Below are 144,179 nucleotides of genomic sequence, written 5' to 3' on the forward strand. Positions count from 1 at the left end.
CCTAATGCTCCATAGGAGTAGCAAGAGGCTTGAAATCCTCAAGGTTGAACCTACAGAACAATGTCTCGTTTGATACCAAGAAATACTTCTATCAACCTGATTGAACTATATGCCCAAATAATGATGCAAAAGCCCCAAATTTGACATCTCAAAAGAGGCATTTAATTCAGCTATAAAAGTAGTAGTATCTCCCCCATTTGGTCCACATAGAACACAATGAAAAGACATCATTCGCATGCTTGACATGGCAAGTTCTTTCAATTGGACTATTTTAAAAACCATGGGCAACCAAATAAGCATGAATCTTTTGATCCTAAGCATGTGGAGCTTGATTTAAATCATACAATGGCCTTCTTAAGACTGCACACCGTGTTTCTTTTCCTTTTTGAACAAAACCGCGAGGCTATGATACATCAACTTCCTCATGAAAATCACCATTCAAAAATGCACTCTTTATGTCCCATTGAGGTACATTCCAACCATCATAAGCTACCAATGCACAAATGCTAACCTTTTAAAACCATTCTTACTGAATGTGGATACAAGAAGGTGGATGTCCTTGCAAGCTTGTAGGGGGTTGCTATTGCAAAACAATATGGGTTTTATCTGTGAAAGGATGACTTTGTGAGCCCACAAGCAATGTCTATTGCTAGCCCTGTGGATGTATCTTATTGGAGTAATAGGTAAAACATCTTCCTTTTTGCTTAAAGATTTAAGTATCATACCATCTTCAATGGATAAGTAGAGGTTAAGTAAAGTGGTATTTGTTGAAGTATTTCCATCAATACTCAATTCAACTGGATAAATTCTCATGGTAGATAGAAAGAAGTCAGGGTCTGGGATATCTATCCAAAGAATGTCATCAAAGTATCTATAAGGGTGAGAAAGATCAGACAATTTGTCTAAAGTACTCGGGGAGAGGAGCATGTGCTCATAGAAGCTGTATTCCAGGGCATGCAGGTAGAGGTTACACCAAATGTCTCGATATGCTTTGTTTGATACCAAGAAATACTTCTATCAATCTGATTGAACAATATGCCCAAATAATTATGCAAAAGCCCCAAATTTGACATCTCAAAAGAGGCATTTAAATCAGCTTTAAAAACAACAGTATCTCCCCCATTTGGTTCACATAGAGCACAAAGAAAAGTACATCATCTGCATGCTTGACATGGAAAGTTCTTTCACTTGGACCATTTTGAAAACATGTGCAACCAAATAAGCATGAATCTTCTTATACCAAGAATGTGGAGCTTGATTTAAATCATATAGAGGCTTTTTTAAGCATGCGCACCTTGTTTCTTTGTCTTTTTGAACAAAACCACGAGGCTATGATACATAAACTTCCTCATGCAAATCACCATTCAAAAACACACTCTTTTTGTCCCATTGAGGTACACTCCAAGAATTATAAGCTACCAATGCACAAATACTATGAATGGTAGTCATATGACAAGTGGGAGCAAAAGTCTCATAAAAATCTTACCTAGCATACCATTTTGCCACAAGTCTAGCCTTATAACGATCAACACTACCGTTAGGCCTACATCTCAACTTGAAAACCCACTTAATACTAATGGCCTTTTTGAAAGTCACACATGGACTATGTGCCACTCTTCATAATAGCATCATACTTAGATTGCATTGCAACCAACCATTTTTTTGAGATATGTGCATTAAATGATAAACGCTCTTCCTCATTATGCATACTACACACTGCCAAAACATAACCATATGATGCATCAAAGGCATGTTGAAAACGTGAATGAGTATGAATAAACAATGGTGCACCCAATTTTTGCAAGGTTCCACAAGCCACCTTGGCATCCTTTTGGGCTAGTCATTTTTAGCCCTATCCTCATTAATTAGATCTTGTAAATCTGCAACAAAAAATGACTGACGTGTAACGTCATGTGAAACCCGTATAGGTTGCACATGTTCCTCTTTAAGACTTACATTCATACTCATACCACTAGATAGAGGCAACAATGTATCATATACATTTCATAAGCTTGTATCTATCTCCTTGGTAACAAGGACTAAATTGCATCTTCCATAAAAACAATATCTTGAATAATCAAGATATGCTTTGTTTGTGAATGATACAACATGTTGTAACCAACAAAATACATTTCATAGCCTTATTATCCAACTTTGTGAGCTGTTTGTTAGATATTAAAAGATAAGCCATGAAACCTAATACACACACATAACTAATGGATGGCTTCTTGCCATGCTAAGGCTCATAAGAAGTGATAGACTACAACACTTTAGTGGGACACCTTTTTAGCACATATGCAACACACATGATAGCCTCAAGACAAAATGCAAGTGGAAAAGCTTGGCTTTTGACCACTTTCCATAAGTAACCTGCTTTTTTCCTCTGCAATGCCATTTCATTAAGGACTATATGGCATTGTACATTGGTGTTTTATACCCCGACTAGCCAAAAATGCAGTGAACTCTTTAGACATATACTCCTCCCTCAATTAGAACGAAGGGTTCCCACATTACAACCATATAAATTTTCACTCATATCCAAAAATTTCTTGAAGCAAATAAATACTTTGGACTTTTCCTTAAGTGCATACAACCATGCATACTTGGAGAATTATCAATGAAGCTCACAAAGTTCAAATGATTCTCAAAAGAAGGTGTGAGAGTTGGACCACAAACATCTCCGTGTATAAGTTGCAAATTGTGAGTAGCCTGCATAAAACCATGCTTTGAAAACTTAAAACGCTGCATTTTTTCCAAAATATAGCCTTTGCATAGATGTGTCAATGGTGACTCGAGGGGACTACAAAGTGCATGTTTTATAGAAATTTGCACCATCGAAAAACCTGCACAAAAGGACGTAATAGCCTGCACAAAACTACCAATATAGGATATGGAGATCGAAATGAGCCGAAATCAAAACACCTCAATTGGAGAACTTGAGCCAAGGGGTTGCTGATGACATTGCTCTAGATGGTGAAGCTTACTCAACTATCAATTGTTGGAAATATAGTTGCAAGAATGCACACAAAGATAGAGAAGATGAAAGAGAATTAAGAGAACACAACACACAAAATAGTATTACTGGTGTGTCAATAAGAAGATAAGGTTTTGCCCTACACACATGGGCGTATATACAAGCTGAGGAAAAAAAAATTAGAGAGAAAAAAACTGCTCCAATGGTCATAAGTGTGTTCACACACATCACTACCATAGTATGGTAACACACCTCTCTCCCTATATCTATTTCTTTTTCCACCTCTCTCTCCTCTCTGTTTCTCAATCCCTGTCTCTCTATCTTCTTATCTCTCTTCTCCACCTCTCTCCCAATGAATATTTCTCTCTCTCTCTCTCTCTCTCTCTCTCTCTCTCTCTCTCTCTCTATGTGTGTGTGTGTGTGTGTGTGTGTGTGTGTGTGTTTCCCTTTTGATATCTTCACCTCTCTACTTCTGCCTCTCTTTGTTTCTCAATCCCTCTGTCTACTCCCTAATTCTCTCTCTCTCTCTCTCTCTCTCTCTCTCTCTCTCTCTCTCCACATATATCTCCACCTCTCTATCTCTCAACCTACATCTCTTCGTTTATCAATCTCTCACTCTACCTCTCCCCCTAACTCTATTCCTTTTCTTATTTTCACCTCTACATCTAGCTCTACTTGTACCTCTCTACCTCTACCTTTATTTGCACCTCTCCATCTCTTTCCATTTCTCAATCCCTCTCTCTAGTCTCTCTCTCTCTCTCTCTCTCTCTCTCTCTTCACCTCTAACGTCACCTCCATCTCTCAATCTCTCTCTACTCTCTACTTCTCTTTCTATCTGTATTCTTATGCACATAAAGATGGAGACAAAGTTCCAAAGCACACAACACAGGAAGTATTATTACTGAGTGTGCCAATACAAAGATAATAGTGATGGGTGTATATACAAGCATGGGGAAGAAAACCTCCTAAAGAGGTAATTGTCCTAAGTGCGTTTACACATCACTACCATAATATGGTAACAATCTACATTGCCAAGATTCTAAAACCTCTATTATTAGTAGATTTCTATCCCCCTGTGGCCATGTTTTTTTGAGTGGACAAATAGCATGGACTTTGCTGGTGAGTTCCCCCATGGGTGATATGTTGCTCCTCTCACCTTTATCTTATTGGTGTTGTGTTTCTCCAATGTGATCTTTAGATCGCATTCTACAATTGTGCAAGCAACAAATGGAAAAAGAGAGAGACCATTAGGCACTTGCTACAAATGGATGGAGAGAGAGAGAGAGAGAGAGAGAGAGAGACCTCTCTCTCTCTCTCTCTCTCTCTCTCTATATATATATATTCCTTCATTTTTTTCCACATATTTTCAGCATCTATTGTGAATTGTTAAGGGTTCACCTTCTATATGGTTTTCCTCCTGCAACAACCAAAGTCCGGCAAGTGTATGGGTTGGCCACCTGTACACTTGTGGACAGGGGGCTCACACACCCTTAGGGTTTGCACTGACACTTTTCTTGTCTAACGCATGTTTTTGCCGTTTTATTGTTGTTAGGATGCGGGTCCTTTTTTTGTGCGGTATTATGACATAGATACTTGCCCAAATGTACCAAGGCTACTATATATGTGGCCTAGGGGGCTCTCTCTATCCTTTGTGTAGTATCAATTGCAAAGTTTGCTGTCTACAGTTATTGGATTTGCCATCCTCTTCTCTCTCTCTCTCTCTCTCTCTCTCACACACACACACACACACACACACACTAACCCTAGATGAGCGCCGCGAGACCGAGTCCTCTCTCCCTCCCTGCCTCCCCTTGGACGACGGCGATCGCTCAGCAGCACTCTGTGCCATCACCTCTAAATGCCCCGACAGTACAACGTTCTCAACAGTCTCGGTAATACAGCGTTCTCGACAACACAGTGCAATGTCGACAGTCCTGACATCGGATATCTGCAGCGCCGACAGTCCTAACAGTGTCGACAGTACAGGGGATATCTGCAGCCTTGCATAACGTCTTACACTATTGAAGGCTTCAATGGTCACTGCCTTAAACTAATTGAAGGCTTCAGAAGGGATGTCGCACACCATTGATGGTTCCTAATCTATGAAGGCCTTTGAAACCCTCAACAAACCAACCAGATATTGAGATTCTACTAAACCGACCCATTTTGGAAAGGTAGTAAGGAAGACTAAATGTCTTCCCTTGGCACCCCGATTTCACGCAAGAGCTTCCTTGCGGTGGGCAGCCGCTCCAAGGAAGGATCCCGTCGGACGTCAAGAAGCAAGGATTACGACACTCGAGGCTGAGATCTAGAAACTCATTCGAGAAAATGAGAGACTCAAGGAACACTTGCTTAAGCTAGAGGAGATGAAGGAAGTAGAGAGTCAAGCACTACTCGCGAAAGCCCAAGGTGTTGAAGCCTATCTTACCGAGACCGTCAAGGCAGTAAAGGAAGCTCATGAAGCGACACACAAGAAGATTGACACCAAGATACATGCAGTATTACAAGAATGTTGACTACAAGAATCCCTTGTTCTTAAGGTCAGGATCGGAGGACTTCACTCGCCAACCAGGACACTCTTGAAGAAGCAATCACCAAACTGAATGACATGCTTCAACTTGTCAACATCAAGACTGAAACCGTTTCTTGGATTAACGACACACACAAGCATGTGCCACCTGAGCATTGTATCCTCACCTTCAAAGACAAAGAAGAACAGATAAAGCAATTTCGCCAATCCCACCTCAAGGGAAAATCATTTTGGATCGCTGAAGAACTGACTACAAATCAACTCAAAGTTAAAGCAAGCGAGCTCAAGAAGGTAGACGAAGCACGTAAACAAGGTAAATGGACAGTCTATCCAGGTTGTAAAGCCATCATTCAAGAATTTCAAAATCCCAAACCGGCTTTCAAAATCCCAAACCGGCTCGTCATAAACAAATACTACTTAGTACAACAAGACTACTTGCCATTTTTAACCATTCATAAAATTAGCGCACCTCAAATTATCTCAAATTATCAAGTTATGTAGAAGGCATGTCTAACCAAGTTGTAGAAGAGCACAATTGCAAGGCCAAAGAGACACCAAATTTTCATGGACTGCCATGTGACATTGAAAAAAAAAGCAATCGTGTGCAATTTGATGTTTTGTGTGTAGATCGAGGCATGCAAAGCAAAATGGGGCAATATGTGGCTGTCAACCTTGGTGTATTTAACTAGCGTGCCAAAAACTAGCCAAGGTAAGAAACAATACCCTGTAATTTTACAAGAAGTGTAATCAATATTGCAAGTAAACCAGGATCTTGAATTATTCATGGCCCGGGCACACTTAAAAAGATTGCAACAGATATTGAATGAGAGATGCTCCAAGAGGAAACTGTTGACAACTAAGCTGAATATTGCAAAACCTGAAAGACACACACAGCTCCTAAAGCAAGACGAGGCCGCTTGTGAATAAGAACCTCTTCTGCTCACAAGGATTCAATTTTCACATGGTTGGTCGAGTGCCACAAGTCCCTCCAACAACACGTCTGTGGTAGATGATGGCATTGCCTTTTGGGGAGAGAGAGAGAGAGAGAGAGAGAGAGAGAGAGATTGCTTCGCACTGCCCCATGGCATACATAAAAGAAGGCAGGGCCAACAAACTTATTTTACATCTGCTTTCCGACAATGGACCCCACTTAAATCAAAGTGGAAGCCAGACATTTCTTCCTAAGTACAGAAATCCAAATAGCTTGAAAAAATCAATGGCAGCCAAGGTCAAAATTCCATCTCATAAGTTCAATTTCCATAATGCCCCCATAGTCGCAAAATTGATACACCTGAAAGAATACTCAATTTGAAAAAGGAAATGTTCAAGAAAATAATAGGATAACCTTCGAAGCTGCACCAAAGTTGGCTTGAACTTCAGCAACTACTTGCTCTTGCCTTTCTTGTTTTCAAACTGATGTACTATTCTCCTCCAGGATCTCAAGGCAATCAGGGAAGGAATAACTACCCATATGTTGTTCATGAATATATAGTAAAACCAATAGTAAAATGGTCCAGCTGCATACTCTACGCCATCCAACACGGTAGTGACAAAATAGACAATACAACCATAGAGCTGGCCCAAGCAAACTGCCAGCTGGAGAGGATCCCTGTATGCCTTCCGTGTGGCAATTGCATACCTGCTTGCAGATTTCCAAGCAAGGAAAAATCTCTCTCTCTCTCTCTCTCAAAATAGGGCTTGTACCCTTTGATATTACAGAAGATTTTACAGAAGACGCACAACTTCTAATACATGATAGCACTAGGCTAATACAAGATATGCACGACTACAGAACTCTCACTCTCACAAATATAGACCTAACAAACCTCCCTTCGTCACATAGGTGAATCTAACCTATGACATGAAACGATTGATAAGCTGCGCAAAAAGAGGTGTAAGAGATGGATAAATGGTTCAATGATGAGTACCTCAACATGGTTCCGAGGGTGTCACAAACGGGAGTGCACATGAGCAACTAATAAGCTGAAAATAAATAGAACTTGACAGAGAGAGAAAAGGGAGAAGATCAACACTGTGTTGGGGACCAGAAGATGGGCTTCTCTCTCCCCCCTTCCCCCCTCCCCCCCCCCCCCCCCCCCCCAACAATAGAGAATCTTTATTATGCGAAGAATCTCTTTTACAAGCACAAGAACCGGAGAAAACAGCTCAACTGCTTTTTTTGCCAACAATAGTAGGTGGAGTACGCTGAATATAGTGAGAGGAGAGGGAAAGATGGTTGATGGCAGATGGTTTACAAGAAGGAACCCGAGAGCATGCCATTCTAGTGTGTACGATTGGAAGGGAACGTTCTCTATACAAAATTCTCTTATGCTTTTCATGTTTAGATTGTTTGGTCTATGAGTGTTTGTTTATAGGTGTTCTCCCTTCGCACGAGGGAGTAGAAGCAGAGAAAGGCAAGTGCATTCGCATGAGAAAAGCGCTCTATGAAAATAGAGCCAGATCATCCCAAAGGGTTCCATACCCTGAGATTGGGAGTAGATCCACAAATCTCAAAGTTGTTAAATGTCAAAGGTGGCGGCGAAAGATGCGATGAAGACGAGAAGTGGCTCATGATTTGGTGAACACCTTGACTCGGATCTAGAACACCTGCAATGCCCTCATACATGATGTCACACAGTGATGATGTGGCATAGACTGCTCCCCTCCTCCTGTCCATTAGGAGGAAACTGCTTCACTGGATTTCGGCACGGATCTCTTTGGCAAGTAGAGTTGTAGTGGCCAACCAGGTGTTGTTGTCTACTATGTGGTACATCATGTCTTGCTGGATCTTCTCGAGCTTATGTATCAGCCAACTAGAGAGGCTGATCAGGAACTTTCTGTGGTCAAGGCGCAACACCCAGTTAGCCCAAGCCAAAGTGGCCTGTCAGGTCATCACCTTACCATGTTCTCAGGGGGGGCAGGGGATCATTGACCCAGCACAGCAGAGCAGAGCCCTCCTTGGGCAGTTTGTGGTCAGAGGACTGCTTCCGAGGGAGGAGAACTAGAAGGAGTTGTTGCTTCACCGGCTTCGACCTCGAGTCCCTCATGCAGGTAGCCCTTGGAGCCCGTCCATCAGGTGGAATTTTACAGAGATGCGCAGAGTTGGTCTGAGCAGGAGATTGGAGGACCGATTTGCTGCGAGCCTGCTTAGGTCTTTGGGAGCAGCTGAGAAGTGACCTGGAGCAGCATCAGCCCACTTGCACGGAGGAGCGCTTGAGGCAGCCTCTTGTTTGGAACCCCATGGTTAGCACTCAAAGAGGCCACCTGATTAGTAGTAGGCCTCATGTTTCTTGGGGTCCAATGGCAGAGGGTCCAACCTGCACTGTCAACGACTGCTTCAATTTTTAGGCTTGTTTGAGGAGGTTCAAAGCATTCAGCTACGAGGCATGAGGAGGGTCCAACCTGCACTGTCAACGACTGCTTCAGTTTTCAGGCTTGTTTGAGGAGGTTCAATGCATTCAGCTACAAGGCATGAGGAGGGTGCAGAGCATGTGTCAAGATATTACATAGGCCATAAATTCAGCAATATGTCTCTTATTTGGTCCAGTGATCAGCAAATCATCGACATAAAAAACCACAATGAGAAGTACATCACCCTCACGCTTTACATACAATGTGCTTTCCGTTGGACTGTTACGAAAGCCTTTTTTGACCAAATGACTGTCAGCTTTCTCATACCAAGCACGAAGAGATTGCTTTAACCCGTACAAAGCCTTCTTACATCTGCACATTTTGTCCTCTTGTCCTTTCTTGATAAAACCGCGAGGCTGCGTTACATAAACTTCCTCAAATATGTCACAATTCAAGAAAGCAGTAACATTGTCTGATTGATGTACATCCCAACCAAAATGAGCTGCCAATGCACATAGAAAACGCACAGTAGTCATACGACAAGTGGGAGCAAAAGTCTCTTCATAATCTATGCCTTTTTGTTGTGCATAACCCTTTGCAACAAGTCGAGCCATATGGCGATCGATCTCACCATCCGGCTTGCGTTTCAACTTGTAAACCCATTTCGTACCAATGGCCTTTTTGCCAAGAGGCAAATCACATAAGGTCCATGTATCATTTTCTATAAGTGCATCATATTCTGATTACATGAAAACCATCCAATTTTTAGAATTCTGTGCTTCATAAAAAGACACAGGTTCCTCAACATCATGTAAGCTAGACACAGCCAAAGAATAACAATCTGATGCATAAGATACATGGCGAGAGCTTGAACGAGTACGACTAGACAAAGGTGCATCCAATTTACTATCACGCAATGTATGCACCAGCCATTTTGGCATAACTCTAGCCTGCTCATTTTCAGCCCTTTCCTCATCAAGTACATCATGTACATCTGCATCAGTAATAGGCTGATCTGTAACATTTTTTGAAACCCCCATAGGCTGTACATTTGCCTCATTGGAATTTACATTCGTATTTCCACCATTGAAAAGAGGCAACAAAGTGTGATAAATGTCCTGTGAGCTTACATTACTGTCTCTAGTACATGACAGCAAGGACTGAACAAAATCTTCCACAAACAATACATCCCATGAAACCAGAATACGCTTTGTTTGGGGATGACACAACCGGTAACCTTTGCTTTCAGCACTATAACCAACAAAAATACATTTGACAGCCTTATCATCCAATTTTTTGTGTTGTGTTTGTGGCACCAAAGCATATGCCAAACAACCAAAAATAAGCATGTGCTCAATAGAAGGCTTTCTATCATCCCATGCTTCATATGGAGTAATAGACTACAAATACAAAGCTTTTGTAGGACACCTGTTTAGTACATAAGTGGCACACATGATGGCCTCAAGCCAAAATGAATGCGCTATAAGCTTGACTTTTGACCATACATCGTGCCATTTTCGTAAGTGACCTTTTTTTCCTCTCAGCAACACCATTTTACTGAGACATATAAGGCATTATATATTGGTGTTTTATCCCATGACTAGCCAGAAATGCATTAAATTCATGAGACATATACTCCCCCCCTCGATCAGAACGGAGGGTGCGCATAGTACATTTCGAGACATTTTCAGCCATCGCCAAAAATTATTTGAAGCCATAAAAACTTCGGACTCCACTTTAAGCGGAAATACCAATGTATGCCTTGAGTAACCATCAATGAAAGTCACAAAGTACAAGTAATTGCCCAAGGACGGAGTTTGCATGGGCCCACAAACATCACTATACACAAGCTGCAAGCTGCATATGGCCCTAATTGAACCATCCTTTGGAAACTTCGAACACTGCATCTTACCCAAAATACAGCCTTCACAAACATGTTGACATGTGCTTCAAGAGGTGGCAAAAAAGCAACCATATCAGATTTCTGCAAACGCAGCAAACTGGCAAAATTCAGATGACCAAAACGTGCATGCCAAATTTTTGCATCTAAAATAGCCCTTGAATCTGCAACTGCGTTTACAAAATTTTGTCCACACTTGTCATACAAAGTGAGTTTATACAACCCACGCCACAAAAGCTAAGATACAACGATTTCATCACCAAAACTGAGACCATGAGCTGTACATCTGTCATCCACAAATTTGACTACAAGTCCAAGTCTAGCATGTGCAAATACAGACTTTGTGTCACTTTCGGCGCGGCCCAAAGAAGCAAGCGTTGCAGACCTTTATGAAATTCAAGTACCGCACGACCCAGACCTAAGAGCGGGCCCGACGAAGAGTCCCTTTCCAGGATTTCGGATGCTATTGGCGATCTCCCTCGACGCCATACAGTTCGGTACCAGTACCCAACTTTGAAAAGGAGGGGATGTTACGTGACAGATCCCAACCCTATGTGTCCGTGGACAAGCTACACCGCAGCAGGGTTCAATCAGTCCAGTCAAGTCTAGATTAGCAGTGATCTGACACTTTTGTGAGTCTATTCGTAGACCGTGCATGCCCAATCACTGAGTGAAGATGCATATCCTTCGGTTGCACACAACATGATCATCAGTATTCCCTTCAGAATCCATCAGATTCAGTCAGGGGAATTTTCCAATGCATTTAACCTATTTTCCCTATTTTTGGTTATTTTCACTTATTATTTTTAACTGACTCTCCAACAAAAGTAGGTAGGGCAATTTTGCTAAGTTAATATATAAGCAAACCCAAGTTAGCACTTTCTGGCAGAAGAGGCAACAGGAGCACATGCTCAACAGGCATCTTCTCAGCAAGAACCCACAGTCACCTCAGCAGCCGCGAGCCTTGGCGACTTCCCTCCCCAAGTCTAGCGTTTTCCAGATTGGCTTCACCGCCACAGATACAATTAGCTCTAGCGTTTTCACAATCGCTAGCACTTCCATCATTACCAGATCCCTGGCGTTTTCAGCTTCCCATCATCGCCAGCATCCCTAAATCCCCAGCGTTTTACTAATGCTACAGCAGAGTCCAGTGTTTTTGGTTTTCAGCCCATTTCGCATCAGATACAGCAGCGTTTTCAGCAGTCAAAAACAGCAGACAATTCAGCCCTAGTTGGTTGCAGATACACCCCATTTTCAGCCCCCAAAAACGCAGCCAAAAGAGTCATTTTCAGCCACCGAAACAGTCCCAAAATTCAGCAGATAGAAGACCACACATTTCAGCCCTAAAGTCGTCGTCGTCATCTCCATTGTCGTCATCGGCATAGTCCCAGGTTGCATCAATCCATTGCATCGTCATTGTACCACTTTGTGCAATCAATAGTAGACCACTCTCGCCGACGAGAGTGGGACCTTCGGAGGAGGGTTTTACAACGTCTCTGGTGTCGTATCTCTCTTCTCTCTCTATCTCTCAGTCTCATACACTCGCACGCACAGTGTCCATTCACATTGTTTGTGATCATAGCACTTTCCATTAAGAACAGGAGGCTCTCCCTTCCATAAGAACTAAAAGGAACCTTGAGCACAATTCGGAGCACTCATCTTGAGCAAAGCGCAAACAATCATTCCGCTGCACCTAACATTGGTATCAGAGCTTTGGCAGTGTTCTGTATCACTCAAGGAAAGAACCACAAGAACCACAAGAAATTTTTTTTGCTTCTTGAGGTCGCACGAACCCAAGTTCGCTTGGGCGTGTCGATTCCTAATCGTGTTTTTGAAGAGTGACAGGAATCCGAGGAAAGAAAGGCTTGTCCAGCCTCCCCTTGTGTCTCTTTTCACTCATTGAGAGCGGACCGTGCACTTAGCGACCGGCCAATCGACGTGAGGTGGGAAAAAGCAACCTTGGTGTGAGCGCAAGGCCGCCAAGGGGTGCGCCCGCGGAAAAGAGTAGAACTCGGGTGAAGAGAAGATCCTTCTCCAACATAGATTGCAAGCAAAAGAAAACCTCAAGAACCTCAAGACCCTCAAGAACCCCAAGAATCCAAGTTCCTCGTGAACTTAAGAACCCACAAGAACCCACGACTTCAGAATGATCATCACTCGAAGCGGAATGGATACTTTGCTTGGAGGTGATCAGCATGAGAGAGGCGAAGAAGAATTTTCCCCACCAAGAGGTTTTTCCGACCCTTCCCCATCTACGACAAAGATTGCACTAACTCCTATGGAGGAGTTGAAGAAGTTGTTTATGGAAAGAAAGTTAGAACACGCAGAAAACAAAGCAGAAAGAAAAGCAATACAAGACAGAGCGACCGACAAAACAAAGAGTTTTGGCAACTCTATTCTCAAGTTCAGGCACAGATGCAAGAGATTTGGGGAAAGGAGACTCTCTCAATCTCTTCTTCTCCCAAGCATGACACACAGGATTAGCATGATTGTGTGAAGCATGATGATGATTTGATTGACAATGATTTGCATGATGATGATTTGAATGACAATGATAAGCATGATAATTTGGATACCAATGACTTGCATAATGATTTGGATGACAATGAAAAGCATGATGATTTGCATGATCAAGATGTGATTTCTCACGAGCATGATGATTTGCATGATCAAGATGTGATTTCTCACAAGCATGATGAGTTGCATGAAGATGATGTGATTGTTCACAAGGATGATGTGTTAGTGGATGCTTTTTCTAGCGACGCTAACCTCGTTGTAGATTCGATCAATCACGAAGAATCGATCTTGACTTTCGAGTCGAGGTCCAAAGAACCCCCACAAGAAGATTCGATAGATTCAGAAGAACCGATCTTGGCTCTCGAGCTTAGGTCCAAAGAGCCCTCATAGGAAGTATTATGTGTTCGCATGATTGATACGCACGCATTGTTCGAGTGTTTCATTTGTGACGGTTTCCTGTATTTTAGTCAACATTGTTATGTGATCCCTTTTTCTAGGCATGACATATTGTATGTTGAGCACGTTTCTCTCATGAATGACCATGAATGTATGCGGATTTTTCATGAAAAGCTGAAAAGTATGTATGTAAGAAAGTAACATTCCATGTCTCTTCCTTGGCATGACACAATTTCCAAACGAGCACATGAAAGTATGAGCACGAAGCATGGGCATTTCCGTTGTGAATTGCCAAAGTTGATTGCTCTAGATCATAAGAGAAAGATTCGATCTCATTGTTTGTGTGTATGTGGTGAACGGGTTGTCACTCCGTCTCTTGGTTCATCTACATTGCATGCACAATCTTTAGAGAAGACAAGATTTTTTCCACTCACTTTACATAGAATAGGTATTTTCATGTTTTTGTATTGGAAATGGTTTCAGGAATTTTCAGCCAGAGACATTCTTGAAGAAGGAAGCATCACTAAAGACGAAGTTGAAGTATCGAGGGAGCCACAGAAGACTTTGGGTCGCTTTCGACGCGGCCCAAAGAAGCAAGCGTTGCAAACATTTATGAAGTTCAAGTACCGCACGACCCACACATAAGAGTGGGCCGACGAAGAGTCCCTTTTAGGATTTCGGATACTATTAGCGATCTCCCTCGACGCCATACAGTTCGGTACCAGTACCTAACTTTGAAAAGAAGGGGATGTCACGTGATACATCCCAACCCTATGTGTCCGTGGACAAGCTACACAACAGCAGGGTTCAATCAGTCCAGTCAAGTCTAGCTTAGCAGTGATCTGACACTTTTGTGAGTCTATTCGTAGACCGTGCATGCCCAATCACTGAGTGTAGATGCATATCCTCCAGTTGCGCACAGCATGATCATCAGTATTCCCTTCGGAATCCATCAGATTCAATCAGGGGAATTTTCCAGTGCATTTAGCCTATTTTCCCTATTTTTGGTTTTCTTTTTTTTTAAGTGACTTTCCAACAAAAGTAGGTAGGGCAATTTTGCTAAGTTAATATATAAGCAAACCCAAGTTAGCACTTTCTGGCAGAAGAGGCAGCAGGAGCACATGCTCAACAGGCATCTTCTCAACAAGAACCCGCAGTACCCTCAGCACCAGCGAGCCTTGGCGACTTCCCTCCCCAAGTCTAGCGTTTGCCAGATTGGCTTCACCGCCACAGATACAATCGGCCCTAGCGTTTTCACAATCGCTAGCACTTCCATCATTACCAGATCCCTAGTGTTTTCAGCTTCCCATCATCGCCAGCATTCCTAAATCCCCAACGTTTTACTAACGCTACAGCACAGTCCAGCGTTTCTGGTTTTCAGCCCATTTCGCATCAGATGCAACAGCGTTTTCAGCAATCAAACACAACAGACAATTCAGCCCTAGTTGGTTGCAGATACACCCCATTTTCAGCCCTCAAAAACGCAGCCAAAACAGTCATTTTCAGCCACTGAAACAATCCCGAAATTCAGCAGATAGAAGACCACAAATTTCAACCCTAAAGTCATCGTCGTCATCTCCATTGTTGTCATCGACATAGTCCCAGGTTGCATCAATCCATTTAATCGTCATTGTACCACTTTGTGCGATCAATAGTAGACCACTCTCGCCGACGAGAGTGGGGCCTTCGGAGGAGGGTTTTACAACGTCTCTGGTGTCGTATCTCTCTATCTCTCAGTCTCATACACTCGCACTCAAAGTGTCCATTCACTTTGTTTGTGATCATAGCACTTTCCATTAAGAACGGAAGGCTCTCCCTTCCATAAGGACTAAAAGGAACCTTGAGCACAGTTCGGAGCACTCATCTTGAGCAAAGCGCAAACAATCATTCCGCTGCACCTAACATACAGTCTCCTTTTACAGAAGACTCAACAATGGTTGCATTTGCAGTGGAACCAACATTTGCAGTGGAACCACCCTCTTTCTTCTTAGCCTCTTTGGCCTTTAGCTTAGGACACTGCTTGATCAAGTGATCATTAGCTTTACAATAATGGCAACGCATCGTCTTTTTGCCCTTATCACCAAAATTGCCAGACGATGTGCTGTCAGCAGAAGCATTGGGAACAAAAGTTTTGCCACTCGCAGCAAAACCATAAGAAATGGCTGTTGTGGTCCACCCTTTCTTTGAGAAGCAATAAAAGCCTGTTCAACTGCACGCTGTTTAGTCTTGTTTTTTCTAGAAAGTGACTCTTGCAATAGCAATGTACATAATGCATCAAACTTGACAACTTCTGCATTTCCTTGGATCATAAGTCTCCAAGTACTAGCAAAAGTCTGGTAAGAATCTGGTAAGGCATCAAGAACAATCTGCACAAGGAAACTGTCTGAAATGACTTAACCTGCAGAAATAAGTTGCTCATTGATATCCTTGACACTAGCAAGCAAAGTGTCCATATCATCTTCCTCATGCATAATTTTTGACTCCAACTCTTTACGCAACAAAGCAATTTTAGCCTCATTGCGACTTGCATAAAGACCAACCAAAATATCCCAAGCCTGTTTCGTAGATTTTGTTGAACGGATGTGAGGAACAATGGTGCGCTTCATAGACAATGCAATCAATGCATGAGTCTGCGCATCCTTTACATCCCAGCGAGCTAATAGCAGCAATCCTTGCAGCAAGACCTGCAACATCCTCAACATCGCCTACATCCTCAAACGACGATGTACATCAATGCCCTGCGCAATATTCTAGACGCCCTTTGACACAAGAACATGTTGCATCATATAAGCCCACATAGGGTAATTGTCTCCATCCAACCTGTCCTCAGCAGCAAACATCTTGAAGACAACTGTGTGTTGTCAGCCATGGTAAATGTTGCACATGATGTGAAAACTGTCCGAAAATAGGAGACACGGAGGGGGAACAACACGTGCTATATAGCACAAACCGTAGAAGACTGTAAGACACCTGTTATGCAAAAAACGGCACTGACAGAAATTCTACACAAAATGACAAAATTGCTTGTGCAAACCTGCCTGTAGTGGAAACGGAGGCTGAAATGAGCCCGAATCAGAAATCTGAGCAGACTAAGCTCTACGAGCCCTCCCAAAATATTTGTCGACCTGCGAACGCTCGCCAAAACCTCACTGTAATCGGAGAAAGTGGACAGGCGTGTGCTGGAGCAGCTGGCGACTAAGCCCGAGAGGACGTAACCTGCTCTGATAGCAATTGTTGGAATTAGGGTTACAGAGAAACACACACAGCTTGGAGAAGACGAAGGAAGCTCAAGGCACACAATAGAGAGTGTGTTACTTGGTGTGCAATGGAAAGATAGATAGCCCTAGAGTGATGGGCATATATACAATGCACGGGGAAAAAACCTCCTAAAGGGGAAAAAAATGCCTCGACGGTCCTAGTGTATTCACACACATCACTACCACATGTATATGATAACAACTGCTACTGACACTGCAAACTGCTCCTACACACAAGACCACTCTCATGGTCTCATCATGGGCTGCCCTAGCCTCCTATGGAAGCGAGACTCTGGCAGGATCTCCTCTTGGGAAAAAGGCTGATCTGAAGGAAGAAGAAACCAGATCGGGGCTGCCCTATGGTGTGGCTGCCCCTTGACGAACACGGATGTGCTCCTCTCGTATGCCTGCACCAAGATGGAGGAGGTCTACATCTGCATGATCATAGCACCTCCATGCATATGCCTTGGGAAGGAAAAACCCAAGGCTGATTTCCTATTGCCCATCAACGGCGGCGTGCTGCCCTGCTCATGATGAGGAAAAACGTTGGGGCTGCATGGCAATCCCTTGAGCCTGTGCACAATTGAACTCCCTTGCTGCTCCTGCCCTCGCTATATAGGACAAAAGGACCAGGTCCTGCCAGCTGTCCACCAACCCCCACGACCCTGGTAAAATGGAAAATACGGCACAAAGCACAGGGCTGAGTTGGCAGCTTGGGAGCGTCTATGTATGACCTTGAGGGTTTCTGATGTCTGACAGGATACAGGCTTAATGTGGCCCCCAGACAGCTTGTCTTTCTCTCGCTCAGACCGCAGAGTAGGAGTGAATTTGTCTCGGATAGACGCTTCTACGTCAGTGACCACATCTGTGACATTGGTGGATCTGTTTGCATTCTGGCAACGACAACATTTTTTGATCATGCGCCACTGATTCTCACCGTGACAAACAGACAAAGAAGTGGGAGTACAATGATGCGCATGCCTGAGATTGTCTTGCTGGATCTAGAGCTCACAGAGCAGGTGGTGGCACTTTGGACTGAGAGTTCGAACACTCACGACACCCCTACTGGTAGAGTGGCCTCTGGACTTGCTGAACTTAGCCGTTTCTTCCTCCATGAGTCTACAGCTCGCTTGGATGCAGCCACGGAGGAGGAGAAGCGTCTCCAACGGGGTATTGTGCCTTGCAGAGGATGCAAGAGCACCACCCAAACAATCCTTGGTTGGAGGAGCAGATGCAGCTAGTTCGAAACGAGCTGACTAGCATTGAGGAGCGACGTCATGAGTTTGTCTTCTATCGATAGATATCTTAGTGGACCTAGGTGGATGACACAGTTACTGGGGAGTTCTTTGAGACGGTGGGGCCCCGCCATGCCCACAACAGTGTCAGCCAATTGAGGAGACCCGATCGGTCAACTGCTTCAGAGCTTGAGCATATGCGTGCAGTTGCTACTTCTACCAGAAAGGAGGAGAAGCCTGAAGCGTCTTTGACGAGGCATTGTTTCCTTGCAACACCCAGACAATCCTTGGTTGGAGGAACAAATTCAGCAAGCTCGACAGGAGCTGACTAGCATTGACGAGAGACGTCGTGAGTTTGCCTTCCACCGACAGGCATCTCAGTGGACCAAGCTGGAAGCTACTACTGATTTCTACCGTGATTTGTTGTCAGTTGAGCCTAACTCAGAGCTTCAGGAGGCATGCAGAGAGCAGGTTTGGGTGCAGATGCATAGCCTTGTTACTGAGAAGATGCGTCAGAGACTAGAGCTTCCTCTCCACCTAGAGGAGCTCCATGAGGCCGTCAAAGCACTCCCCCGAGGTGGACGTCCAAGGGAGGATGGTTTGACTCCCACCTTCTTTTTGGAGTATTGGGACTTGCTTGGTTCAGATCTTTGCAATCCCTATCAGTACATCTTGCACACTCGAGAGATGCCTGACAGCATGGGTGAGGACTCGACATCACACACACGCACACACATATGGATGTGTGTGTGTGTGTGTGTGTGTGAGATACAAGGAGGAGGACCCCTTGGATGTGTAAGGTGCAACGGAATGAATGTTGTATTTTCTCAAGATTAGTGATCTTTATTGCTCAAGGTTCCTTTTAGTTCTTAGGGAAAGAGAGAGCTTTCCGTCTTATATAGAGTCCTATGATCACGAACAAAGTGAGTGGATATTGTGCGTGCAAGTGAATGAGACTGAGAGAAGGAGAGAGAAGAGATACGACACCCGAGAGGTTGTAAAACCCTCCTCCGAAGGCCCCACTCTCGTCGATGAGAGTGGTCTACTTTGATTGCACAAAGGTGTACAATGCGTATGCAATGAACTGATGCAATGGGACTATGCCAATGACGACGACGGTGATGACGACGACTAAGGCTGAAATCTGTGATCTTCTAGGCTGAGTTCGGGGTTGTCTTCGTGGCTGAAATTGATTGTTTTATGGCTGTTTTCATGGCTGAAATGGTGGAGTAGTCGGGGATCAGGCTGATGGCAAAAACGCTGAGGTTATATACCTGTCACGCTGCGTTTTCATGCTTGTTCATACCTGCTGAAAAACACAGTCATACTGAGGTCTTCAAGCTGAGAAAAACGCTACAATGCTGAGGCTTTTCTAGTCTTTTCAAGGGCTGAAAACCCTCTGCAGTTGTTGCAGGTCTTGGAGCGTTGATGGTTGGCTGAAAAAACGCTAGGAAAGAGGGGTCCTAAAGCTGAGCAAAACGCTGATATGCTGAGGATCTGAGATTCCAAAAACGCTAGGGTTTTGGGCTGATGCTGATTGTCAAAAACGCTAAAGCTGAGGTGATTCTGTCGCGGGAAAACTCCGACGATGGGGCTGATCTACAAGAATCTGCTAGCGCTGGGGTACTGTGGTTGATGGCGATGACGGCAAGAGAGGAAACGCTAATGATGGGGGCTGGCCCGGCGAGGATGGAATCCAACAACGTTTGGGGTGCTGGGGGATACTGCTGAGAAGTTGCCTGTTGAACGGGAAGCTCCTGCTGCCTCTTCTGCCAGAAAGTACTAACTTGGGTTTGCTTATATATTAACTTAGCAAAATTGCCCTACCTACTTTTGTTGGAAGGTCGCTTAAAAATAATAAGTGAAAATAACCCAAAATAGGAAAATAGGCTAAATGCACTGGAAAATTCCCCTAACTGATGCTAATGGATTCTGATGGAAATTCCGATGATCATGTTGTGTGCAACAGGAGGATATGTATCTATGCTAAGTGACTGGGCATGCACGGTTTACGAATAGACTCACAAAAGTGCCAGATCACTGCTAATCTAGATTTGACTGAACTGACTGAACCCTGCTGTGGTGTAGCTTGTCCACGGACACATAGGGTTAGGATGTGTCACGTGACGGAATGAGATTCAACAGTTTCAGCAAATTTTTGACTTCACCGGACTTGGGACACTCCAAGTCAAGAATCAATCGTGACAGCACCAAATAACCACTTCAAAATAATTCACAGTTTACAATATATTTGCACTAGCCTAGCGGAATTCCGTGCCTAGAGATATTGGCCCAAAGACTGGCGCCCCTTTCGATATTTCTTTTTGTATTAATCAGTTCAAAGTACAAGAGTGGTTTGGTCTCACTATCAGACTCTACGTCCAGATGCTCTGCAGAGTGGGAGCCCAATCCACATATTTATTATTTACAAGGCATGCCAAAAGCAGAGCCCCAAAAGCTTCAAATCAAAAGCCTAACAATAAAATAAAGAAGAGGAATTCTCTCTCTCTCTCTCTCTCTCTCTCTCTCTCTCTCTCTCTCTCTCTCTCTCTCTCTCACTTGCGTAGAGAAAAAGCAAACTGTCGCAAAAGCACTTGTCCGCAATTTTCGGAAGTTCTGTCGTACAATGCGCCGCAAAAAGCGGGATTTTCGCCGTACGTGCCACATCATCATGTCAGAGCTTTTTCCGGGTTCAACCCTGCTGCCCTAAGGTTAGGGTTAGGGTTTTTGCTTTTTTAGGGCTTTTGGCAGATTTTAGGATTTGCAGGTTTTAGGGTTAGGGTTTTCAGAATTTAGGGTTTCAGCTCGGACAGACACGTCATCACTTTGTGACATACCCCTCTCTTGAAAGCATTGTAATCGCATCCGATTACACCTACAAAACAGACACAGGCCATAAACCGTCTTAACAAACACTGACTGTTAGTACCTACGTACTAGGAACACACATGTAGCACATGTACCAATCGACAGTCACATCACATGACATCACAGGATATCACTAGACATCACAGAATATCACATGACATTCAACATTCATTTGGATCTTAGACCATGATTTATCGGCAATGTAGCTAGCAATCGCATCTAAATCCAATCGGGACCTCATCGATGTCCGATTGACTAACCCCTATTGCAACCATGTCTATTTCAGTTCCTGCACTTAAAAGAAGTCAAGAACAAATCAGTACCATATTCAGGAATTCCATTTCATAAAGTCATACAGCAGAATACTGTCAGCTTTCAACATCCCTGAAGCTCAAAGAGACATCAGTGACTCTAGTATCAAAATCAAGGCATCTGTTGACAAAGGAGCAGAGTGACTCTGTAAGGTGCAACAGAATGAACGTTTGCGCTTTGTTCAAGGTGAGTGCTCCGAACTGTGCTCACGGTTTCTTTTGTCCTTATGGAAGGGAGAGCCTTCCGTTCTTAATGAGAGAGTGCAATGGACACAAACAAAGTGAATGGACACTGTGCGTGAAAGTGTATGAGACTGAGAGAGAGAGAGAGAGAGAGAGAGAAGAGAGATACGACACCAGAGACGTTGTAAAACCCTCCTCCGAAGGCCCCACTCTCCTCGGCGAGAGTGGTCTACTATTGATTGCACAAACTGGTACAAACTGAATCCATGTGACTGATGCAAGTCTAGGCTATGTCGACAATGACGACGGGGATGGCGACACCGACCTAAGGGCTGAAATCTGCAATCTTTTATCTGCTGCCCAAAATCGCTATGGGCTGAAATCTGCGACAAGTCCAAAAACGCTGATTTTGGGGCTGTTTTCTAATGATCTTTGTCGCTGAAAACCTGCACGTCTTAGGCTGAAAACCGAGGTTTCTTGGGGCTGAATCTGCTACTCTTTCATTGCTGAAAACCGCCCTGCTGAAAACCGCTCTGTTGAAAACAGTCAAAACACTAGGTGATGGGTCTCCAAAAACGCTAGGTGTTGGGGTTGGCATCGGTGAAGATCTAATGCAAAAACGCTAGCTAAGGATCTCCAGAAACGCTAGGTGCTGAAGCTCCAAAAACGCTAGGTTGTTGAGCTTCTGCTGGCGATGGTTGCTCATGCAAAACGCTAGGGCAAGGATCTGATGGCGATGGCTACTTGCTGAGGAAAACGCCAATGGGGGAAGGTTCTTCTTGCTTGGAGGGGGAAACCACCGAGCTCTTGCTTGAGAAGTTGCCTGCTGAGCTTGGCTCCTGTTGCCTCTTCTGCCCAATAGTGCTAGTCTAGGTTTGCTTATATACAAACTTACTCAATTTGCCCTACCTACTTTCCAACAAAAGTCACTTAAAAATAAGTGAAAAATGTCAAAAATAGGGAAAATAGACTAAATGCACTGGAAAAATCCCTTGAAGGATTCTGATGGATTTTGATGGGAATGCTTATGATCATGCTGTGTGCAACCAGAGGATATGCCTCTACACTAAGTGACTGGGCATGCACGGTCTACAAATAGACTCACAAAAGTGCCAAATCACTTCTAAATCTAGACTGACCAAACTGACTGAACCCTTGTCGTGATGTAGCTTGTCCACGGACACATAGAGTTGGATGTGTCACGTGACATCCCCTCCTTTTCAAAGTAAGGTACTGGTACCGAACTGTATGGCGTCGAGGGAGATCGCCAATAGCATCCGGGATCCTGAAGGGATTCTTCGCTGGCCCACCTGATGTGTGGGTCGTGCGGTCCTTGAACTTCATAAAAGTCTGCAATGCTTGCTTCTATGGGCCGCGCCAAAAGCGACACAAAGTCTCGTGTGGCTCCTTCAATGCTTCAACTTCATCGAGAGTCATGCTTCTTTCTTCTTCAAGAATCTCCATGGCTGAAAATTCCTGTAACCATTTCCAACACAAAACCATGAACATACCCATTCCATGTAAACTGACTGGAAAAAATCTTGTCTTCCTCAAAGACTTTGCATGCAATGTAGATGAACAAATAGACGGAGTGCTAAACCGTTCACCACATACACGCAAACAATGAGATCGAATCTTATCATTCTTTTGATCTAAAGCAATCAATTGTGGCAATTCACAATGGAAATGCCTATGCTTGGTGCGCATACTTTCATGTGCTCTTTCTATAACTGTGTCATGCCAAGGAAGAGACATGGAATGTGACGTCTTTGAATGCATACTTCTCAGCTTTTCATGAATAATCCGCATACATCCGTACTCATTCATGAGTGAAACATGCTCAACGTACTATATGTCATGTCTAATAAAAGGGATCACATAAAGACGTTGACTAAAATACAGGAAACGATCACGAATGAAACACTCATACAATGCGTGCGTACTAATCATGCGAACACATAATACTTCCTGTGAGGGTTCTTTGGACCTAGGCTCAAGAGCCAAGATCGGTTCTTCCAATCTTTAGACCTAGGCTCGAGAGCCAAGATCAGGTCTTCGTGATTGATCGAATCTGCAACGAGGTTAGCTTCGCTAGAAAAAGCATCAACTAACTCCTCATCCTTAGGAACAATCACATCATCTTCATGCAAATCATCATGCTTATCATTGTAATTCAATTCATCATGCTTCTCATAATCATGCAAATCCTCTATGTCATGCTGTGGAGAAGAAGAGACTGAGAGAGTCTCCTTCTCCTGAATCCGTTCAATCTTGTCCTGCACATTAGCAATGAGAGAGGGAGAATGAACAACTTTTTCTCCACGGATGACCAATGAGAGGGTTAAGATCACGAAACCATCGAATGCCCAAAATCATATCACATCCTAAGAGAGGAGAGACAAAAAATCTTCTACGGAAAGTAGCTTGTTGAATTGTAAACGACACACCAAGGCACTCTTGCATGATGAGAGAGTTCATACCAGGAACAAAGCCAAAGACCTCGAGAGGAGATTTCTGACTCACCTCTAGGCGGACTCTCTCAACAATAGAGGGACTGATCACATCATGCATACTACCTAGGTCAAACAATATGACCAAATGTGCCCCGATATCTGACTATAACATTTAATGAGAGAATCATCAATGGGAGGGTCAAAAGAAACTTGGGACACACTCGTGTTATCATTAATTGCATGTGGGTTCTGTGGATTCTTTAGATTCATTCGATTCAAGCTTAGGACATGTTCTTTTTATGTGACCCTTAATTAGACAATGAAAACAACGACCTTCCTTAGAATAAGTGCTTTACTCTTCCGACGTGATGTATCCTCCTACAATTCCTTGTGCTACCTTTTCATCTGGAGTAAGCTTAGGTTTAGCAATTGTGTTAGCCTTACCCTTAGGTTCATTGAAAGAATTCTTTTCTGAGAGACTGTTGGAAAATTGGTTAGAAGAGTTACCGTTCTTACCATTCTTACCGTTCTTACCGTTCTGAGAAGTCTGAGAGGTACTTGTGGAAGTCTTGTTCTCCTTGGGCTTCCCCTTGTGGTGCTTCATCTCCTGCGCGACAGCAATCGCTACTGCCTTGTTGAGATAGATTGGATCGAGCACCTCGACATCATACTTGATATACTCGTCCAATCCATAAAGGAATGCCTCTTTGCGTTCATCATCCGACTTGCATAATTGGGTACCTAGCTGCAAAACACGATTAGAAAAAGACATAACCGGCATACCATTTTGCTTGAGAGCGCGCCAATCGTCCTTCAATCGTGCGAGGTATTGAGGTGGCATAAACTGCGCCTTGAGCTTGTCTTGGAAATAAGCTCTTGCACGAAGCTGCCGTAAGCTGGTGCCAATCTGTCAAGACATCGGCTTCAAATTCATTTGATAGCCAAGCAAATGCAAACATTTGCTTGAAGTAAACCCAAGTGGCGGGTGCCTGTCCTTGCATTAACAATGTCGTCCACCATGTAAGCGCATTGTCCTTTAAGAAAGTGGCAGCTTTCCTAACCTTCGAGGCCTCTGTAAAATTCCCTCCCGCATAAGCTGTATCAAACTGCTGGAGGAAAGTGAGTGCCTTTGTCTTGTCCTCGAAACCACTGAAGGTACTGAACTTTACTGCTGCACCACCTTCTTTGTAAGCCTTCGGCTTCTCTAGTGCCCCCAAGTTGTCATACGGAATGGTCTGCAACATGGGCATTGTACTAGGCATGATCGGCACGTGTTGGCCATTCACATTTTGCGTCAGAGGTGCGATATCTGGCTGCTGTCCAGAAAAACCAGCCATGCCAAAATGACCCTGTGGCACCCCAAACTGGCCCTGGTTGCCGTGGAAACCTTGCTGCATGCCGATAGTACCATACATGGGGTTTGGCATGATGCCTTGCATACCCCCGAACACTGTTCCTGGCATGTACGGCTGACTTCCAGACGCATAACCAGCCATACTTTGGAACACTGATCCACCCCCGAAATACCCAGGATGTACCGTGGGTGGTGGAAAAACTGAGTGCATAGCCTGGTATCCAGCTCTCTGTCCATTCAAGACAGCATGCTGGCTCTGAAAGGTGGCGGGCTGAACTGGCATAACCTGTGGAATAGGCGTTCTAGCCACCTGTTCAAGCACGGGAGGAACCTGCTTTGGAGCCCCCGACTCCGCAACATGCGAGTGTTCCCTTTCCTCCTGCGCCTCATGAAGTACCTGGGCTTGAGCTTCAACAAGCTCCGTACGCGACGTAGGTTGCCTATTTTGCTGTTGCACTGGTGGCGCTTGCAAGAATTCCATAAACCTCGGATTCTGCACCAGCTGCGAAAAGACATTCACCGCGGCAACTAACTGAGTCTTAAACGCATCATCCTCAAGTTGCCCTGTCATAAAGCCCTGTACTACTGGAGGGACATTGACATTGACAGGAGGTACAGACTGACGTGGCCGTGAGCTCTCGCCAATCTCAAAAACCATAGGAATCTCCTGCCTGTCCTTTGGAGAGGAACCCTCTTCCATAATTCCCTTCCCCTTGTCGGCCATAGTGTAATCCCCGCGTTCTTGCATTGTGTGTCTTTACCTTGAACAATCCAGGCTCACTCTTTGAGGAAAAAGTGATTGATATCCCGGCAATAGAACCATGTAACCAGCCCGTAGGGCGGTAGGCGTTGGCTTTCACCCGAAATTCTTTACTTTATACACACACACAGAGCACTTTGCAAAGAGAACCTGTAATGGGAATTAACACTTCAACTCACACACGGCTCGGAAGCTAGAATGCTCCGAGCAGACGCCGACAACCTGTAGGCCCCAAAATTGGCGCCACTTTCGGTATTTCTTTATTCTTTAGGAGGGTAAATTACAAGGTAAGGTCCTGGGAATCCTTCACGTGTATCCACCTAGATACCATTTGATTTGGCCAAATTTCGGCAGCATAACAGTCCCAAAACTTGCGCGAAACCAATTCCCCTGCTGGAACTCGCTTGCACTGTCGTATACCCTCTGATTCCTGTCCAAAAACAGTAAATTCAGCACGCTGTATTTACTGGTTTTTGCCCTGTTTTCAGCCCCAAACAGTCCCCTAACTGTCCTTTGCCAGTGGGGCACGATTCCCAATGATCCTGGCGTCCGTATGGCTGAAAAACAGTGAATTTACAGCGCATACACAGCGCTGATTTTGCACCTGTACGGTGAGGTTATGACCCTCACCAGTGCCTGCTTTGGAGCAGCAGTTAGCTACCCCTGTTCCTGCTCAAGGAGGCTCTTGCCTCAGCACAAAAGCATGAACCCACACAACTGTACATCAGTCAAATGAGTAGCCCTCTTGTGGGGCATCACATAACTGCACGTAGGGGAGAGAGAGAGCAGTGTGTAGTGTGCAGGGCATCACTCCTAGCACCACACTGTACATGAGAGGGAAAGAAAGCACTCCATAGCTCTTAACCTGTGACAGGTTGCAAATGAGGCTTCTCCCAGCTTAAAAATCAGCGCCCATTTTTCTAGAAGAGGCAAGTCCCTAAAAATGTGACACTTGGCGCATTTACAAGCATTTTCCCGTTTCGGGTTCGCCGCTTAAAAATATCCCAACCGACGCGTCAGTTGACTTCGCGGCAGAGTTATAAAGTGTTCCCCTAGTCATACCGGAGATAATGACGCGAACACATTTCACGACCCAAAATAGCAGTTCCCTAAATTTTAGGAGATGCTTCCGTTGGGCTCCCACTGGTCTTCTGACCATCTATCCTCATTGGGACCGCATCCAAAAGTGCAATGTGGCCCAACTGTTGGATACTTTTTGTTGGTAGTCCCACCTTGACTTTACGCCTTAATTGAGTTCACTTCCTAGTATCCACCAACTTGCTAAGTGCGACGGGGGAACCTATATGATCTTGCTCTGAGCCTAGACATCCTCTTACCATACGAATTCCAGTGCCGACCACTTCCCGTCTGCGGGTGAATCTACCGTTCACATTGGCCATACAATGTCCGACCGTTTGCTACTTCAAAAAGAGGGTCTTAAACAAATAAAATAAACCCCATTGGAAAGAAACCAACAACCAAGGTTAGCAGTTGCCACATCTCTGTGACATGGTTAATAACTGCCACGTCCTCGTGACAAGCACTGTCAAAAGGGAATATCTGTAAGGGCACCAGGAACGGGTACTTCTGATGCGTCACATCGGATGGGTGACAGGGAGCATCGGGAAGAAGTATCCGACCATCCAGGAACGGACATCTCTGATGCGTCATAGGATGGGTCACATAGAGCATCGTGAAGGAGATTGTACCGGAAGTTCGCTAGGAAAGGACTAGGTGATGGGTATTCCTAATGCGTCACAAGGTGGGTGACGGGTGCATCTGAAAGGGAATATCCATAGTCGAGAGGAAATTCCGAACAGTGTTGGAATTGTGCACAAGGAAAAGCAAGCACTTGAATGAAGATGGGTTCAGAGGAAACTTTGAGGAAAAACAGATGCTTTCTGAGAAAGCGGGATTGCTTTTCGAGAAAGCGGATGCTTTCCCACGAGGAAGTCTTTGTCTGCATTGCAATTGTGCATGTGATTGCATCCAGGGACGCCTGGGAAGTGCTGTGAAAGCATTGTTTTTAACCTATAAGGTTTTATTGAGTTTTTGGGCAGGTTCAGACTATTTTTAAAATACGCCGGCTGCCCACTTAATAAGTGGGCAGCCATCTGATAAATAAGGCAACAGATCAGCCAACGTTTTCTCTCTCTTTTTCTGGCAGAACAGCGAAGAAATGAAAAAATATATTAAAAAATAAAATTTAAAAAAAAAAAACGGCCGCAATCTCTACACGAGCAGCTATTTGTGCCCGTTGCTAGGAGCTATAAAAGCATCACATGCCCTCACTCGAAGGGGAGGATCAGTTTTTGCAAGAAGGAGATGCTGCTGCAAAGTTCACCCACAAAGAAGACATTTGCCAGTGATGGCCAGGACTTTCCCAAGTGTACCCGATGTCGCCAAGATCCAGAGCGCGAGTTCCCTCGCGAAGAAGTGCATAAGGAGCGTGTTTTCATCGCGACAAGCTGCTGTTTTTCTCTGTTTTCAGCCCATAAACGTCGTAGACGGGGCTGATTTACGAGAAGGAACTCGAGAACACACCTCTTTTGTGTGTAGGATTGGAAGAGAGGATTTTCTATGGAGAGATCTCTTCCGGAGAATTACTTTTCGAGAATGGAGTTGCGTTTCGAGCATCGAGACTTTGAAGGTAACGATTTTCATGTTATGAACTCTGAGTATTTGTCTGCAGGTGTACTTCCTCTTAGTGAGGGAGTAGGAGCAGAGGAAGGTATGAGCCTCTGCAGGAGAAAAGTGCTCTGAGAAACTAGAGCCAGATCAGCCGAGGGGTTTCGTACCCGAGTTTGGGAAGTAGATCCACGGATCGGAGAGAGGTAGTCTCTCGAGTTGCGATCCAGAAGTTGGGATTCCCAAGTAAGGACTTCGTGTCCGGGGGCAGAGTTGTTTTGCGGGAAGAGGACTCTGGAAATAGAGTTCTAAAAGAGAGTTGCAGGGATGTCATGCCCTGAGTCTGGAAGGTGAGATCCAGAGGCGAGAACCTTGATTCTCGAGGAATTGGAATAAGGAACGGAAGTTCCTTGGAATAGGGTTTTGCCCTAGGAATCGGAAGCTGAGGCTTCCGGGAACCATCAAGTCTTATTCTAGAACGAACGTGGTAATACGTTCGGTTCAAGTGCTTGTATAGACTTCTCCTCAGTAATAAAGATACTATTACGGAGGGGGGACCAGCCCATCTTCTCGTCCCAGTACTGTGTCGATCTTCTCACTCTCTAATTATTTCTCTCTATATCCTCTGGCTTCAGTAATAAGTGATAAATCCTACTTATCTGGATGTATTTTATATTGTTATGCGCTCCCGTTTGTGACAACCAGACTGACTGAACCCTTGTCGTGATGTAGCTTGTCCACGGACACATAGGGTTGGATGTGTCACATGAGAGACTCCCCTCTTGTGCATCCCACTGCACCAAATCTCCGACCAGGGTGAATTCTGGGTTCCATTTGGAGTAGACTATGCTAAACCAAAAGCCTCGAGGTAAAGTTTCACAATCTGAGGAGTATCTGCTAGGTCCTCCTCCTCCATCTACTTCGCATCCAATGCAGGATAGTTCTTGAACTCAACCAAGAACCTCCTTCGGACTTTACCTTTATTCTCGGTATCCTTATGTGCCAAAATCTGTTCAGGAACAAGAATCTCCTCGTTTTCTTCCACTTCGGGTTGCTCACCAGGCTCCCCATCATCAAGCACATCACCTTTGAAAGGTTTCAAGAGACTCACATGAAATGCATTGTGAATCCTCCAAGTATCAGGCAGTTTTAGTCGGAAGGAGACATCATTTATCTTTTCAGAGATCTGGAAAGGTCCGTAGTATCGCATACTAAGCTTTGGAAAAAGCCTCTCCTTTCCCTTTTTCTCTCTCAGGCATGCCTTCTCAAAACGTAACAGCACCCAATCATCCTACTTCAATTTCAAGTCGCGACGATGGCGATCCGCTGCCTTTTTTTGTCGTTCTTGAGATTTCTGCAAAGTCTCGCGAACCTTGGCAAAAGCCATCTCTAAGTCTCGCGTATATTCATCCACTTCAAAAATCTTATCTTTCGTGCTTAGAAAGGGTGAAACCTTCGCAGCACCTTCAACAATCTCAAATGGCGCCTTCTCCGTCGAAGAGTGTATCGTGTTATTGTAGGCAAATCCCACCAAAGGTAGATACTTTTCCCATTGAGTCTTCTGATACGAGATATAAGACTTCAATAAATCTAAAACCACTGAATTGGCAATCTCAGATTGCCCGTCAGTCTGTGGGTGGAACAATGACGAGAACTACAACCACGTGCCAATGTTCTCCCAAATTGCCTTCCAAAACAAACTCGTAAATTTGGGGTCCCTGTCGGAGACAATCGTCTCAGGCATGCCATAAACTCTGAAGATCTGGGCCACAAACAGTCTCGCTAAGTGATCCGGCTTGACTGTTTTCTTTATTGGAATGAAATGAGTCTGCTTGCTAAATCTGTCAATAAAAGACCAGATACCATCGTAACCACTTTGTGTTCTCGGAAGATCAAAAATGAAATCCATTGCAATACTTTCCCAGGGGCGGGTAGGTATGGGCAAAGGCTGTAACAATCCCTGTGCTTTATGCATGTCAAACTTGACCTTCTAGCATACCAAGCAACTGCGCACAAACTCTTCCACATCCTTCTTGAGTCTCGACCAAAAGAAGTATCTCTCTACCCCTTTCATGGTGGTAGCAATGCCGCGGTGACCCGTAAAAGGTGGATAGTGACATTCAGTCATAACCTTTTCCCACAACCGCTGTGTAACGCACAACATGGTTTTTCTCATCAAGTAGCCATCCCGAATGGGAATATGTCACGTGACACGTCCAACCCTATATGTCCGTGGACAAGCTACAGCATGATCAGGGTTCAGTGAGTCAAGTCGGTCTAGATTTAGAAGTGATCCGGCACTTTTGTGAGTCTATTCGTAGACTATGCATGCCCAGTCACTTAGTGTAGATGCATATCCTTTGGTTGCACACAGCATGATCATAAGCATTTCCATCAAAATCCATCAGAATAGTTGAAGGGAATTTTCCAATGCATTTAACCTATTTTCCGTATTTTTGACATTTTTCACTTATTATTTTTAAGTGACTTTTGTTGGAAAGTAGGTAGGGCAAATTGAGTAAGTTTGTATATAAGCAAACCTAGACTAGCACTAAATGGACACAACTTCTCAACAAGACCCTTGGCGGTACTTCCCTCCAAGCAAGAACTTCATCATCTAGCGTTTCCATCAAGCATTATTACCTTAGCACTTTCAAGATCTGCACCATCGCCCGAACCCCCAGCATACTTAGCGTTTGCATCAACAAGGATCGACAGCAGAAGACCACAAAACATAGCGTTTTTGTTCCTCATGAACCTAGCGTTTTTGGCAGGATTCAGCAGCGACTTTCAGCAATGAAGTAGTTGCAGATTCAGCCCTCGAAGAGTAGCAGATTCAGCCCGGAAAGACCATCAGTTTTCAACCTAAAGAAACCTCAGTTTTCAGCCCTAAACCTGCAGATTTTCAGCGTCAAACACCCACAGAAATAGTACCAGAATCAGCGTTTTACGACTAGCCGCAGATTTCAGCCCATAGCGTTTTTGGACAGCAGTAGAAAGATTGCAGATTTCAGCCCTTAGGTCGACTTCGTCATCACCGTCGTCATCGTCAACATAGCCTAGACTTGCATCAGTCTCATGCATTCCATTTGTACTAGATTGTGCAATCATCAGCAAACTACTCTCGTCGATGAGAGTGGGGCCTTCGGAGGAGGGTTTTACAACGCCTCTCGTGTCGTATCTCTCTTTTCTCTCTATCTCTCAGCCTCATACATTTGCACGCACAATGTCCATTCACTTTGTTTGTGATCATAGCATTCTCTCATTAAGAACGGAAGGCTCTACCTTCCATAAGAACAAAAGGAACCTTGAGCACAGTTCGGAGCACTCATCTTGAGCAAAGCGCAAACATTCATTCCGCTGCACCTAACATTGGTACCAGAGCTTTGACAGTGTTTTGTATCACTCAAGGAAAGAACCACAAGAATCACAAGAATTTTTTTTGCTTGTTGCAATCGCACGAACCCAAGTTCCGCTTGGGCGTGTCGATCCCTAACCCTGTTTTTGAAGAGTGACAGGAATCTTGGAAAAGAAGGGCTTGTCCAACCTCCCCTTGTGTCTCTTTTCATTCAATGAGAGCGGACCGTGCACTTAGCAGCCGGCCAATCGACGTGAGGTGGAAAAAAGCAACCTTGGTGTGAGCGCAAGGCCGCCAAGGGGTGCGCCCGCAGAAAAGAGCAGAACTCTGGTGAAGAGAAGATGCTTCTCAAACACAGATTGCAAGCGAAAGAAAACCTCAAGAACCCAAGTTCCTCGTAAACTTAAGAACCCAAGACCACAAGAACCCACACGAACCCACGCCTTCAGAATGATCATCACTCGAAGCGGAATGGATACTTCGCTTGGAGGTGATGAGCATGAGAGAGGCGAAGAAGAATTTTCTCCACCAAGAGGTTTTTCCGACCCTCCCCCTTCCCCATCTACGTCAAGGATTGCGCTAACTCCTATGGAGAAGTTGGACCAAGAAAGAGAAGCAAAAAGAAAGGCCTACGAAGAAGAAATGGCAAACATAGATCGTGACTAAGAAAAAGAAGTGGCAGCCATAGAACGTAAGTACGACTTGGAAGAAAAAGAAAGTCAAGCCAAATTTGATCGCGAGAACAAAGCAAGACAAGCAGAATTTGATCGCGAGACCAAAGCAAGAATGCAACAGATGTTGCGACTCTTTTCTCAAATTCAAGCACAGATGCAAGAGAATCAGGAAAAGGAGACTCTCTCAGTCTCTTCTTCTCCAAAGCATGACACACAGGATTTGCATGATTATGAGAAGCATGATGAATTGAATGCCAATAATCTGCATGATGATTTGGATGACAATGATAAGCATGGTGATTTGCATGATCAAGATGTGAATTCTCACAAGCATGATGATTTGCATGAAGATGATCTGATTGTTCACAAGGTTGATGTGTTAGTGGATACTTTCTCTAGTGAAGCTAACCTCATTGCAGATTCGATCAATCACGAAGGACCGATCTTGGCTCTTGAGTCGAGGTCCACAGAACCCCCACAGGAAGATTCGATCATTCACCGATCTTGGCTCTCGAGCCTAGGTCAAAAGAACCCTCACAGGAAGTATTATGTGTTCGCATGATTGATACGCACGCATTGTTCGAGTGTTTCATTCGTGATCGTTTCCTGTATTTTAGTCAGCGTCTTTATGTGATCCTTTTTCCTAGGCATGACATATTCTACGTTAAGCACGTCTCACTCATGAATGAGCACGAATGTATGCGGATTGTTCATGAAAAGTATGCATTCAAGGACGTCACATTCCATGTCTCTTCCTTGGCATGACACATTCATAGAACGAGCACATGAAACTATGAGCACCAAGCATGGACATTTCCATTGTGAATTGCCACAGTTGATTGATTTGGATCAGAATGACAAGATTCGATCTCATTGTTTGCGTGTGTGTGGTGGACGGGTTAGCACTCCGTCTATTGGTTCATCTACATTGCATGCACAGTCTTTTAGGAAGACAAGATTTTCTCCGTTCACTTTACATGGAATGGGTATGTTCATGGTTTTGTGTTGGAAATGGTTTCAGGAGTTTTCAGGCATGGAGATTCTTGAAGAAGAAAGAAGCAGGTCTCTAGACGAAGTTGAAGCATCGAAGGAGCCTCAAAAGACTTTGTGTCGCTTTCGGCGCGGGCCCAAGAAACAAGCGTTGTAGACCTTTCTGAAGTTCAAGTACCGCACGACCCACACATCAGAGTCGGCCGGCGAAGAGTCCCTTCCAAGATTCCAGATGCTATTGGCGATCTCCCTCAAAGCCATACAGTTGGTACCAGTACCTCACTTTGAAAAGGAGGGGATGTCACGTGACACATCCAACCCTGTGTGTCCATGGACAAGCTACAGCATGATCAAGGTTCAGTCAATCAAGTCTGTCTAGATTTAGAAGTGATCTGGCACTTTTGTGAGTCTATTCGTAGACCGTGCATGCCCAGTCACTTAGTGTAGACGCATATCCTCTGGTTGCACACAGCATGATCATAAGCATTCCCATCAGAATCCATCAGAATCCTTAAGGGGAATTTTCCAGTGCATTTAGCCTATTTTCCCTATTTTTGACATTTTTCACTTATTATTTTTAAGTGACTTTTGTTGGAAAGTAGGTAGGGCAAATTGAGTAAGTTTGTATATAAGCAAACCTAGACTAGCACTAATGGCAAAACAGGCAACAGGAGCCAAGCTCAGCAAGCAACTTCTCAACAAGACCCTTGGCGGTACTTCCCTCCAAGCAAGAACTTCATCATCTAGCGTTTCCATCAAGCATCATTACCTAGCGTTTTTGTTCCCCTTCAGTCTAGCGTTTTTGTTCCTCATGAACCTAGTGTTTTTGCCAAGATTCAACGACGACTTTCAGCAATGAAGTAGTTGCAGATTCAGCCCTCGAAGAGTAGCAGATTCAGCCCGGAAAGACCATCAGTTTTCAGCCTAAAGAAACCTCAGTTTTCAGCCCTAAACCTGCAGATTTTCAGCGTCAAAGACCAACGGAAATAGTCCCAGAATCAGCGTTTTACGACTAGCCGCAGATTTCAGCCCATAGCTTTTTTGGACAGCAGTAGAAAGATTGCAAAATTCAGCCCTTAGGTAGACTTCGTCATCACCGTCGTCATCGTCGACATAGCCTAGACTTGCATCAGTCTCATGCATTCCATTTGTACCGGATTGTGCAATCATAAGCAGACCACTCTCGTCGACGAGAGTGGGGCCTTCGGAGGAGGGTTTTACAACGTCTCTGGTGTCGTATCTCTCTTCTCTCTCTATCTCTCAGTCTCATACACTTGCACGCACAGTGTCCATTCACTTTGTTTGTGATCATAGCATTCTCTCATTAAGAACGGAAGGCTCTACCTTCCATAAGAACAAAAGGAACCTTGAGCACAGTTCGGAGCACTCATCTTGAGCAAAGCGCAAACATTCATTCCGCTGCACCTTACAGAATATCCCGCTATTGTCTCTCCATCCCGTATCCGTGTGAAAACGTCTGCAAAATCTGTATCTGTGGCATACTGGTCGACCATATCCTCGAAGCTCCTATGATGTATCGCGGAAATAGCCAAAACCAACGGCTTCCGAGACAAAGCATCTACCACCATATTCTTCTGTCCCTGCAGATGGACAATTTGGAAGAGAAACTATGACAAGATGTTCGCCCACCGCATCTGCTTTTCCGAAAGCTGCTTCTATGACAAGAAGTAGTACAAACTCTAATGGTCTGTAAAGACGGTAAAATCCGCTCCCAATAGGTATTGCCGCCACTGAGTAAGAGCATGGATAACCGCCAAAAGCTCTTTCTCATAAATCTGTGTTGTCATCTCCGGCCTTGAGAACAATCGGCTCTCATAAGCAATGACATGGCCTTCTTGCATTAAGACCACACCCAAACTACGACCACAAGGATCACAATATACTTCAAATGACTTCTGCAAGTCCGGCAAAGTCAAAACAGGTCCCGTAGTCAATTTCTCTTTCAATGTCTGAAAGGCAGTCACCTATGTGGGTCCCCACGAGAAAGGGACTCCTTTCTGTGTCAAGATATGCAAAGGGGAAGCAACCTCTGCAAACTTTCGAATGAACCGCCTGTAGTACGAACACAATCCCAAGAAGCTTCTAACTTCATGGACATTCTTCAAATCGAGCCAATCACGGATAGTCTCTATCTTGCTCGGATCCATTTGCACTCCTGCTCTGCTGAGACAATGTGTCCCAAAAAGTGTATCTCTGGTAGGAAAAATTTGCTTAATCACTAACTTGTGATCTATGTCTGAAAGACCTGAAGCAGATGATCTCTATGTTCTGCCTCATTCTTGGAGAAAACAATGATATCGTCAAAGAACGTGTCAAGAAATAGCCCTGTACTCTCGAAAAATCCTGTCCATCATCCAGTTAAATGTCGTAGGAGCATTGGTTAAGCCAAAAGGCATCACCAAAAACTCAAATAACCCAAAAGTCGTTCGAAAAGCTGTCTTGTAGACGTCTCTCGATGCGATTCTGATCTGATGATATCCACTCTTCAAATCAATCCTGCTAAAGCACGAGGATCCCTGTAATCTGTCGAGTATATCATCGATTCTAGGAATCGAAAAACTGTTCTTGATGGTGATTTTGTTGAGAGCTCTATAATCAATGCACATTCTCCAAGATCCGTCTTTCTTCAAAACCAACAACACTAGAGAGCAATACAGTAAAGTACTAGGCTGGACAAGACCCTTTTCCAAGAGGTCTTTCACTTGGTTCATAATCTCTTCATTCTGTGCTCGACTCACACGATAAGGTGGCCGGTTTGGTAGTGTGCTTCCAGGTATCAGATCAATGGTATGATCTTCACGACGAGCAGGTGGTAGGCCCTCTGAGAAGCAATCGGCGTGAGAGTGGAGAAAATCCTGGCGTTCTTATAAAGTTTAGACATATTCGTCCTATCCTTATCGCTCAATTCTTTCATAAAGATCGAGGAAACAAACAAGCTGGACTTCAATAATTTAGAAATGGCCGAAGTCGATACAATAGGGACAGACTCGCCCTTCAGTTTAATGTCAAGTACAATGGTTCTGCCCTTCTCTGTAGTCAATGTCAGTTTCCTCGCCCGATAATCAACCACGGCGTTGTTCTTGTGGTACCAGGGAATCCCTAAGAGAACATAACAACCTTCCAAAGGCATTATGAAGAAGTCCTCATGCCCCAAATACCCCTGACAATGCAACCGAAGTTTGCCAATGACAGGTGTAATGGCTACGTCCCTGCCGGGTGCCGCTAGAACAGCCTCGGCAAGTGGTCCCATCCGATCGAGAGTGATCTCGAGCCGCGCCGCCAATTCTAGTGAAATGAAGTTTGCCTTGGCTCCTCCATCAAAGAAGATCAGGGCCTCGTGGTCTTTCACTTTGCCCCAAGCTCGGCAAAGTTTTATACTCTCGTCCATGGTTTTGGGATCCGTTCCCACACAATCTAGAACCAGTCCTATTTTCATCTTGCCTATTCTTCCAAGTTCCTCAATTGCTCACGAACTCTCAGGCCTTTCGTCATCCTTGTCATTATGTTCTTTCTGTGCCTTTTTAGGGCACTTCGCGGAGATATGTCCATGTTCCCCGCATCCAAAGCACTTCCCCTCCCTGATGAAGCGAGCTCTCTCCTGAGGAGTAAGCTTGGGTCGTGCATCCTTCTTTTTTGGATTGCTCTTTCTCTTTCTACTTTCATTCGCTGAAGTCTGTTCGGCTCGTTGTGTCATGACCTCATCGGTGGGGTAGGTCAGACTGCCAGAGTGAATGGCAAAGCCCCGTTTCTCATGACTCATCAACTCCTGAATAGAAGCTGACTTTTGTTCCAAGCAATGATCTCGGATCTCTGTAGGTAGAACCGCTCAATCTGTTCTCTGCACGAGATCTTCTTGAATGAAGAGACGCGTAGAAAAGAGCTCCAAAATCTCTCGCAATAAGCGTCCATTGTATCTCTCTTGGTCATCCGAAGATGGTTCAAGCAAATAGTATATCGCGTTCATACTCTTACGTTAGCCAAGAAGAAATAAAAAGCTTCTTAAATTTCAACCATTTGAATGGCGCAGTCTTGTTTAAAAGAAGCGTGGACCACCAAGTTAGAGCATTCCCCTTAAAATAAGAGGCAGCTCTCCGAATCGTGGAGTGCTCTGAGTAGCGTCCTCCCGCGAAAGCGATGTCAAACTGCTATATAAAAGACAAAGCCTTCTAAGTATCTTTGTATCCTGAAAACGTGTCAAATTTGATTGACTGTCCACCTTCCTTAAACTCTCGGACTTTCTTGCTTTTATCTTCCAGAAAGTCGTACTGGTTGGCTTTATAAAAATTCTTCTTGTTCGCATAAAAGTTGTCGTCATCAGAGTCCGAACTGTCTGTAGACGAGTCCTCTGTAGAGCTGTCACTCACTGGGCGAGATTTAGACTTCTTTGCCTTTTTCTTGCCCTTCCCGAAGCGTTGTTTCTTGCTTCGGTTTTTGCCTTTTCTATCTTATTCGCTCGAATTTGAAGAGCTAGAAGAACTGTCAGAAGAAGAAGAAGAAGAAGAAGTAGAACTGGGTACTCCTTCAGATCGAACACGCTTCTTCTGTTTCTTTACCTTATCAAATTTCGACTGACGACCCAAATAACCAGGGAAGTCAGTGCCTTTCTTCTGCTTTTTGCCGTGCTTTTTAACTTTGTTCTGCGTGTCAAAAAGCTGAGCAATCCGTGCATCACCCACCTCTTCTAATTCCTTCTCTGAATATGTCTTGTGAGCAGAAGGTTTCTTGAGAGCGGGTTTCAGGGGTGGTGGTGGTTTTCTGCCACTGCTCGTGCACTTCCTGAAAAGAAGTCTCGCTCGTATATTTTGCCAATTTTGGGTCCTTCGCAAAACTGAGCATCATCTTCGTTGCATCGCCAATCAATTGACGACGCTTCATCTCTCGTTGCTCCGCCTGAGTAGGCCAAGACGAGCCATACTCCTGCCGGAATCTTTGTTGCGATCCCTGTCCGCATCTCCGGATACAGAGAGAGTCGACTGATCCTTGCGTGAAGCCATAGGTGCCGCAGAAAAACAATTGGGATTGGATTTCCCGTAGAAGAGAAATCAGCCGCGCTCTGATACCACTGTAATCGACTTGGACACTCCAAGTAGAGAATCAATCACGACAGCACCAAATAACCACTTAAAAACAGTTCACAGTTCACAATAGATTTGCACTGGCCCGACGGAGTTCCGTGCCTAGAGATATTGGCCCCAAAGACTGGCGCCCCTTTTGGTATTTCTTTTTGTATTAATCAGTTCAAAGTACAAGAGTGGCAGGGTCTCACTCTGAGACTCTGCGTCCAGATGCTCTGTAGAGTAGGAGCCCAATCCACATATTTAATGTTTACAAGGGATGCCAAAAGCAGAGCCCCAAAAGCTTCAAATCAAAAGCCTAACAATATAATAAAGCAGAGGAATTCTCTCTCTCTCTCTCTCTCTCTCTCTCTCTCTCTCTCTCTCTCTCTCTCTCTCATAGTTGCGTAGAGAGAAAAGAAAACTGCCGCAAAAGCACTTCCCCGCAATTTCCGAAAGTTGTGTCGTACAATGCGTCGCAAAAAGCGAGATTTTGGCCGTACGGTGCCTCGTCATCATGTCAGCGCTTTATTCGGGTTCAGTTCTCCTGCCCTAGGGTTAGGGTTAGGTTTTCTGTTGTTTTAGGGTTTGCAGGTTTTAGGGTTAGGGTTACGAGAATTTAGGGTTTCAGCTCAAGCAGACACGTCATCTCTTTGTGACAGGAGACGAGCTACTTGACTCTGAGTTTGTTGACAACGCAATTATGTACTTGGATGGCCAGGAGGCCAATCTCCACAGTGTGAGTAGGCTCTTGAGGTGTTTTGTTGTGCATCAGGAGCACTAATCAACTCGAGGAAGACAATGGCTTTCTGGGTTGACAATGCTCCTACGCCTAATTGGTCGCCGGGTGAGGGCTTGAGGTGGATTCCCCCAGGGACTCCAGTACGCTATTTGGGTTATCACATTAGCTTGGACCTGTTCCCTAAGCAGCAGACTGCTCCCCTCCTCCTGTCCATTCGGAGGAAACTGCTTCACTGGAGTTCAACACGCATCTCTTTAGCAAGCAGAGTTGTAGTGGCCAACCAGGTGTTGTTGGCTACTATGTGGTACATCACGTCTTGTTGGATCAGCAGCTAGAGAGGCTGATCAGGAACTTTTTGTGGTCAGTACGCAACACCCAACTAGCCCAGGCGAAAGTGGGCTGGCAGGTCATCACCTTACCATGTTCTGAGGAGGGGCTGGGGATCATTGACCTAGCACAACAGCGCAGAGCCCTCCTTGGGCAGTTTGTGATCAAAGGACTGCTTCCGAGGGAGGAGGCTTCAACCTCGAGTCCCTCATGCGAAGTTCGAACGGCCCTTGGAGCCCGTCTATCAAGTGGATTTCTACAGAGACGCGCAAAGTTGGTCAGAGCAGGAGGTTGGAGGGCCGATTTGCTGCGAGCCTGCTTAGGTCTTTGGGAGCAACTGAGAAGTGGCCTGGAGCAGCATCAACCCACTTGCACGAAGGAGCGCTCGAGGCAGCCCCTTATTTGGAACCCCATGGTTAGCACTCAGAGAGGCCACCTGATTGGTAGTAGGCCTCATGTTTCTTGGGGTCCAATGGCAGAGGGTCCAACCCGCGCTCTCGACGATTGACTTCAATTTTCAAGCTTGTTCGAGGAGGTTGAGAGCATGTGTCAAGATATTACAGAGGCTTTACCAGCAATTGGATTGGTACAGGTACTTATGTAGACGTGGCTTGTGTTTTCCACTGCTACTACTCCCTCAGTAACCCTCCATCCCTCTCCCTCGACTATTGTCTCTCTATTTGGGATTGCCCTATCCACCTCCTTCATTGGTTCACTGTACGATAGACCCGTGCCTGTTGGCACGTCAGACACTTCTTTTGGACTTGTACTCCTAGATGTGAGTATCCTTTGACATCTGGATGCCTGCATGGTCTCTTCCGGCACACTCCTCCATGGTGGCTCTTTTGCCTTGCCTCTACTTGGTAGAGCCTCTTCCTTGCTTCTGGATGTACCTATGCACTACTTACACGGTGAAGACCTCATGGATGTTCCTTGCTTTGTTGGTCTACTCCGAGGCTATGACTTCTACAACACCGGTCATTCTTCCCAATGCATCCTCTCAGCCGTCCTTAACCTCACCACACTCCATTACTTTCCCAAGGGGGGAGTTCTCCTATGTCGCGCGTCTTCACGACTTGCACTTGCAGACTCTCTCTTGGATATTTTGTCCAAACTCCAATGGTGGATGTGCTCCTTTGACTTGGATATGCTACCGGTTTCCCACCTCATCAATTTTCCTCTCCTCTTCAGTGGGGGTCCCCATGTCTTGTCTCCTCCTACTACACTTGGTCTCTCCATCCAAGTGGTGATCATCACCGATGGGCTATTGGACGCTCATCTTAGGTTACTTCCTCATATATAAATCCTCTTCAGCGACTTATTCCGTAGCTTGCCACTCCATCAGCTTCCTTGTGCGACTTCGTCAGAGTTTCCTCACCCTTGGTCATCATCACATTGGTGATGTACGGATTATCGTGTTGTTTGGCTGGCGCTCCTCATCCTTTTCTCCTGGGATTTACATCTTCTCCAAATTAACCAGGCGTGTTGCATTCTCCTCGACACCTCGCGAGAAATTGCAGCTCGCTGAATTCTCTGTTTTGCGCTCCGATCCGCGAGCAGATCACTTCTGTGGATAGCCCTCGAGCTCTCACACCTGTAGGGTCACTTGCACCTTGAATTAGAGAAGATTTCTCGCAAGAAATCTCTCTAAATTGTCCTGTACAAGCACCCAATGCTTTCCTGAGGCTCCCCTAGCAAATAAACGATCCGAACGCTTGCACCTAACCCTCACCAAGCTGTCCAAACCTGTCCATGGCTGTAATTGCAGGTCTTTGACCCGATTTCGCCAACAAAACGATGCAAAAATCCCTGTAGGTCAAAAGTAGACGTCAAGGACACTTTCCCTTGCGGTATGGAAGCCTTTCAGTGAGCTGCAAGTCAATTTCAGCATGCTGTAATTTTCTGTTTTGCCACTGTTAGGTGCCTACTGCCCTGTACACACATCCCAAGGCCTTTTCGAGGCTCCCCAAGCGATTCCCTGCAGTTTAGGTGCGAAACCCTGAACCTGCAGAAAAACACAGCAGGCTGTAATTCTCTGTTTTGGACCGTTTCGAGCGACGCGAGCACGCCTACTCATGTCTCAGGTGCTCCAACATGCAATGGGACAGTTCCCTTGTAAATCGGAGGAGTTTTCACGCGAGAAAACTCTCTGTTTTCGCATTCCTTCGCAATAGAATTGTGCGTACTTGAAGGGAATTAGCAATTAGCTAATCTAGTTCCTGTTCAGAAGGCTCTTGCCTTGGCAAACGCGTATAAAAACCTCAAAATTGTGCATGGTCATCTGAGAAGGCCAACTAGTGGGGCATTACCATATGTGCAAAGGGGAGAGAGAGAGAGAGAGAAATGAAATGAAATGAAATGTTATATTAACGTCTTCAAAAGGCCAAAGTGACCTATGAGACCAGAAACTTACAATGCGGTGTATCTGATACAAAGTCAGATTAACAAAATAAATTAAACTAGCATAACAAATATATAAATACTGCGGAATCCTAAACTAAGCTGATACGTGTGAAAGGTGAAAGGCGTGAAATGTGTGAACTAAGCAGGACAATGTGTAGACAATATGGGAGGGAATTAGAGATCCATCTTCATCTGCACTCTGGACGACAAAAAGGTATGGCTCGAATCCTTTGTTGTAGCCTCCTTCGAAACTGTGGAGCTCCTCTTCTCCATCGGGGTCGTCTAGATCTCCCTAGCTCCAATGCTCGGTCTATGAGAATGCCAGTAGTGCGGGCAGACCTCTCCACGGTTGGCTGCTCCTCTGTCTGTTCTTCTGGATGTACAATATCTAGTGTAAAAAAATATGTGATCTGTCTCTGGGGTTGTCTCTCTTCAGCTCTCCTAACTAAAATTTCTCTATGCCTGTGTAACTCAAGTAGATATAGCCCAAGACATCTCTGATCCTCATAACTCACCCTAGATAGAGGCCCAAAACCTTCTCTGAATAGACAATGAAAACGGCCTCGTATCTCATAGTACACTATGCAATGACATATGTAATGTACCTCTGTCTCTGGCTCTAGATGGCATAAGCGGCATATCCTGCTATCTGTTGGTGTTCCTCTGAATCTGCCAGTCTCAATCTCGAGCTGATGCGAGGACGTGCGTATCTGGCCAATGACACAACGCAAACCATGAGAAAGATGCGTGTCCATATAGCTAGGGTCGAATCACAAACCCATCCCCCGTGAGGTGGAGAAGATGCTCTCTATAGAAAGCCATCTTTGTGCCTAAAACTCCTGTATCGGCTCTATCCATGTCCTCCTCGTGTCCAATTGGATCATATCCTGACGAATGAGTCTATTAATTTCTACCCGCGTCAGAGACCTGAAGGGTGTCTGTAGAGAGTATTGAAAAGGAGGCAACCTGTCCATGGTGAAACCATGTGTCTAAAACCATGATGCCATCTGTGCATACCAGCATGATATATCCCCATTAAGAGCTAATTGTCTGGAGGACTCTACAGCCACCCTGGCATATCTGTCTCTCTGGTAGTATCCCACAGACTGTGTACAAAGGAGAATGATCTGGTAAGCGCCTCAATCTCCATAGGGGGGGCAGCTAATTCAGCTCGAATGATATCATGCGGTACGGAAGCCTTGGCTCTAATCAGCCGAGAGATCATAGATACCAAGGGCTTCTCCATACGCCTCCAACCATCCTGGCCTACAGAAGGTCCCCAAACCTGCACCCCATATAACATAGTAGAGGCAACCAAAGTATCAAAGAGCCATAACTTTGTCCTAGGTTCCTAGAACTGAACCTCCGAACACATCCTCTCCATTCCTCCCAGATCCGCACCAGCTCTAGTTAGTCTAGTCTCTGCTGCTCTTCTCAAAGAAAATCTCGGCCCAGTAAAGACTACCCCCAGGTAAGTGTATGCATCTGTATACTCCACAGTCTCCTGACTATATTTGAAAGTAGGTATGATCTCCTGACCCATTGCGGTGTGGTGTTAAACACCATAACCTTGGTTTTACCGAGGTTTACACATAATCCACTATCCTCTACAAAACTGTGTTGTGCATCCAAATGTCGTTGCATACCTTCTGGTGAGTCAGATATCAGCGCAATATCATCAGCATATAGCAACAATGGGATCCACGTCCCCGCCAGCTGGGCACCCCTGTCACCCTTTCTGTCAATGTAATCAGACACCTCATCAACAAACATACCAAATAGAGTAGGAGATAGTGGGCACCCCTGTCACCCTTTCTATCACAATGTAATCAGACACCTCATCAACATACATACCATATAGAGAGAGAGAGAGATGCGCGAGAGCAAATCGTCACGCTACATAGAGCAAGGGAGAAGGCAAGCTTTCCATTAAAGCTGTGAGCACCTACACCCACTACTCACACACACTGTAGCACTCACTTATGGGCTGAAATCAGCCCCCCCCTCTTGAAATGGACGCCCCCTCTTCATGCAAACTGGAAAGCTGCTCAGGAGCCGCCATGTGTCCCTTATGCCTCTTTTGAGTTAATTTCCTAGTACCCAACAACTTATAAGTGTTGTGAGGGGCCTAAATGACTTTGAATTGAGCCTAGACACTCGTTTACTGCTCGGATTCCAATGCCAATTGGCCCGACCAACTCGTGGTGACCTGCTCTTCTTGCCTGCGGGTGAAACTCTCGGCCGTTGGCCATTTCACACTGGCCATACAATGTCCAATTATTTGCAACTTCAAAAGGAGGGTCCCAAAAATTAAACAAAAATCATCGGAAAGAAACCAACAACTCAAATTAGCAATTGCCACGTCCTCATGACAGGCTCCTCAAGGGACTCCTGTTATAGGAGGTCAAAACGGTTCCCTGTCCGAACCCAATGTTGTTGAGCTACAGTAGGTCGGCCACCAGGGGGTGGTAGTGTGGCGAGCCTATCCCTATCGACGACAACCGGGCACTCGCTGCTAGCCGTTAGCTAGCTGATCGCTGGCCTCTGTCGAGGTACCATGTGTGTCCTCAGTACCTGTCTGTTGGGCATGCTCAGTCTTGGGAGGCTGTGCATGCGCTGTGGGTCGAGATCTCCTGCGAGGAGAGGCCTTTGCTAAGTGGCCCATCTGCCTGCAAATGAAGCGACAGTCTCGAATACTCCACCCTCTGGAGTAACGATCCCCTACTCACCCTAGGTAGAAGGACCACCTTTGGGAGAGCGAGTGTCACAAACTAAAACGCGTATTGAAGGCACACCCGCAACCTTGGCTGCAACTGAAGCTATCGCACACGGGGTCTCCAAGACAGTCCCGACCTCGTAACCAATCCTAGAATGAAGCAGTAAGTACTCCCTCCGACCCCTTCTCCTCAGCCGACCATCCAGGCGTCCCTTTCTTTCAGTACACTGTTCGACTAGGATGTCACATACTGGGAGCACGGAGAGAGGCTCTTCCTGTGCAGCACCTCATTGGCACGAGGAGAGTCTCACAACTCAGTTCTTGTCAGCTTTTTGGGTGAGGTTGTGGGACTCCAAACAACCACGGCGAGTCACTTTGTTCCAATGGCTGGTTGCACATCGAGCTACAGCAGTTGGGAGCTCGCTTGTACATAGTGGTCTCTCGGCAGCATGCACAACTTGTGACCATCCTGTGGAGTCAACGTCATTGTCTTTGGGAATGTCCTTTGGCACAGCAGGTTTCCTCTGTGTCCTTCGGCTGATGCGAGCTCTTTCCTTAGCACGGCAGTACACTTGGGGGGCAGCTGCTTGGTCCACTCTCACGGGCCCAGCACTTCAGTTTGAGCTATCCTCCACCAGCAGGATGATAGTGATGCAGGGGGGTCGGCCTACACTCCAGCCTGCTACAGAGCTTCGCCACAAGAGTGGTACAGTGAGAGGGAGGAGTGTTGGGAGCTCATCTGTGGCCTGACACTCTGATTCATCTGGCGGGCCGGCTGCTTTCGCATCTTTGAGACTCGCCCTGTACCACCAACAGAGACAGTTTGGGATCTTTGGCTAGAGCTGATCCATACTCTCAGAGGAGAGTTCGAGAGACTCCAAAGCAACTCCAACCGCATGTAGAAACGTAGAGAGGCTTTCCTTCGACTCTGCGCCTTGGGCCTTTCTTCACCATGGTCAGATGGCACTACCATCCACCTATGTGGCTTTTCCCTCCTACCATCTCTTGATTTAGCCTCATTGTACATATGCTGTTTTTTCATTGGGAGAGTCTCCCCCTTATGATTGTTGTAACCCTCTCTAGTAGAGGTGGTTGTAGCCCTGTGGGCAGTTTCAGTAACTAATAGAAGGATCTTTTTCTCGGGAAAAAAAAAGTACTCCCTCCACAGGCCAGGGAAGTAGACCGAAATGGGCAAGTCTACCTCCTCGATAAGAACATCTGATGCTGGATCGAAACCATGGTGCCACGGTCAAAAATGAGTTGTGATCGCTCGGATCGCCAACGGGCTCATCGAGATGACCTTGGCAACCATCTCGGGAATCTCAAACTCTGTGGGGTAGTATCCTCACCAAAGAAGTTGGAGGTCAATGATCTTCACCACCTCTGCTAGAAGGCGGGCCTACAAAAGGTCATGTACCTCTCCTCAATTGGGACGACTACCAATAATCTTGCAGATGACAGAAGTGGCTTGAAGGCGCTCCACCTCTGCTGCGAGGCTCACTTGCTCTGCTGGCGACAGAGCAAGTCAGATGTTGGGCTCAACAGGGTTGGACGAGGGGGCTTCTTTTGAGTCCCTCTGTGGCGGAGCACGGACTTCCATCAATGTCGGCTACTACTGGTGGACGGTGTATCGACTCCCCCTTTTTTGCTCCAAAAGACCTTTCTCAAGAGGAGGGACCGAAACAGGATAAGGAAGACGAAACGAGGAGAGGCAAGGGAAAATTTTGGGAGGGGGGGGAGGCACAAGGGGGGAAAGCGGAGCAACGTACGCGCATCTCCTTTGTTCCTGTAGAGAAGTATTGCTATTGGTCGAGGCTCAAAAAGGGTGTAGGTGAGTTTATTCGCAATTGTTTAGTGTGCCAAAAGGTCAAGTTTGGCAGGCACAAGGCACCAAGTCTACTACAACCTCTACCTATTCCTAGCCAACCTTGAGAGAGTATAGCAATGGACTTCATTTTTTATCTTCCCAAGACTTAGAGTGGGCATGCTGTGTAACAAACTTGGACACCCAAAGTCTAGATTCTGTCGCGACACGAGAGAGAATCACTTAAAATACTTCACAACTTTAAAATCACAGTTCAATTTGGTCGACACGGCCCGGCGTAGTTCCGTGCCCAGAGAGATTGGCCCCAAAGATTGGCGCCCCTTTCAGTATTTCTTTTATATTAATCTTTGAGCAATGTACAACTCCCGCAGGGTCCTCTGCTCTCAGACTCTGCGTCCAGATGCTCTGAAGAGTGAGGCCCTGAGGGCTCTTTAATTCTTACAAGGGATGCCAAAAGCAGAGCCCCAAAATCAAAAGAAGTTCAAACTTAAAAGCTTCTCACAATTGTTCAAAAAGCAACTAATCCCAAAAAACTTTCAAAAAGCATCAGCGTAGAATTTCAACAATGCTTTTTTCCTGCTTTTTCCGTTCAGTATGCCACGTCAACAACTCAATGCCGCAAATCACTGAATCTGCCGTACTGTTTGCCACGTCAGCATGACAACAGATTTTCCGAGAATTATTGCCAGTTGGGGAGGGTGTGTATGTTGCTCTACTGCCCCATTGTGTTTGTGTCCAGGGCCATGCCATGCCAGGTCACTAGTTTGTGACATACCCCCCTCTTGAAGCATTGTAATCGCCCTCAATTACACCTGCAAAACAGACAGAGCCCATAAACTGTCTTAGTAGACACTGACTGTTAGTACCGACGCACTAGGAACAACACATCTAGTATATGTACCAATCGGCAGTCATATCACAGGACATCACAAGACATCACAAGACATCACATGACAAATCACATTCAACAATCATTCCAATCACAGAAACATTCATTCCAAATCTCAGACCATGACTGCCAACCACCGTATTTAGTAACCACATCTAGATCCATTCCGGACCTCACCGATGTCATTGATCCCATATTCTATCATGTCTATAGAGATTTTTTTCGACTCAAGCATTGTCGTGTGCGAGAATCTGTCGCCTCAAGCGCCGTCGTGTGCGAGAAATCTCTTCCAGGAATCTTAATCCATCACTAAGTTCATACTGAACAGAGAGGTCTAGTCATTCATTCCATTGAATCAATCGTGATTCATGATTTGTTATCAACTTCTTTCAAAAGCTGTCATTGCTCGATCTCATTCTTAATCCTGCTCTTTTTTTTTCTTTTTTTTTAGATTCTATCAGTTTTATTCAAAATTCAAAATCATCTTCCAAAAAGTCTTGTTTCATAAATCCATAAAGCCAAATAATGCTAATTCAAAAAAAAACTCTTCTGGAACGAGTATCGCCGCGTTCTGCTGTTTTGTCAATGTGTCAGTCATTCTGATTCTTGTGTCCTTTTGGAACACTTTGTAGAGATATGTCCTTGTTCTCCACATTCAAAACACTTCCTTGCTTTGAAATATTCATCTCTTTGATCTTCTGTCTGAAGGTCGTCTACCTCTTCCTCGATTGTTTCTGCTATGACGTGTTGAAGGTTCATCTGATGGGTAAGTCAATTTACCCGAATGTATAGCAAATCCGCGTTTCGCATGTCCCATCAACTGTTGTATAGACTCAAACTTCTGTTCGAGACAGTAGTCTCGATTTCTTTGCGAAGCCCACAACTAAATCGTTCAATCTGCTCCCTAAAAATGATTTTCTTAAAGGATGAAACGGGTAGAAAAATTTTCCAAAATCTTTCACAGTAAGAATCCAATGATTCTGTCTTGACCATTCGAAAATGGTTCCAATCAGTAATCACGTCTCGTTCGTATTCTTGTGTGAGCCATGAAGAAATGAAGAGTTTCTTAGATTTCAACCACTTTGTCAGCGCTTGTTTCCTTAACAACAGAGTGAACCACCAAGTCAGTACATTGCCTTTCAGAAAGGATGTCGCCCGTCTGATCTTGGAGTGTTCTGTATAGCGACCTCCAGAGAATGCTATGTCAAACTGTTGGATAAAGGCTAAAGTCTTGGGAGCATCTCGAAACCCTGAAAAGTGCTCAAACTTTACTGCCTATCCTCCCTCCTTGAATTCCTTGGGCTTTTTGCCCTTGTTGTCGAGGAAATCATATTGATTGGCTCTTTAAAAATGCTTTCTTTTGGCATAAAACCTGTGATCATCAGAGTCCGAACTGTCGGAGGATGAGTCCTCGGTAGAATTGTCAAAAACTGGGCAAGATAAACTGAGCATGGACATATGTTGGGTATCTTGCGGTGATATCAAAATAGCGCCCTGTTGTTGATGGGTGCCTTCACACACCCTAAAGGTGATGATTTCCATCAGAGCATGCGCGGATGAGGGAGACTGCTTCACTTTGAGGTGCAGACGGACATCTCCGAAACATTCGGTTAAGTATTCCCCACTTCACTTTTCATAGGATTAGACTAGCAACGGCACCACATCAGTGAATTATTACCCTAACACCTAAGAAGGCAATCAAAGGGGGCTTCAGGTTGTGGGCGTTTGGGGCACGACTGCTGGCACATCTACAATGAGACCCCCCGGGAGTGGGCTATGAAGAAAAAGTAAATCACCTTGATTGTTTCACTTACTTGAAAATGCGTCTAGAGAAGGCTTACTTGACTCAACATTTTGAAACTTGACGACATGTGACCTTTTCACTACTCATCCAAACAGGAAGAATAAGATCATCACCTTTACCAAGCATAGTCTCGACAACGGCTACAACATCCTGACTCACATCATCACTGCCCAAGAGTAGGTGCAGGCTTGAATAGAGTTGATTCATCATTAGAACATCCTCATGAAACCAACACACTGAGTTCCTATCAGACTCCGGAGTAGATGGGCAAACTCAGCCATGATAAAGGCTAGCACTTGCCGAGTAAGAGCAAAATACTGAACGTGCTACAGAGAGCTAAGCAACAAAATAGTTTGTCACTCGTAGATTCGACAAAGTGTAGAGCATGGCAATGAGCATACATGGGTAATACTTAGGTCTGGATAATTTGAAACTATAGAAATGGATCAGAAAAAAATCACTCACACTGCTAGTAGAGATGCTGGTCCTTCCAACACGGAAGTAATGCCTTCAACCACCACCACAGCAGAATCCCTAGCTGCATATCTAGAATCACCTTTGCTATACTCTTTCCCTGAGAATTTGGAAATATCAAGCGGCATTTAGGCTTATATGTCACAATGATGCGTAGGGAAGAAAAAACCAGGAAATTACTAATTGAATAGACAACATATATACTTACAAACTTCAGCCAGAAATATAGGTGTTGTCTTTTTATAAAAATCAGGAGTAAACACGAAATAGCCCTCAAGAATCAAGTGAGTGAGGCCAGTAAACGCCCACCAGCACATGAGAAGCCGTTCGACACCAACCAAATGACGGAACCTACCTAAAGCACTCAAAGAAAACAATGAAGCTCAAAACTAGGAATAAGCTGTCTACATACGATTCATGACTGATGTCCATCACAATAAGTCCTTTATTATGTCAAAATACATGAATACCAGTCTTTACCAGATCAAGGAAATTTTGAAACAAAAGGATCTTCCACAAGGTTGGGAAGGGCAGATAATTTAAGCCACAATCACAGGTAGTTGACAGATTTGGTCATTCGAACCAACCAGACAATACAAGCTGAGTTCCCAATTTTGTAAAAATCCCTCGAGAAATGAAAAGGTTCACCTTATTAAAACCACATAAGGAAAATTAGGAGGATTTGTGCAGCCATAAAACGTTGAGAATCTATCTCAGAAGGTAAAGTTTCTTGGAACAAAAGGGTACTGAACATTACATAGCTTGACAGCTATATATACAAAACTCAAACTCGAGTTTCATTAAACATAGTTTATGAAAATCACCAATTTCTTTTTGCCACTTCTAAACTTGGAAGTGTGCTAGAAACTCCAATATTACATCACAGGTTTAGATAAATATATTAAGAAAAATACTCTATTCTATGCTCTTGCTACACGTAACATGGCATTCAAAAATTCACCTGATGTAATCCACACCAAGATGACCACTCCCAAGCTCACTAATCCATAGCCTGAGAGGATTTGCAGGATGGATAAAAAGTTGGGAACGTAACCTGGAAGCTCAAGGGTTTCAGGAACAAAAGGGTGTTGAGCCATCTCAACCTATTGCATTATCTCCTTTCAAGGAATCTGCATGAACAGAAAGGCAATGAAGATTAAAATCACTACAGGAATTGCAACAAAAAAATCCTTAGTTACTGAAAACAAGCTTATGCTTGCTTAACTGCTGGTTATTCAAAAATGAGCTAATGAGAAAACGAGCCTCAGCCCTCCGCACAAGCTGCCCTGAGTTGTCCGCCCGCCCCTCACTCCCCCCTCCTCACGCTGCCTGCAGCCTGCCCGCATTCCCCCACACCCACCTCGTGTCTCTGTTGGATTTGGTTCACATCGACGTCGTCTCGCTTCCTTCGCCTCGACGCCTTTGACCCCCCCTTGTTCGCCTTCGCAGCAGCAGACACAGAATGGTGGCTTCTGCTCCACCTCAGAGGAACTCCACTGAAGCCCCCTCGCCCGACACCGCGGAGCCGACCCTTCCACTTGCTCTTTCGCCAGAAGAGCAAGCGAGCTTGATGGCCGAAGTGGAGCGCTTGCAAGCCACTTCGGTTATCTGTAAGATCATTGGCACTCGGCCCAGTCCGGGCGAGGTTCGGGATTTACGACAGGCCCATCTTCTCTCCGATGTGGGCAAGATCACTGATGTCCAGATCATCGGGAGAGGGTACTACCAGGTCAAGTTCAAGTCTGCAGAGATGACAACTAAGGTGATTTCGATGAGCCCACTCAGCATCAGAGCAGCTCGAGGTTACTTCCGACGTTGGCATCACGGTTTTGACCCTACTACACATGTTCTCGAGGAGGAGGCAGACTTGCCAATTTTGGTCTGTTTCCCAGGCCTGAGGCGAGAATACCTTCCACCCCTACCCAGGATTGGTTCCATGTTCGGGACAGTTCTGGAGTCTTCACACACGGCAGCTTCAGTTGTGGCCAAGGCCGTAGGTTTACCTACTGTGCGGGTTCTCATTCGTGACACGCACTTCCTCCCCAAGGGGGTATTGCTGTCTAGGGTGAGTGGGGGATGGATCAGACAGAGTGTGGAGAATTCGGGTCTCCCGAACCAGTGTTTCATTTGCAAGCAGATGGGCAAAGGCCTGTCCTCACAGGAGACCTCGACCCACAGCGCATGCGCAGCCTCCCACTGTTTCATTTGCAGGCAGATGGACAAAGGCCTGTCCTCGCAGGAGACCTTGACCCACAGCGCATGCGCAGCCTCCCAAGGCTGAGCATGCCAAGCAGCCAGATACACACGACGCACAGGCTGGTACATCGACAGAGACCAGTGATCAGCTAGCTAATGGTTGGCAGTAGGTGCCTGGCCGCCGCCGACAGGAGAGGGCTCGTCCCACTGCTCCCCCTGGTGGCCACCATTCTGCAACTCAGCAGCACTAGGTTCCGACTGGGAACCGTTTTGACCCCCTTCAACAGGACCTGTCAGAGGAGGCCCTGTCTACTTCTGTTCCTCCGCCTCCGCCTCCTCCCCCTCCTTTTTTGGTGGACACTTCTCCCTTTGCATCGGTCCCTAGAGGTCTGACCAGCTTCGACATTCGCAAACGTTGGGACTTCTTCGACTACAGCTTCACTCGGTTTCTGGGTGACTCTCTCCGGACTTAGAGGAGGCCAGCTTTCGAGTCCACGTCCTCTTTCTTGCAGGTAGAGGCATTGACGCCCTGGACACAACGGTGGGTTTCTCCTTTCTGATGTGTGGTAGGGATCTCACAGAGTGGACCCATCACACAGTCCTTGACTGGCTCCAAATTCAGGCTACTGAGTTCTCACACCACATAGGGGACTTAGCGGTGCCAGATCTACAGACTCTTTGGCCTCTTGCCAAGTTCAGCGTGACACCTCCAAATGTAGCGGGGTGCAGGCACATTGTGGTGCATTTGTTTGCTGACACCCATTGCCCTCCGTGTTATGTATTTGTGCATGAGGATTCTTGGACAGAGGATGTAGCCCTTCGGGGTGCACGCTCGGCTTGGGCCTGGGCGAGACAATCACTTCTTGCGCGTTTGTCTAGAGATCGTTCGGATGCGAATTACTCCCCTTCCAAACCGACCTCAAAGATAGCAAGGTTGGCTATTGTGGCAGCATCTGTTTTCTCTCACTGACTCCATGAGGATCATCTCATGGAATGTGCAAGGACTAGGAGGGCCCCAGTTTTAGCGTCAGAGGGGTCGGCTGCGTCAGGAGCTGATGCCTTGCGGGAGGTGAGATTGACATTCTTATGCTGCAGAAGCACCATCTTTGTGAGAGCCGCATTCAACGATGTGGTCAGATTTTGCGTGGTTGCTATGAGACGTTTTGGTCAGCTGCTTTTGGACCTACAGGCATCCTGGGTGAGACATGTATGACTTGCGGACTCTTTGCACAGCAGGCCATTGTGGGCAGAAGGATTATTGTGCCAGGCAGGGCTCAGTGGATCACTATGCAGGTTCAGGGTTGTCTCGTGGGCTTCCTGAATATCTATGCGCCCAATGCGGCGAGTGCACGAGCAGAGTTTTGGTCTCAGATTGTTGAGTCTCTGCCGCAGGCAGAGCAATGGTGCATAGGGGGTGACTTCAACATGTTGGAGGAACCCTCTAACAAGATTGGTGGTAGCCATACTACTGTGCATGGAGTTGAGCTGGCAGCTTCGGAGAGGTTTTGTATAACTCTGCGGGTTTCAGATGTGTGGCAGCATGCCAGCTTTGTGAGGCCCCCAGACAGCCTAGACTTCTCTCGATCGGACCGTAGAGTGGGAGACGTGAATCTATCTCAGATAGATCGCTTCTACAGTAGTGACCACTTCTATGACTTGGGTGGGACAGTTGGCATTCTGGCAAGACCTCCTTTCGGACCATGCTCCAATGATCCTTACAGTGACTGATAGGCAGAGGAGGGGGAGCACGATGCTTAGCATCCCAGAGAGGGTCATGCGAGAGGGTCCTACTGGACTCAGCGCTTAGAGAGCGAGTGGAGGCTATTTGGACAGAGAGCTTAGACATGCAAGAATCTCCTGCTGACAAAGTGGCCTCAGGACTTGCTCAGCTTAGTGAACTTTTTCTTCAGGAGTCTTCGGCTCGCCTGGCTGCAGCGAGAAAGGAGGGGCAGCATCTCCGACGGGGCATTGCTTCCTTGCAGAGGATGCACGAGCAACATCCAGACGGTCCTTGGTTGGAGGAGCAGTTACAGCAGGCTCGCCAGGAGCTGGTCAGCACTGAGAAGAGGCGCCATGAGTTTGCTTTCCATCGACAGGCATCTCAGTGGACCCAGGTGGGTGACAGAGTGACAGGCGCTTTCTTTGAGACAGTGGGACCTCGGCATACGCATGACAAGGTCAGTCAGTTGAGGAGGCCCGACGGGTCAGTTGCTTCAGAGCCAGAGGACATGCGTGCAGTTGCTACTGACCTTTACCGTGATTTACTGTCTGCAGAGCCCCAGTCAGAGCGTCAGGATGCATGCAGAGAGCAGGTGTGGGCACAGATGCCTTTTCTTGTGACTGAGGAGATGCACCAGAGACTTGAGCTGCCTCTACAGCTAGAGGAGCTACACACGGCCCTTAGTGCACTCCCCCGTGGTAGCTGTCCAGGTGAGGATGGCTTGACTCCCATCTTTTTCTCGAGAGTACTGGGACTTACTTGGCTCAAATCTCTGTAGTGCTTTTCAGTACATCCTGCACACAGGTGAGATGTCTGACAGCATGAGTGAGGGCCTGATCTACCTCATTCCCAAGGAGGGTGGCTCCTTGGATGAGATTCGATAGGGGCGTCCCATCACCATCCTCAACTCAGCCTACAAAATTCTTGCCAAGGCTCTGAGTTTGAGGATTCAGCCACTTCTAGAGAGCCTTATACATAGGACTCAGACAAATTTTGTCAAGGAGCGTAGTATCCTTGACAACATCTTTACTTTTTGTGAGGCTTCTACCCTCGCGCGGCTCCGTGGTGAGGATTTGGTGATTCTTCTTCTCGATTTTGAGAAGGCCTACGACAGAGTTGACTAGGATTTTTTGGAGGGCACTCTACGCAGGATGGGCTTCTTAGATGCTTGGATCAGAGGGGTGTCAGCTTTGTACAGACGGGCACACAGTCATGTGCTTTTGTCAGATGTGGGCACAGATGCCTTGTCTTGTGACTGAGGAGATACGCCAGAGGCTTGAGCTGCCTCTACAGCTAGAGGAGCTGCACACAGCTCTTAGTGCACTCCCCCGTGGTAGCTGTCCACGTGAGGATGGCTTGACTCCCAGCTTTTTCTTGGAGTATTGGGACTTACTTGGCTCAGATCTCTGTAGTGCTTTTCAGTACATTCTGCACACAGGTGAGATGCCTGACAGCATGAGTGAGGGCCTGATCTACCTCATTCCCAAGGAGGGTGGCTCCTTGGATGAGATTTGACAAGGCGCCCCATTACCATCCTCAACTCAACCTACAACATTCTTGCCAAGGCTCTGAGTTTGAGGATTCAACCACTTCTAGAGAGCCTTATACATGGAACTCAGACAGGTTTTGTCAAGGAACGTAGTATCCTTGATAACATCTTTACTCTTTGGAAGGCTTCTGCCCTCACGCGGCTCCATGGTGAGAATTTGGTGCCCTCTTGGCCCCTTCCTCTTTTTGTTCTATGTTGAGGCGATGAGCAGGTTTTTGGTTTCACAACAGGTTGGCTTACGTGGCTTAGCGCTCCCTATTCGGGGAGATGAGCTACTCGACGCTGAGTTTGCAGACGACTCAGCCTTGTACTTGGATGGCCAAGAGTCCAACCTACACAAGTGTGAGCAGGCTCTTGAGACTTTCTGTTGTGCATCTGGCGCACTGATCAACTGGAGAAAGATAGTGGCTTTCTCGGTTGGTAGTGCTTCTACACCCGATTGGATGCCAGGTGAGGGTTTCAGGTAGATTCCCCCAAGAACTGCAGTTCGGTACTTGGGCTGTCAGGTTGGTTTGGACTTGTCTCCCGAGCAGCAGATTGCTCCCCTCCTCCTGTCTATTAAGAGGAAGTTGTTACATTGGAGCTCCGCACGAATTTCTTTGGCAGGCAGAGTTGTGGTGGCCAACTAGGTGTTGCTGGCTATTATGTGGTACATCACTTCTTGTTGGAGCTTCTCGAGTTCTTGTATCAGTCACGTAGAGAGGCTGATCAAGAACTTCCTTTAGTCAAGGCGTGACACTCAGATTGCCCGGGCCAAAGTGGCATGGCAGGTCATCACTCTTCCTCGTTCTCAGGGAGGGTTGGGGATCATAGATCCAGCACAGCACAGCAAAGCCCTTCTTAGGAAGTTCATCGTCAGAGGACTTCTTCCAGGTGAGGAGTCCTGGAAGGAGTTCTTGCTTCAGCGGCTAAGTCCTAGGGTGCCTCAGGCTAGAGACCCCTGACGACCCTCGACTCCATGGATTTTCACAGAGATGCGCAGAGTTGGCTTGAGCAAGAGACTGGAGGACCGCTTCGCTGTGAGTCTACTCCGATCTTGGGAGCAACTGCGGCGAGGCCTGGAGCAGCGTCAACCTACTTGCACGGAGGAGCGCCTAAGACAACCCCTTGTTTGGAACCCCATGGTTAGCACTCAGAGAGGCCACTTAGTTGGTAGTCGGCCTCATGTTTCCTAGGGTCCCATGGCAAAGGATCCAGCACGCTCTCTACGTAACTGGTTACAGTTTTCAAGCTTGTCAGAGGAGCTTCAAGGTATTCAGCTACTACAGGGCATGAGAGGGGTGCAGAGCATGTGTCACGACATCTCAGAGGCAGTACCAGATGAGTGGCTCACACCTCTCAAGTCAGCAACGCCCAGATGGATGGGAGACTTTACGCGATTGGAGGTTCTCATCTCAGTTCGGGCTTGCTCAGAGACTATACCCTCCCTGTTTTTCGAGCTACAAGGTGAGGGACGCCTACACCGAGTTGCAGTAGAGACCCCCGCAGGTGGCAGAGTGTTGTTTTCAAAGGATCCGCCTGGTGGGCATCTGTGGGAGGACTTGTGTCATAGATCCCGACCCAGCAGCTCTTGAGACTGGCCATTAGAGACTGTGGGCTTGGCAGAGTTGTCCATTGGCACGAGTACAGTGGGATCCTGGAGAGTGGCTTTGGAGGGACCCTTTCTCCTCTGCAAACCATCCAAGTGTCCCTTTCTTTCAGTACACTGTTCGACTGGGACGTCACATACTGGCAACGCAGAGAGAAGGCTCGTCCTGCTGCAGCACCTCATTGGTAGGAGGAGGGTCTCACAGCTGAGTTCATGGCAGCTTTTTGGGAGAGGTTATGGGACTCCAGACAATCGAGACGAGTCACTTTGTTCCAGTGGGCTGGTTGCACACAGAGCTACAGCAGTAGGGAGCTGGCTTGTACATTGTGGTCTCTCGGCCGCATGTGCAACTTGTGACCATCTTGTGGAAATTCAGCGTCATTGTCTTTGGGATTGTCCTTTGGCAAAGCAGGTGTGGCTTCGTGTCCTTCGGCTAATGCCAGCTCTTCCACAGCTCGACAGTACACTTGGGGGGCAGCTGCTTGGTCCACTCTCACGGGCCCGGCACTTCAGTTTGAGCTATCTTCCACCAGCAGGATGATAGTGATGCAGGGGGGTCGACCTACACTCCAACCTTGCTTCCGCATCTTCGAGACTCGCCCAATACCACCAGCATAGACTGTTCGGGATCTTTGGCTAGAGCTGATCCATACTCTCAGAGAACAGTTTGAGAGACTCCAACGCAATTCCGACCGCATGCCGGAGCGCAGAGAGGCTTTCCTTCATCATGGTCCAGGGAGTGCTCAGATGGCATTACCGTCCACCTGTGTGGCTCTTCCCTCCTCCCATCTCTTGATTTAGCCTCATTGTATATATGCTGTTTTTTCATTGGGAGAGTCTCCCCATCATGTTTGTTGTAGCCCTCTCTTGCAGAGGTGGTTGTAGCCCTATGGGCAGTTTTCATTAACTAATAGAAGGATCTTTTTCTCGGAAAAAAAAATGTATACCTGCAAGTGACGAATATATCTAGTATACATTGTCGCACTCTGCAAACATCGCAAAGTGGCTTTCAATTTGATTCATTTGCACTTAAAAAAGTAAAAAGCCTTGACAAATAAAGGACTTTCGTAGGCTTCAACATAGCGAGGTCAGTTTTACTTAATGTCACATGAATCATAAATGGCCAAATTCTTTTTTCTTAGTTTCAACCCTACAATGCTCAACAAAAGTTAACTGGTTGCACCCTAAGCACACACGCTCATAATCTGAGGCTGGAGCACCCACGTCTGAACAGACCTCCAAAGGAGCACCAAGGGCCACCACCACAAGCACCATATAAGGATGTCCGCAACTCTATGACTTTAGCTTCACATCCAAAGTGATAAGCTTACCACGGGGTGAAAAGGTGATCAGCTGCTTGCAAACATCAAGAGTTGTGAGTTCTTCCTAAAAGGAAATCAGAGTGAAGTAACTTCATGATATGCACATCCACTAGTTCGGAGTAAGCTTGAATTTCGACTTGCAATGATTTAATGCGAGGTGCGACATTTGTAAGATCCCCTTTGGCTAACTCGGCTTGTGCACGATGACCAAGTTTTTCAAAATAGTTTTCAAAGCGGATGGCAAAGTCTTTGGAAATGAAATTGAATCTTAGTCAAGAAAAAAATCATTTGAAGCTTGTACTTCCTCAACTCACAAAAAACAATATCCACTCTTGTCAAATGTCAATGAGACCTATATATGTGATCAATCATTCAGTTCAATGCCGCACATGTGTTAAATAAGCCAAATAGCATCACCAAAACTGCAAATCAATGTTTTATGCACATTTGTTAGGCGTATCTACTGATAGCTACTTAATAGATATTCGATTGAAGTTACAAGACCTTACAGCTTTATCAAAAATATCATCAATTTAAGAAATCGAGCAACGACATATAATTGTGATCTTGTTTAGGCATCAATAGTCCACACACATACGAACCATGTCATCTTTCTTCTGCATAGCTAAGCAATAAGGAAAAGTACTCAGCCATATCATAACCTTCTTTACAATCTCATTCTCCTCTTGTTGACTCAAGCTAACCCGACAAGAGGTTGATTCAACGGAAAATTTTTCGATACCAAAATCTATATAATGTTCTTATGGGCATTCTAAAGGCAACTAATCAAGCAAAGAGTCGGTCAAACAATCTTAATATTTCTCAATAAACTCACTTCTACTCTTATCCAAACTTGAGAGTGAACTTTCCTTACACACATCCCCATTTCCTTCATAATAGAGATATACCCAATAGAGTATATCCTCTATAACGGACCTGTACAACGTAGAGGGCGGTACTATTTCAATTACTTGTTAACTTTACACAGAGCACTGAGAAGGGAAGAGAACACAGTTGCGTCCAGCGACTAGAATGTCACTGCGCACACGAGACCGACACCTTGTAGGCCCCAAAGACTGGCGCCCCTTTTGATATTTCTTTATTCAAATTAAGGTAGACGATCCCACCACTTCGCACAAGCTTTCACAAAGCTGTCCAAACCTGGCAAGGGCTGAAAACGCAGGTTTTCGACCTGACTTTGGCAGCATAACGACGCAAAAACCCCTTTAGGTCAAAAGCACCTGTCTAGGACGGATTCCCTCGCTATCGGGAAGCTTTTTGGTGAGCTGTCACAGAAATTCAGCGGGCTGTAATTCCCTGTTATTCACGGCCGAGTGCCCAAAAGCTTGTACACGCATCCCAAGGCTCTCACAAGGCTCCCCCGGTGTTCCCTTGCAGTTTAGGTGCGAAACCCTAAACCTGCAGAAAAACACAGCAGGCTGTAATTCGCTGTTTCGGATCGTTTTTAGTGGAGCGAACACGCCTACGCGTGTCCGAAGGGCTCCCGCACACAATGGGACAATTCCCCTGTGAATTGGACGAGTTCACGCAAGAAAACTCTCCGAACTCGCAATCTTTCGCGATGGAACTGTGCGTACCTGTGGGAGATTAGCAATTAGCTAATCCGGTTCCTGTTCAGAAGGCTCTTGCCTTGGCAAACACGCATAAACACCCAGAACTGTACATGTTCATCTCAGTAGCCCAACTAGTGGGGCATTACCATATGTGCCAAAGGGGAGAGAGAGATGCAAGAGAGCAAATCATCGCACTACATGAGACAGAGGAGAAGGCAAGCTTTCCATTAAAGCTGTAGACCTGCACCCACTACTCACACACACACTGTAGCTCACTTATGAGTCAAATCAGCCTCCTCTCTCAAATTGGGCGCCCCCTCTTGCCGATGGAAGTGGCAAAATTGCCTGGAGCCGCCATGTGTCCAGTTTGCCCCTTTTGAGTTAATTCTCTAGTTCCCACTGACTTATAAAGTTATAAGTGACTTTCCGAGTGGCCCAGACTTCATTTGGCGCGCACAAGCTTCCATACTCATCAGAATTCAGTGCTAACTGGCCCGACCAGTCCCAAACTGACCGACCCAGACTCCCGCTATGAGAAACCTATTCGGCCGCAACCGTTTCACACTGGCTGTTGCTAATTGGACTATTTTCTTATTTTTCATGGTTAATTTCTTTTTCTAGGATATTTTATTGTGTACACTAAGAACGGTTAAAAGATTGTAGCTACAAGAAATGCAATCAAGAACGGACAACTCTGATGTGTCATTTGATGGGTGACGGTAAACATCACGAAGGAGTTTCCGTAAGTTCGGTGGAAAGGGCCGGGTTACGAGTGCCCCTGATGCGTCACATGATGGGTGACGGGTGCATCAGAAAGGGGGCATTTCGTAGGCTGAGGAGGAAATCCGAACTGAGGAAGAAAATACGCGTAAGAACGCAAGCACAAGAATAAAGATGGGTTCAAAGAAGCTTTTTACGAAAAGCAGGAACATTTGTGGGAGGGCAGATGCTTTCCCGCGAGGAATCTATGTCTGCATTGCATCTGTGCCGTGTTCTGCATCCGGGGACGCCTGGAATGTGTTCGTGTAGCATTGTTTTCACTAACTGAGTGAGTTTTTAAAGTTTAAACAAGTTCACACTTTATTTTATAAAGTGGCCGGTCACTTTTAAGTGACCAGCCCTCTTATAATAAAATAAAGCAATGCTCTTTAAAAATCCTACGTTAAAAAAAAACTCTACCAAAAAAAAGCCTATGCAAGGCTGTACGGACGGCTGAATTCAGTGATCTCTCTCTCTCCTCTCTCTAGGGGCGCCAGGCTTTTGCTTTTCGGCTCCTATTCCCGCCGGGTGCAAGGGCCTATAAAAGGGCAGTAGGCGTTCCAATTTTTCTACAAGCCAGGAGCAGCAAGAGGAGTTAGCGCTGAGAATTTGGAGCAGTCATTGGGGAGGAAATTCAGCAAGTGTTGAGTGGCGACGGAATACGGAGGTCGCTTTTCCGAGCAAGGAGCGACAGGTATAATTTGTCGATACGCATTGCGAGTTGTTGCTTTGTGTGGCTTGTTTTGCAAGAATCTCCCTCTTACGGGAAGTCCCTCACGGGAAGTACGGCTTCGCGCCTAAGTCCCTTACGGGAAAGTACGGCCTCGTGCATAAGTCCTTTATGGGAAAGAACGACCTTCGGGTCTAAGATTACAGAACGAAGGGGTTTCCTCGGGTTCTTGTGCTTGTATACGACTCTCCCTGAATAAAGAATACTCTTGACGGGGAGGGACCAGCCCATCTTCTGGTCCCCAATACTGTGTCGATCTTCTTCTTTCTCTCACATTTGGAAAGTTATTTAATTTTCAGATTTTTAAGTGCTCGTGTACGCTCCCGTTTTGTGACAGTGGTATCAAAGCTCGGACTCCTCTCTTTCTCTGCAAAGAAGGACGATTCCGGGAAGAATGGGAAGAACCATGTCCAGCCAAGGGAGAAGCGTTGAAGAGGAGCTTCAACAAGTGCGAGCTCAGCTTGCGGATTTGCAACAAGTCTTACTATTGCCAGATGTCCAAAAGCTCTTGGGCGGAATGAAGAGAACGAATGGAACCGATGCAACCGAGCATCCAGACCACACTGTTGGTGTGAGACCACAAGAAGAAAGAGAAGAAAAACGTGCCGAGCTGCACAAAGGATCTTCGGATCGGAATGAACGGCCTACTCCAAGGAAAGGCCAGGAAAAAGCGCTCTCTTTGCTAGACGAGAGCAAGGACATCTCTATCTCGTCTCCATCTTACTCTCCTGATTATACTTCTACTTCTCAATCGTCTCGCCAGAAGAAGGAAGCCGCTACTACTACTACCCTACATCAACCTAAAGATAAGCCTCGATTCAAGAAGCATGGTCGCAAGTCTCAACATCGCATGAGAGTCTTCAAATCGGGCGACAAGGACATCAAGTTCGAAACCTACAACGGACGGAGAGATATCTCCAAAGCACTGTCCTTCATCAGACAGTTTGAAGTCGCCTTTAGCAATGGGCACTTCACAGAAAGATCCAAATTACGCCATGTGGTGATGCACCTCAAGGAAACGGCAAGTAATTGGCGGTTAGCCAAGATTCTGGAAGGTTCTCAGGCCAGAACTTGGGAGAGATTCAAATCTGAATTTGATGAACAGTTTCTTCCGCCTGACTTCGAGCAGGACATACGGAAGGAATGGGACTGGCTCGCCCAGAAGGAACATGAGAGAGTAACGACCTATGTGGACAAGTATTGGTCGGTTCTTTTGAAGGTCACTCCCTTCATGAAGATTGCCGACGAGGAAAAGAAACGAAAGTTCGAAGCGGGTCTCCAACCTCAGCTTCGAAAGAGTATGAAAGTGTATCCGCATGACACTCTTCAGAGGATGATGGAGTCAGCAATCATTGCTGAGGATTTGCACTCAACTGGGACGCCCAGAAAAATGGAGCATACCACTTACCGTGCGAGACAAAGAGGGGTCTACGATGACCAAGGGGGCCAAGGAAGAAAACGTCCTCCATCCAACGACTATGATCATTCTAAGAAGCCAGAGGGCAATGGCAAGCAAACTAAGTATCTTTCTCCTACTCAACTTCAAACCTTCAGAGAGGAAGGAAGATGCTTCTACTGTGGCGAGAAAGGACATATGAAACCGGATTGCCCGTTAAAGCAGCAACGGCAAGAACATGCCCCTACGAGGCAAGATAAAGCAAGGAAGGAACCCGCTACACCAAGCTCGAACTCAATTCCATATGTTCAAGGAAACACAGAAACGGAGAAAGAGAAGCGTCAGCTTCTAAAGGGCTGGGGGTCTTTGAACAACCAACGAGTACTGATTTTTTATGATCCAGGATCCACGGATAACTTCATCTCCCTGGATACTGCGGAACGTTTATGCCTCACACCGGCTCAACTTGGCAGACCGGTTACATCCGGATCGGCATTCGAGGGGTTGACAACCAATGCAACTCCCGTGCAAGGACAGCTCAATCTTCGGATTGGCGAGTACAAGGACCGCGAATCATTTTTGATGGCACCCATCGAGGGATGTGATATCATCTTGGGTATGCCATGACACTTCCACATGACATCTGTCCCTGAATATGTGGAAAAGACCCTCACTTTTGATCATGGGGGTAAGAAAATAAAGATTCATGCTGATGTAGGAGATTGGCAATTCCCAATTGTAAGTCATATCTCCATCAAGAAAGAAATGAAGAAGTGTGTTTCTGCTTACGTGATTTTTACACGTGAGAAGGATAAAACTAGTGGGGATTCACTCTCTAGTCTGAAAATTAAGCGTTTTCAATTTATTGAAAAGTACAAAGATTGTTTCACGGAAACACTCCCTGCTGAACTACCTCCGATACGCCCGGAAGATCACCGCATAGATCTCATACCGGGTAGCTCGCCTCCCAATCAAACCCCTTATCGGGTGAGTCTAACTCAGCAAGAGGAAATTTTGAAGCAAGTCAACGAGCTTCTAGAGAAAGGGTTAGTACGGCCAAGTGCTTCACCCTACTGCTCTCCAGTTCTACTGGTGCAGAAGAAAGATGGCACATTTCGAATGTGCATAGACTATAGGTCTTTAAACAAGATCACGATCAAGAATCGCTTTCCGATCCCTCGGATTGATGATATACTTGATAAGTTGCAGGGTGCAAGTGTCTTTAGTCGCATAGACTTAAAGAGTGGGTATCGTCAGATACGGATCGCCCATGAGGATGTCCATAAGACAGCTTTCCGCACAACCTTTGGACTATATGAATTTTTGGTAATGCCTTTCGGCTTGACCAATGCTCCTGCGACGTTCAATCGCATGATGGACCGCATTTTCAGCCCGTATCGAGCTTTTACGGGAGTATTCTTTGACGACATACTCATCTTCTCTAAGTCAGAAGAGTAACATCGGAAGCACTTGGACCTAGTGTTTCAAGAATTGTGAAAGCATGAGTTGCAGGTGAATGCAAAGAAGAGCGAGTTCTTTCTCTCAGAGATACACTATCTCGGCCATATAGTCTCTCACAATCAAGTGAGTATGGATCCTGCCAAGATCCGAGTGGTAGGAGATTGGCCTTTTCCCACTACGGTACATGATGTACGTAGCTTCCTGGGATTATGTTCGTATTATCGAAGGTTTGTCCGAGGATTTGCCCATGTAGCACGACCACTTCATGATTTGACAAAGAAGAAGATTCCTTTCAGATGGGGATCGAGACAACAAGGAGCTTTTGATCGACTCAAGTACTTGTTAAGCCATGGACCTATTTTGATAGTGCCTAACTTAAGGAAACCATTTGAGGTTCACTGCGATGCTTCAGGCGATTGCATCGGAGCAATGTTCAACCAAGAAGGCCATGCAGTGGCCTACGAAAGCAGACGGCTTAAGGATGCAGAGTTGCATGCATCAATCTACGAAAAGGAACTCACGACTGTGATTCACGCCTTATCCAACTGGAAGCACTATCTTCTAGGAGCGGATTTTGTGATCAAGACTGATCACCAGAGTTTGCGGTATTTTCTTACGCAAAGGAAACTATCTGAGAAGCAGATGAGATGGGCAAAATTTTTGTCTATGTTTCAGTTCCAGATCCTTCACACAGTTGGGAGTAAGAATGTGGTCGCGGACGCATTGTCTAGGCGGCCAAGGGTGCATCAAGAATTAGAAGCACTACCGGATTTGTATCCGAATGATCCAGACTTCTCCACCGTTTGGGGAAAGCTACATCGTGGAGAGAATGAGTTTCCCTATTCCATTCGGGACGGTTATCTCTACCACCATCAGGCCATATGTGTGGCGGAACCATTAAGAAAGAAGATCATGGATGAAGCACACGCTTCGCCTTATGCGGGTCATCGAGGTATTCTCCCTACAACCTTAGCAATGGAAAGATATTTCTTTTGGCCTAGCCTTAAAGCAGACATTGATAAGTATGTCAGGGAATGCTTGGTTTGCCAAAAAGTGAAGTATAATCGGCATAAGACGCCTGGGTTGCTACAACCATTGCCTGTGCCTAATGAACCTTGGGAAAGTATTGCCATGGACTTCATCATGGATCTCCCTAGAACTCAAACTGGAAATGACGCGATCTGGACCATTGTGGACAGGTTTAGCAAGCAAGGACACTTTATACAAGTCAAGAAAACTATGAAAGCAGATCATATGGCTAGGGTCTTTCTGGCACAGATCTTTAAGCATCATGGAATGCCTAAGTCTATTGTGAGTGATCGAGATCCTCGCATGACAGGAAATTTTTGGCGTGCCTTGATGGATAATCTTGGCACGAAGTTGAATTTTTCATTTGCCTACCATCGTCAAACGGACGGGCAAAGTGAGATAGCCAATTCCATAGTATTGGATATGTTAAAAGCTTATGTGTCAGACCGGCAATCTGACTGGGAGAAATATTTGCCCCTTGTCGAGTATGCGTATAACAATACCATACATTCATCAACGGGGAAAGCACCTTTTGAGATTCTCTATGGTAAGCCTTTGCTTCCATCGATCCTTTTAACTAAGGATAAGATCTTTGCAACAGATGAATTTGTCCGAGATTTGGACACAGCCTACGGGCAAGTTAGGAGAGCTATTCTACGCTCTCAGGAAAAGCATAAGAAAGCTGCAGACAAGCACAAGAGGAATCTAGACTTAACAGTCGGACAGTTAGTCTTACTCAAGTTTGAGAAGGCAAGGCTTAAGAAACAAGCGTCTCATAAGGGGAAGGTGGTAAAACTTTCTACCCGTTATGGGCCATTTAAGATCACTAAGCAAGTGAATGATGTCACATTCCAATTAGAGCGACCGCCTAATTGGAGGATCCATAATGCTTTCCATGTCAGTTTACTCCGGCCGTATGTGGGACCGCCTCCGAGTCAGCCTAGTGCTGAAGAACCTCCTGAGGTTGAGGTAACAGAAGAAATACTCCAACCGGAGCAGATAGTAAATCATCAGGAGCGGCCCCTCAAGTCCGAAAAAATAACACGAAAGTATTTGGTTAAGTTTAAGAACTATTCAAATTTAGATGCTCAGTGGATGACGCAGGAGGAATTAGCATCTTATCCCGAGATACTCGAGGTATATGTCCAAGCACTACAGTTGAGGACTGTTTAGAAGCCAGAGGGATGTTGCTAATTGGACTATTTTCTTATTTTTAATGATTAATTTCTTTTTCTAGGATATTTTATTGTGTACACTAAGAACTGTTAAAAGATTGTAGCTACAGGAAATGCCATCAACAACGAACAACTCTGATGTGTCATTTGATGGGTGACAGTAAACATCGCGAAGGAGTTTCCTTAAGTTCGGTGGAAAGGGCCAGGTTACGAGTGCCCCTGATGCGTCACATGATGGGTGACGGGTGCATCAGAAAGGGGACATTTCGTAGGCTGAAGAGGAAATCCGAACTGAGTAAGAAAATACGCGTAAGAACGCAAGCACAAGAATAAAGATGGGTTCAAAGAAACTTTTTACGAAAAGCAGGAACATTCGTGGGAGGGCAGATGCTTTCCCGCGAGGAATCTATGTCTGCATTGCATCTCTGCCGTGTTCTGCATCCGGGGACACCTGGAATGTGTTCGTGTAGCATTGTTTTCACTAATTGAGTGAGTTTTTAAAGTTTAAACAAGTTCACACTTTATTTTATAAAGTGGCCGATCACTTTTAAGTGACCAACCCTCTTATAATAAAATAAAGCAATGCTCTTTAAAAATGCTATGTTAAAAAAAAACTCTACCAAAAAAAAGCCTACGCAAGGTTGTACGGACGGCTGAATTCAGCGATCTCTCTCTCTCCTCTCTCTAGGGGCGCCAAGCTTTTGCTTTTCGGCTCCTATTCCCGCCGGGTGCAAGGGCCTATAAAAGGGCAGTTAGCGTTCCAGTTTTTCTACACGCCAGGCGCAGCAAGAGGAGTTAGCGCTGAGAATTTGGAGCAGTCATTGAGGAGGAAATTCAGCAAGTGTTGAGTGACGACAGAATACGGAGGTCGCTTTTCCGAGCAAGGAGCGACAGGTATAATTTGTCGATGCGCATTGCGAGTTGTTGCTTTGTGTGGCTTGTTTGGCAGGAATCTCCCTCTTATGGGAAGTCCCTCACGGGAAGTACGGCTTCGTGCCTAAGTCCCTTACGGGAAAGTACGGCCTCGTGCCTAAGTCCTTTACGGGAAAGAACGACCTTCGGGTCTAAGATTACAGAACGGAGGGGTTTCCTCGGGTTCTTGTGCTTGTATACGACTCTCCTTGAATAAAGAATACTCTTGACGGGGGGGACCAGCCCATCTTCTCATCCCCAATACTGTGTCGATCTTCTTCTTTCTCTCACATTTGCAAAGTTATTTAATTTTCAGATTTTTAAGTGCTCGTGTACGCTCCCGTTTTGTGACACTGGCCATGCAATGTCCACTTGCACCTTTTCAAGGGTTCTGGGGAAAACAAGTAAAGATAAAAAATAAATAAAAATATCTAGTACTTATTTACGGAAGGCATCAGGAAAAATACACCTCCTGGTGACACACCCCACCCTTGAAATACTGCAAGCGACCTCGCTTGCATGCCAATAATACATGCGGTATCTGTTGATATCACACATATTCTACGATGGGAATCCAAGATATACATGCTTCCGAAAATGTAGCGTTGGACGATTAAACAATCCCACCAACCTCGCTACGACACATATATCAAGCATAGAAGCCTTCTAGTGTACTCTGAAGCACAAACTTCTCTAGCTAAATTCTGTATGGAAAGAGTAGATACAATTGCTTAACTACTCTCTTGAGCATCATGAGCCATGCTCTTGCCTTCCTCCAAAAAGTCTACGTGACTGTGGGTTCGATCTGAAAGGCTTCAAGATACAATTGCAATAGCTGAGGTGAATCAAGCAATCAGACTCTTCCATCCATTTGGCATCCAACGATAGATAGTTCTTGAACTTCACCAAATAGCGTCTTGCAACCTTTCCTCTAACCTTTCTTTCTTTATATGCCAATATTTGTTCAGGAACAAGGATTTCATCCAATTCTTCCACTTCGGGTTGTTCCTCATCAAGCATATTCTCTGGCACATCACCAACAAAGGGTCTTAGAAGGTTGACATGAAAAGCATTATGTATTTTCCAGCCTTCTAGTAGCTTTAACCTGTAAGCTACATCGCTGATCTTTTCTGAAATCTGAAAAGGACCATAATATCGCATATTGAGCTTAGGAAACAAGCGTTCCTTGCCTTTCCTTTTCCTTAACGTGGCCTTTTCAAAGCGCAAAAGCATCCAAACACCAAGTGAAAATACAAGTTCACGACGGTGACGATCAGCAGCTTTCTTTTCCTTAGCCTGAGTCTTCTCAAGAGCAATTTTTATCTTCCTGTATGTTTCATCCATATCTTGCACATACTTGTCTGCCTCAAAAATCTTGTCCTTAGTCTGCAAAATGGACGGGACTTTCTTCCCTCCTTCCACTATCTCAAATGTGCCTTACCTGTTGACGTATGCACAGTGTTATTGTAAGCATATTTAACCAATGGAAAATGGTGTTCCCAAGTTGCCTTGTGCTCTGACACATAACATTTGAGCAGGTCCAAGACAGTAGAATTTGCCTCTTATGACTGTCCATCAGTTTGCGGATGAAACGAAGAAGAGAACTTTAGCGTAGTGCCCATGTTCTCAAACAATGCCTTCCAGAAAAGACTCGTCATATGTGGATCCCTGTCACTGACAATTGACTGAGGCATCCCGTGATATTTAAAGATATTGCTCATGAATATCTTGACCATGTGTTCTGGCTTTATCTTCTTCCTCACAGGAATGAAATGGGCCTGCTTACTGAACCTACAAATCATAGTCCAAATCCCATCATTGCCTGTTTACGTCCTTGGAAGATCAAAGATAAAGTCCATTGCTATGCTTTCCCATGGCCTATCTGGGAGCGGCAATGGCTGCAATAATCCTGGTTGCTTTTGTCTGTCAAATTTGACTTTTTGGCATACTAAGCATGATCTTACAAATGTGTCAACATCTTGACGCAAAGCTGGCCAATAGAAGAATGCCTCAACCCCTTTCACTGTCGCATCAATTCCACGATGCCCAGCATAAGGTGGAGCATGACTTTCCATCAAAATCTTTGGCCGTAACTATTTAGTAACGCATAACTTTCCATGCATCATGAGAAAGTCATTATTAAGCATATAATGCTCATGATGTTGCCCATCAACAAGCTGGTCATAGATCCTTGCAAAATCTGAATCTTCAGCATATTGTGTCTTCATTTCGTCTGGTTCACAATGGTACGGAATTGACACTGCTGGAATTTGGGGCTTTCGTGACAACGCATCAGCCACCACATTCTTTTTCCCTTGCACATGCACAATCTGAAAATGGAACATTGACAAGATATTTGCCCATCGCATGTGCTTCTCAGACAACTTCGTTTGTGTGAGAAAATATCGCAAGGTTTGATGATCCGTTTGGACAACAAAATCAGCCCCTAGCAGATAGTGTTTCCAACTAGTGAGAGCATGAATTACTCCTAGCAATTCTTTCTCATAGACTTGCAAGTTTCTTTCAGTCTTCAAAAGAATTCTGCTCTCATATGCGACTACTCGGCCATTCTACATTAGAGCTGCACCAAGACTATGGCCACATGTATCACACTGAACCACAAAAGGTTTTGAAAGATCTGGCAAAATGATTACCGGATCTGAAGTCAGCTTCTCTTTCAAGTGTTTGAACGCTAAAATTTCCTTGGCTGTCCACTTGAAAGTAACTCCTTTTCCTTGTAGTGCATAGTGTGGAGAAGCAATCTCAGCAAAATTTCGGTTGAACCTCTTGTAGTAGGAACATAAGCCTAGAAAGCTTAGAATGTCATGTACGGACTTCAAGTCTGGCCATGACCTAATTGCTTCCACTTTAGCGGGATCCATGCGTACCCCATCCTTTGAAACAATGTGCCCAAGGAAGTGAATTTCTTGCAAAAAGAATTCACTCTTCTTCGCATTAATTAGTAGCCTGTTCTTACGTAACTCATTGAAAACTGCAGTCAAGTGATCCCTATGCTCCTCTTCAGACTTCGAATAGACAATCATGTCATCAAAGAAGGTACCCACGAAGTTTCTATGTGGTCTAAAAATTCTGTCCATCATTCTATTAAACATGGCAGGAGCATTTGTGAGACCAAATGGCATGACAAGAAACTCATAGAGACCAAATGTTGTCCTGAACGCAGTCTTATAGACATCTTCTGGCCTAATGCGTTTCTGATGGTAGCCACTCTTTAGGTCTATTCTTGTAAACAATGACGCTCCCTCAAGCCGATCAAGAATGTCATCTATCCTCGGTATGGGGAACCTGTTCTTGATGGTATTCTTATTCAAGGCGCGATAGTCAATGCACATGCGCCATGAACCATCCTTGTTCTGCACTAAGAGTACAAACGAACAAAAAGGGGATGAACTGGGCTGAATCAGCCCCTTCTCTAAAAGCTCGTTGACCTAACTCATAATCTCTTTCTGCTGGGCTGCACTAACCCTGTATGGTGGTCTATTCGGTGGACTAGAACCTGGCACAAGATCTATAGTATGATCCTCAGGTCTCTCAGGAGGTAACTCCCCTGGCAAAGAGTCCGAAAAACAATCACTGAAACCACTCAAAAAAGTTGACCTGTCTTTATCTAAGGTAGACAAATTAGATACAACTTGAGGTACTTCTTTTGCAAAGATCAAGTACGCAGAAAGATGATTCTTTATTACAGATGAAATAGCAGAAGCAGAAACAACTGGAACAAACTCGCCTATAAGCTTTACATCAAGGACATGAGTCTTTCCTCTATGTACAAGGGTAATCTTTTTGTTGTAAGTATCCACCATAGCATGCAACCTGTAACACCATGGGATACCCAGTAACACATCACAGCCCTCAAGTGGCATAATATGAAACTCTTCCGCATCCACATAACTCTGAATGTGCAGACGAAGCTTCCCCAAAATGGGAGTAACAGGCTCTGAATGACCTGGGCATGCCAAACCTGCTTCCCCTGTCATACCCATCTCCTCTGCACGAATGCCCAACTTTGATGCCAATTCTCATGATATGAAATTTGCACGGACTCATAGATCAAAGAAAACCACCACTGTTTGGTCTCTAACTTTGCCCCAAGCTCTGCACAGCTCCGTGGCATCTGTGTTTGGCTAGTCTCCAACCAAATCTGGAACGAGTCCTGCACTTGGCTTTGGCTTCTTCCCTTTATGGTCTGACTTGTCATCCTTATCCTGTGACCTCTTCTGTGGGGATTCATTTGCAAAATGTCCTTCCTGTTCACAAATGTAGCATTTCTTGGCCTCCCTAAGAGCTTTCCTTTCTTCAAAAGTTTTGCCAAAAAAATGCCTCTTTTGTCCTTGTACTCGTCCCGAAGAAGACTAAGACTGCTTCTTGGACGTATCACCTTCTTCAGTGGAGGGCTTCTTTGTGGGAGGCTTAGAAGGCTTTGCTGCAACATTGCCCTTGGCTGAAAACTGTTTGCCCTGGGACCCTTTCTTGTGGCTATTAAATCCATCGGAATCTCCCTTCGACAGGTTGCTGGCCACTCTTGCATTCTCTATCAACTGAAACATATTCATGACAGTAGTCTTTGTGCAATAGTCCCTGATTTTCTTGGGCAATCCGCAACAGTACTTCTCAATCTGTTCTGACAATGGCACAAACCTGTAAGAGGTGACTGGCAACAGTGCGGCCTATTGTACTCTTCCAAATTCGCACACTGTTTAGCATTCAACTCGTGCCATTCTGTCATCACATCCACTTCAAAAGTGTTTGTCAACCATGCAGGCGCAAAAAGCTGTTTGAATTGGACCCACGTTGTTGGGGCTTGACCCTAGTTCAACAATGCGGTCCACCATTGAAGCGCATTCCCTTTCAAGAAAGTGGTAGCCTTGCGTATCTTTGAAGATTCCTTGAAGTTTCCTCCAGCATAAGCTGCATCGAACTGTTGTATGAAGGTCAAAGCCTTCAATTGATCCTCACTTCCTCTAAAAGTTTCAAACTTCACTCCCTGCCCACCTTCCTTGTAATCCTTAAGCTGACTCAAAGGAGCCACATTATCATAAACAGGTGCCTGTAACAGTGGTGCTCCATGATTGTTCATTCCAACACTCGCATCAACTGTTTTACCTGTGGTATCTGCATTTGGTACGTATGGCTGCGAAAAACCAGCCATACCAAATTGTGTTCCAGGCACTCGAAACTGGCCATAAGCACCCTGAAAACCTAGTTGGACACCCATGTTCGCCTACTTAGGGTTACCCATGCCTGTTTGCATTGTCCCGAACATAGTCCCTGGCATATAACCTGTGGAAGGTCCAGCCATAGCTTGAAACACTGAACCACCTCCAAAATAACCAGGATAAGTATTAGGTAATGGAAGGGTCTGACGCATAGCGTGTTCATTACTCCCTTGACCATTCACAACGGTTCTTGTCCAGCTAAAGCAAGTTGCTTTGGATCATTGAACACCGCTAGTTGCTCAACCACATGGGCTTTCCCTCGAGCATCATGAGTCTTCTGCGCATTGGAAATCTCCTTTTCCGGCAACGGCTCAATCATGCCCTGTGTAGGAGGCTGAAAACCCTGTGTCGAAGCTTGTAAGAACTCCTACATCCTTGGATTGTTAGCCAACTGCTGAAACATGTCCATGCAGCAACGCAGTTGAGTTCTAAACAACCTGTCCTCTTCTTGAAGAGTTGAAGGAACTTTCTCCGTGCCATGTGAGGAAGATCCCTCTTCGGGTACTTGGTCTCTCTTCTCTGCCATAACAACAAGCTCTGTGTTGCTTTCATCCACAACAATCCACGCTGCACTTTTTGAAGAAAAAGTGACTATCCCGTCGATGGAACCATATAACCGGCCTGTACAACGTAGAGGGCGGTACTATTTCAATTACCTGTTAACTTTACATAGAGCACTGAGAAGGGAAGAGAACACAGTTGCGTCCAGCGACTAGAATGTCACTGTGCACACGAGACCGACACCCTGTAGGCCCCAAAGACTGGCGCCCCTTTCGGTATTTCTTTATTCAAATTAAGGTAGACAATCCGACCACTTCGCACAAGCTTTCACAAAGCTGTCCAAACCTGGCAAGGGCTGAAAACGCAGGTTTTCGACCTGCTTTTGGCAACATAACGGCGCAAAAACCCCTGTAGGTCAAAAGCACCTGTCTAGGACGGATTCCCTCGCTATCTGGAAGCTTTCTGGTGAGCTGTCACAGAAATTCAGCGGGCTGTAATTCCCTGTTTTTCACAGCCGGGTGCCCAAAAGCCTATACACGCATCCCAAGGCTCTCACGAGGCTCCCCCGGTGTTCCCTTGCAGTTTAGGTGCGAAACCCTAAACCTGAAGAAAAACACAGCAGGCTGTAATTCGTTGTTTCGGATCGTTTTTAGCGGAGCGAACACGCCTACGCGTGTCCTAAGGGCTCCCGCACACAATGGGACAGTTCCCCTGTGAATTGGACGAGTTTTCACGCGAGAAAACTCTCCGAACTCGCAATCTTTCGCGATGGAACTGTGCGTACCTGTGGGGGATTAGCAATTAGCTAATCCGGTTCCTGTTCAGAAGGCTCTTGCCTTGGCAAACGCGCATAAACCCCAAGAATTGTACATGTTCATTTGAGTAGCCCAACTAGTGGGGCATTACCATATGTGCCAAAGGGGAGAGAGATGCACGAGAGCAAATCATCGCGCTACATGAGACAGAGGAGAAGGCAAGCTTTCCATTAAAGCTGTAGACCTGCACCCACTACTCACACACACACTGTAGCTCACTTATGAGTCAAATCAGCCTCCTCTCTCAAATTGGGCGCCCCCTCTTGCTGATGGAAGTGGCAAAATTGCCTAGAGCCGCCATGTGCCAGTTTGCCCCTTTTGAGTTAATTCTCTAGTTCCCACTGACTTATAAAGTTATAAGTGACTTTCCGAGTGGCCCAGACTTCATTTGGCGCGCACAGGCTTCCATACTCATCAGAATTCAGTGCTAACCGGCCCGACCAGTCCCAGACTGACCGACCCAGACTCCCGCTGTGAGAAACCTATTCGGCCGCAGCCGTTTCACACTGGCCATGCAATGTCCACTTGCACCTTTTCAAGGGTTCCGAGGAAAACAAGTAAAAATAAAAAATAAATAAAAATATCTAGTACTTATTCACGAAAGGCAACAGGAAAAATACACCTCTTGGTGACATCCTCCACATTGAAAGCGAGGATCTTTTTCACAAAATTAGGAATGAGATGAATTCTACAAAGCCAAGGCATGCCTAGGATTGCGTCGTATCCTTCTATGGATGTCAACAAAAATAATACCTTGCCTTTATACTCACTGGGTTGAGTTGTCCTTGCAATGAAGTTTAGTAGCCAACCACTTAAAAGCCAAGCTTGATGTAGTTGGAGTGCCCAATGCGTCAAGGTGAGGCACACACGCTCTGTTGCTTCAAGAGAGAGAAATTTGTAGGTAAAACCTGGGTCATACACAATAAGGAATCTCTGATTGTTCAAACTTCTCTAACCTTTGAGAAGTTGTCTCTTTCCTTTCTCTTGTTGTGAATTTCCTTAGGCATCAAGGATTGAGTTAAAACTCGGGGAGTGGACTCTCTCTTTGTTGAGAGGGCAACTTGGGTTCTTGTGACCCTCATCATAAAAAGCATCTCTCGTCCTCCATTAAGTCTTCAAGTCGGCAAGAGAGTGATATCTAGACTTTGCCCTCTTGCTTCTTAGTCTTAGCGTGCTTTGAGAACAATCATTTTATGTTTCAAGTCATTAGTCCACTTAGACTACTCTCTGTCTTACGCAATATGTGCTTTGCATTTCCACCGAGTCCAAATAGAATGCAAATCCTCATGAATCATTGCTGACTCTTATCATCCTCTCAAGGGTATTATGTGGATACACCTTCATACTCTTCCAAAGCCATGGTATAAGTCTTGCTTCGAGCCCTCGCAGCTTTTCTTCATGAATCACAGCATCGGGGAGGTGGAAAATATCTAGGCACCCCATGAACCATGGTGAAGAAGGGCCCTGGTTGCCAAAGACACAAAAAGGCATCGCGGCGCTCTTGCACACAATCGGAGCTACCTCAATGCCTCTCAAGCTGTTCTCTGAGTATATGGATCAATCCCGTCCAATCTCCACCGATGGGACAGGTTGAGCCCAGAAGATGCGCAAGCATCAGGCTCTCTAGATGAACCAAAGTGTCATGCTGCACATGAGCTCCCAACAACACTATCTCTGCTCCACTCCTGAGGTAAACGCTCTATCGAGGGCTGGAGTGTAGGCCGGCCCTCCTGTATCACAATCATCTTGCTAATTGAAGCCATCTCAAAACAAAGTGTTGAGCCCATAAGGGTGGACCAGGCTGCAACACCCCAAGTGCACTAGATAGCTATCGAAAGTGCAGACATCAGTCGAAGAATCCGAAGCCAAACCCTTTGTGCCATGGGGTAGTCCCATAGATAGTGGCGCTCTGTCCAAGTGGGTGATCACATGCGGCACATACCTCGGAGTGGCCACTATGCACCAACCAACTCCCAGCTGAAGTAGTTCGATGGGCGACTAGCCATTAGAACATGGTGACTCCCCTCGGCTATCTGCTAAACTATAGGCACCCCCAAAAGTCAGCCAAGAACTCAATCGTGAGACCCTCCTCCCGCCAATGATCCGCTACAGCAGGGCGAGCCTCTCTCCACACTCTCAATATGTGACGTCCAACCATTGTGTACTGAAAAAAGGGGGTCCTTGGGTGATCGGTTGGAGTAAAAGAATCCTACCAGAACCACCCCCCCCAGGTCCCACTGCACTCGCACCAGAGGACGGCTCTCCCAAGCCCATAACCGCCAATGTCCTGTCTCAAGGGCTCGGGTCAAGGTCTAATGGGCGACTAGCCACTAAAACATGGTAACTCTCCTCAATTGTTTCCTGTCCCACATGCAGCCCCAAAAGTCAGCCAAGAACTCAATCATGAGACCACCCTCCTACCAACGATCTGTTGCAGTAGGGCTTCGCGCGGTAAGTACTCTACTCCATCTTCCTTGGAGTCCCGATAGAATGTACTTCCTTCACAATGATTGCTAACTCCATCATCCTCTGAAGGGTATCATGAGGATACACCTTCATGCTCTTCCGACACTACGGTTGAAGGCCTGCTTCAAACTTTCTCTCATGGAAAATCTTCATAAAGGGTGTAACCTTCAAGAGAGCCAATCGAAAATTGTCAACATAATTGGTGACCTTCTCATATTCCTTCGGAGCAAGCCAGTCCCACTCCTTTCGGATAGTCAAGAGTACCTTCCAAAATCTTTGTTTTGTAGCTTTGAATTGAGTCCAAGTTCTGAGTGAGTACCTTCCAGAATCTTTGCTAACCACCAATTGCTTGTTGCCTCCTTGAGATAACATAACACAACTCGGATGAAGTTGCCATTGGCAAAAGCAATCTTGCTCAAATTATGGAGTATCCCTAACTGATGTTCCCGTCACCCATCCTGTGACATATCGGGACAACTCCTTAGCGATGCTTTATGTCACCGATCATATGGCACATCAAAGATATCCGTTCCTGATGACTTAGTCAATCTTGTAGATCTACAGATTCTAGCTTAACACTTCTATTGTGCACACATGTGAATAGTCCTAGTTTCATTAAATTAAAATAACTCATAAATAAGAAAATAGCCAATTTAGCAACAAACCAACAAGCTCACAAAAGGGCAAAGAAATGACCAAATCTATACGGCCACAATACCATCAATGAAGAGAGAACAAGGAGATAGGAGTAGTTCACATTCCAACAAAACCTCCTCGAATTGTTGTCATAGTCGCCTAAGTAGTTTGCACCAACCACATGCTAAACCTCACTCATCCTTTTATATCGGATGGTTTGTTGAAGCTAAAGATTAACCTCTCTTCATCCAATCACCCACAGAGTGATGGACAAAAAAAGGGGGTGAATCAAGTCTTACAACCGTATCTTCGATGCACAATCAACTATCATCAAGACAATTGGGTAAAATTGTTAATAAAATTGATGGCCTTGGCTAAGTTTTCCTACAGCAACACTATTCATGCTTCTACTCGACATACCCCATTCTTTGCCAATCATGGCTAGGACTCAAAGATAGATGTCCACATGAATCGCCAAGTGAAGAATCTGACTGCTACAGAGTTTTTGACACATGGACTAAGCATTCATAAAGGATTGACAAAGAACATCAGAGAAGCTCAACAGAGATATAAGAGTACTGCAGACAAACACTAAATGCAACAACTATCATGCAAGATTAGGAATCAAGTGTGGCTTCTCTGCCACGACCTGCGTACATTTCGCCCTTTCAAAAGCTAGATTATCAAAGACTTGGATCATTCAAGATAATTGGCCAAGTGAATTCAATCACATATCATGTCTAGTTTCCATAATCTCTGCAAATTCATCCAATCTTCCATGTTTTGTTTCAATGTTGGAGCCTTGTCATTGGTCCAAACTGTCACGTGACACATCCAACCCTATGTGTCCGTGGACAAGCTACAGCACGACAAGGGTTCAGTCGGTCCGGTCAATCTAGATTTAGAAGTGATCTGGCACTTTTGTGAGTCTGTTCGCAGACCGTGCATGTCCAAACACTTAGTGTAGATGCATATCCTCTGGTTACACACAGCATGATCATAAGTATTCCCATCAGAATCCTTCAAGGAATTTTCCAATGCATTTAGCCTATTTTTCCTATTTTTGACATTTTTCACTTATTATTTTTAAGTGACTTCTGTTGGAAAGTAGATAGGGCAAGTTGAGTAAGTTTGTATATAAGCAAACCTAGACTAGCACTAATTGGCAAAAGAGGCAGCAGGAGCACCAGTACTCACAGGCAACTTCTCAAGCAAGAACCCCTTGGGGGCGATTCCCTCAAGCAAGACTTCCCCTAGCCTAGCGTTTTTCATCCCTTGGCGTTTTCATCGCTAACATGCTAACGTGGGATACTGCATGAAAATTTGAAAATCATGCTAGATACTTTTTGGCAGTTTTTGAGGACGAGTTGCTTTTGGGACAATTTACTTCTGAGTTTAACTGCTTTTAGGGCTTTGCTTTTGGCATCCCTTGTAATAATAAAAGGACCCTAGGGGCCTCACTCTTCAGAGCATTTGGACGCAGAGTCTGAAAGCATAGGACCCCTCGGGTGTTGTACTTTGCTCAAGCATTAATATAAAAGAAATACCGAAAGGGGCGTCAGTCTTTGGGGCCAATCTCTTTGGGCACGAAACTACGCCGCGCCGTGTCGACCAAATTGAATTGTGATTTTAAAGTTATGAAGTATTTTCACTGATTCTCTCGTGTGTCGTGTCGAATTCTCAACTTGGGGTACCCAAACCTGTGACAGTGGTATCAGAGGATCAAGCGTGTGCTTTTCTCATAGCATGCCGATCCTATCAAAGAGCAGATAGGACACTTGGACACTTTGGAAATTGTTATTGAAGAATCTTCGTGCCCTGACCCTAGACTTATTAGGCACTGCCACCCTTACTTCATCGCGCATCGGGCGCGCTCCCGTCTTCATCGCTCTGTCTTACAAGGCATGAGCCATAAAGAATCCCAGATTACACATGGGTAAATCTGACATAGATAACACCTCTTAGAGGAGATATTACAAGGCGAGGAGATACTAGCTCGAGAACAAATTTTGGAAAGGAAACTGAAAGGGATACTGACAATCTAGTTGTTTATGACAGATAACCGGAAATAGGAGCGAGGAACTCGCATGTGTATGGATTGGAAAGCATGGAGTTGGACATCCACTCTTTTGCAACGACGTGAGCCATCTCCTTGCCTGTTTTTCAAGTGAAATTGAGAATGAGATGGTGAGATTGGGAGCGACGGAAGCTCAAGAATGGATCCGTCGATAAGAATGATGAACTTGAATGAATAGATGATGACGCATGTTGAATGATTCTAGTGCATCAAGATTCCCATATGAATGAGATGACTGGTGTCACCAGCGTGTGACTACTATCTATCCTTTTTGTTGATTTCTTTCTTATTATCTATTTACTTTCACTTTTTGGAAACACCCCTCGGGAAATCTAACTGCCTTGCATTGCATAGCTAGTGTGGAACTGTCCAGAGGCAGTACAAGCCTGAGGGCAAGAGAGCACTAAGGTTGGACAAGGACTATGGTTAGCCAAGTGGGGTCATTGACTAGCCAAAGTGGAATCCTTTGCTACAGAGGCTACATTTCAGTTCTGGATGTGGCCGCAGTGTACAAAGAGGGTCGGATGACCTAGAAAGATACAATGGCAGCATCTCCTAAAATTTAGGGAACTGCTATTTTGGGACCTGAAAATGTGTTGGCGTCATTACCTCCGGAATGACAAAGGGAACATTTTCTTACTCTGCCGTGAAGTCAACTAGGCAACCGGTTGGGATATTTTTAGGCAGCAACCCCGAAACGGGAAAATGCTTGTAAATGTGCCAAGTGGCACATTCTGGTGCACTTGCCTCATGCAACAAGAAGTGGCGCTGAATTTGAAGAGGGGAGAGCCTCATTTTCAGATTTGTCACAGGTTAAGAGCTATGGAGTGCTTGCTTTCTCTCTTATGCACAGTGCGGTGCCAGGAGTGATGCCCTGCATGCTACGCACTGCCCTCTCTCTCCCCTTTGGCAGTATGTTATGCCCCTCTAGTGGGCTCTTCATTTGACCAATGTACAGTTGTGTGGGTTCATGCGCGATTGCCGAGGCAAGATCCTCTTGCACAGGTACTGGATTAGCTAGCGGCTAATCCCCCCGCAGGTACAGGTGAATTCGGAGAGGTTTCACGCCAGAAATCTCGTCCGATTCAAAGGGCCAGTAGCCCTACAGGTGCGGGAGCTCGAGGACTTGCTACGGATGCGACCGGCACGCGAAACGGAGCCCGAAACAGTGAATTACAGCCTGCTGTGTATTTTTGCAGGTTTAGGGCTTTGGCCCTAGACGGACCCTAATACCCCCAGGAGGTTCGGGGACGCAAGAGGACCGCTGTACAGGCGATCTGGCGCATTTTCAGGACTGAAAACAGAGAATTCAGCGTGCTGCAGATTCTCGCCAGGTTTTGCAAAGTGCCCGTATGCGTCGGGAAAGTCAGTCAATGCGTGGGAATACTGACTGTGAAGGGTCCTAGTACAATTATGTTGCGGAAATCAGGCCGGAACAGTTGAAATTCAGCCAAGTTTGTGCGGGGCAGCTTGTAGGGATCCACAGCATTTATTCCCTCTTTTGAACAATAAAGAAATACAGAAAGGGGCGCCTAAGTTAGGGGCCAATCTGGTGTCGGTCTTCTCATACAGGTGCATTCTAGCATCTGTATCCCATTCCCCTCTCTTGTGTCACTATAGCGCAGGTATAATAGACGACTAAAAATGGGTGAAAGCTAAATCAAGGTTTAAAGTAAAGTCTACCGCCCTTTTTGGATTTAACAGGCCGATTACATGGTTCCATCGATGGGATTAAATCACTTTTTCCCATAGAAGTGAGCCTTGGTCAGTTTTGGGCTTGAAGACACAGGGGATCATAGACCAGACACAGGGAATTGCAATTATGGCTGACAGAACAGATGATGTGACTGAAGAGGTTTCCTCTTCACAGGGTCAACAGACACATGAAGTGGGTGAGTCCTCAAGACCACCACAGACAGATGACGATATATTCATGACCGAGTTGGCTACTGCTGTGGCTATGTTCACACAAGTAATGTAGAACCCGAGGTTTTTAGCCTTTCTGCAACCTCCTGTTCCGTCTCAGCAAGTTGGGTCACTGGATCATATTCAAAAGCCTGTTAAGGCTCGAGCACAGGTGATTCATACCGCACAGTCAATGGAAACACCTGTACACTTGACGGAGAACATGCAGTCTCCACAACCTATGCCTAAGGTGCAAGAACAGGTGGCTGAGATGCCAGTCTTTCAGGCTGTACCAGTTCAGCCCACCACCTTTCAGCAGCCTATAGCTGGTTCTAATGTGCAGGGAAGCAACTTACAGGCTATGCAACAAGTCTTCCCACCACCTTCAGTACACCCTGGCTATTTTGGAGGTGGATCGGTATTCCAGAGCATGGCTGGTCATGCACCTGGAAATCAGTTTTACACGCCAGGAACAGTGTTTCGGGGTGCTCAAACGATGATGCCTAACCCCATGTACAGTGTCATGGGTATGCAACCAGGGTTTCAGAGCACTTAGGGCCAATTCGGGATGCCACAAGCAAATTTTGGTATGGCTCGAATTACAAATCAGCAGTCAAGTTAATAGCGGCCAAGGAACACAGATGAACCCTAATAGTGTTCCCATGTTTCAGTCACTTCCATATGACAATTTAACGCCGCTGGAGAGGCCAACTCCGTACAAAGAAGGTGGCAAAGGTGTCATTCACGACCTTTACAGGGTTTGATGACAAGAAGAAGGCTCTCTCATTCCTCCAGCAGTTTGACAAGGCCTATGCAAGGGGAAACTTTACAGAGCCTTCAAAGGTCCGCAAGGCAGCCACTTTCTTGACAGGGAATGCGGGACAATGGTGGACAACTTTATTGCTTCAAGGGCAAGCTCCGTCCACATGGATTTACTTCAAGCAGATTTTTGCAGCAGCGTGGTTATCTGATGATTTTGAAGCAGATGTCATGACAGAATGGCACCAGCTTAATGCTGCTACTTGCAGAAATCTGGATGATTACAATCGGAAGTTTTGGAAAGCTCTACTTCCAGTAACTTCCTATAGGTTTGTGCCATTGACAGAACAGATTGAAAAATACTGTTGTGGCCTACCCAAAGGATTGAGAAAGTACTGCACAAAGACCAAAGTCACTACTTTGACGCAGCTCATCGAGGTAGCAAACACTGGCAATGGTTTGCTCAAGGGAGAAGATTGTGAATTTAACACTGGCGCCAAGGCAGGATCAGGCAAGAAAAATTCAGCCAAGAAGCACGTTCCCAATGAGGCTCCTAAAGGGACTCAGGAGTCGGCCAACGCAGGAAAAGACAAAGCTACGGCTGAATCAGAAAAAGGATCAGCAAAGAAATGGAAAAGACGTTTTCCTCGCAAGTCAGAAGAGCAAAAGAAGGTCCTGAGGACAAAGAACAAATGCTTTATATGTGAGCAGCCTGGCCACATTGCTTACAACTGTCCTACAAAGAAAAGGCCAACTGATTCTGAAGACAAGGAGGACAGGAAAGGAAACAAGCCCATGGCTGGTCTAGTGCCAGATATGGTGGGCGGCAAGCCAAATTCAGATGCAAGTGAGCTTTGCAGAGCATGGGGAAAGGTCAGGGATCAAACAGTGCTTATCTTCATTGATCCAGGTGCCAAAGCCAACTTCATTTCCCCAGAATTGGCTTCAACGTTGGGAATCAGACCTGAAGAGATGGGGTATACAGCAGAGGCAGGTTTGGCATCTCCTGGCCATACAGAGACTGTGACACCCATCATCGGAAAGTTGCGTCTACATATCCAGTCCTATGTAGATGCTGAAGAATTTTACATCAAGCCAATGGACGGATGTGATGTGTTGTTAGGTATTCCTTGGTTGTTTCGTGTACAAGGAATCATGGATGCCTACAACAAAAAGATCACTGTACAGAGCAGGGGAAAGACTCACATTCTGAATGTAAAGCTTAAAGGGGAGTCTATTCCCACTGTATCAGCTTCTGCTATTACTTCTGTAATGAAAAAGCATCTTTCGGCGTACTTGGTTTTTGCACGTGAAGTGTCAGATTGTGATGAATCAAATTTATCTGTGCTAGATAAAGAAAGGTCAATGTTTTTACAACAGTATAGTGACTGCTTTTCCGATTCATTACCGTCTCAATTACCGCCAGAGAGACCCGAGGACCATGCGATAGATTTGGTGCCAGGCAGTAGCCCACCAAATAAGCCTCCGTACAAGGTTAGTGCGGCTCAGCAGAAAGAGATAATGAGCCAAGTACAGGAGCTGTTAGAAAAGGGGCTAATTCAGCCCAGTTTATCTCCATTCTGCTCTCCAGTGTTGTTGGTGCAGAAAAAGGATGGCTCATGGCGTATGTGCATCGACTATCGTGCATTGAACAAGAATACCATCAAGAATAGGTTCCCTATACCTAGAATTGATGATATTATGGACAAATTAGAAGGAGCAGCTATGTTTAGCAGGATAGATCTAAAGAGTGGGTACCATCAGATCCGCATTAGATCAGAGGATGTGCACAAGACTGCTTTTAGAACAACGTTTGGCCTTTACGAATTTTTAGTGATGCCCTTTGGTCTCACAAATGCTCCTGCTACGTTCAATAGGATGATGGACAGAATTTTCCGTCCACACCAGCAGTTTGTTGATACATTCTTTGATGACATGATAGTCTACTCAAAGAATGAAGAGGAGCATAGGCATCACTTGGCCATTGTGTTCAAAGAGCTACGCAGTCATAGGTTGCTCATCAATGCAAAGAAAAGTGAGTTTTTTCTGGAAGAGATTCACTTTCTGGGACACATTGTCTCAAAGGATGGTGTCAGAATGGATCCTGCAAAAGTTGAAGCGATCTAGTCATGGCCAAATTTGAAGACGGTGCATGATGTCCGAAGTTTCTTGGGACTATGCTCCTATTACAAAAGGTTTATCCAAAATTTCGCTGAGATTGCTTCACCTTTACATGCTCTTCAAAAGAAGGCAGTCACCTTTAGATGGACACAAAAAGAGATTTCAGCTTTTAATCTCTTAAAGGAAAAGATGACTTCAGATCCAATCATTGTGTTGTCAGATCTTAGGAAGTCATTTGCGGTCCAGTGTGATGCCTGCGGTAGTAGCATTGGTGCAGTGCTAATGCAAGATGGCAGGGTAGTAGCCTATGAGAGCAGAATTTTGCAAGGGCCAGAGATGACCATGCAGGTCTATGAGAAAGAGTTACTGGCTGTGATTCATGCGCTCTTAAGTTGGAAACACTACCTGCTAGGTGCAGACTTTGTTGTCCAAACGGACCATCAAACCTTGCGATACTTCTGGACACAGACAAAGTTATCTGAGAAGCATATGCGATGGGCAAATATCTAGTCCATGTTTCATTTTCAGATTGTGCATGTGGAAGGCAAGAAGAACGTTGTGGCTGATGCCTTGTCAAGGAAGCCACAAATTTCAGCTGTGTCGATTCCTTATCATCATGAACTTGATGATATGAGAGAACAGTATGCAAATAATGAAGATTTTGCAAGGGTCTTCGAGCAACTAATGGATGGACAACGTCATGAACACTATCTTCTTAAAGATGGGTTCATGATGATGCATGGCAGATTGTGTGTCACAAAGCCATTGCGATGCAAAGTGATGGAAGAGCGTCATGTCCCACCGTATGCAGGGCATCGTGGTATTGATGTTACAATTAAAGCGGTTGAGACATTCTTCTATTGGCCTACATTGAGAAGGGATGTGGATGCCTTTGTGCGAGAATGCCTAATATGCCAAAAGGTCAAGTTTGACAGGCAAAAGGCACCAGGGTTATTGCAACCACTACCTATTCCAGATAAACCATGGGAAAGTATTGCTATGGATTTTATCTTTGATCTTCCGAGAATGCAGACAAGAAACGATGGTATTTGGACCATTATTTGCAGATTCAGCAACCAGGCTCATTTTATTCATGTCAGGAAGAAGATAAAACCAGATCAGATGGCACGCTTGTTTATGAGCAATATTTTCAAGTATCATGGCATGCCACAGTCGATTGTTAGCGACCGTGATCCACGCATGACAAGTTTGTTCTGGAGAGGCTTGTTTGAGAATATGGGCACAACGCTCAAATTCTCTTCGTCATTTCATCCTCAAACAGATGGGCAGTCAGAAGAGGCAAATTCTACTGTCCTAGATCTGCTGAAGTGTTATGTGTCAGAGCATAAAGGAAAGTGGGAGCAGTATTTGCCATTGGTGGAGTATGCACACAATAATACAGTGCATTCATCAACTGGCAAGGCACCTTTTGAGATAGTTGAAGGTGGCAAGAAAGTTCCTCCCATACTGCATACAAAGGACAAGATATTTGAAGCAAATAAGTATGTTCAGGACATGGATGAAATGTACAAGAAGGTCAAAGTGGCCTTAGAAAAGACTCAGGCAAAGCAAAAGAAAGCAGCTGATCGTCACCGTCGTGAAGTGGTATATTCACTTGGTGATTGGGTGCTTCTACGCTTTGAAAAGGCAAGGTTAAAGAAGATGAAGGGCAAGGAAAGACTGTTTCCAAAGCTCAGCATGCGTTACTATGGGCCTTTTCAAGTATGCGACATAATCAATGATGTTGCATATAGGCTGAAATTGCCTGAGAGTTGGAAGATTCACAATGCGTTTCATGTGAGTCTTCTCAGACCCTATGTGGGTGATGTGCCAGAAGATATGCCAACTGAAGATCAGCCGGAAGTCGAGGAACTTGACGAGATCTTGGTCCCTGAACAGATTTTGTCACACAAAGAAAGGAAAGTGAAAAGCATGGTTGCTAGGCGTTACTTGGTAAAGTTCAGAAACTATCCACCAATGGATGCTAAGTGGATGGAAGAAGGTGAACTTGCAGAGTCACCAACTGTGTTATCACTTTACCTTGAAGCCTTCGGTTTGCAACCTACCTTGACCCCATGAGTTTCAGAGCTACATGGATTGTCAGTGTGACAATGGCTTCTGAAACAAATGATGTACATGGTATTTAAAGTGAGCTCAAATGAAATACCTGTTACATGAATGTTAGAGCTGTACAGATTGTCAGTTTGGCAATTGCTCTTATTGAATGTCCAAAAGTTTGGTTAGTGCTATAGAAGTGAGTATTTCTTGTCAGTTTGTCAAGGATACAGTAGTTGCTTCTATTAAAGAGTACATGTGTAACTGCATTCTTAAACTGTCGGTTTGGGTATGCTCGAAAGTGTTACGGGATCCAACGTGTACTATAAGACAGTGGCAAAATGTGTAGCTACCATTTTGTCATTGGAAAGTTAGTGACTCAAAGCAATGGAAGAGTGCGAAGCTACCATTATGTCATTGGGACAGGGTTCACACGCAGGCAATACATGTGTCGACGAGGTGTTGAATACACCAGGGTTGACAATGAGCATGTATGTGTTGTATATGTGTCGACAGGTGTTGAATACATCAGTGTTGACAGTAAGCATGTACGACATAGATGCAAACGAGGACGTTTGAGATTTCAAGAGGGGGGTATGTCACTAGCGTGTGACTACTATCTATCCTTCTTGTTGATTTCTTTCTTATTATCTATTTACTTTCACTTTTTGGAAACACCCCTCGAGAAATCTAACTGCCCTGCATTGCATAGCTAGTGTGGAACTGTCCAGAGGGAGTCCAGGCCTGAGGGCAAGAGAGCACTAAGGTTGGACAAGGACTATGGTTAGCCAAGTGGGGTCATTGACTAGCCAAAGTGGAATCCTTTGCTACAGAGGCTACATTTCAGTTCTGGATGTGGCCGCAGTGTACAAAGAGGGTCGGATGACCTAGAAAGATATAATGGCAGCATCTCCTAAAATTTAGGGAACTGCTATTTTGGGACCTGAAAATGTGTTGGCGTCATTACCTCCGGAATGACAAAGGGAACATTTTCTTACTCTGCCGTGAAGTCAACTGGGCAACCGGTTGGGATATTTTTAGGCGGCAACCCCGAAACGGGAAAATGCTTGTAAATGTGCCAAGTGGCACATTCTGGTGCACTTGCCTCATGCAACAAGAAGTGGCGCTGAATTTGAAGAGGGGAGAGCCTCATTTTCAGATTTGTCACAGGTTAAGAGCTATGGAGTGCTTGCTTTCTCTCTTATGCACAGTGCGGTGCCAGGAGTGATGCCCTGCACGCTACGCACTGCCCTCTCTCTCCCCTTTGGCAGTATGTTATGCCCCTCTAGTGGGCTCTTCATTTGACCAATGTACAGTTGTGTGGGTTCATGCGCGATTGCCGAGGCAAGAGCCTCTTGCACAGGTACTGGATTAGCTAGCGGCTAATCCCCCCGCAGGTACAGGTGAATTCGGAGAGGTTTCACGCCAGAAATCTCGTCCGATTCAAAGGGCAAGTAGCCCTACAGGTGCGGGAGCTCGAGGACTTGCTACGGATGCGACCGGCACGTGAAACGGAGCCCGAAACAGTGAATTACAGCCTGCTGTGTATTTTTGCAGCTTTAGGGTTTTGGCCCTAAACGGACCCTAATACCCCCAGGAGGTTCGGGGACGCAAGGGGACCGCTGTACAGGCGATCTGGCGCATTTTCAGGACTGAAAACAGAGAATTCAGCGTGCTGCAGATTCTCACCAGGTTTTGCAAAGTGCCCGTATGCGTCGGGAAAGTCAGTCAATGCGTGGGAATACTGACTGTGAAGGGTCCTAGTACAGTTATGTTGCCGAAATCAGGCCGGAACAGTTGAAATTCAGCCAAGTTTGTGCGGGGCAGCTTGTAGGGATCCACAGCATTTATTCCCTCTTTTGAACAATAAAGAAATACCGAAAGGGGCGCCTAAGTTAGAGGCCAATCTGGTGTCGGTCTTCTCATACAGGTGCATTCTAGCATCTGTATCCCATTCCCCTCTCTTGTGTCACTATAGCGCAGGTATAATAGACGACTAAAAATGGGTGAAAGCTAAATCAAAGTTTAAAGTAAAGTCTACCGCCCTTTTTGGATTTAACAGGCCGGTTACAACTGGATACACTCGTGCACGCATCAAGAGTTCCTCGGGAATAAGATAGCCACACAGGGATCTAGGTCCATCAAGACTTCTAGACGGATGAGATAACTAGATGATTGAAACATTGTGTTCAGTATAAACTAAGTGTGTGAATGAAGAACTTTGAAACAAAAATTTTCCCAAGGTAAATCTGATTTATATATGAAATTAATGTTTTTCTGGAAGAACTTGCTAGATGTGTGCAGATAACAGGTGAAATCAATGATAATGGATGATGAATTGGGAGCAATGACCGCTCCAAAATGACCCCGATAAGTATCATGAATTTTGAATGAACCTAATGTTTTATGAAAAATCTTGCTATTTGTGAACAGATAACAGGATTAAGAATGAGATGATGATGATTTTGGAGCAGTGACAGCTCCCGAATGAACCTGAAGTGGAAGAGAATGAGGAGATACTTGAAATCTTTGTAAGACAAAGCAAAGACATCCCTATACTCCTTCAAAAAATTAATGAGGATTTCCTCATCTTCGTGAGACAAATCCATAGCTATGTAAGCCGGCTTTGAGTCCTACGTTCCAGAACAGATACTCGAAAAGAAAGAGAAAGGTAAAGTGAACGATGGTTCTTAGATAAGAACCACTTGGCATTGAATGCGAAATGGATGGAGGAGGACGTAGCAAATACTCCTCAAATTTAGAGCTGTAACTTGACGCTTTTTGTATAGCATTGGCTATTCCAAGAGTTCCCGCAGATCAGCGAGTTGAAGCTGCTGCAAGTGGGATTGCACAAGAGGGGAGTTACTCCGCTCCTTTGTCACAGATTACCTTGATGGAATAAAGTCACTGATTTCCCTTTGGACTTCAGGGATATTGATGTGCTGACAGTATTCTGCTAGATGACTTTGCTTGTTGCGGTCGCACGTAACCCAAGTCATCTTGGGCGTGTCAATTCCTAATCGTGTTTTTGAAGAGTGACAGGAAACCAAAGAAAGAAGGGCTTGTCGAGCCTCTCCTTGTGCCTCTTTTCACTCATTGAGAGCGGACCGTACACTTAGCAGCCAGCCAATCAACGTGAGGTGGGTAAAAGCAACCTTGGTGTGAGCGCAAGGCGGTGCTCCCGCGGAAAAGAGTAGAGCTCGAGTAAGAGAAGATCCTTCTCTAACACAGATCGCAAGCGAAAGAAGAACCTCAAGACTCCAGAACCTCACGACTCAAGAATCCAAGACCCACAAGAACCCAAGTTCCTCGTAAACTTAAGAACCCAAGACTTCAATGTATGGTCATTACCCAAAGCGGAACGGATACTTCGCATGGAGGTGATGAGCATGGTAGTGGTGAAGAAGAATTTTCCCCACCAGGAGGTTTTTCTGAACCTCCTACTTCCCCATCTACGCCAAGGATTGCACCAAATCCTATGGAGGCTTTGGTCAAGTCGATGATGGACATGATGTTACACCAAGAAGCGCAACGCGTTACCTTGGAGTGTGAGCGCAAAGAAAGACAAGAATCCATGGAGCATGAGCTCCAAGAAAGACAGGCATCCTTGGATCGCGAGCGTGAACAAGCGCACTTGGCGGCCGAGGACGAAAAGAAAGAAAAGAAGAAAGAAAGGCACCTATTGAGCGTGAGCGTGAGCAAGCGCGCTTGGCGGCCGAAGAAAGAAAGGAGGCGGCCAAAAAGAGACGAGCGGCCTTGGAGGCGGAGCGTGAGGCGCAGAGAGACCGACGCATGTAAGAGTTGGTCCGACAGGTTCTCACCTCGAAACTCGAGCCGGCCAAAGATGTTGGTGGTTCATCAAGTGGCGCAAGCCGAGAGTCGGACTCCAACAACCCCATCACCGAGAAGTTGACTTTCAATAAGTATGACGGTAAGATGGATGCTACTATTATTCACTCTTGGTTGCATCAATTTAATGCTTATTTTGCGACAACTAAGAAGACAGGGAATAGCAAGGTTTTGACGGCAGCCATGTACCTTGCCGGTGATGCCATTAATTGGTACCACGCATAGCAAGAGACACAGTTAGCCACGCACCTAAAGGAAGCCGACAGAGACGAGCCCCTTTCCTTCAATTGGGCTGACTTCCAAGACAAGCTAGAGACACGGTTTATGCCACCACAGTACCTAACGCGATTGAAAGACGATTGGCGCAGTCTCAAGCAAAATGGTATGCTAGTTATGTTTTTCTCTGATCGTGTTTTGCAGCTCGGCACCCAATTATGCAAATTGGATGATGAGCACAAGGAGGCATTCCTTTATGGATTGGACGAGTATATCAAGTTTGATGTCGAGGTACTCGATCCAATCGATCTCAACAAGGCGGTAGCGATTGCTCTCGCACAAGAGATGAAGCACAACAAGGGAAAGCCTAAGGAAAACAAGACTTCTCCAAGTACCACTCAGACTTTTCAGAACGGTAAGAATGGTAACTCTTCTAACCAATCTTCCTCTAGTCTCTCAGAAAAGAACTCTCCAAATGAACCTAAGGGTAAAGCAAACACAATTGCTAAACCTAAGCTCACTCCAGATGAAAAGGCAGAACAAGGAATTTTACGAGGATACATCACGTCAGAAAAACAAAGCATTTATTCTAAGGAAGGTCGATGTTATCATTGTCACATCAAGAGTCACATAAAAAGAACATGTCCTAAGCTTGACTCTAATGAATCTAAAGAATCCACAGAACCCACTTTCTCTGTCAATGCAATAAATGAGAACACGAGTGTGACCCAAGTCTCTCATGATCCTCACATTGATGAGTCTCTCATTAAGTGTTATGGTCATGTGAAGGGTCAACGTTTTGTCATATTGTTTAACCCAGGCAGTATGCATGATGTGATTAGTGACTCTCTTGTCAAAAGAGCCCGCTTGGAGATTAGCAAGGCATCTCCTTTCGAGGTGTCGAGCTTCGCTCCCGGTACGGACTCTCATCACGCAAGAGTGCCTTGATGTTTTGTTCGTTGTTCAACAAGCGTCCTTTTGCAGAAAATTTGCAGTCTCCTCTTTCAGGATGTGATATGCTTTTAGGCATTCGATGGTTTCGTCAGCATAACCCTCTCATTGATTGGGCAGCTAATACTTTCACTTTCAATGCCAAGAGTGACTCTCCCATTGTCATTCTTGGGGAGCAAGTTGTTCATTCTTCATCTCTCATTTCTAATATGCACGCGAAGATTGAAAAGAATCAGGAGAAGAAGACTCTCTCAATCTCTTCTTTTCCAAAGCACGACACACATGATTTGCATGATAATGATAAGCATGATGATTTGCATGATCAAGATGTGATTATTCACGAGCATGATGAATTGCATGATAAAGATGTGATTGTTCCCAAGGATGATGGTTTAGTTGATACTTTTTCTAGTGAAGCTAACCTCATTGCAGATTCGATCAATCACGAAGAACCGATCTTGGCTCTCGAATCGAGGTCCAAAGAACCCCCCCCCCAAAAGAAGTATTATGTGTTCGAATGATTAGTCAGCACGCATTGTTCGAGTGTTTCATTCGTGATGCTTTCTTGTATTTTAGTCACCGTCCTTATGTGATCCCTTTTCATAGGCATGCCATATGGTACGATGAACACGATTCACTCATGAATGAGCACGAATGTATGCGGATTACTCATGAAAAGATAAAATGTTTGCATTCAAGGAATTCACATTCCATGTCTTTTCCTTGGCATGACACAATATCCGAAAGAGCACAAGAAGGATTGAGCATCAAGCATCGGCATTTCCATTGTGATTTGCCACAGTTGATTGATTTAGATCACAAAGTCGAGATTCGACCCCAGTGTTTGCGTGTGTTTGCTGAACAGTTTGGCACTCCGTCTATATGTTCATCTATATTGCATGCACAATCTTTCAAGAAGACTATAATTTTTCTAGTCACTTTACATGAAATGGGTATGTTCATGTTTTTGTGTTGGAAGTGGTTCAGGAATTTTCATCCTCGGAGATTCTTGAAGAAGGTAGACACATGACTATGGACGAAGTTGAAGCATTGAAGGAGCCACAGATGACTTTGTGTCGCTTTCGGCGCAGCCCAAAGAAGCAAGCGTTGCAGACCTTTATGAAGTTCAAGTATCGCACGACCCACGCATCAGGGTGGACTGACGAAGAGTCCTTTCCAAAATTCTAAACGTTGTTGGCGATCTCCCTCGACGCCATACAGTTCGGTACCAGTACCTCACTTTGAAAAGGAGGGGATGTCATGTGCACATCTAACCCTATGTGTACGTGGACAAGCTACTTCATGACATGGGTTCAGTTCAGTTCATTTTGTCTAGCTTAGGAAGTGTTCTGGCACTTTTGTGAGTCTGTTCGCAGACCGTGCATGTCCAGACACTTAGAGTAGATGTATATCCTCTGGTTGCACAGAGCATGATCATCAGCATTACCATCAGATTCCATCAGAAGCATTTTACAATGCAAAAAACCTATTTTTTCTATTTTAGCCATTTTTCACTTATTATTAATAAGTGACTTTGTTGGGAAACTGGGTAGGACAAATTGGCTAAGGAACTATATAGGAAAAGCTAGCGCTAGCACTTTCTAGCAGAAGAGGCAGCAGGAACCGAGTGTTCAACAAGACTTTCCTAGCGTTTTTGGAGCAGACTTCCCTAGCATTTTCTGCTACAGCAACCCTAGCATTTTCATCAAGAACCAACCAAACGTTTTAGCTTTGCAAATCAACCCAGAGTTTTGCATTTGCAATAGCCTGGCGTTAGCAAAACAGCAAAATCAGCTCTAGCGTTTTTGGGAGCAGCAAAACCCTTAGCGTTTTTGCAGATTCCCGACGATAGAACACCCCTTGCATCAGCGTTTTGCATTTAAAGCAGTCAGACTCCGCACCACAAGTCCCAAACCTCGCAAATCTCACCTTCCCGCAGCAAATCCTCGCAGCACGGCCAAATCCACCGAAGTTTGCAGATTCAGCCCGAAAAACGTAGATTTCAACATCTGCGTTTTCAGTGTATTATCGTAATCACCGTAGAGTCAAACTTCAGCAGATGAAGATTTGCAAATTTCAACCATTAGCGTTTTCAAACTTCAACCCGTCTCATCATCGTCCTCATCGTTGTCGATATCGTCGGCAATCCATTGCATTGTAGAGATTTGTGCAATCAATAGTAGACCGCTCTCGCCATAGTGGGGCTTGAGGAGGAGGGTTTGACAATATTCTGGTGTCGTATTCTTCTCTCTATCTCTCAGTCTCGGCACCTTCATTCACACGGGTCTAAACCCTAGAAGAAACAGAAGCAACAGAAGAAGCAGAAGCAATAGAAGGATCTTACGCTGCCCTGCTGACGTGGCAAAGCCGTACGGAATCCCGCATTTTACGATGACATGCTCACGCGGCAACTGTACGAACAGCCCGAAAATTGCGTTGACATGTTGACGTGGCAACCTGTACGGATTTCCGCGATTTGCACTGTTAACGTGGCAGTTGTATGGATTTTCGTAAATCACGTTGGCAGCTTTTGGGCATCACTTTTGGGACCAGATGCTTTTGAGTTTGAAGGCTTTTTCATGTAAACTACTTTTGAGCCTAGGACTTTAAATATGAGGCCATGCGCTCATTCTCGGGCATGCTTCCTGGAGAAGGTGCACAATCTGATGCAATATAAAGAAATACCGAAAGGGGCGCCAAGGTTTGGGCCCAATACTCTCTGGGGTGGAATTCCGCCACTCCGTGTCGCGTGTCGTCTCTCTTGTCGATTCAATTGTTATTGAAGTGCTAAAAGTTTGGTCTTTTCTATTGGCATGTGGAGCCCGTCTTGTGACAGAACACGTGCAATGCCACATACATATACAAGGAAACTATGGAGAAGAGAGATCATTGAGGTAGAAAGAGGAAGGACATCTCAGAATGAGAGAGAGGGAGAGTGGAAAAGGCTCTCCGTGCTAATAACAAACTACATATACAAGTGACCAAGGGTAGTCCGGCATAGATCTAACACCTTTGCTGGATCGACCCCTAGTACACCTAACTGCTACTGCTACTGCCATTTTCTCGTGCACACAAGACCTCTAACTCCGTCTCCACATGGGTACCAACTCTAACATGCTCTAAGAGCATAGATTTGGTGCATCTCCTCCTATCAAGAGAATAGATCGGGGGAGAGAGAGAGAGAGAGAGAGAGAGAGAGAGAGAGAGAGATGACTCAAGGCCAACACAGAAGGAGGCTACCCTCTAGATGTCAATGGATCTCTCCACTCCACAGCCTGCATCTTGGATGAGAAATTCTGCCGCTGCATGCTTACAAAGCCTTCAAAAGGCTGCCTTGAGGATGAAACTTCACCAAAGATGGATTTTCAACCACTGCTTCCCAGCAAAACGCTAGGGCTGATCTGGAAAACGCCTAAAGAGCTGACCAAAAACGCTAGGAGGAAGCCTCCTATTTGAGACTAGGCTGCCTGACCCACTCCTCCAGCCCCATGACCTAATAAGTAGGGGGAAAATATGAGGAGAAGTAGCGACGGGCACCAAAGCCCCATAGGGCTCGGGGAAAAAATATGGCGGGGCTTGTGAAAAACACTCCCAGCTTGCAGGAGCCTATATGGCCATGGAACGAGCAGAAACCCAAAAGCTACACATGGCTGGAAAAACCCAACGTGAGAAAACTACATCACCCTAGCCGGGCACAGCCACAAAACAGCTCTCTCCCTATCACCTGTCCCTGGGAGTTACAGGGATTGACTGGACAAGTCCAAAGAGATGCCTTAACACAACCTACTCATTGCTCAGCAAACAAGGAGAGGATGATGTCTTAATTTCAAGTGTCTTTCTCCATTTGGGTAATTTGTAATCCGGATTTCCCACCTGTCCAGCCACAAATTCAATCTAAAACTTGATTCTTACAAGATTACTGCAAAAGTTTCAGCCATGCCCATCCATAGTTGTAGGTTCCATTCTCCTTGGACGTTTCCTGATTAGCTCTCTCTCTCTCTCTCTCTCTCTCTCTCTCTCTCTCTCTCTGTGTGTGTGTGTGTGTGTGTGTGTGTGTGTGTGTGTGTGTGTGGGGGGGTGTGTGTCTTTGATTGATAATTGGGAATGTGAGTACAAGTCACCGTGGGAAGGCATTCTAAAGCCCGTCAAATGGTGACCTGAAGCCTGAAGGGCGATTTTCTCACCTACAAGCTGATCAGAAGCAGCTGCGCTTCTAAACGTGTTTACACTCGGCCAGTCCTTGGAATGTAACATAGGCCTCTACACTAAGACGAGCCCACATAACAAGCCCCCTCCAAGAGGAGTACAACTTACAAGTACACACAGCAACGCGAATGCTTGGGTGCCAGAGTTCTCTTTCCCCTTCAAAGAGAAGAGTGGAATCACCTACAGGCTACATGGAGAAAGATATACCAGTACACACACAACAAGCCACATGCTTCCTTGGGTAACAGAGTTATCTTTTTCACAGAGGATAACAAAACAGAGAGGGAGTGTGCTGCATGGAAAGATGAAATCAAAACTGACTGCAGGACACGCCATTACGTACACAAAATCGGAACTACTAATCAAACTTACATGAACCCACGAGCGCGCTCTCTCTCACAATGGCGATTCGGCGAAGCAGAAAAAACTTCGGTACTACCTGAGTGGCGCAAGCAACGGATCCAGACTCCAGAGGTGGAGCTGTAGAGGAAAACCAACCAAGGAAAGGACGATTCAATTAATACGATGGCATAGGTCCCATCAAATCATGTCACCAGAAAGGACACGGCCTGGTACCACCACCACGCCACAACACTAAGGCCGTGTCACACAAGGGCGACGGTCACAGCTGAGCAATATCTTCACAACTTGACCGCCGCTCACTAGATGTCACACAAGGGGCGCCTAGCATTTAGACTATTGTAAATTAAGGTTGTCAGCAGAATCTTTATTGTTAAACAAGACATAACATCCACAATTGCCAGTGTCTCAACGAGAGAGAGTGAGAGGGAAGAGAGATAGACAGCAAGCGTGACTTCTTGCGCAATGCAATACTTGCAAATTGCTTCAAGAAGATAAGAGGCTACGAAATGCTTACAAGCAGCACTAGCAAAATAATTTTATCTTAACAAATAATTATTTTCAAAAATCAACTCTGCCCCAACAATCAAACTAAACATCATTGTCGCAACTAAAACTAAAAGGAGTTAGATATATTATCAACATCAGTAAGGAATGAAAATTCAACATTCATTTTCTCACCGTACAATTTTTGGTTAAAATCTTGGTTTAAATTCCTAAAATTCTAAAGTTTTGAACTCATTTATGGTCTAAAATTTTGAAATTCCAAAACTTAAACAATGTGCAGAATGTGTTTATCGTCAAGTTACAATTTTGGTTTCAGTTATGGTTTGAAATTCTAAAATTCAAGTGTGGAATTCTAAAATTCACTTTGGTTTGAAATTTTGCATACAATTGTCGGTTGTAGTTCTGTAGAAGTTTTGAATTATTGAAATTCTATTCTGTACGTTAAACAATGTGAAGAATGTGTTGATCTGCAAGCATTTTTTAAAGTCTTGTAACTCCATTCCGTCTTGTTCGTCTAGCTACGTCATGTATGCTACGCATTATTATATCGAACGAGGTGTTTATGGTAGTTCTTGGTGTACATGCAGGTGCACCATGCATAACAAGGAGAAAATGGCCTTGGCCATTATGTATATATTCCTCATGCTTGAATTGGTTGAACATTTGCAAAACCATGCTTCTGCTGCTCAAGCATGTCTTAAATTAATCGAGTTTGCAGGGCATGCTCATTTACTCCTTGAGAGAGTGTTCTGTGAGACTTTGGGAAGATAGACATGCTCATAACCACCTAACCTGCCTATATATAGACCCGTGACCCTCTGGCTCTTAGCTATATATAGCCCCTGTACCGCATGTGTATCTTGAGTTTACCCTTGGCCTTGGCCCATCCTACCTTAGGCCTAACATTACTCCCCCCATGGAGAAGTGTTTTCGTCTGCGAAAACAAGAGTGGTGATACACTAATGTTTTCCACAGTGGCATCCTTCACAGATTCAGCTTGTTGTTTGATCGGAACACGGTTCAATAGGAGGTTCAATATAACCAAAAGTAACATCTTGATTTTTCACATTGTTGTCTATTTGCAACCAGCTTGTGTTATCGGCTCCTATCCAAAATAGTGTGTAGACTTCATTTAGAACGCACATGAGCATGCTAGACAAGTTATCACAACAAAGATGTACCCGAAAGAGTACCTCTTTTCACTTTCCATGAAAGTAACTAGCTAATTAACTTATCAGCAAAATATAAGTCCTTGACTTGTTCTCAATTTTCATTAGTAAACAACCCCACCATAACTAGTGTTCAAGGTTATGAACATGAATTATACATGAAGAGGCTAAACCTAGTTGCAAACATGCTTTTAACTTATGGTAAGCAAACTCCAAGTAGAGCAATAAATGCTTACTAATGGGATTGCTTGGTGCTAACGTACGCACTGTGCATATCCTTTAGCACAAAATTACACTTTGCAATCTGCCTATCCCCTTGGATAACGGACAAAATTGAGGTGTGTTTACAAACAGTCTTCCTAAATGACGGGGATCACAATGTCGTAAAATATTGCTGAGAAATCAACAATGACATTCATAACCATCTTGGTTAACTTGAAAGAGCCACAAGCACCCAAACCGAGCCATGACCTCTATTGGTGATTGGTAGATCCAAACATAACCTCATAGAGATAATGCACATAGAGTATAAAATGCTTCATAGCACTAATGTGTGATGAATATGCATACCACTCCAAATCAGCCTTTGCTAAACAATAGGGACCATAACACCTAGTGTGCATGCATTTAGCAAAAAATAGATCCGAACATGTATATCCATGATCATCCTGGCCAATATTGATGGCAAATGTGATGCTCCTAGCACACATTAAAGAGGAATGTAAATAGTTCTGAAAAGAAACTAAATATTTTCTGCTGCACACATTTGCAAGCCTCGCTAAAATGTTTGAACCATAATAGAAGGTGAAACGTTAATCACTTCTAGGTACAAACAATAAAACCTTTTCATTAACAACTCATAGACTTGCTATATGCATAAACAACCATCCGTTAATGTTGTTTAGGAACACTTGTACGTTTAACAAGTCATTCTGAGTATCCGATAATTTTTTGCCACTGAAATTGTTCCTGATACGACGTGCCGAGAACGGTCTTATAAACGAATTTGACCAGCACCGAGGGACTTTATCGTGACACATAATTGAAATAGCAGGCGCCAATGTCAGTCCCAGAGACTCATATTCTCCACATGTGGAATATGTCTCAAGTAAGGATGTCAAAAAAAAAGAACATCCTTCAAGTACAAGATAAACTTGGGTGTGGAGGTAATTGTAAACACGCATGCGATGTGCGTGAGAGAGACCCTCATTATCCATGCTCCACACGGGCTAAACCGAACTCCTTGAGTTCCTAGACCATGTTGTATCCCATGTGACAACATGTGCCAAATCAAACCCTACAAGTGGGTCTATAACTGCGGAATGTAGAACTTGGTGCTTACGTGACCTTGTCATCTCACTGAAGAGCAAAAATGGATGAAAACATAGAAGGTTATTCATCCAACTTGAAAAAGTCAAGCACAACATAGGCAAAAATGGAAATAAACCGAATCATATGTATACTTGGAGGTTGAATAGAGTGTTCACTTACCTGTAGTCAAAGGCACCTGCCCAAATTTCCCGTCTGCAAAGGCGTGAGAGCTCTGACTGAAAATTAGTGATGTGCAAGTAGTATTGCACATGTAACCTTGGGTGTTGCCTTTGCAATCCAAACCCCTCGGTTAAAATCGACATTGCCAAACCGCGTGGTTAGACTTTGTAGGAAAAGTGCTCAACCAGCAACCAACAATATTTGAATTCACTTTGGAAGTTGAATTTATCCACTACCCTTGGTATTTTATGGACTTCTTTCCTTGAAAGTGCAAGTGCGATGGTTCCAAGAATTGACCATCAACACTTAATAAGTGATTTAGTTATCACGAGCTGAGTCTTTTCCCAAAATTGTACTCATATAAACACTCTTAGTGCTAAAATAGAAGAGCCACTGAAGTTGGAGTCGTATTCACAACTAGATCTTTTTTGGACCCAAAAAAAATCCATAATCTTGGGTTTTTATGAAGAGCCGTGTTGTCTGAAATATTGGCTTCATCTATGCACCTTGGCAGAGATAAGCTCTTACGAGTCTAAGACGTTCAAAAATTCAACTTGATCTTCACACTTAAAGTGTGTAGTGCTAAAATAATGCCCCAAAAATTGCTAATGGAAAGACTCTTGCTTGTCCATTAAAATTGATAGGTACTCAACGAAATAGAACTGTTCGATCTTGAAAGCAATCACTGATGGATTACAAACAGATCTTCGCTTAGACATTCCAAAAGAGGTGACAATAGATGGCGCTTAACCCTTCCTATTGGCTCTTAGCCCTTCCTATTACCGTATTGACATAGAAAGATATCAATAAAAGCATGCTTAGTTTCACCTTTCTCACAAAAGAGAGAGAGAGAGAGAGAGAGAGAGAGGGAGAATGTTGGGCTGTGGAAAAATCCTTATTCTAATGTGTTGTATGTCCCTTGCATATGATCCAGAATGCAAACCATGGCTGTGTCTTAGCTTATCCTACAAGCATATTGTTAGGAAATAAGACATAGCTAAATAGATAATTGAGTAGATTACTTAATGGAGAGAGACAAATTTACATACACGAGATTATAGAGTAGAGAGAGAGAGAGAGTACACACGATATACGTGGTTCACCCGATGTGGGCTACGTCCACAGGAAAGCAGCCACTCAATGGGCTTTAGTACTTCAAAACAAGAAGTAGTTTACAAAGGGATTATACCCTTAATGGAGCTCCCGCCTTGCTTCACTCTCACCACCTCACACTCACCTTGTTGCATCAACTTCACACTATGAAATGTGTGTAGAAATGGCCTCCTTTTATAGGCCAAAAGGGTTGCCCTCTCTCATGAGAGGCAGCCATGTGTAGCCGCCCTTGTGTAGATAAGTCCAAATTAGACCCTTCAATCCGCCCATGTGTGGCCGCCCTTGAGAAGATAAGTCTGCTTTTGAATTCGGCCACCGGCCATTGACTTCTGACACCGGCCCGGCCAACCGACCGGTTGTTTTCCGACCACTTTCCGACCGTCGTCCGGCCATAATATTCCAGTGAAGGAAAAAAAAAGAGTCTCAGGGGGCTTCCGCCCCCGAGGCCCCTAAAGTTGCCCTTGATTTTTGGCCGCGAAAATTTTGGTTTCCGGCGAGTGATTTTCCTTCACGCACGATGGCTTCTCCTCATAATGGGGGCCTTACAAATGTGCGCTTTTACCACAGAAGATTACAAGGTAAATCAGGCTCCATACTTAACACATACAACAATGTACATCTAGAACGATTTATCGTGTATGTGATCGTGACTGTATCAGGGTGTATATGTATGGTACTTTTCCTGTGAATAAACATAAACACAAAATGTTTTAAAATATCAACAACTGACCTTGTCCTTGATAGAGTAGCTAGTGTGATAGCGGAAGTATATACAATGATGCGTGTTGTACGTCCATCGTCCTAGTATGTCATGCATACATATTAGAAAATGGAATGCTAAGCCTCAATGGTATGCAATGACAGTCTCAACCATGTGAGCTGCTGGTATACGTGCCTTGCACGATTACACTGTCATGGATACATCACAATGTAGTGTCATGGATACATATTAGAAAATGGAATGCTAAGCCTCAATGGTATGCAATGGCAGTCTCAACCATGTGAGCTGCTGGTATACGTGCCTTGCACGATTACATTGTCATGGATACATCACGATTACACTGTCATGGATACATCACAATGTAGTGTTGCATAAACTTTGAGCTTATATCACGTAGTGCTAAAGATGTGTGTTATTATTGTTGATCTAAAGTCAATTGATAATACCTTTGGACATAAGAGAAGTCGTACTTCACATGAAGTTGGGCAAAGCACTTTGCTTTGTACATCGGCTTCTTATGGAGTCTGCCCAAGCACTTTTCTTTGCACAACAGAGAGATCTTTTCCAAAATCAAAAGTAAAACATATACAAAACAAACATAACTTGACATTTACTAACCTTTTCGCCCACTTGTGGCCAGGTCCTTGGTAATTTGCTTGAATCTGGCTCGTAGCCATATGTACTGCTCGAGCGAGTTAGCGTATGTATCATATACACCCTCGTGGGATGTAAAAACCTGCAAACATCTTGGCAAGTTTCCCTAAGTTCGCTACTTTGGAAACCCGATGCCAAATGCCAGAGGGGAAGCTTTGCTTCACATAAGTACTCCTGGAGTTCTAATGGTCATAGCTCACAGATAATCTTGCCAATTTACAATGTTATAGAAAGTCAACCTCATACCTGCTTGGCGTGATTATTGTTGTCCTTGACCATATAGATTTGTCTCGGTTTACGGAACCGCTATAAAACTTTGCCTAAGAACCATATCCTAAAAATGCAAATCCAAAATGTGACATAGAGAAACCCCTATTGACTTGCTATAACAAGTGGTCCGCGAACGTTCCGGTCTGGATTGCGACTCATACCCATTACGGCTCTTACGTGATCGATTTAAAAAAAAACTCCATAATGCACCTTGCCTTCGAAGAAGTTGTCTAGCAAAGTCTAGCAATAGGCCATGCCAATCTCCTTGAGATGCTAGAGAGGTGCTTTATACTCAAGCCATACTTGATTTGGGTTTGCAACTAATCACTGGTCCTTTTCAATGATATATGCATCAAATATTTAATGAATATGATAATTGTCACAAGTCGTGCGTTTGCTTGAAGTGCTTAAAGTGCACTCACCTTTGTTGCATGATAGTGCTATGCAGTCTACTTTACAAAAATTATCAAACAAAAAGAAAGCTAATGTTTACCTGTTGAGGTACTCGCCTCGACTTGCCTGGTTCAGTTGAAGCACGCCTTGCATGCATTTGTTAAATGCCCGTTACTTGTCGCAGCTTTTGCGTGAACGTGATGAGCATGGTTGTATTTGAGTTATTGCCAAAATGCATTGTACTTCTTGTTAATCCAATTTGGCTTGCAATGTAATGGTCTTTGCATGGCCAGTGGATGTCGTGCATGACCAGTGCATGCGCCTCCTCATGGTCCTCAACACTTGTAGGCTTGCCAATATAGCCTTGCTATTGAGCTTCTTGCCAATCTTGTCGACTCTTGTTTGGACTTATGGAGACACTTTTCTCTCGATCTCGGTTTCTTGCCGACTGTATATTGTGCTTTGCATGGCTCGTGCATGCAGCCCTAAGGACTTGCACCATCTTTGCATAGCCATGCTCCAATAAAATTGTGATCGATCATCAATGAGTACGAAGCCTTGCTTCACAGTCATTCGTTTTGCCCGATTTCTCAATAATCAATCTCTGCATATTTTTTATTTTTTTTTAAGTTTACAGAAATGTAAGAGTCCGCATGCTTCCTTTCCTCGAGGATAGAGTCTTGGCTTACCTTTGCTTAGCCAATCAAGCAAGAAGACGAGGGGGGGTGGCAATTATGGGCACCCTCCCTTAAACCTACATGGCCCTAATTCATCTAGGGCGACCAAAGTGAGAAAAGGGAGCTGCTTCACCATCGATGGCTACCACTCTGTGCAGAGAGATGCAAGCTCCAACACGCTCTACAGACACCCAACGAAAGAGATGCAGTGTTGTGTTGTCCTCCCCTCAGTAGCGTGAGCTTGCAAAGTACAAAAACACTCGATTCGGTGGAGAGTCGACGGCTAGCCTTCTCCGTTAAGAGGCCTTGCCCACGCATTTCGTCCTCTTCATCTTGGGCTTGCCAAGCCGTCATGCCCACGGCCTGTATAGGCTTCTTGAGGCCGCCATGAAAATCCCCACATAAGATGTTGCTCCTGCGGTTTCACCCTCAACTAGGCCCTCCATGGAAGCTCTCATGAAAATGAGAGAGAGAGAGAGAGAGAGAGAGAGAGAGAGAGAGAGAGAGAGAGAGAGAGAGAGAGAGAGAGAAGACCATGCATGCCTCGTGCAACCGATCTCCTTCCCCCCCTCCTCCATGGCTCCCCTCTCCCCTGAGCACTGATACCACTTTGAGACTGTGGGAAGATAGACATGCTCATAACTATCCAACCTGCCTATATATAGGCCCTTGGCCCTCTGGCTCTTAGCTACATATGGCCCATGTACCGCATGTGTATCTGGAGTTGACCCTTGGCCTTGGCCCATCCTACCTTAGGCCTGACATGTTCACTCATTGATGAGGTCATGAGCGATGAGCTTGTTGGGCATACGCATGGCCACAAGATTACTTGGAAGGTTGTTTGCTTCATCGATGAGGTCAAGAGCAATGAGCTTCATCAATGAGTTCATGAGCAAGGAGCTTGTTGGACATACACAAGGCCACAAAATTACTTGGAAGGTTGTTTGCTTGGATCATGGTCAAGCTTAATTTCAAAAGTAGGTTGCAAATTAGCACAAAAACTTTTGAGTACCTTTGCCAAATGGTTGCCCCACATATGAGAAGGCAAAACACAAACATGTGTAATGGAGTGCCTCTCGCGTGAAGGGTTGCTCTTATCGTCTATAGGCTTGCAGTGGAGCGAATTTGTAATTGCTTGTAGACTTGTATAGCATGGCTTTAAGCACGGCCACATCAATTGTTCTAGAGTTCTATTTGGCCATACAAGAAACTGGACTTTAAAGCTTTTACATCAAGAATGGCACAACTAGCAGAAGGATTTGAAGCTCTTTGTGGAATACCTTTTGTGATTGGGGCTATTGATGGGTATCATATTCCCATTATTACTTCGAGACATAATCATGCTAACTACTGCAATAGAAAAAGGTTTACACTCAATGCTACTGCAAATGATTGTAGCAGCCAATTGCATGGTTTGGGACTATATGTGGGTTGGGCAAAGTCGATGCATGACTCCAACAATTTATTAAGAAGCGTTCCAAGAAGGAGATGCGAGAGTGGGCTTTTGGGAAATTACTGCCTTGTGGGGGATTGTGCCTACCCGACACATCAGTACATGTTGGTCCCTTTAAAGGCAGCGAGGATGGCCTTGCTCAAGACAACAAGTACTATTGGAACTTCATTCAATCAAGTCACACTATGTGAAATGCTGGCTTCACATGTCCACATGTGCATCTTCTATTTTTAGCTCCCAAATATCTCCTCGTCGTCATTGGATGAGCTCTTTGTTAATGTGGATGGACTCTCTAAAGTAGCTCCAAACATGGCTACCACATTCTTGCATGTGTACTCCTTGAATAATGCTCTTGTCAGGTTGTCTCGTCTACTTGCATCATTCATTTTGCGCTTCTGACGCTCCACCCTTAGACTGCTCATAGGAATTGTCCATGTCCACATCTCCATACCCAAATTCCATTGCAATATCCCCATTATCCTCAACCTCATCACCTCCTTGACCACAAGCATACAAGTATGAATCAGATAACATGAGCGTCACAGCTCCAAGTTACAAGGTTCGGGCTTGACTAGGCAAAATAGGCCAAGACAAGACAAGACAGGATCAGGTAGGTCAAAATGAAGTAATGGTCCCTATTTATAGACCTTCGGCTAGAATCTAACTGTTGGAATTAGGGTTGCAGGAAAACACACACAGCTTGGAGAAGACGAAGGAAGCTCAAGGCACACAACAGAGAGTATACTACTTAGTGTGCACTGGAAAGATAGATAGCCCTAGAATGACGGGCGTATATACAATGCACGGGGGAAAAACCTCTTAGTGGGGGAAAAATATCCCGACGGTCCTAAGTGTGTTCGCACACATCACTACCACATGTATATGGTAAGAAATCCCCCCCTCGGAGTGATGCGGTGAATGAGAGCTGTCACATAGAGTAAAGGGAAGTGTCATGCCATGAGGACATGATCAGTCCACAAAGAAAAGTAAGCCCAAAGCTTTGCAGAAAGCTTCAAACTTCTCACGAGACAAAGATCTACAAGGTTGTCATGTGTTGGCACATAAGCTAAGCTAATCTCTCCTATTGAGTGCCTCTCCCTGACATAGTGGTAATGCACCTCAATGTGATTTGTGCGAGCATGAAAAATTGGGTTCTCACGACTGTCAATGCGCTCTGACTGTCAGTGCAGATAGTGTTCGCAGTGTCCTATCCAACACCCAAATCAACCATAAGGCGTCTGAGCCATTCACACTCAACCTAGCTATGAAGACTACCCTGTACTCAACCTCACAACTAGAAGTGGCCAAAGTAGATTGCTTCTTGCTCAACCATGATATACATGAACTGCAAAGCATGAAACAAAAACCACTTGTGGACACTCGTGTGTCAAAACAACCACCCCAATATGAGTCCAAAAAAGCATGTAAGTCTGGCGGCAATGATCCCCCCTTGGGATAAAACAAGCCAAGATGTAAAGTGCCACTCAAGTAGCGGAAAATTCTTCTTGATAGCTTGCCAATGCTTAGAACTTGGGCTATGCATAAATCTGATGACCTATGAGATTGCAAACTGAATATCCGGCCTTGTGTTACATACATAAATGAGGCAGCCAACAACAGTTTGGTGAAGAGTGACATCGGCAGGATCACCAACATCATGAAGACTCAACTTCAAACCTGTTTTCGTGGGAGTGGCAATAGGTTTGAAATCCTCAAGTCCAAACTTACATAGCAATGACTCTATATAACTTTTTTGACACAAGGCAATACCACCATCACACTGCTTAACTGTATACCCAAGTAATGATGCAACAACCCCAAATCTTTCATCTTGAAAGAAGCATTCAAATCAGCCTTAAATTCAGCAATATGTCTCTCGTTTGGTCCAATGATTAGAAACTCATCCACATAGAGAACCATGATGAGAAGTACATCACCGTCACGCTTCACGTACAATGTGCTTTCTGTTGGACTGTTACGAAAGCCTCGTTTGACCAAATGAGTATCAACTTTCTCATACCAAGCACGAGGAGATTGCTTCAACCCATACAAAGCTTTCTTACATCTGCACACTTTATCCTCTTGTGCTTTCTTGGCAAAACCGCGAGGTTGCATTACGTAAACTTCCTCAAATATGTCACCATTCAAGAAAGCAGTAACAATGTCTACTGATGTACATACCAACCAAAATGAGCTGCCAATGCACATAAAAAACGCACAGTAGTCATACGACAAGTGGGAGCAAAGTCTCTTCATAATCTATGGCTTTTTGTTGTGCATAACCTTTTGCAACAAGTTGAGCCTTATAACAATCAATCTCACCATCCGGCTTGTGTTTCAACTTGTAAACCCACTTTGTACCAATGGTCTTTTTGCCATGAGGCAAATCACATAAAGTCCATGTGTCATTTTCTATAAGTGCATCATTTCAAATTGCATGGCAGCATCCAATTTTTTTGAATTCTGTGCTTCGTCAAAAGACAGAGGTTCCTCAACATCATGTAAGCTAGACATAGCCAAAGCATAATAATTTCATGCATAAGATGCATGGCGAGAACTTGAACGAGTACAACTAGACTAAGGTGCATCCAATTTACTGCCATGCAAAATATGCACCAGCCATTTAGGCATACCTATAGCCTGCTCATTCTCAACCCTTTCCTTATCAAGTACATCATGTACATGTGCATCAATAATAAGCTGATCTATAACATTTTCAAAAACCCCCATAGGCTATACATTTGCCTCATTGGAGTTTACATTCAAACTGCCATCACTGAAAAGAGGCAACAAAGTGTCATAAATGTCATGTGAGCTTACATTACTTTCTCTAGTACATGACAGCAAGGGCTGAACAGAATCTTCCACAAACACAACATCCAGTGAGACCAAGATATGCTTTGTTTGCAGATGATACAACCTATAACCTTTGCTTTCAACACTTTAACCACAAAAATACATTTGACACCCTTATCATCCAATTTCCTACGCTAAAAGTTTGTGGCACCAAAGCATATGTCAAACATCCAAAAACACACATGTGCTCAATAGAAGGCTTTCTATCATGTCATGCTTCATATGGAGGCTACAAAGCTTTTGCAGGACACTTGTTCAATACATAAGTGGCACACATGATGGCCTCAAGCCAAAACAAATGGTTAGGGTAATCTTTGACTTAACCTCCCACTCACCCAAAGGGCACCCCCTTTCTCAAGGGGCACATGGACACATGTCAGGCTCTCCCTATACTTAGCCACATGGTGTGATTGAATCCTATTGGCTAGGCTCCAATAAGATTTTAGTTTAATTCAACAAATATCTAGATATTATCAAGCCCTCTCTCTCAAAGGGGTAAGGAGGACACTTGTCCTAATGCTACCCTTGTTGTTTGATATGCTTTATGCATGTGATTGGCTAGGCTTAGAGGGGTCATAATTAAGCTACTACAAGGGGGGGGTCGACCAAGGCAAGTTGGGGGTATACACCCTCTCCCACACTCATTTTTCACACATTCTCACTTTGTGAAAGTGCAAGAACTCCATCTCCTTATCCAAGCTTGTTGAGAAGTTGAGAGTCTACACCAACACTCTTGGATATGGAATGCAAATCCAACCAAAAGCCATGCTTCAATGCTTAAGCTTTCCATCTTCTCTATTTTCATTACTATTATGCTATGCTAAGCAAGAAGAGTGATGATAAGTGAATGTCATAATAGCTAATATCTAATTCTCCTAAATGATTTTCTCATGTTAAACTGATCATTTAATATGGGGAAGTACCAGGGGAGAAAAAGCTAGATTATTGGTAAGGCTAGCAGACTAATCACAATAGGGATCCAAAGGAGGAAAAATAGAATCCAAAGGGGGACCATCTACAGAAGAGCAATGTGCAAACAATGGGCTTCAAAGACCTAAGGTTCAACCCATTAAGACTTCCAAAATGCTAAGGTTCCAAAATTCAAAGGTTAAGTCCAATGGTAAATGCTTAGGAAAATTGGATTCTTGATAGTGTACAAAAAGTTTTTGCAAGCTCCTAAAGAGGAGGGGGCGAGCCCTTTTAGTAGGGGATGAGAGAGAAACACACACACACACACACACACACACACACACACACACACACACACTCATGCAAGCCCCTTTACACAAAGGGCATAGTGGACACATGTCAGCTCCCTAGCCCAATTGCCCACAAGGTGCATTCAAATCCTATTGGATGGCCATAGAGGTGGACCAATGAGAAGTAGGCTAGAGTAAATCTAGTTTAATTCATTTAAAAACACTTAATAAAAGAACCAATATAAGAATTAAGCTCTCTAAAAGACTATTGGCCAGTCTTCCAAGGGGTCCAAAGAGCATTCAGCAGCCGAATGGCTAGCCTGATTCCTATTGGCCAGAAGACTAAGGGGTCCAATGAGACTTTAATTGCATTAATTAATTATTAAAGCTCTCACAAAAGGGGAAAGGGGAACACATGTCACAAGGCTATCACTTATGCTTCTTATTTATCATTGGCTAGGCTTTGCAGGGTCTAATGGGGTGTCATCATGAGTGAAAAGCATGAGGGGTTGACCAAGAGAGAGAAGGGGCTGATTTTGGCAAGGCATTATCACACACACACTCACACAATCTCATGTGTGAAGCAAGAAGACTCTCTCTCTCTCTCTCTCTCCCCTTCTCAAGCTTTAATGGAAAGATCATCATCTACTCCAAGCTTGTGAGAAGGGAGGCCTACACCAACAACTCTTGGCTTTGTGATGCAAATCCAACCAAGAGCCAAGCTTCAATGCATGCTCATCTCCTCTACCATGCTAATTACTAAGATATGCTAAGCTATTATGAGCAATTATGTGAGGCGATAACTTCTTTCTCGTAAGACTACTCCTTCCTCTCAATCTACTCTCATACCCCGCTAGCTCTCACCATCTTCGAAGGTGTGTGAGGTCTTGGGTCTGAGACCGTGAGGGAATTGATGTTGTGTTTTATAAGTGTGTGCATGGTGCTTGAAGCTTCCATCTTCATTGCGTCGGCAAGTTATTGAAGGAACACCAAGTATTGTATTGTAAAATGTCTCCCTTGATGGGGGAAACCTATAATACAAAGCCTTTTGGAGGGGAGACCGGCTCCATGTAAATCCGGTCCTCAACTATTGTCAATAGCTTAATTGTCCATATTCCAGTATTCCCATGGATAGACTTGGGTAATCCAAAGATAGAATCCATGGATATACTCTCCCATGGTGAATTAGGGATTGACAATGGATGGAGTAATCCAGGTCTTTTCCCTCTATCATACTTAGTCTTTTGGCATACCACCCATTTTGAAACATACTCTTGTAAATCCACTTTCATGGTAGGCCAATAGAAGTACATCTCTACTCATTCAAGAGTAGGTTGGATGCCTATGTGCCCCGCATAGGGAGGAGCATGGGATTCATACATGACTTTCTCAACGAAGGGAGTGGGTAACACATAGCCTATTGCCATGGAGAAGATAACCATCCTGCAAGGTGAATGGTTCCTCTTTCTTCCCCAAAGCAAGGATTGACATTACATCTTTAAAGTCACGGTCAATAGCATACCCATCTATCATAGAAGATAGATCATTGTGAGTTGTTATAGACACCGCATTGACTTTTGGTTGTCGTGAAAGTGCATCGGCCACTTGATTGTGCTTACCAACAATGTGAGCAATATGAAATAAAATTGCAAAAGAAATTTGTCCACCTCATTTGTTTGTCAAAAAGCTTGGTTGCATCATGAAGTACTTGAGACTTTGGTGGTCTGTTCGTAGAATGAATGGAGCCCCAATAAATAGTGCTTCCATGTGTCTAGGACATGTAGAACAACTAAAAGCTCTTTCTCATAAATGCCCAAGACCCGTTCATCCGTATTGAGCCTTCAACTCTCATATGTTATGGCATGCCCTTCTTGAAGTAAGACTACTCCAAGGTAATCACCACAAGCATCACATTGGAGCTCAAATGGCTTTGAGAGATCCAAAAGCACGAGGACTGGTTGAGAGGTAAGCTTCTCTTTGAGCTTGTCAAAATATTTTTTCTCCTTAGCAGTCCATGAATATTTAACGTTCTTCTTTGTTAAGTCACGTAATGGTCTTGCTATTTGAGAAAATTTTGCTATGAAGCGTCTACAGTATGTATACATACCAATAAAGCTTATGAGCTCATGTAGATTCCTTGGATTAGGCCATGCTTTTATTACCTCTAACTTTGATGGATCCATATGGATACCATCTTGAGAGATAATATGACCTAAGTATTGAATCTCTTGAAGGAAAAATTCGCTTTTCTTTTGGTTGAAAAAAAGCTTGTTCTCCCTCAATGCTTGAAAAATCACTTTGAGATGTTGCTTGTGTTCCTCCAAGGACTTGGACTAGATGATGATATCATCAAAGAACACTCCAATGAACTTGCGGTAGGGTCTAAATATTTTCTCCATCAAACAATTGAATGTGGCTGGTGCATTGGTCAAGCCAAAAGGCATGACTAGATATTCATAAAGACCAAACGTTGTGTGAAACGCGTTCTTTAGGATATCTCCATCCAATATCCTTATTTGATGATAGCCACTTCTAAGGTCAATCCTACTGAAGTAGGTAGAGCATTGTAGCTTATCAAACATATTTTCTACCCGAGGCATGGGAAATCTTTTTTGAATAGTGATATAGTTTAGTGCTCGATAGTCCACACACATACGATATGTACCATCTTTCTTTTGCACTAAAAATACTAGAGAACAAAAGGGAGAGGAGCTAAGCCTCACCATCCCTTTGTCTACCAATTCTTGTACTTGCCTCATGATCTCGTCTTGTTGAGCTTGGGAAATTCGATAAGGAGGCTTGTTAGGCGGTGAGCTTCCTGGTAGGAGTTCAATTCGATGGTCATCATCCCCTCGTTTGGAGGTAAGTCCATAGGGATATCATCGATGAAAACATCTTGGAATCCATTAAAAAAAGACGACAAATCTAACTCTTCTTGATTCCTACCATTTTCATTTGATAAATCATTAGCGTCATTAGTGGATTCTTTTGACAAAAATCATGTACACAGAAATCGAGCTTTTCATTGACTTATCAAAAGCTGGTGAATTTACAAGTGATATAGTATGACCAGACTCATTAGCATCTATATACATGCTCTTTCCCCTGTATAGGTGAAGTAGATTCTTCTTTCAGGGAACTTCATGTTGGTAGCCATGCAGTTGAACCATGGTGCCCCTAGGATAGCATCCTCAAGTTGGAGAGGAGAGATGAAAAAGTCTTCTTTGTCGACATAGCTTTGGACATGAAGTCTCAACTTCCCAATCAAGGGAGTAATAGAGGCTTGTTGTCCCTTGAAAGTTGTGTCAGCAATTACAATATATCCCATCTCAAAAGCTTGAATGCCCAACTTGGTGGCCAACTCCGTTGATATGAAGTTGTGAGTAGATCCATGGTCAAACAAGATGAAGGTATCATGTTCCCTTACCTTTCCCCAAGCATAGGAGAGAGGTGATCCTTTGCAAAAATGAGCATACTCTTTTGGAGCTTGAATGGTGGAAGCTCTCGGAGTCTCATTGTGCGCATTTCTCTTGGAGCAAGAACGATATCCATGCCCTTGCTCCCCACACTCAAAACACTTATGGTCCCTGCGAAAAGCTTCAAGCTTTTCATGAAAGATTTTGTTTTACCTTTGTAAACTCTCTTCTCCTTGGACCGATTGTTGTTGTTATTGTTATTGGAATTGCCTTGGGAAAAATATTGGGGCATTGGTTTTCCCCTTTGCATCAGTTTTAATCTTTGTTTTCCATGGGTTTGACATTCCTTCTAGCTCCTTATTGGAAATTGATGCGGGAAGCAACCATGGTGTGGTGGATTACTTCGGTGATAGAACCAGGCCGTTGGGAGTTGACATACTCGGCCATTTATTCAGGTAATCCTGCACAAATTGTTGCTTTTGCTTAGCGAAGTCTATCTTTTGGAAGACAATAGCCTTGAGATGTAAATCCCAAACTTGTCCACATATTTGTGAATAGACTCATGTGAGAGAAGCTTCAAGCTGCACCATTCGGTAAGTACTTTGTCCTTTTCATCAATTGTAAGGAATTGCTTCATGATGGGAACTCATAGAGTTTTCCATGTCTTTGGGGCTTCACCGTTGCCACGAAGGCTAGCCCACCATTGATGAGCCAATTTTGGAAGTGCATAGCTACATGGCATAACTTGGAGGACCCTGTGAAGCCCTCATCTCCAAAGGCCACAACAAATTGCTGGATGAAGGCCAATACTTTGTCGGGGGCACCAAAGGTGCCATCATAGGTGAGAAAAGAGATGCTCTTTTCTCCCTCTTTGAACTTCTTGAGCTTTTGTGATCTTTGACATGCACGGTATGATTTGCGATGTCCTCCCCTCTTGTATTCTCTAGGAGAATAGCCATAGATTTTGTCGAGAGAGGAGGGAGGTGAAGAAGAAGGAGAAGAGGGTGACCTCTTTCTTGACCTTTTCTTCCTTTGTCTCCTCTCTTCCCTTTCGGAGCGATGAGGAGAAGGACTGTGTGTTGACCGTCTCCTCATGGGAGGAGTTGGTTATAGTCTAGACCACTGTCTTCGTGGAGCCACATCTTCAGAGGAACTAAGGGATTCATTACTTTCTTGTTCTTTGGATTCCTCCTCTCGTATGGGAGAGAGTCTTTTGGGGGTCTCATCAAGAGGCCTCCTAAGCCCTGTCTGCTCTTGGAGAGGAAGGGAAATCCCATAAGCATGAAGTTGTTCAGTAACTTTGGCTTGCAAAGTAGGGTTGTCCATAGCTTGAAGCAATCTAGTAACAAGATAATTGATAAACATGGGGACATCAGCATTAGCACCTTCATGTGCAAAATCAAAGTTATCAATGTTCATTCTACTCGCCATGCTAATTATACTTATGTGTTTACTTAGTGTATCCTTTGGCAATTCAAAACCTTAGTTGCTACTCCTCTTAGCCTTTGAAAATAAGCACTTAAGTATATACACCCACGACTCAAATTGGTTAATTATAGAGAGTAGTGGGGTGGGTCTAACATAGTAGAATTGCCAAGGGATAGCTCCTTTTGGACTTTTTATGGCTCAATAATGGTAAAGCTGTAGGAAAGTCTAAAAAGATCCCATTGTTAAGACCAAAGCTCTCGAGGTGTGCACCATATCCCACATAGTGGGCTCAACAAAACTGATAATAGATCCTAGTCCCACTTACCCTAATATAATTAACAAAATCAACCATTAATAGACAACTTAAGGACCTCCCTTCTTAAGCAAAGAGAAACCAAATGCTCTGATACCAAGGTAATGGAAATGGCCTATGACCTTTGAGAATAGCGGAATTAAGAGAATTAGAGTGACCATTTTTGTGAGATTACTTTGAGAACATAGAGGGTGAACTTAATTGATGGTAGCAACATAAACATAGTACTTAATTAACTTGGTATGAACAATACTTTTGCACGCGCGAGAGAGAGAGAGAGAGAGTATTAGAGAACGTGACAATAGTTGAGGATTGGATTTACTTGGAGCCGGTCCCCCCACCAAAAGGCGTTTGTATTATAGATTCTCCCATCAAGAGAGACTTGATACAATACAATCTTTGTGTTCCTTGTGACCTAGGTGATGCAATGAAGATGGAAAGCTTCATGCATCATAAGAATAACATAAACTTTGCAAAAAGCATTAACTATCCCAAGCCTCAGTCCCAAGGCCTCAAACACCTTTGAAGGTGGAGAGAGCTAGCGGGGAATGAGGGTAGGGAAGAGGGAGAAGAATCATCCATAGGAGAAAGAAATAGTTCCTCACTTATCATCACTCTTCTTGCTTAGCATAGCATAACATCATAGTAATGAAGATGAAGAAGATGGCAAGATTAAGCATTGAAGCATGGCTCTTGGTTGGATTTGCATTTCATAGCCAAGAGTGTTGGTGTAGGCTCTCCACTTCTCAACAAGCTGATGGAGCTCTTGCACTTTGCACTCCACACAATGAGAGAATGTGTGTGTGTGTGTGTGGGAGAGTATAACCCCCCTCTCATGCTTGGTCCCCCCCCCCCCCTCTTTCTCTCTCTCTCTCTCTCTCTCTCTCTCTCTCGTATTATTTAATAATTTTATTTAGACACGTGTCCTCTTTTTCCTCTTTGAGAGAACGAACTTAATTATTTATTTTTATGCATCTAAATTCTCATTGGACCCCTTTAAAGCCTATCCAATAGGATTCAAGCACATCATGACGGTCGCATGTGGAAGATCATTTGGACAAGTGTCTTTTATGCTTCTTAAGATATCACATTTGAATTGAACACTTCAAGCACCTAGTCAATTAAGCATGGAAACCGTTTATGCCTCTTGAGAGTTTATGTTTGAATTGAACACTTCAAGAACCTTAGTTATCTAAGCATGAGAAGCACCTCAAGCTTAGGCAAGGTTCCCACAAACACTTTAAGCACTTTAGTTAGCAAGCCGACAAGCACCTTATGCTTGGGTAGGGTTCCCACCTCAAGGTCTTGCCTAAAGGTCAAATGACTTTTCAACACTAACTTTTGGAGGTCTTTAATGAAGCTAACCCTTACCATCTCTCATTTGGACCCCTTTAACCTTGGCCCCGTGTTGAGACATATCCATAAGCACATGTCTATATTCTAACTCTTGTTCATGTTTATTCTTCCACATTAAATGATCAATCTAATATAAGAAAATCATTTGGGTTGGTTAGATATTAGATTTTATGACGGGATCACTAGTATTAAAAAAAAAGATTTCCCATGCCGCGAGTAGAAGATCTATTTGATAAGTTACAAATTTTGGCTTGACAAATGCTCTAACCGCATTCAAACTCATGATGGACAAAAATCTTCAGGCCACTCAAATTCTCTTGAAGAGTGCAAGCGACACCTCCAGGTAATCTTTTAAGTTGTGAGAGAGAAAAAGCTTTTTATTAATCAACTAAAAAGTGAATTTTTCCTACAAGAGATTCAATATTTAGGTCACATTATCTCTAAAGATGGCACCCTTATGGATCCACAGGTAATAAAAGGATGACCTAATCCAAGGAATCTACAGGAGGTACGAAGCTTTATAGGCATGTGTGCTCACTATAGATGCTTCATAGAAAAATTCTCGCTAATAGCAGGCCCATTACATTACTTAACGAAAAAAACATTTAGTATACATGGACTGCAAAAGTGCAAGAAACTTTTGAGAAGCTTATCTCTCAACTTGTGCTCACACTACTAGATCTCTCAAAGCCATTTGAGGTCCAATGTGATGCTTGTGGTGATTTCCTTGGAGGTATTTTGCCTCAAAAATGGCATGCCATAGCATATGAGAGTCAAAGACTCAACTCCAATAAGCGAGTATTGGGCATATACAAAAAAGAGCTACTAGCTTTTTTATATGACCTAAACACGTGGAAACACTATCTCTTGGGGACTCCATTCATCCTACGAATGGATCACAGAGTCTCAAGAACTTCATGATGCAAACCAAGCTCTCTGACAAAAAGCATGAGGTGGGAAAATTTTCTTTCCCAATTTAAATTTCATATTGCTCACATTGCTGGCAAGCACAATCAAGTGGCTGATGCACTTTCATGATAGCCAAGGGTAAATGTGGTGTCAATATCAACTCACAATGATCTATCTTTTATGATAGATGAGTATGCTACTGACCAAGACTTTAAGTATGTAATTATAGTCTTTGCATTAGGGAAGAAAGAAGAACCATTCACCTTGGAGGATTGTTATCTTCTAAAAGGCAATAGACTATGTGTTACTCAGTCATTCAATAAGAAAGTCATGTACGAATCCCATGCTTCTCATTATGTGGGGCAAAGAGGGATTTCATAGTCTACTCTTTGAGGAGTAGAAATGTATTTCTGTTGGTCTACCATGAAAAGTAAACATACAAGAGTATGTTTCAAAATGCGTGGTATACCAAAAGTTGAAATTTGATCGAGGAAAGCAACTTGAATTGTTTCAGTCGACGGGCTTAGCGAGAAAATACACTCTACGCCTGTCAAAAAGACTATTAAGGCACATCGAATGACAACCCTCTTCAGATTTCAAATTTCAAGTATCATGGCTTGCCAACATCCAGAGTGTCGGACATAGATCCTATAATAACAAGTAATTTCTGGAAGGGTCTCTTTGAGAATATAGGAAGTAGATTAAATTTCTCTTTCTGCCTATCATCCACAAACGGATGACCAAAGTGAAATGGATGACCAAAGTGAATATTTAACGATTCTTGACTCTACTAAAAGCCTATGTCATGGAAGTAGATCAACTTTCTCAATGAGAGAATTACCTACCTCTTATAGAGTATGTGTCAAGTGACATTGTACATACTTCTATGGGGGGGGAAAGCACCTTTCATGTTAAAGTGGGAAGATCCAAAAGTCCCTTACTACTTAAAGTACATGGGAAGATCTTTGCTACTCATGAATATAGGCGAGACTCACAGCAAAGGCAAAAAGGGATGATTCCAATAAGCACAGAAGAGCCTTAGACTTTAAGAAAAACAATTGGGTCTTGCTTAAGTTTCTAAAGGCTCGTGTGAGGCATACTATGGGCAAGAATCCTACACGCCACCAAGAGTATTATGCTAAGCTAGCAAAAAGATACTATGGTCCGTTTTTGAATTCTTAAGCCAATCAATGAGATGGCTTATCAAGTAAAGTTGCCCAACCATTGGCTCATGCATAATGTTTTCCATGGGAGCCTACTTAAGCCTTACAAAGGAGCGCCATTAAAAGAAGCAATAGTTGAGACCCTCCAAAAATTGAAGATCAACAAGAAGTACTTCAGTATGAGTCCATCCTACGACACAAAGACAAGGTATTAAGAAACGATAAGATTATCTGACGATATCTTATTAAGTTTAAGAATTATCCTTTTAAAGATGCTAGATGGTGCAAGGAACCTAGCTTAAGGATAATATGAACCTTGTTAATGCTTACAATGATGCCTTAGAGTAAGTATTTTAAATGAATAACGTTTTTGCCTTATGAGACTCATTCTCTTTTTCTTGTGCACAAATTTAAGTAGTATGCATGCTTAGAATTATATTTGTGTTGATGACGTCTCTCAAAACACCAGGTAGAATTTGTCACTCTACTTTGGAACTATGATATGGACTAAAGAGAATGCATGCTTGCGACAGCTACGTCTCCCAAGCACCAAATGGATTAGTCATCCATCTTGGAATGATGTCATAGGGTCAAAAGGGATCCTCTACCCGCTAAGAAACATCGACTAATGACTAAGGCTTTATCTCTTCTACCTCATAGTCGAGGACGACTATGATTTCAAGAGAGAGATAATGTCATAAAATCTAATATCTAACCAACCCAAATGAAATTTTCATATTAAAATGATCATTTAGTGTGGAAGAATAAACGGGAACAAGGGTTAGAATATAGACATGTGCATATGGATGTATCTCAACACAAAACCGAAGTCAAATGGTCCAAATGAGAGATGGTCTGTCAAAGAGAAATGCTAGCTAATGGAACTTAAAGACGTTGTTAGCTTCATTAAAGACCTCCAAACGTTAGTGTTAAAAATCCTTAGACCTTAGGCAAGCTAGGATTGTGCTTGAGGTGGGAACCCGGCCCAAGCTTGAGGTGCTCGTCGTGCTTGCTGACTAAGGTGCTTGAGGTGCTTGTCATGTTTGATGGCTAAGGTGCTTGAGGTGCTTGTCATGCTTGATGAGTAAGGTGCTTAAGGTGCTTGTCGTGCTTGCTGACTGAGGTGCTTGTCATGCTTGATGAGTAAGGTGCTTGAGAAGCTTCCCATGCATGCGGGGGTAAGGTGCTTGAGGGGCTTGAGTCAAAAAGAGACCCTACAAAGGAGGGGGAAAGCCCCAAAATTAGGGGAATCTTTGACTTAACCTCCCACTCACCCAAAGGGCACCCCCTTTCTCAAGGGGCACATGGACACATGTCAGGCTCTCCCTATGCTTAGCCAGATGGTGTGATTGAATCCTATTGGCTGGGCTAAAGAGGGGTCCAATAAGCTTTTAGTTTAATTCAACAAATACCTAGATATTATCAAGCCCTCTCTCTCAAAGGGGTAAGTAGGACACTTGTCCTAATGCTACCCTTGTTGCTTGATATGCTTTATGCATGTGATTGGCTAGGCTTAGATGGGTCCAATCATAATTAATCTTCAGCTACAAGGGGGGGTCGACCAAGCCAAGTTGGGGGTGTGCTTGGGGGTATACACCCTCTCACACACTCATTTTTCACACATTCTCACTTGGTGAAAGTTCAAGAACTCCATCTCCTTATCCAAGCTTGTTGTGAAGTTGAGAGCCTACACCAACACTCTTGCTTTGGAATGAAAATCCAACCAAGAGCCATGCTTTAATGGTTAAGGTTTCCATCTTCTCTATCTTCATTACTATGCTGTTATGCTATGCTAAGCAAGAAGAGTGATGATAAGTGAGGAACTATTTCATTCTCCTATGAATGATTCTTCTTCCTCTTCCCTACCCTCATTTCCCGCTAGCTCTCTCCACCTTCGAAGGTGTTTGAGGCCTTGAGACTGAGACCGGGGATGGTTAATGCTTTTACAAAGTTTATGTTATGCTCGTGATGCATGAATCTTTCCATCTTCATAGCATCACCTAGGTCACAAGGAACACAAAGATTGTATTGTACCAAGTCTCTCTTTATGGGAGAGTCTATAATACAAAAGCCTATTGGAGGGGGGACCGCCGGAACCACATATATTTGGTCCTCAACTGTTGTCAAGTTCTCTAATTCTCTCTCTTGCAAAAGTATTGTTCATGCCAAGTTGATTAAGTACAATTGTTATGTTGCTACCACTAATTAAGTTCACCCTCTATGTTCTCAAAGTAGTCTCATAAAAATGCTCACTATAGTTATCTTAAAACTGCTATTCTCAATGTTCATACGCCATTTCCATTACATTTCAACAAGCATCCAAAGCCGGAGGTCAAAGAAAAGGCAAAGGAATTGTTCCAAAAATACAAGGATGTATTTGCATGGGAACATACTGATCTAAAAGGAGTAGATCCAGATGTGTGCTAACATTGGATTCCATTGAAACCAGATGCTAGACCAATCAGATTGTAGATGCATAGAATGAACCCTAACTATGCCAAGAAATTCAAGGAGGAGATTAACAATCTTCTCAAGGAAGGGTTCATCACAAAAGTAGCAAGTAGCGACTGGTTATTCCCAATTGTTGTAGTCCCCAAAAAGAATGGGAAATTGAGAGTATGTGTGGACTATAGGAAGTTGAATGCTCAAAAAATTAAGGATCCTTTCCATTACCTTTTATAGATATGATGCTAAATGAGATTGTAGGCCATGAAATATACAACTTTATGGCTACAATCAACCAAAAATTACACACAAGGACAGGGCCAAAACTCCATTTATCTTTTCCCCTCCTTTGTAGGGCCTCTTTTTGACTCAAGGCCCTCAAGCACCTTACCCCCCCATACATGGGAAGCTTCTCAAGCACCTTACTCATCCAACAGGACAAGCACGACAAGCACCTCAAGCACCTTACTCATCAAGCATGACAAGCACCTCAAGCACCTTAGTCAGCAAGCACGACAAGCACCTCAAGCTTGAGTCGGGTTCCCACCTCAAGCACAACCCTAGCTTGCCTAAGGTCTAAGGATTTTTAACACTAGCCTTTGGAGGTCTTTAATGAAGCTAACCCTAAGGTCTTTAAGTTCCATTAGCTAGCATTGCTCTTTGACAGACCATCTCTCATTTGGACCCTTTGACTTTGGCCCTGTGTTGAGATAGATCCATATGAACATGTCTATATTCTAACCATTGTTCTCGTTTATTCTCCCACATTAAATGATCATTTTAATATGAGAAAATCATTAGGGTTGGTTAGATATTAGTTTTTTGACAATTTTGATCATTCTGGGATTTTCTTGTGAGCCGAGATTCCACTCCTCTACCTCTTGGGGTCGTTTGAAAGCAGCCAATTTGGCCCTCCTCCCTTTTGTTTGGTCAATGATTCAGCTTCTTTCTTTGTTTGGATACCAGTAGCATAATCATTGAACGGATTGGTTAATTCCAAAAACTCAAGGTGAATCTTTGGTTCTTCAGCTGCTGGGTTTTTCTTCATCAAGACTAGTTTCCCCTTTTGATCTAAAATTGAACTTGTTTGGTGCTGGCTGTTTTGGCATTCGATCATCTGTTTGAACTAGTCTTTCTCCATAATTCAGCTCAGAGAACTGATTTGGATATTGTTGCCTTTGTCTCTTAGCTATTCCCTATCCATGAGCACAACACTCATATCTATTTTTGTCAAGGAAAAAAATGTTCATGGAGGCAAGCATCCTTTCAATTTTCTTTGTCCCATATATCTTGCATAATTCCTCATGTCTCAAAGTCTTCTTCCAATATGGTATTGTCAGTCTTGACTCCTGAATGGTTAATGTCTATTTTGCATACTCATGGATGGCACGACCAGTTCTAAGCCAAGGTCCGCCTAAAAGCATTCCATAGGCTCCTTGCACATCTAATACCAAAAAGCTGGTTTCTTCTTACCTACTCTGATTTACATGTTCTCGATTAGCCCAACAACTTGGACTACTCTGTGGTCAACCATTTTGACTCTGAATGGGGCTTGTTTCATCTCAGTTATCCCCAGCTTCTGCCTCAGATGCTCTTCGAGGATGTTGACTCCAACTCCCCCATATAGAATCACTCCAGACAATGGTTCCCATTGCTTCCTGAGGTTGTAGTCGATCTAAAGCACTGGAACCTCATGATTCTACATGGTTGTCAAGTCCACTGCTTTGGCTTTAGTCTCAATTTTTTTCTTTTGCCTAATGAACTTTGTAGCTGTTGGTCATGTCATATGATATCGTCAAGCTCAACTCTCAATTTCTTTATCCTTTCACAGACTTTGATATAGATCTTATATTGCTCATTATCAGAGCTATTATCTGGATTACAAAATTTCTCCTCTTGAGTATCTTCAAAGCTCCATTCTACTGGTTCTCATTGACTGGCGATTGACTAAACATGGGACGAACCTCTTGATTGGCCCTCCATCAGTTCAATTGATCTAGCTTTAGTCAAATCTACTCTGACTTAATGTACCTCATTGGCCAAACTTTGCACAACAACAATCTATGGACTCACCGAGTCCACATGCTGGCTTCTCACTCTGTTTGTTAAAGACTGTGGTGGTAGCTTATGAATCGTGTGAGCTTCAGGATATTCTGGTTGTTCAGGTGGCTTCTTGGCCAGGTTTTCAGTAATTTGTGCTGCTAGCTTCCTCTACTCCTACCATTCATCCACTACCTTTTACTTGCCCCCAGACTGCTCTTTGCTGCTCCCGCTTTTTAATTTCATCAGTTTGCTTGTCCTCCTCATCTGGAATCTCCTCAATGAAGACCCCCTTATTCTTAGTAACCACCCTGATTGACACTAGTTTTGGTGCCTTTTGGTCAGGTGTCTCTAGCTTTGCTGCATCTAGGCATTGGGCTGCAAAGTGCCCATACTTGCCCCACATATAACAATTCAAGTTTTGTTTTGTAAAATTTTCTCTACCCCTGCCCCTACCAGATCCACACTGGTACCTTCGCCTACTAGCACCAGTACTTGTGTTGGCTTCCTTGTCCTTGGACCCACTGGCCCCATATGTCTTGGCTGATTTAGGTTTGGTCATTGCAATCTTTGATAGATCCTTACATTTCTTGAAAAGATGTATTCCGATTTTGCAATTATTCCACACATGACCATAGGCTTTATAGTAAGTGCACCGAGAATATTCATTAGTCCTATGATCCTTGGATCTACACTCTGAGCACCATCTTTCCATTTTCTTGACTGAAGGTCTTGTCTTTGCGATTTTAGGGATCTGCTTTGACATTTCCTCCAGTTTCTTGGTCCACAATCTTTTCTTCCCCTTACCATATGAATCACTTCCAAATGAGCTAGAGCTGGAGTTGGAACTCTTTTTAGTGCTAGACTCGCTATCATTTGACTGCCTCTTTTTATGGCCCCTTTTTTTCATAGCTTGTTGTTCTAGTTTTAGAGCTCTTTGAACCAAGTCATTGAATTTATTTGCTGGTGATGGAACCTCCTATTCCCTTAGTTTCTTACTTCTGAAGCCGTTCAAAAACTAGGCTCCCATCCTCTTTTCAGAAGGGGGTTCTTGTAACTGTCTGGTCAAATCTTTGATCTTTTCAACATAAATTTTGACCAACATCTTACCTTGCTTGATCTTATCCAACTCACACAAAATATCTTCATCCCCCCTATTGTTTGAATACTCCAGTTTGAAATTTGTATGATCTGGGTTGGAAAGCTAGGTAATGGTAATACTATTTTTGAGATGCCTCTTTTATTGTTTGTGGAAAGTACTCCCCCCATTCCTCTTCATCTATATCCTTGAGTTTTGCATATTGCTCAAAGGCTTGGATGTGAACATCGAGATCATCCTTCTTCCCACCTTTGAAAACAGGAAGGAAATTTTTAGATTACTGAAATGTTCAACAATGTAATTGGTTCTGGCTTTATGAATTGGCTTCTTCTCTTTGGATCTTCTTTTGTTGTACTAATCCGTATCAGCATTCCATTCCTTATCTATTTCAGTCTCTGACACTGTGTCCTCTACTTTCTTCTTTGTTGATTTTTGTCGCTTTCTTTATTGTGTTTTCACCTTTTTTGGGATCCATGGGATTGGTTCCTTCGTTCAACTTGTTTAGCCTATCTTCTCTTGGAATGAGTCAAGTGCTAGGAATTCCTTAATTCATCAGTTGTGCTTGGCCCTAGGGCCACATCTGCCATATTGATAGGCTCTTGACTAGTTTTAGAGCCTTGCTCTGATTCCTCCTAACTTAGACTGAGATAGGTCTAAAAACAATTGGGAGATAGTTTGCTTGCTTAGAGAAACTTAGCTCAAGCCACTATGATGGCCAAAATGGAACGAGATGGACACTTTCAGACAACTATTCCAAGTTGGTAGTTAGAGTTAGTTCAGATGAGACAAGAGACCTCAGATCAGACTAAGCATACACAAGAAAGACAAGACTGGAACTGGAAATGATACTAAGTAATGAAACTGGAAGTAAAGACTAGAATTGGAATTATATAGTCAGAACAGTGAACAAGTACAATGAGTGTCACAACTCCAAGTTACAAGGTTCGGTCTTGACTAGGAAAAATAGGCTAAGACAAGACAAGATAGAATCAGGTAGTAATGGCCCCTATTTATAGACCTCCCGGCTGGGTTCTGACTGGCTACGTACTGTAAAGTTACTGTGGTGACTATTTGTAGTTTACTACTTCTAGAAGCTCCCAATCCAACCATCCTCCAACCACATGTTTAAGGCCATTCCCACCATCTACACAACCTTTGCCCCATTTGATTCGACATCAATGGATGGATTTAGCAACTTCTTCCCCTTCTTTGGTGCAACTCCTTGCAATGTACGGTCATCCCCATGAGCAATTGACTTAATCTTACTTCATCTATGAGATTTGCAAGTCTTTTTCGGAAGCGGTGGTAGACCTCTAGGGGGAGGTGTTAGAGTAGCTTGAAGATCCCCCGCTTGCCTTGATATTAAAGAGGATGAGCCATCTACCCTAGGACCGACTAGAGGATACTGCAGTGGCAGACCTCTAGGGGGAGGTGTTAGAGTAGCTTGAAGATCTCCCCCTTGCCTTGATGTTAAAGAGGATGATCCATCCACCCTAGGACCGACTAGAGGAGACTACGGCTGGTAGTACATCGGTGACCTCAATGAAGACAACATTGCTTTAAACTTCGTAGAGGAATCATCACTTTGATAGCCATATTTGGAGGTGTCCCAAACAAGTATAGGGATGTTGATCTATACCACCTTAAGATGCAATGTAAGAATCAATGTCACATTGCAAGTATGCTCAAGAGTCCATTGTGAAATGCTCCTACAGGAGTCACATATGGAGCATAGGTCAGCAACAATTTGAATCTCTCTCTCTCTCTCTCTCTCTCTCTCTCTCTCTCTCTCTCTCTCTCTCTCTCTCTCTCTCTCTCTCTCTCTCTCTCTCTCGTTTGACCTCAGCTCAAGATATGCACTGGTTGCATCAAAAAGGCCTCCACCGTGTGCAACAAGGACTCAACAAAGAGTTGTTGGAAAGTCAACAACCCACATAGGTATTACTATAAGTTGTTCCGTATTAGACTTTGTGAACAATGGCCATTGAAGCATAATATTGGCTTGATCAAAACACCACAAAGGAAACTCATGCATGATCCACATGGTCCACATGATACTGCTTTTCATGATCAGCTGTGCTCATATGCACATCAAAACATTAATGAAATCCCCATTAAATCTCAGATGATTAATAAAAGTTCTCAGATGCATGTCAAAACAATAAGAAAGCCACCATTCACGGCATCAATTTAGAGCAACAAGAAGCAAGAATATGATTTGGTTACATGGGTTAATTGGCTCTAAGGTAAACATCAAAGGAACAATAAAATCAGCAATTAAAAAATGAGATGACAATCACAAATTGAACGTGGTCAAAAGATGAGAGCAAGCTCTTACTGTGCAAGCAATCCTACAAGCTTTAGTTGCACATGCAATATTGAGTGAGTACGTTAAAGCAAGATGAGGTTGAATGACACATGCACATTACATTTTGACAAAGAAGAAATAATTTTAGGAAGCAAGAGGCGAGCAGTACCTTTGTCAAACTATGCTTGTTGATGGTGCTCAAAGGTTTTGATTGCTATGATGACTGGTGGGGGATGCTAAAAAGAAGAGGGAGTTGTTGGAAGTACGAGATAGCTATTGGTTGGCACCAAGGATGGGCAAACATAGGCGACCTCAACTGTTCGATGAAATGCACGTGATTATAGTCATGACAAGGCACACCACGTAGGATTCTCTCAGTAACTTCCATTGCCTAATGTGACAATTTTAAATTTCGCTGATGATTTTGATTGATTGAACATGGACTTTGGGATGACCTGCGCCTGTGTGTGACACATGCCTAAATCCCATAGGTTCGAGTGATGGGATCTGTGGTGGTGGAGCCACACACGAATCTCAAGGAACATGGACGATCCCAAAAAATTTGTGGCTTTCAAGTTTCAAACGTGGGTCTCTATGGTCCAATGCATGTGTGATATCCATGCATGCACATATAATTCATTGCAATGCATGTGTGTTTACTTTGAGCAAGTGATAGTGTCCTCATGCGAGATAGAATACAAACATACCTTTGCGGTAGTAGATTTCAAAAAAGACAACAATTTTGAAGTTATTTTGAGGTGACCCTTTATACATCAACTCAAGATGGTTCAAAACTGGGGCTATGAACATCTCTATTTATGGCACAAGGGAATCATAACCAAGGTTAACACCAAGAACGATAGTTACAAGGACGTAAATCGAACCCCGATAGAAGACTTTGTTGTCACTATGGATGACGGAACACAATTTCCTGCTTGGCTAGTGAAGGATGCTCATATTTGGATGTGCGGAGTGTTGAAATGCGGGAGTCTTAGAAAAGAGGATTGCATCTTAGAGGGTTCAGTAGAAGACGATTACTACATGAAGGAACCATTTTCACAGACGAGTTGTTTGAACCCTTTGGATGGGAGAAAATACTGAAAACTCTTGATATCTACGTAAATGAGGTAAACAATACTACGTTTTGAGACAAAGATGGTACGACATAAGACCCTTTCTAATGGTATTCACTGTCCAAGAGACTGAAAACATGTCCAAAATGACTAAAACAGTAGAGACAAGCGAATGTAAACAGATAGTGGACAAAGTTTTTGTACGAGACCTTTCACACGATGATGAGGATGAATACCATGATTTAAGGGGCGACAATCTAGGGAACGATGCGGAAGACAAACTCTCAAGTGGCTTTGAAAAAGAAAATATATCAAAACAAGATGCACTGATTTTCTACGAGTTTCCTAACAAAAAAATGCGGAGAGAAAGGAGATATTAGATGAGATGAACCAAAAAAAATAAAAAATTGATAAACCAGTGCCAAAGTTGATGACCAAAACACAATATCTCATGCTTGTAGGAGCATATGATTGTGTCCGAGACAAAATCACCAGAAAACTCTTGAAGGTGACAAGATTTTGGGCAAAATCAAAGAAACAAATAAAAAAACAATTGAAAGGCAAGAATGAAAAACCATTGACAATGTTAAAAATTGAATGCAAAAATAAATACCAAAAGTTAAAAACGAGCATGGAATGAGGTTTGGACTACAAAAATGGAAACCGAGGGAGACTCTAACTCAAAAAAAATTGATGCACCCTCTCATTACAAGAAAAACACAATTCAAAACCGACATATTGTGGTAGAGCAACCAATACAAGAGCCTAAAGAACCAAGAACATCATATGATGGACCTGAAAACACAAAGAAGATTGATTTAGCAGAACGAGGAGAAGAATCAAGATCGGCTTACATAGCCACATATCTTACCAAGGAAGAGGAACATCTGTTGATAGCTACCCTCAAACAATATAAAGATGTGTTTGCCTGGTCTTACAAAGATCTGAAAGGGGTGGATCCTAGTATTTGCCAACACACGATACCCCTCAAGAGTGATGCTAAACCGCACTGACAATGTCCTTACACTTACAATGAAATATTTGCAAAGAAAATCAAGGAAGAGATAGACAAACTAAAAGAGGCAGAGTGTATCTATGAGATCAAACACACTGAGTGGGTGTCACCAGTTGTAGTGGTGTCCAAAAAAGATGATAAATTATGAGTATGCGTAAATCTCAAATGGGTGAACGCTGCTACCATCAGAGACAACTATCCATCACCCATCACTGGTCATGTGATTGAAAGAGTTGTTTTGGAAAGGAAGCCTACAACTTTCTCAATGGCTTTTCAGGCTATAACTAGCTCACGATCGAGTTGGAGGATCAACACAAAACGGCCTTTGCAATAGAATGGGACATATTTGTATATTTGGTAATGCCATTTAGTCTAATCAATGCACCTACCACATTCCAAAGGTCGAGTCATGAATTCAAGGATTATTCAAAATAATTCTTAGAGATCTATATGGATAACCTGTGTATGCATTCTCTCCATAGAAATGAGCATGTCGAACACTTAAAGAAGGTCTTTGAGAAATATAAAACTTATCGTATCTACCTAAACCTTTCTTCCCTAGTGCAAGGGCTGAAATCACATCTCTAAAATCGGGATCAATAGCGTACTCATCTATCATAGAAGATAGATCATTATGAGTTGCTATGGAAACCGCATTCACTCTCGGCAGTCTTGAGAGTGCATCGGCTACTTGATTATGCTTGCCAGCAATGTGAGCAATATGAAAATGAAATTGCGAAAGGAAATTTACCCACCTCATTTGTTTGTTGGAGAGCTTGGTCTGCGTCATGAAGTGCTTAAGGCTTTGGTGATCCGTTCGCAGAATGAAAGGAGTCCCCATATAAATAGCGCTTCCACCAGTCTAAGGCATGTAGAAATGCGAGGAGTTCCTTTTCATACATGCCTAGAGCTTGCTCAATGGGGTCGAGCCTTCGGATTTCATAGGCTATGGCGTGCCCTTCTTGGAGCAAAACAGCTCCAAGACAATCACCACAAGCGTCACATTGGACCTCAAATGGCTTTGAGAGATCCGGCAGTGTAAGCATAGGTTGAGAAATAAGCTTTTCTTTAAGCTTCTCGAAAGCATTGTTCTCCTTGGCATACCATGTATACCTAACGTTTTTCTTTGTTAGGTCATATAATGGTCCCGTGATTTGTGAGAACTTTTCTATGAAGGGTCTATAGTGTGCACACATACCTATAAAGCTTCTTAGTTCATGTAGATTCCTTGGATTAGGCTATCCTTTTATTACCTCTAGCTTTGATGGATCCATTTGGATGCCATCTTGAGCATGTACACGGAAATAGAGCTCTTTATTGACTTATTGAAAGCTTGCATATGTACAATGGGTATGGTGTTACCCAACTCCTTATCATCTATGTACATATCTTTTTCCTTGAACCTAAAGTAGATTTGCCTTTCAGGGAATTTAACATTGGCAGCCATGCGATCAAACCATGGTGCCCCTAGGATTACATCCTCGTGCTTGAGAGGAGAGATAAAGAAGTCCTCTTTGTCCACATAGCTTTGAAGATGGAGCCTCAAGTTCCCAATTAAGGGAGTGACTGAAGCTTCTTGCCCCTTGAAAGCACCATTGGCGGGTAGGACATCTCCCATCTCATAGGCTTGGATGCCTTGCTTGGTGGCCAACTCTGTGGATATGAAATTGTGAGTAGAATCCGGGTCAAAGAGAATAAAAGCATCATCTTCTCTTACCTTTCCCCAAGCATGGCATAGAGGAGATCCTTTGCGGTGAGCATCCTCTTCTTGGATTTCGACCAAGGTAGCTCTACGAGGCTCATTCCATGTATTCTTGTGGGGACAAGCACGATAGGCATGCCCTTGCTCCCCGCACTTGAAACAATGGTTATCTTTACGATAACACTCAAGCCCTTCAGTGGAGAGTTTATTTTTGCCTTTATAAACTCCCTTCTCCTTAGCTTTGTTGTTGTTGGCGTTGCCTTTAGGAGACTTTTGGACATTGTCCTTCCCCTTAGGCTCGTTATTATGGTCCTTGTTCTCCGTGGGCTTAAGATTTCTCTTAGCCCCTTGTTGGAAATTGATTCGTGAAGCCACCATGGTATGGTGTATGACCGCAGATATGGTGTGTGGCCTTTGGGAGGTAACATACTCCGTCATATCTTTAGTTAGACCCGCACAAAATTGTTGTTTTTTCTCTCCGAAATCCATCTTTTTGAAGAAAGTGGCTTTGAGATGTAAGTCCTAAAACTTGTCTACATATTTGTGAATAGATTTGTAGGGAGAGAGTTTCAAGCTTCACTATTCGGTGAGTACTTTGTCTTTGGCATTGGTAGCCAAAAACTACATCATGATGGAAACTCTTAAAGTTTTCTATGTTTGTGGAGCATCATCGTTTGCTGGTAGGCTAGACCACCATTGCCTGACGGACTTTTGAAAATGCATAGCTACATGGCGTAGCTTAGAGCACTCCATGAAGCCCTCATCTCCAAATGCTGCATCGAATTGTAGAATGAAGGCTAAGACTTTATCTGTAGCACCAAAAGTGCCATTGTAGGTAAAGAAAGAGATGTTCTTTCCTCCCTCTTTGAACTTTCCTAAGACTTTATCCGTAGCACCAAAAGTGCCATTGTAGGTAAAGAAAGAGATGTTCTTTCCTCCCTCTTTGAACTTTTTGAGCTTGGACGACCTCTTCCACGACGCGACATAGGATTTCCTATGGCCTCTTCTTTTTGGTGGTTCGAAAGTTGCACCATCACTTTCTTTAGAGGAGGAAGAATTTGAGGAGGATGGAGAAGAGGGTGACCTCTTTCTCGCCTTTTTCTTCTCTTGTTCCTCCTTGTTTGCACCATCACTTTCTTCATAAGAGGAAGAGGATGGAGAAGAGGGTGACCTCTTTCTTGCCTTTTCTTCTCTTGTTTTTTGTCATCCCTCTTTGAATTATGGTCTGGAGAATTGTGCAATGGTCTTCTCCGTTTAGGGGGTGTTGGAGAGCGTTTTGCCCACCGTCTTCGTGTAGCCATCTCCGGCGAGGTGGCAGGAGACTCACTTCTTTCTCGTTCTTTCGGTGGGGGCTCTACCATTGAAACTTGAGTTCTCCTTTGGGAGGGAGATGCATCGTCAAGTAGTAGATTTTTGAGCCCTTCATACGGATCCTCTTCTTCTTCCCTTATCGGAGAGAGCTTTTGGAAGTCTCACAAGGAGGCTTCCTAGGTACTCTCTCTTCTTGGGGGGGAGTTTGGAGAATCCCATGAGCACGTAGCTGCCGTTGCACTTAACTTTGGAGGGATGGATTGCCCATGGCTTGTTGAAGCCTAGAAACAAGGTAGTTAACAAGCATAGGGGCATCATTAGTAGTGTGCTCATTAGCAAAATCAAAGCTATCAACATTAATTTCACTCCCTTTACTATTGTCAGCCATTCTGACAAATTTTAGGTGTAAATATTTTATAGATGTACTTTGACACTTCAAGCCCTAGGTTCTACTCCTCTTAACCCCTTTAGAAAAGCACTCAAGCTCCTATACCTGTGGCTCGAATATCATTAATTGCAAGGAATAAAAGAGAGGGTCTTTCAACACCAAAACAGTATCGGCACATGTCAAGCTTCTAATAGCTCAATAGTGGTTAAGCCATAGGCAAGCCCCATAGGACTCCACTATTAAGACCATAGCTCTCGACGGTGATGCCCCGTTATCTGCACGAAGCAGGCGCACTACAAGGCTGAAAAATCCCTATTCTACTTACTCATTTGCAGTTAATAATACCAACCATTTAGCTTGAGGACCTCTCTTCTTGAGAAAGAAAAGAGAAACCTTGTGCTCTGGTACCAATGTAACATTTAATGGTCTAGTAACTTGTGTGTAGTGGAAAATAACATAGACATAGTGAGCATTTCATTAGAATAGATTCCTAATGAGTGTAGCAAGAGTGCTTGGATGGAGAGAGCAACAAAAGCATAGCACCTAGTTAGATAGGCATGAACAATACTTCAAAAAGAGAGAGAAATTAAGCTATTGACAACAATCGAGGACCAAATTTACATGGAGTCGGTCCCCCCTTCAAAAGGCTTTGTATTATAGGTTTCCCCCATCAAGGGAGACATTTTACAATACAATACTTGGTGTTCCTTCAATAACATGCTGGTGCAATGAATATGGAAGCTTTAAGCACCAAGGTCACACTTATAAAACACAACATCAATTCCCTCATGGTCTCAGATCCAAGACCTCACACACCTTGGAAGATGGTAAGAGCTAGCGGGGTATGAGAGTAGATTGAGAGGAAGAAGGAGTATTCTTACGAGAAAGAAGTATGTCTCCTCACATAATCACTCATAATAGCTTAACATACCTTAGTAATTAGCATGGTAGAGGAGATGAGCATGCATTGGAGCTTGGATCTTGGTTGGATTTGCATCACAAAGCCAAGAATTGTTGGTGTAGGCCTCCCTTCTCACAAGCTTGGAGTAGATGATAAGCTTTCCATTAAAGCTTGTGAAGGAAATGGTCTTCTTTACTCCACACATGAGCTTGTGTGAGTGTGTAAGTGATAATGCCTTGCAAAAATCAGCCCCCCCCCTCTCTCTCTCTCTCTCTCTCTCTCTCTCTCTTGGTCAACGCCTCTTGATAATTGCACAAGATGGCATCCTATTGGACCCTGCAAAAGCTTAGCCAATGACAATTAAGAAGCATAAGTGATGGCCTTGTGACATGTCCCCCTTTCCCCTTTTGTGAGAGCTTTAGGTATTTAAATAATGCAATTAAACTCTCATTGGACCCCTTAGTCTTATGGCCAATAGGAATCAGGCAAGCCATTGGGCTGCTAAATGCTCATTGGACCCCTTGGGAGACTGTCCGATAGTCTTCTAGAGAGCTTAATTTATATTGGTTCTTTTATCAAGTGTTTTTAAATGAATTAAACTAAATTTACTCTAGCCTAATTCTCATTGGTCCACCTCTATGGCCATCCAATAGGATTTGAATGCACCTTCGGGGCAATTGGGCTGGGGAGTTGACATGTGTCCACTATGCCCTTTGTGTAAAGAGAGCTTGCAAGAGTGTGTGTGTGTATCTCTCTCATCCCCTATTAAAAGGGATCCCCTCCTCAAGGATAGGGATGTGGGAAGACTTTTGAGTCTTCCCACACGCATCCAATTTACCTAGAGTTTGACCATTGAACATAACCTTTGAATTTTGGAACCTTAGCATTTTGGAAGTCTTAATGGGCTGAACCTTAGGGTCTTTGAAGCCCATCGACGCGCATTGCTCCTTTTGCAGATGCCCCCCCCCTTTGGATCCCTACTGTGACCGGTCTGTCAGCCTAACCAATATTCTAGCTTTTTCTCCCCTGGTACTTCCCCATATTAAATGATCAGTTTAACATGAGAAAATCATTTAGGAGAATTAGATATTAGTTATTATGACAGAAAAAATGCCCAACAGTCCTAAGTGTGTTCACACACATCACTACCACATGTATTTTTTGGTAACAAATCCTGGAGTCCATGTGGACATCTCATGTAAAAGTACGCCTAAGGCGTGTCTCTACGGCCTATTTTTTAAAGGTGGGCCTTGTGTTTTTAGCAAGCAAAAAACACAAGCCCCACTCTCACTGGACAAAAGATGGACATTAAAGAAAATTTGTAATGGCTCATAACCTTATGAAATAAACAAAAAGGTGGCATTTTGGTAGAGTGTGGCGTGGGAATGAAGGAATCTAAACAGATGTATGGAGGAAATCTAAGAAATCCTAAGAGAGTATTTTCTGTTAGAGATTCAAAAATTGTTAACTCAAGAATAAAATCACAATCAAGGTTTATATCATACTCTTCAGATTGTACACTAGTGACAGTTAAGATGGCTCTTTCAATCGGATAAGAGTAAATCATTTGCCATGGCATGCCAAATGGTGTGTAGGGAAAGCATATTTTGTGAAAAAAAGCAAAAGTTTTATATGAGAATTCATTGTAATTTTCCTCCACAAGTGATGGGAATGTACTCTAACATAAGAACCACCCTTTAAATGATAAGCTCTTATAGTTTATTGTTCTACTTTGTGCTAATTAAAATTTTAGCTTGTTTTAATTAGCGCTTTTTTAATGTTTATAATTTATATTTGAAGTTTAGAACATCTTTTTATTTAGCAAAATTCTATACTAAGATTTTCTTTTTGAAAAGTACAATTGAAGCTAATCTTGTACTTTTAAGTATAATAAAGAATCTAAAAACAATTGAAGCTAATCTTGTATTTTTAAGTATAATGAAGAATCTAAAAACAATACCAAACAATTGTTTAATTTGTTTGTATCTTGCAAAGTCAATCCATACATTGAATTATATCCTGGAAAGTCAATTTATACATTGAATTATACTTGTAAAAGTCGAGTGAGCATTAAACCAAGGGGCCAAGGTACAATGCAAAAGCATTATGAAGCAAAGAGAGGACACGAAAATCCTTAAATGAAAAGACCCATTTACAATATGAAAGGAAATCTTAATATACACAAAACCTTCTCTTTCAACAAAAGAGGACATGTGTTTGCTGTCAACAAGCTTTGCCTCAATGGCTCACATATTACACCTTTTCTCTACCACCCCCCTATGGCCTTATACAGATTATAAAGGTGCATAGGCCATGCCCATGAGTTGTGTAGCATGTAGACCATCATTGAGATGGTTCTCAATGCTCATAATCTAAAGTTATGATTGGCCTTGCTCACTTTGCATTCCATGGGAAAATGTCGCAAGAAAAAATATACCTTGTGATTGTAATTTGTGCTCCATATGAAAGGAGCAGTAAATGCACCTCACATTGATTTGATCATTAAATTATGGGAAAATTACCAAAATACCCCTCTAATTTGTGGAAATTCCCAAACTACCCTTCAAAGTTCAAAAATTCCAAAATGCCCTTCAAAATTTCCAAAATTCCCAAAATACCCTTGGTTGTGAGAATAAATTTATCCAAAAATTAAAAAAATTGTAGCTTTTCATAAGAAGATTGATTGTCTATGAATACAAGATAATAAAACTAGAATTTGAGCTGGTTATGTAGGCTTTGGAGATGAATTGCTTCATTATTTTTAGACACAATTGTCTTTTTTTGGGAGGTAATTTGTGACAAATTACATGCTAAGAACTAAAAAACGGATATACATTGTCAAAAAAGAATAAAGATTAGGATATCGTGAACAATCCAGCTAAAATAGATACAAGGGTATTTGGGAATTTTTAAAGTTTGAGAGGTATTTTGGGAATTTCCACAAATTAGAGGGGTATTTTGGTAATTTTCCCTTAAATTATCTATGGTTTTTGGCTCAGCCAAAGGGTAGAGCTTTAGCATTGCTACACTCTTTTTGGCTTTGGCCAGAAAGATTTTTGCTATATTTTAAGGAAAAGAAAATTTGATTGGATGCAAGAGAGTGGACAATGAAAATGGAATTGATGAAAAGGATGGATGCTTTTTTTTTCCAATTCTTAATATCTTTTTTTAATTGTTTTGTTTTAAAAATGCCATTGATGGAGGATATCTTTTCCATTGCCATTGAAATTTTATGCTTTGTTTTAAAGTATCTTGCTTTGTTTTTTATAAGAAATAAATTGATTGATGATTAAGATGGGAATCATTCATCAAATAGTGCACCATGTCACAAATTCAAGCCCGATTTTCAAGATTAAAAAACTAGAACATCCTTAGAAATGAAAGCATACTCATATCCACTGCTATTCACATTGTCGTGTTCACTCATCAAATAAAAGGGCTTGATCACTTTCATTTAATGCATAAGCTAAAACTGCATGAAGCAAAGAATTCCACTCTAGTGTAACTCAAAACTTAACCTTCCACATTTATAATATCTCTACTTACTAATTGACAAGCCTCCTGAATTCTTCACTTCTTTACTTTTGAGCTTAATATGTTTTGATATTAGAGAATGGATTGTTTTATAATGCTCATTACTACCTCCTGTTTTGGGTTCCTTAGTCAGCTTGGTGCTACCGTGGTTAAATCCTATCCACAACTCAAGACTTGAGCATGCGAATTGTGTGTGCGTACACACACACACACACACACACACACACACACACACACACAGAGACCAAAAAACAAATTTCAAAAATGTTACAGAATCGATGTTATACCTCAAAAGGCATACTTGTATATAGTCTTATTGTTAAGTGAGAGACATTGTTTGGAGTAGTTGAAGATAGGTGAACAAGAAGAGTGTAAAGAGAGGTGCAATGTAAGAAAGAAGAGATATGTGAGCATGTGAACTAGGGAGCAAAGATGCACATGCGGGGAGGGTGTTGGTACAACAGAGAAGGCTTTAATATTTCAATAGCAATCAACTTTCCAAAAATTAAAGCCTCGACTAATGTAGAGCGGCTTCTGAGGACCCCCAACATCTCTTTAGCAAGTGCTCGGTCTCCCAAGGACTGGCCGCTAAAGTTTGCAAATGGGTATGGAAGACATGGAAGATTATCTTCTTTACAGATGACCTGATCTTGGGAGCGCGTAGCTTTCAAAATCAAGCCAATATGGTGTGTACCCGAATCACCATATTTTGCTACCTTTTTTTTTTGTTGCAAAACTCACAATTGTGAGTGGATAGTATTAAGAACATTAGAAATATACACCAACCTCGAGCTCAGACCGAGCCTTGAGGGTCAAAGGATTACAAGTTTTCTGCTTGACAAAGAAACCACTCCTAGGCTTTACTCATGAGAAGATGTCATCATGACATGTATTGTTCTAGACCAGTCCTCTAAGGATTGTTTGCCTCCGATCCTGTGGATTGTCACTCTGTTCTCTTGTATGATTTCACAAAAGCTTGCCCCACAGCTAGATCCCCCTCAAACACGGGGCGATTCCTTGCTTGCCAAATATGGTGAAAGAAGTAGTACCTGATTATTTGAGTGCAGACAAGAAGAGCAAGACTTCCCAACCTGTTACTACCAAAGAACAGATCAGTCTTGAAGAACTTAATTTGCCATGTCCTTTGAATCCACTTGCATATTTTCCCAGCCATGCCACTGATTGCCTGTCATCCCATGAAAAGGTGGGCTAGGTCTTCACTAGCTATTCTGCACCCCGAGCAACGATCGTACCCGATTCCTCTTTCTTGTATCTTTACGCCCGTCGACAGAGCTCCCCACATCACTTTCCACAGAAATATCTTCATATACTGAGGCCACCTTGGCTTCCAGATGTTCTCCATGACTCCCTCCCACCGTTTTCCGTCCAGTGCCTCTTCCATAACTTGTTGAGTGAGCTACACCAATTAGCCTCGTGCATTAATGCATGGTAAATGCCTTTAGAATGTGGTGTCCAAAAGAGGCTACTCCTGGGCCATCTCCAAGCGTCCCATTCAAAGTTGGATTCACAAATTGGCATCACCACCTTATCAAGCTCTTTCATCACGCTTTGAGACCATATTTTGCTACCTTAATCAAGTCTCAAAGTCTAGGAACCTTCCGATGTTTGAGACTAAATTGGTTGTGGCTCACTTTGATGATATTGTGCGTCTCAGCACCAAGCTCACCCATGTTATAGGAGATAAAAGAGGGACAACATGTAGAGATAAAGAGTGGCACCATGTCCTAAGTTGCTAAGGCTTCTTGTAGCATCTATGTTTTGGTTTCAATTGTTCTTAGCCCGTATGGAATTGTTGACACCTCAAGCACAACATGCCAACATCTCTTTAGCAAGTGCTCAGTCTCCCAAGGACTGGCCGCTAAAGTTTTCAAATGGGTATGGAAGACATGGAAGATTATCTTCTTTACAGATGACCTGATGTTGGGAGTGCGTAGCTTTAAAAACCAAGCCATTCTGGTGTGCATCCAAATCACTAGATTTTGCTACCTTAATCAAGTCTCGAAGTCTAGGAACCTTCCGATGTTTGAGACTAAACTGGTTGTGGCTCATTTTGATGATATTGTGCGTCTCAGCACCAAGCTCATCCATGTTATATGAGATAAAAGAGGGATAACATGTAGAGATAAAGAGTTGCACCATGTCCTAAGTTGCAGAATTGTTGACACCTCAAGCACGACATGTGCTTGAGGGCCATTGTATTCTTTTCTAGTTAATATAATTTATCTTCACAATTGTGAGTATGGCAAAAAAAAGAAAGGAGATACTCACTAAAACAACAAGGTTGGATTTAAAAGCAACCTGGTTTTGTAAACACTTTATTTCAACTTTGCCTTCCATCAACCCAGCCCCAAAATGCGATAAGTGTTCGTAGCTCACAACAAGATGAATATACGATCCTTTTGCACTTGATAGGGAAAGTTGTTGGTAATGGCAATAATTTTGTGTAAAGCCAATGGTAAAATCTAAACGTGTGTGCAAGTGCTTCTGTCAGGACACGGGTCCTACGGGCAGGGCCCTACCCTAAAGGGGGGTCACGGACCCCGGCCACGGGCCAGCTAGCAGTGTGGACAGGGGATCCTAGGGCTAAGAGCCTATAAGTATGGGCGGTTGGGTGGAGGATCCAGGTCTCTAGCTCCTAGGGTTCTCATATTGGTATCAGAGCAAGGTGGGAGGAGGAAGAAGGGAGCTATGGAAGAGGGGAGATGGAGGTCGACCATGGAGGTCTCGCATGGAGTTTGCGCCCTAAGCAGGAGATGGAGGAGCTCGGGGAAGCCGTGGGCATGGCCCCTCGAAGACAAAAAGCCGAGGAGGATGGAGTTGAGGCGGGGCAAGAAACAGGGCGTGGGATTGGTGGCATGTTGAAGGAGGAGGTCGAAGTCGGAGCGCGTGTGCAAGGCTGCTTGCGGGGAAGAGAGGCAATCTCCGACCTGCGTCAACTGCAAGGAAGTTGGGCTTGAAAGGTGCGCGCCACCGAGCCAAAACGTTCACGTCATACCGCCGCACCCCGGCGAGCAGCACAGCTCGAGCCCCGTCGTCGGCAAGCCCTGCGCAGCTACCCGCCTCCATCGCTTGAACAGGAGGCGCCCAAAACATGGGGCACCCTCCCCTAAGGGTCTTAGCCCACGGAAAAGCAAACGATTTCGCAAATTTAAGGGAGGCATCAATTCGATGCCTTGGAGTTCAGTAGCTTCGAGCCTTGGAAAACGAATAGTTTCATCCTAAGCTGCAGATACAAGAGATTCCGTCGACTTCGGGGATCGACAACTCACAAACTTTCAGATTCAACCTCGTCTTCAGAAGCTGTCCATAACAAGCAATCAGGACTTATGATGACAATCATGTGGCAAGGAAGCTTCTCGGTTTTGAGAGGCAATCTACACACAGGTCACAGACATGGTATGCATTTTTTGTTTGCTTTTCTGATTGATTAATTACAATTATGCAGTGCACACAATTGCTAGAGCTGCAAAACGTTGGGCATGCATGGTCATGCCACATGCAAGATAGTGGCAACATACCATGTCGATTCGCGGGACCAGTGAGACGACAAGCACAAGGTGCTTTTGTCGCGCCAGCTTTTTGTGACACAGGCAAGCATGCCCGGCATGTCTTGGACGATTCTTATGCATGATTGCACGTTCAACACTCCAAACACAAGCATGGCTTGTGACTCTTGTATGCAATGGAATGAATGATCACGGCTATCATTCATAATGCCACACAGGTACGAGATGCATCACCTGCACGTGTTTTACTTCTTTTCCATTACGTTTATAATTCGACACGGTCAATTTTTTATGCATGCTCGACAAGGTCGACTCTTTTTGCTATGTCATTGATTGCTAATAACATTTATTGGCAATGAGGCCAGAAATACTTAAGGCAGGGTCAAGGGCCGGTTTTTCAGTATCTCAAGGTGACACGCTTGGCCTACTACTGGATCTGTTGAGGGCAGCAAGTTGCTCAGCATGGCCGACTCCTTGTCACTGTTTCTACAAGCCAACATAGGATGCTTGCCGCACAATACTGGTTAATTTCACTTGAAATTGCTCAACAAGGTTGATTATTTTTGTCATGCTATTGGCAGCCACATCAGTTGGCTATTAGCACTACCCGATTTAGGTGAAGCAAGGCTTCTCTTTATGCATCTTGCATAGTGACTAACCACGTTTGGCATATGCTATGAGCATACACATTGGGGAAGGAATAGGCAAGGTGTTTGCATGTGAATTCAATTTTGCAGGTTATGGCCTTATGTTCCAAACGAGTGTATACGACATACGAGGGCGTCGGTGCAGATATGGCTATAGGCCGTTTTGGAAGGAGTTTTTCTCCCAACTTTCATGACAACTGGTTGCAGCAACAATGACCAGGTTAGCCAAGTTGACGTTTTTCTTGTTTTTCCATGTTTACACTTTGCTTGGCAATGACTGTCATTGTGCAAAGCAAAGTGCTTTGAAAATTTTATACGAGGCAAGGCTTCTCCCTTGTGCCGAGATACTGCCCATTGATTTGGAATCAAGGGCATTGGCACCCAAGTTTGGGGAACTGACCAAATAGGGAATGTCAGCTCACAGAATCCCTACCAGTTTATTATGTGCAAGGCACTTATGGTTTTGGTTCTGACGCTTGAGACTGTCCTAGTAGCCAAGGGCTTACGCTTTTGCATGCAAGGCATGCTAAGCAGGTGGCATGGAGTCCACCACTTCATGGATTACGCTTCCGCTCTCACACTCGCAACTCTGTCAAGGACAGACTAAGTGATGGTTGTTGAACATGATGGTTGGTTGCTATCAACACCCAACAACACTAAAAGGAACCTAAATCTAGAACTTATTTCACAGGCAAAGTGCCAATGCTAAGTCATTTTCATACAATCACGACCCTGCAAGGCAGGTAGGTCAAAATGTGGTTGTGTTTTTCTGTTACCTCTCTCATTGCGAGAGTCATACCTGAAAACTGTGGAATGCTTATAGGATAAGCTACAAGTCAAGCATAAGATGTGTAAAAGCACACAGATTGGGCACACACTCTAGAAATTTAAGAAAAAATCCTCAGCCCAGCATGTTCTTCTTCTCTCTTTCCCTCTCTTTAAGGGAAAAATGAAAAATCTTCTAAGAAGCTTTTGATACGTGTTTTGCTCGTGAGTCAGCCTGAGCCAAGGTGCTCTAACTCTCAGCTAGCACGTGGCTAAGATGCTACTCAAATTAGTCTTCATCGGTTCGTCCATTGAATACTAATTTGCATAAGGGCTATGAGCCACACCGGCTAAGAGCCATTATCAGGCCAAGGGTAAGACCCAACTATTGCCATTCTTTGGGGTGATTGTTTTCAAGATTGAACAGATCTACCCAGGGAAGTATACATCGACGTTAATGCACAAGCAAGAGTCTTGTCATTCCGGATGTTTAGGGTGTCATTTTTGCACTACATGTTTTCAGTGCGACACTCAAGCTGAGTTTTTGATAATCTTCAACTCACAGTAGTTGATCTCTATAAGGAAGTATAGATGCAGCAATCAGTGGTGACAGCATGGTTGTCCACACGAGCTAGGCAGTTCACTTGTGTGGATTTCCTGCTCTCTCTATAGCCCTACGGAGTGTCTATGGACATATTGTTTTGGGGTACGACCCGACGGGTGACTGCTACATCACCCCATAGGCATTGAGGATCATAGTTGATCTGCATTGAGGATCACAGTTTGATCTCTCTCAGTTAGACTTTCAAGGAAAGAATTCCGCAATCCAACACGCGGTAGCGGACAAACTCAACTTTTCAAGTTGATTCCAATCATTATGTACACGGTTAACTATGTTGGTTGCCGTTACCTGCTAGTTGAGCAGTTTCTACAAAGGGTCTTACCAAGGGGTTTGACTGCATAGATTTTAACCAAAGGGGTTGGATTGCGAAGGCAACACCCACGGTTCCCAGTGCAATGCTATTTGTTTTTCAGGTAGGAGATGTGCTCCTCTCCGTTTGAATACTGGTAAGTGAACATTACGTTCAAACCTCCAGGTACGCATCTATTAATTTGGTGTTATTCCATTTTTTGTATGCTTTGCTTGTTTTTTTTTCAAGACGTATAAGTACGCTTGAATGTTACAGAGCCATGCCAAGGGCATGTCGGCACAAAGTATTTTGGGCCAAGTGTCCAATCTACCTTTTTGCCTTATGCTATTACGAACCTACTTGTAGGGTTCGATTTGGCACATGTTGTCACATGGGATACAACATGGTCTAGGAACTCAAGGAGTTTGGTTTAGCCAGTGTGGAGCATGATAATGAGGGTCCCTCTCACTCGCGTCGCAGAGTGTTCGTAGTTACCTCCACACACAAGTACAACTCGTACTTGATGGATGTCACTTTTCCTGGCATCCTTACTTGAGACATATTCCACATGTGGAGAATATGAGTCTCTGGGACTGACACTGGCGCCCAATTCGAAATGATGTGTGGCGACGAAGTCCCTAGGTGCTGGTCGCATCCGTTCATTAGACCAATTGACACACACAGTATCAGGAACAATTTCAGTGGCAAAAAATTATCGGGTACTAAGTATAGACTTGTTGTGATTACAAGTGCTGTGAAACTACCTTAACGGAGGGTCGTTTCTACATATAGCAAAGTATGCTACGTTCATGAGAATGTCTCATGGTTGGTTCCTAGGTGTGACCGGGTTGTCACATTCTATTATGGTCCAACTTTTGCTGCAAAGTGTGCTACGTTCATGAGAAGGTCTCATGGTTGGTTCCTAGGTGTGACCAGGTGGTCACATTCTATTATGGTCCAACTTTGTTGCAAGATTTTCACGTAAGTATCGTGGAAAGTCTCGTCATGGAATTGCGGTTTGGATATGCTTGTGTTAAATGCATGCACACTAGGTGTTATGGGCCCTAGTGTTTAACACAAATTTCTTTGGAGCGGCATGCAACTCCATGGACTTTATTCTTTCGGCACCCTTTTGCATTGCTAGTTCAATCTCTCTTGCAGATTTCGTATGAGTTTACACCCTGCCATACAAGGTGATGGCTGAGTCTGGATGTTAGAGATTGGTTGCTGGAACCTCCAATCTACCTTCAACCTAGTTCGTTGTCTCCATTCCATATCGAGTATATGGCTGGATACTCAATGGTTGAGTCATAGTTGACGACGGGCGACTTTCTGTAAGTGGTTGGGGGAAAGCACCTCACTCTTACTGCTGCTATTCATCCCGAGTAGGATGGGCACTTTACAAGCATTCTATTTAGTACTAAAGGATATGCAACATGCATACGTAAAATCACACTAAAGGATATGCTAAGTGCATACGTTAGCAAGAAGTAAAACAAGTGGATCGGTTACCTTTCTAGTTTGGAGTTTGCTTCATATGATGAAAGGCATGTTACGGCTACTTTTAGTCTCTGCCTATTATTCTCAAGTTATCAACCTTAATCATCAGTTTTGATACGGTTGGCTACTGGCAAGAAACCATAGTAAGTCAAGGACTTGGTTGCTACTGAGGAGTATGTCAGCATAGTACTTTCATAGAAAGATGAGCCGAGGTTATATTGCACATTCAAGTACCTCCAGAAATTCTGAAACTTGGGTATACATTTAGACACCTCTTCATTATGATAACTCGTTTAATATACTCAAGTGAGTTTTAAATGGAGTCTTCACATTATGTTGGTTACGGGTCGGTTAACCAAGACGGTTGTAGAGGGACAACAATGTGGAAAATCAAGATGTTATTCTTGATTTCATTGAACCTCCCAATGAACCGGGTTCCGATTCAACAAACCGTTGGATCCATGAGGGATGCCATGGTGGAAAACATTAGTGTTCTTATGAAGATACCACCACTTGTGTTTTCGAGGACGAAAACTCTTCCAAAGGGGGGAGTAATGTCAGGACACGGGTCCTACGGGCAGGGCCCTACCCTAAAGGGGGGTCACGGACCCCGGCCACGGGCCAGCTAGCAGTGTGGACAGGGGATCCTAGGGCTAAGAGGCTATAAGTATGGGCGGTTGGGTGGAGGATCCAGGTCTCTAGCTCCTAGGGTTCTCATAGCTTCCATTCAATGTAAGGGTGGAGATTACCATACTCCAGCTCTACCAAATTGGGAAGAGTTGTAGAGGGATATACAATTTTTGTTTTTGTGTTTATGTGGGCGGGGCCGGGGGCGCGCGGGGGGGGGGGGGGGGGGGGGGGGGGGGGGGGGGGCTAAGGTTGTGATAAGCGTACTCATCATGTGAGAGGCCTTTTAAAAGGGGTGGGGTAGACGAGGCCTCCTTGTTTTGTTACCGCCCACAAAAACCGTCTTTAGAGCAATTTTCAATGACTAAAATCCACAATTTTGGCTAGAATTCAAGCTTGTCTTCAATAAATTTGGCTAAATGTAAAACATTTCAACAAAGCAGTGCGAATCACTTCCACGAAGTGGCCCTTGCATTTGGCTGGCGATGAATAGACCGTTCCTTCAAAGGGAGGAAAAAAAATGTGGGCGCCTCACTAAATAGAACTTTGAATCTCCTCTTCTCGAGGAAATTTACCACATTAAAATTTGTAGGGTGAGATGTAACTTTACAAAGCAATCAACAAAATCTCTTGTTCAAGCAATTCACATCTCGCTTACAACACGTTTATCACCTAGTTCACATGGCGATCATGTCCTCTCTCGAGTTCACAACACAATTCACATGTGGATCACGTCGTGATCACACGATGGTGAAGCGTACATAGTTTAAACGATTGAGATTCACGCCCCTTGCTTCTTTAATTTTGATGTGTAGATCCCCATCGAGTGGCTCCATGTCAATTAGGGCGGATTTGCACGAGTGGGGATTCTACCTCTGTTGTGTATCAACAATTTTGACTTGGAGCTGTAAACGCAGCGGGTGTTATGCAATTGGACTTGTCAAGGGTGGGGGTAGAACAGGGGCTTTCCCAACTTTGCCAATTTCGGCAGAGTTGAGAAAGGAGAGCTGCGTTTGCTGATGCATGTAGGCTGGGATTCAACCTTGGCTGTGCGTATACACTTTTAGTCCTTTTGGGGGGGGGGGGGGGTGTGGCACTATTTGACACCTCCTTTTTTGGAGGGGATCTACGGTTAAGAATCGGTGTGGCCTGTCTGTGAGGATCACAATCGTTGATCCTCCCAAATTTGAACTTGATGTAAACTCAGACACATGTGAACTCATTGGGAACTTGGATGTAAACACTATGTGAACTCTACATACTATTGTACTATACTATGGTGGTGTGAACATGACGTGAACTTGTTGTAAACTCGAAGTGAACTTGGTGCGAACTAGGATCGTGATGGGCCAAAACTACGCAATATAATGCTACCATCCTTGCTTAACGAAACACGTGCACAAGCATAGTGGTAAGGCAATCATCACATGATGGGGAGGTAGTAAGGTCAAATCCTACCCGGCTCATGTTTTTTCCTCCAAATGGATCAAATGGGCCACGATCAATAATGGTTTGAGGCGTCAATTAGTGCCGCGGGGGGGGGGGGGGGGGGGGGGGGGGGGGGCACTTTTTGACACCTCCTTTTTTTTCACCATCAGCGCGGGGAAGGTAGTAGGGAGAAACTATACACATATCATGTATTTACAAATGTACATTGCTGTACATTACACCCTTGCCCAATAGGGGAGGCGAATACACCCAAGAGAACGCAACTTGTGAGCCTCGAACCCTCAACCTTG

At 44.1% G+C, this 144,179-nt stretch overlaps 1 protein-coding gene across 2 annotated transcripts; it reads right to left on the reverse strand.

Annotated features, from left to right (window-relative positions):
- Positions 1-6,568: 6,568 nt before the first annotated feature.
- Positions 6,569-95,780, reverse strand: HYD1 (C-8,7 sterol isomerase). 2 transcript variants are annotated; one of them, XM_086490606.1, is made up of 5 exons: positions 95,639-95,780; positions 50,956-51,124; positions 50,203-50,349; positions 49,986-50,094; positions 6,569-7,143 (listed from the first exon to the last, which is right to left on the reverse strand). In XM_086490606.1, the coding sequence occupies exons 2-5, from the start codon at positions 51,089-51,091 to the stop codon at positions 6,888-6,890; spliced, it is 648 nt and encodes a 215-aa protein (XP_086346732.1). In that variant the 5' UTR covers positions 51,092-51,124; positions 95,639-95,780; the 3' UTR covers positions 6,569-6,887. The 2 variants fall into 2 exon arrangements, with proteins under 2 accessions (XP_086346732.1, XP_086346731.1); XM_086490605.1 differs by having other exon boundaries at positions 95,572-95,741.
- Between the last annotated feature and the right edge of the window lie 48,399 nt (positions 95,781-144,179).

This window comes from Adiantum capillus-veneris, chromosome 19 (genome assembly GCF_014529385.1).
Source record: "Adiantum capillus-veneris isolate H3 chromosome 19, ASM1452938v2, whole genome shotgun sequence".
Lineage (NCBI taxonomy): Eukaryota > Viridiplantae > Streptophyta > Polypodiopsida > Polypodiales > Pteridaceae > Adiantum > Adiantum capillus-veneris.

What these genes read in the sequence shown, in the direction of transcription:
- HYD1 (XM_086490606.1), bottom strand. Translation starts at nt 51,091, where the DNA reads ATGGCTCAACACCCTTTTGTTCCTGAAACCCTTGAGCTTCCAGGTTAC. An exon ending in TATATTTCTGGCTGAAGTTT is followed by an intron (nt 50,095 to 50,202) that starts GTAAGTATATAT and finishes CCAAATTCTCAG; the next exon opens with GGAAAGAGTATAGCAAAGGT. An exon ending in CCAGCATCTCTACTAGCAGT is followed by an intron (nt 7,144 to 49,985) that starts GTGAGTGATTTT and finishes ATCTGCAAGCAG; the next exon opens with GTATGCAATTGCCACACGGA.